Below are 122069 nucleotides of genomic sequence, written 5' to 3'. Positions count from 1 at the left end.
CCTAGCATTACCTCTTCCCTGGGCAGCCAGGTAGATTTGCCAGCTTGTGTCCACTAGAGGGAGCCAGAACCCTGCACAGCTGGCCCTGCTGGTGAAATGCTTTCACTCATCCCAAAGACAGGGATCACTGCAGCAGCCTGGTTCATTTCTGGATTCTACCTGTTGTATGTGCCCATACATATCTACTTCCTCAAATTATGAGAATGTAATAGATGATATGGAATTTTAAAATAAACGTGCATACACATACACACCAAGAAAAAAGTCCACCATGTGGTGGTGACATGCCTTTATCCCAGGACTCAGAAGGCAGAGGCAGGCGGATCTGAGTTCGAGCCCAGCCTGGTCTACAGAGTGAGTTCAGGACAGCCAGGGCTAGAAACCCCGTCTAGAAAAACCAGAAAAAAGAAAAATACCATGAAAAAGAAAAAAGTCCTGTGAGATTTTTGCGTACTGGAAATAGGGCTCACCTGAACTGAGATGTCCGTGAACAAAATAACCGTAGGGCCCGAGTACTGAGTATTAAAGAATGCGAGCAATCATGTTCAATTTAATTTATAAGATACCGCTTACATGCTGAAATGATGTTTTGGACATACTGACTTAAATAAAGATGAGTTTTCAACTCTTCTTCTTAGTTCCCTTTTAACGTGTATTTATTTGTGTTTGGGTATGTATGGATGTGGGCATGCCACAGCCTGTGAGTGGAAGTCAGAGGCAGCCGAGGGGAACTGGTTTCTCCCCTCCCTCATGTGGGGTTCTGGAAGAGAACTCAGGTCTCACACTTGACAACGGTGGCTTTACTATCTGGGCCGTCACTTTCTTTCTGAAGTCTTCTCATAAGTTTCCTGCTATTGGTTCCTGTTACATCACAATTGTGGGCACAATACCTTTCTTTAGATAATCCTGATCTATAACAAATCCTAGTAACTGCAGTCAAAATGCCAACTTTTTTTTGTTTTAATTTTTATTTCATGTGCATTGATGTTTTTGCCTGTCTGTCTGTATGTCTGTATGTATGAGGGTGTCAGGTCTCCTGGAAATGGAGTTACAGACAGTTGTAAGCTGCTATGTGAGTGCTGGGAATTGAACCTGGGTCTTCTGGAAGAGCAGTCGGTGCTCTTAACCACTAAGCCATCTTCCCAGCCTGCCAATGTTTTCATGTAGACCATAGGATTATCTGTAGATACTATTCTGCTTATGTGGCTTCAGTTTGTCTATAATGAATGACTTCTTTTAAGATAATAAAGAAGCCGGGCGGTGGTGGCGCACGCCTTTAATCCCAGCACTCGGGAGGCAGAGGCGGGCGGATCTCTGTGAGTTCGAGGCCAGCCTGGACTACCAAGTGAGTCCCAGGAAAGGCGCAAAGCTACACAGAGAAACCCTGTCTCGAAAAACCAAAAAAAAAAAAAAAAAAAAAAAAAAAGATAATAAAGAAAATCAATTTCCAGCTTATAAAGTGGGTAGGTTTCTCTAGTATTGTATCAGAAAGCCTTGACTTTGGAGGGTGTGTGGGATGGACATGTGGATCTGAGGAGGCTACCTGGTCACTCAGCACCTCTGCACTTGGAGCATCACAGCGGTGAGGAGACAGGCAGATTGCTGGGTCTTGCCTGTTCCAGTTTAGCTTCAGGTTCGGTGAGTGTGGTGGTTTAGATGGGAATGGATCCCCAGAGGCTCATATGTTTGAATTCTTGGTCCCTAGTTAGTGGAACTGTTTGACAAGGATAAGGAGGTGTGGCTTTGTTGAAGGAAGTGTGTCACTGGGAGTGGGCCTTGAGATTGCCTTTTTATTTTTGAGACAGGGTTTGTCTGTGTAGCCCTGGCTATCCTGGAACTCACTCTGTAGAACAGGCTGGCTTTGAACTCAGAGATCTGCCTGCCTCTGCCTCCCAAGTGCTGGGATTAAAGGCGTGCGCCACCACTGCCTGGTGGGCTTTGAGGTTTCTACACCCCACCACACTGTTTCCAGTTAGGTCTCTCTGCCTCCTATTTGCAGATGAGGATATAAGCTTTCAGCCCCTACTCCAGAGTCAGGCCTGCCTGCCTGCCTGCTGCCATGCTCCCCACTAAGATGGTTATGAATTCACCTCTGGAACACAACAAATTAAAAGCTTTCTTTTATAAGTTGCCTTAGACGTGGTGTCTCACAACAGTGGAAAGACAGTGAGAGACCCTGTCTGATGGGAATAGGGTGGAATGTGATAGAGCAGGACCCTGGATGTCCTCCTCCCAAGCACTGGACAAGTAAGTATACATAAACCACACACAAATATGATGATGATGATATAACCCAGAGGTCAGGTGTGGTGGCCACATAGCCAGAGTTTGTTAAAAAAAATATATCAAGGAAGTTAGGCATAGTAATCCCAGAACCCAGAGAGGCTGAGGCAGGATGGACTTGACTTCGAGGCCACCTTGGCTACATAGAATTGTTTCAGGCCATCAAGAGCACAAGGAGACCTTGGCTCTGAAAGAAAGAAGCAAGCAGACAAACCAAAAAACTCTCCAACACATTTTGGCAAAATTCGGGAAATATTTATCGTGTAGGTCCAGAAATCAGCCAGCAACACCCGTCACAATAAAAGAGTGAGCTCCAGCGCGGGCGCCAACCACCCCGGGAGCATCACTGCTCCACCGCCCACCACTCGGGATCGACTTCCGGAAGACGGTAGTCTGGCTGGTTCCAAGCATCCTCTCACCAGCCCGAAGTACCACGCGCTAGGCCCCGCCTCCTCAACAAACCCCGCCCCCCACAATGCTGACACGCCTCGCAGGGCCTCGCCTTGCCCACGCCAGTCCGAAGGCCGCCATCACGCCCCGGCTCTCCAGGTCTTCGCGAGGTCAGTGTCACACGCTCTCTCCGCTTGTGGTCACTCAGCTGCCCGTGCCCCGCTCAGCCGGTGAAGAGCCGGAAGCGAACGGGCGCTCCCGGACGGAGTGGGGCGGGGCCGGGGGGGAGGGGGGGAGGGACGAACGAGGCGGTGTCTGCGCACGTGGATGACGTCATCGCACCATGTTACACCCTCCCCACCCCCCGCCCGCGGTCCGCCTTAGGGGTGCGGTGGGGTGGGGTCCTGGCGCGTCAGTGTGCGCGTGCGTCGTCTCTCTTTCAGGTCCCCGAAGCAAGGGCCCGCCCAGTTAGAATTGCTTTCCTTCCCTGAGCAGCCCTGGGCCTTCGTCACCCCCACCCCCAAGCACCTCCTCGGGATTCGAGGAGCAGGTGGAGGGCCTGGAGGGAGCGACATCTGAAGTGGAGGGTCGCTCGATCGTCCAGGTCCCCCGAGAACTGCGGACTCACAGTGGCGCCTGAACCGGGCAGCCGGGCTAGCCCTCGGCCTCCTGGACGCCAGGGGAAGTGGAAGCCGCTCCCGTGGGAGGGCATGGAACTGGTTCCGCATCTCCTGAGAGCTGTTTTTGCCGACAGCTAGATTTCTGCAGCAAGTTTTGTCATTTTGGCCGTGTTTGGGAAGGACCTTAGAACCGGCTAGATCTTACTTACAGGGTAGTGAAAATTTGAAAACAGTCCACCATAGGGATGGTTGATACAGCCACATAAACAGATAATTGTACTCAGAGGAAAGTTGCATTGTATACACGTTTTTGTTTTTTTAAATACGTATTTTTGAGAAAGGGTCTCTTGCTCAGTAGTCTGGCCACTGTATGTATGATTTTTTTTTTTCTTTTTAAATACAAAGTTTCACACTGTAGCCCAGCCTAGCCTGGAACTCACTATATAGCACAAACTAACCTTGAACTCATGCTGATACTCTGGCCCAGCCCTTTGGATGAAGTGCTGCGATTAACGTAAAGGTTGGGCTGCCTCACAGTGTTTGTACACAGAAAAAGTAGGTTATGTGTGGTGGCACAGGCTTCCAAGCTCAGCGTGAAGGAAGAAGAGGTTACATGTGGTTCAAGGTGAGCCTGGACTACAGTACATAGCAAGGCGGTATCTTTTTTTGTTTTGTTCTGGTTTTTTTTGAGACAAGATCTCACTATGTAGACCAGGCTGGTTTGGAACTCAGAGATTCACCTGCCTGGGCCTCTGGGATAGAGTGCTGGGATTAAAGGCAGTCTGCGTCCTGCTGCAAGACCACAGCTTAAAGAAAAAAGAAAAAAACAAAACAAAACAAAACAAAAAAACCCAGAGCCATGTGTAGTGTGCATGCCTTTAGTCCTAGGAATCTCTGTAAACTCGAGGACAGCCTGGTTTACATAGTGAGTTCCAGGACAGCCAGAACTACACAGTGAGACCGTCTAGAAGGAAAACAAAACACCCAGAATTGTAATAGCTGTAAAAATACCAGTTTCATATCTGCTGTAACAAAATTGCAAATCTGTTTGTTACTTTACATTTGTCACTTTACAGTTCTGGAGAGAAGTCCAAAATGAGTTAAAAATCAAATGTCTGTGGGTTGTTCCTTCTGGAGGCTCCAAAAGACAAATGATTTTTTACCCTTCCACCCGTTATCTCTGTAATTTCCTTAAGAGGATCTTCACAGATCTCTGTGAGTTTGAGGCCAGCCTGGGCTACAGAGTGAGTTCCAGGAAAGGTGCAGAGCTACACAGAGAAACCCTGTCTCAAAAAACAAAACAAAAAACGAAGATCCTCATGATTACACAGACCCACCCCTGTTAGTTTTCCCTTACAGCATCCAGTAGTTGATGGAAACTCAGCATACCCAGGGAGCCGATGCACCCTCTTTCTCTCCTTTCTCACCTTCCCTCAGTGGAAGTGGTCTCCATAGAAACCCCCATTTTCATGCATGTGCCAGGAAGAGAGGTGCTCACTGTCTTCACAGTTTGTCCTGAGGTCCTGGTGAGGTGCTAGAATCACGCTTGCCTGAAACCCAGGACCCCAAGTTGGTAGCCCCTGCCCTATGTGAGTACAGAGTACCCATGCAAAAAACACAGCTCTCATTTTTTTTTTTTTTTTTTTCCGAGACAGGATTTCTCTGTGTAGCTTTGCGCCTTTCCTGGAACTCGCTTTGGAGACCAGTTTGGCCTCGAACTCACAAAGGTCCGCCTGTCTCTGCCTCCCAAGTGCTGGGATTAAAGGCGTGGGCCACCACTGCCCAGCTCACAGCTCTCATCTTTCAGGGAAGAAGAGAGAGTTTACTCTGGAGTTATTGTTAGTGACCATGGCCTGGGAACAGATTTAGGTTGCCTCAAATTCCATGTTCCAACATGGAAGAGGTGTCATGAAGTTTTGTAGTTTTGCAGAAAAAAAGTCATAAATCAAGGCAAGTTCAAATGACATTGGTGGGTATATCAGAGAGACAGGTACAGAAAGATGGGGGAAGCTTTTCTATAGGTCCAGGATGCTATCTGATGACATTCTCAGCTTTGGGGTTAGTAGAAGCTATTGGTCTGCTAAATTAAAAGATTCTAAAAGGTTCCTATCTGTCAGTCACGGGATGTTGGTTCCAACAGAGATGGGCAAAAAAGGGCTGCCTGGGAGGGCTAGAACTCGCCCAAGATAAGGTAATTAGGCTCCGGAACTTCACCATTCCAGTCTTTCCACAGCACTGAAATTCTTATCAGTCAGTCTCTGTAGATACAGCTTCTTATCAGGAGCTCTCCCAGCAGCAACGAGAAAGGGCTGGCCTGGCCAAAGCTTCCCTTCTAGTTGGGCAGCCTTTACCTTCCCCATAGAACGGATCCCCTAATTCACAGTTGCTGGGGTCTTGAGTTCTCATGGCTCCTGCTGCCAAGAAGATTAAGCTAGGTCTGTAGTGACCACGATGCAGGGTTTATGAAGCTGAAATCCAGTCTACCTCTTGCCTCCCTTTCCCTTTTCAGGGTCCCCTGCCCCAGGTCTTTTTGGGAAGACAATCCCTGACCTCCTATGCTAGCATGCTGTTGTCCTCTTTTCATGTGTTACTTAAGCCCCAGGAGGGCTGGGACTTGGAACAGTGCCTGGCACACAGTAGGTGCTCAAGAAATAGGTGGGTGAATACTGATTCCTTGACAAGTGTGTGGCTATCTGTGCAGGGCTCCAGAGTGACAGTCAAATTCCCTTTGCTGACCTTTTCCAAAGTGCTAGAATATCCAGCACTCAGGAGGCAAATCTGGAAGTTCGAGGCCAGCTACACATCAAGACCTTGTTTCAAAATTCAAACACCAAACACAATTCCCATAATGTAGGAGTATGTTACAAAGTTTAAACATGGGCTGGAGAGATGGCTTAGCAGTTAAGAGCACTGGCTGCTGCTCTTCCAGAGCACCCAGGTTCAGTACCCAGCACCTGAATGGTGGCTCACAACCATCTATAACTCCAGTCCCAGGGAATCTGATACCCTCTTCTGTCCTTCTTGGGCACGATGCACAGACATATGCAAATGAAACATTCATATACATAAATAAAATTGATAAAACTAATACTGAAGTGATTAAACAGTGACAAAATGCTTGCCCTTTTGGGGTGTCAAGAGCCTCATGCATAAGATGACACTATTTACCACCCCCAGCCACACCCCGGGGCCATAAAGGATTTCTTTTTTTGGGGGGGGAGTGGGGTGGGGGCATGTTTTGAGACAGGGTTTTTCTGTCTAATAATGCCTTGGCTGTCCTGAATTCGCTCTGTAGACCAGGCTGGCCTCAAACTCACAGAGAATAAACCTGTAATACCAACCAGGGAGAAAGATTCCTCCTGCCTCTGCCTCCTGAGCCCAGGGATTAAAGTGTACGCCACCACGCCTGGTTTGTAAAGGATGTTTTGAACTCTGTTCTATGCGTGCAAACCTCGTCGGCTCGTTAGAGACGCGGCTGGGTGCTGTTTTTTGTACCAGAAGCTGTCATCGCAGGCGCACCCATTTCTCGGCAGCTCTGGATCATTTCAATAGTTTTAGTCAGGCCCCAAAGTGACTCAGGTTTGTTTGGGTCTGTTCCCAAAGTGCAGCTTGCATGTGGGAGGGGCAGACCCGGTGGGCGGTTTCCTGAAGGCAAAGTGAAAGGCTAGTTGGGGCCAGAGAGGACCGGCAGTCTCGAGGCCCCGCCCTGGGCGGAAGAAACGGGACCGGCTGGGACCTCTAGCAGCAGAGCCAGGTGAGCTAGGGCCATGCTCCGGGGCGCCCGGCTGGCCCTGAGAGTTTTTCTCGAGTCCCCTCCTGGCCCTCTTAATACGTGGCAGAGCGTCTGGACCAGAAGGTTCGGGGGACCAAAAATAGGGCGGGGGCGGGGTCGCCGGCCCGGCAAGCCTCTGAGGCCTGTTCCTTCGTAGGGAGGCACAGATGATGTGCCCAGGAGGATCCTTTCTCGGTGCTGGAAGGCCGAGCTCATGGCTCCGTCGCCAGCGGCCTATTGGCCCAAACCGGGCCGTCTTCAGATCCCAGGATTCATTAGGAGCAGCTAGCTAGCGATCCCTAGTCACAGCTAAGCTCAGGCTTGTGGGGCCTCCCGACTCATCACCTGTGTGCATTCCCAGGGCCCACAGCCAAAGGATCAAGGGCCCAGTCCCAAGGCCAAGCCAGGGGAGGAGTGTGGGAGGAGAGCCAGCTGCCTGGGTACTTTCACATCCCTTGTCCCTGACCTCAGATAATCAGTCAGAACTGGCTGCCTCACCTGCCTCAAAGCCCAGCCCTGTACTTTCCCTAAAGACAGACACTCTAGGATCCCCTAGTCTGTAGCGCAAAAGAGAACAGACTTGTGGGCCAGGGCCTGGGGATGGTGCTGTGAGGGAAGTCCGGTAGCTGCCACCTCACCTTTAGTGCTCCAGCCCTGACTGTGTTTGGATGACACACCCTAGAATCCAGGCTGTGCTGGTTTTACTTACTGACTCATGGGGGTGGGGATAAATGGTTGCTCCGTGTCGTGGCTGTTAGGACCGCAGTGAGGTATCCATGCCTTGCATCAGTTTCCCCGGTCACTCACTCTGTGTCAAGGTGTGTAGAGTGAATCTTTCTCCCTGGTTGGCATTACAGGGTTATCCTCCCAGCTCTGAGAAGGAAAGGGAAGGCCCCTTTAGCAAGGCCATGGTGTGCCAGGCACTGGACCCTCCCACAGAACTGTGGTCATTGTCGTGACCATCAGAGAGGGCAGCTGGAGTGAATGTCTGTTGCTCTTAAACAGAACCCAGTTCCCCTCTCCCACCTCTGTGCTAGCAGCACAGCACAGACCACTTCTTCCAAGGAGCCCTCCAGGATACCTACATGCTGGCCAAACTAGCCTGCTTAACAGATGCTCAGGAAATGTGGGGACATGGGTACCTGTCCCCCAGGCCTCAGGAACATCCTTCCACAGCCAGTGCCAGCCTTGTTTATTCAGGCTCTGTGCCCATCCCTGTCAGAGCCTGTGACCGGTTTGTCCCAGCTTTCCTGGATATAGGTCTCATTTTTCTCAGCCCGATGGACAGCCTGGATCCTCTGTGGGTGGGGCCTGAACTGGCTGAGGGTTTTGCAGAAGATAATCCTGGCCTGGTCTGAGCCCCTAGCCTCAGAAGGAAATCATGGAAGTGCGTGCCTCAGTGGCTGCCCTTCAGTACTCCCCTTTCTCCCAGAGTCCTGTGCCTTCCCACCCTTCAGGTGGTTGCTTCTGTCCAGGATCCTGGCTCCCTGGCATCTGACTTTGTGGATGGCTTGGCAACAGTAGAGTATGGCGCTGCCTTCCACCCAGTTTGTTCCAAGAACATGAGCTGAGGGAGCAGGAAGCTCCCCTGCTGGGGTTTCCAGACACAGCCATGCTCAGGCACATACGAGGCAGGAGAGTTCTAGGCCAGACTTGGTGTCCCCATGCTGTCATCAGCAAGAAGGAGGTGCTCGGGTGGCTGGGCTCCTTCAGACTGTCTCAGTGCTGGCCCTTACGTTCTGCTGCTCTTCGTGGTATTTGCTAGGGGTAACATGTAGGCAGCCTCTCCTGATACCTTGTTTACTTCTAGAGACTCAATGTGTGGACACACTTGCTGGGGAGAGGCTGGGCCCCTACTGGGAAAAAAATGTGCTCATTTGGCTTTTGGACTCATCCTCTTACAAAGTCTATCCTGTCAAGCATTGGAAATTTCCTCAAGAGTTCTCTCGTCCTTCTTTCTTCTGCCCAGATTACATTGTGCACCCACCATGAGTCTTGACATCCAGTGTGAGCACCTGAGTGATGCCAGGTGGACAGAGCTCGTTCCCCTGATCCAGCAATACCAAGTGGTCAGGTAGAGGCAGCCTTGGGGACCTTGTGGGTACCGTTGGGTTTGGCTGGGAGGGTAGTACTTGGTTGTGGAGATGGGTGGTTCTTGCAGCTTGTGGCCCCCCGATGGGTTTGCTGTGTTCCAAAAGCATGCTATTAATGGACACAAAGACGTTTTGCATAATCTTCATGAGATGTTACTTCAACCTTTTTGTTTGTTTGTTATCAGACAAGGGTCTCACTCTGTAGCCCATACTGGCCAAGGAATTGGGCTACAGGGACATAGCTCAGTAGTTGTCTAGCCTGCCCAAGGTCTTGGGTTCAGTTGACTTCCAACAAAATAGAAATGAGCATGATGGTACAAGCCTATACTCCCAGCACTGGGGAGGTGGAGGCAGGAGGATCAGAAGCCCAAAGTCATTTTTTGCTACATAGTGAGTGTAACATAACAAGTTAGCCTGAGATACAAGAGTTTAAAAACTGACAACTAGGCATGTAGCTCATATAGGTAAGTAGTAGAACTTGACTAGCATGTGTCATGTATGAGAAGCATATGTGAACCACTGCAGGCTCAGGTAGGGGGTAGGCTTAATGTGGCGACTGATGGCAGGTGGTGGGCACCTCGAGTCTGGCAGTTTGGACCCTTATTACTCAGCTTTGCCTTCTCTGGAGACAGAGTAGGTTTTTCAGGAGGTGATGGTGCCTGTCCACCCCTTCCCTGTCTGTCCGTCTCTGACTGAGAAAGGGAGTTGGTACCAGCCCTCCTCACTAGGCTCTCAGGTTCCCAGGCAAGAGATAGGTACCTGCTTCATCCTCATCTTCCCCAAGATAGTTTTAGGTTTGCCACAGAATCCAAAGGTCATCGAGGCATCCCAGCCCTCTATCAGCTTCCCATGACCATGTCCTAAGACTCTCATGCTGCCTAGCACTTTAGTCAGATGTGGGTTCCCGGCTTTGCCCTGTGACTTTCCCCATCCTTAGTTGCTTAGGATCCCACATGACTTCTGCTGATCAGCTCATAGGCCCTTCTGTAGGGTTCCTCTTCCTCTTGTCCTAGTGACCTGAGTTTTGAGTCTGGATACATTGCACATGTCCCCTTGGCTGGTCTGAGGGCTTTTCATGCTGGTCATGTGCTTTTGGAGAGTGTGGAGAGACTGTGGGTGTGGCCTCCTACACTGTGTCCGTGTGGACACAACTGAGTCATAACTTGCTGTGGTTCAGCACGTCCTCACACTGCTGCAGCTCTGACCAGGTCTGAGTTCCTCTGCCTGCTATCAGCATCCGTCCCTGCTCTCCCCACCCCCAACTCTCAGTGCTGGAGCTTGATGCAAGTGAGGCAGGCAACTCTAGTTCTTGTTTTTTTTTTTTTTTTTTTTTTTTTTTTTTTTTTTTTTTTGAGAAAGCTTTCTTCCACTGTGTAGGTGTAGCCCAGACTGCGTTGGAGCTTAGTGGTCACCTGTCACCATAAATGCCTGTTTAAAGTTTAAACATTGTAGTTATAATCCACATTTGGATTTCTTGGCTCCTGTTGTGTGGGATGGTGGTTGGGTCTGAGGCCAGCGCCATGCTGACCCAGGGGTCCTGTCTGCAGGTTGGATGACTGTGGCCTCACTGAGGTGCGGTGCAAAGACATCAGCTCAGCGATCCAGGCCAACCCTACCCTCACAGAGCTCAGCCTCTGCACCAATGAGCTGGGGGATGCTGGTGTGAGCCTGGTGCTCCAGGGCCTGCAGAAGCCCACCTGTAAGATCCAGAAGCTGAGGTAAGTCCAGGGGCTCAGCCCAGCCTGTTCAGGGCAGAACCTCAAGCGGGCAGATAGGCAGCCATGACGTAGAAAGCCACTGAGACATTGGTGACACAGGAAGGGACAGGTTGTGGTACTAGGCACTCGCAGCTCCATCCAGAACACAGATGTAGTGTGCAGTGCTGGGACAAGCCACACTGTGGCTTTGTTCCAGGTCCCAGACCCAAGAGAGAATCTGGCTGAGCCACACTGGTGTCCTTCTTTGGCCTGGAACCCCATCTAGAGGGAAAGTAGTGTCCTAACCCTGTAGGGTGTGTTGGAGCTCTGGCAGGCGTGGCCTGAGTCTGTTCTTCACTGCTGCCAATGGCATGTGCTTCAGCCTCCAGAACTGCAGCCTGACGGAGGCTGGCTGTGGCGTCCTGCCTAACGTGCTGCGCTCTTTGCCCACCCTACGTGAGCTACATCTCAGTGACAACCCTCTGGGGGATGCAGGCCTGAAGCTGCTCTGTGAAGGACTTCTGGACCCCCAGTGCCACCTTGAGAAGCTTCAGTGAGTGTCTGTCTTGCCAGGGTCCCTGAGCTCTTTGCCGCCCCCGACCCAGAGCCCAGCCATCCAGCCATCCTCAGTAAGCCTCACACCAGCACAATGGATAAGAACTCTGGAGGGGACTCCTAAGATTTGAGGGGCTCTCCTTTGCTAGGTGCTGGCAGCTGGCCGAGCCTCTGAGAGGGGGAACTGATACTGGTAGTCTGGTTTGATTCTGTAGTGTGACCCCAGATGAGCCGAAGATACTCTCCAGTAGGAACTTGTTTCTCTCTGCTGGTTCTGGGAGGACCTCAGAATTTGAGGTGGGGCTCTTTCCAGTAAAGGTTTCCTGAGTGATGTTGGTGTCCTTCTGGAGGCTCTAGGTCCTCACTGTGCCTGACCAGAGGAGGCCTAAGGTTGCAATGGGAAATGAGATACCAGCAATCCCTTGTTTCCCCGATGCCAAATTTCTAGGCCCGTCCTTAATCCTTTTGATGTCCTGAGACCCCTGCCTCCCTCAGGTTGGAATACTGTAACCTCACAGCAACCAGCTGCGAGCCCCTGGCTTCGGTGCTCAGGGTGAAACCTGACTTTAAGGAGATAGTGTTGAGCAACAATGACCTCCACGAGGCTGGTATCCAGATGCTGTGCCAGGGCTTGAAAGCCTCTGCCTGTCAACTGGAGTCACTCAAGTATGTACGAGGCCGCAGGGGCAAAGGGGTAGGGCCAGGCACCAGTACTCCTCTTATTATGGCCTGTGTCTCTAGGCTGGAGAGCTGTGGTATCACATCAGCCAACTGCAAGGATCTGTGTGATGTCGTGGCCTCCAAAGCCTCACTGCGGCAACTGGACCTGGGCAGCAACAAGCTGGGTAATGCGGGCATTGCCGCTCTGTGCTCTGGACTGCTGCTCCCCAGCTGCAGGCTCAGGACTCTGTGGTGAGTCAGCTCCCAGCCTCCTTGCATGGGGCTGGAGGACGTGGTGAGTGAGGACCATCCTTCAAGAATGTTGATGTCCCACAGGCTGTGGGAGTGTGATATCACTGCAGAGGGCTGCAAGGACCTGTGCCGAGTCCTCAGGGCCAAGGAGAGCCTGAAGGAACTCAGCTTAGCTGGCAATGAGCTGAGGGATGAAGGTGCCCAGCTGCTGTGTGAGAGCCTGCTGGAGCCTGGCTGTCAGCTGGAGTCGCTGTGGTGAGGGGGCCTGAGGTTCTTCTAGGACAGAATGGGGACTAGGCAGACATGCAGCAAGGCTAGAGTGGAGTGAGGTCTGGGGGCTGCTGAGGGACTCAGGAAGAGGACAGTGCTGAGCTGAGGTGCAGGTCCACAGAGGATGAGGGAGGGATGGGGAAGTGGGTGTGCCACCTGGGTTCCTTATGGACCTCCAAGGGAAGGGCTAGTTGGAGCTACTGGCACCAGCCTTTCTGTTCCCGCAGGGTGAAGACCTGTAGCCTCACAGCCGCCTCTTGTTCCCACTTCTGCTCCGTGTTGACCAAGAACCGTTCTCTGCTGGAGCTGCAAATGAGCAGCAATCCCCTGGGGGACTTGGGAGTCCTGGAGCTTTGCAAGGCTCTGGGCCAGCCAGACACTGTGCTGCGTGTGCTTTGGTGAGTATGCAGGTGGGCATGTGCTGGGAGGTGGGTACAGCTCCAAGTCTGGCCACCTTCCTCCTGTGAGGAACCCCAGGTAGGCATGGATGTCCTAGGGTTTTCCATATCCTATCCCCACCTCTTGATAGTGTTTGTTTCGGACAAGGCATGCATCATCAAGCCTGGGTTCTTTCATTCTCTTGGTCACGTTCTAACAGCTTCCATGAGTACTAGAAACTCATCTTCTACAGAACCTCGTGTATCCTGGCCATTGAGCTAGGTGAGGAATCTGAGCCACTCATTCCTCCCATTTCTTTCTGGTTCCAGGGAGGACTCTGCTGTCCCAAATTCCCTATGTGCCTCCTTATTCTCTTTGGCAGGTTTTTAAGTTATTATTTCACATTTCTGTTTGTGTGTGTGCCCCCAAGCTCATACCATGCATGCATGTCAAGGTCAGAAGATAACTTACAGGAGTTGCTTCTTCTACCCTGGGGTTCCAAGTATGGAACTCAGGTTGTTGAACTTGGCAGCAAGTGGGCCCAGCCTTCTTTGGCAGCTTTTACAAGTTTCTGTCCACTGTGCTCTGGGCTATTGATTTGCCTTTGTGTGGGCCTTGGCCCTGAGAAGTCATGTACTCTCTTCATCCTTCTCCGTTCCTTTTTCTGCAGGGTCCTGGAGTCAGTCCTTGGGTTTTAAGGGCAGTTCAATTCCTGTCCTCACTTTCTTTCTCAAGCTTTTGTTCGAATTTCTAGCCATTCCCCATTTTCTACCCAGTCCAGAGTCTCATTTACCGTTTATCTCTGCCCTGCCTTGTGTGGTGGCACAAAGTGACTGCTGGTCATTCTGGACTGGGCACTAGCTGAAGGGTGGACACTCTGAAGTCTGAGGGTCCTGTCCCAGGAGTCTTGAGGCCTGCTACAGCCACTTACAGATGGGGTCCTGTTGATCTCAGACCCACCTTGGGGAGGCAAGCCATTGCAGCTTCTTGATGTCACCTGGTCTACTTGTACCTTAACCCCCAGTACCTCTGGCTTCTTCAGGCTCCAGCTGATGAGCATGGGTACTGGCCCTGCTCACTTGTTCTTCCTTTGGTCTATACCCCAGTCTTACTCAGTCTGGAACCTGTCTACCCTATCACTTCTTATAGGCAGCCTGATGTTCTTGGCCTTGGTGCACAAGGTTCTGATCTAGCCAGGCTCTTGGTGCTCAGAGATGCATGTGCCCTCTGAGGCTGTGCGCCATTCCTGTCAGGGGAAGCTAGGGTTCCGGCTATTGTATCCAGCTGAGGGGAGCTTAGCTGCACTTGAAGTATGGAGGGGCTGCCTTCCTGCTAAAGCCCAGGTATGGAGAACAGCTCTGCCCTCTCCACCCAGGCTGGGGGACTGCGACGTGACAGACAGTGGTTGCAGCAGCCTTGCCTCAGTCCTGCTGACCAACCGCAGCCTGCGGGAACTGGACCTCAGTAACAACTGCATGGGTGACTCGGGTGTCCTGCAACTGATGGAGAGCCTCAAACAGCCCAGCTGTGCCCTTCAGCAGCTAGTGTAAGTGGATGTGCTGAAGGTGGTGGGACAGGGGTGCCTGAGCTCAGAGGATCAGGCAGGAAGGTGGGAATGGATGAGTAAACAGGAGCACCCTAACTCACTCACTCTTTCCTGCCTGCCTGTGACAGCCTGTATGACATTTACTGGACGGGGGAGGTGGAAGACCAGCTGCGGGCCCTGGAGGAGGAAAGGCCATCCTTGAGGATCATCTCCTGAGATGTGCACTTCTCTGGACACACAACATTAATCCAGCCCCGGGGCAGCCAGCTGGATCTCTGGCTCTGGGTGTCCTAGTGTTGACTGGAGATAAGCATTGTAATCTTATTTCAGCAGAAAACTTTATAGACACTTTATAACTATTAAAATACTGTTGGCAAGAAAGGTCCTTGTCGTTCTTTGTGGGCTGGCATAGCTGTTCTATGGACCCACGATGCTATGACTGCTTCCTGTGTATGGGGCAGTTCATTCACATGCTCAGCCCAGCAGTGGGTCCTTATTCAATCTCTAATATGGCCTTCCAAGAAACCAGGGTCTTGCTGCTGTAGCCGTGGACAGCCTTGAACCTTGGCCGTACTCTACTGCCCGCATGTTGAGACTATAGGCATTGTACAGCTGTGTGCTTTACACTTTGCTCCAAGAAAGGTCTTAGAGGGACTTTCAAAGCGGAAGCTTCCTCCTGCCCACACTCAGTAGTGTGAGTGAGGATGATCTCTGCTTGCAATGGTCAAGCATGACTCTGGAAGATTCATACCTGAAATCTCAGGAGACTGGGGTAAGACTCAGTGGTAGCGCTCTTCCTAGTACAAAAAGGGTTGAAAACAAAACAAACCCCAAGAGATCAAAATCTCTAAAGTTTAAAACCCCCAAACTATAAAAGGTTGAAATCTTCAAAGTGAAATTGCCGAAATAATTTCCATGACTTAATGCTTAATGAGAGAAGGGTGCCTGGTCCAATTCTAGAGAAGAGACTGGCTATGTGATGTGGCAAATAGGAAAGCTTTGGGTTTTATTTTATTTTTATTTATTTACTTACTTATTCTGGTTTTTTGAGACAAGGTTTCTCTGTGTCCTACTTTCTCTGTAGCTGTTCCAGAACTCAAGAGATCTGCCAGCCTCTGCCTCCTGAGTATCACCACCGTCTAGCTATTTTTAAGATTTGTATTTTATGTAGCGTGACTAACAATTGTGAACTGTCATGTGGATACTGAGAGCCAAACCCAGGTCTTTAGTAAGAGCAGCTAGTGCTCTTAACCACTGATTCACCTCTTCAGCCATTATTTTACTTATTTATTTGGGGTTTTAGAAGCGGGGTCTCACGTTGTAGTTTTGGCTTGCCTGAACTTGCTATATAGACCAGAATGGCCTCAAATTCACAGATATCTGCTTGCCTCCTAAATGTTGGGGTTAAAAGTGTGCACTATCATACCCAGCTTCCTGATTATTTTTAAAAATTACACTTCTAAATTTTTTCTTTTCTTTTCCTTTCTTTTTTTTTTTTTTTTGAGACAGGGTCCTACCGTGTAGCCCTGACTATCCTGGAATTTGCTTTGTAAACCAGGCTGGTCTTAAACTCAGAGATCCTCCTGCCTCTGCCTCCCGAGTGCTGGGATTAAAAGGTATGCACCACCAACACCAGGCTAAAATTTAGCTCAGTGCTTAAGAGCACTGGCTACTGTTCCAGAGGACCTGGGTTCAATTCCCAGCACCAATATGGCAGCTCGCAACTTTAACCTCTCTGGTCCAGGGGATCCAACACCCTCACATAAACATACATGCAAGCAAACCATCAATGTACAAAAAATACAAATAAATTACTTAAAAATTATTTTTATTTATTCATTTATTTTTGCCTTTTTTTTTTTTTTTTTTTTTTTTTTTAGACAGGGTCTCACTATGTATTAGGTGACTTCAGACTTGTTAAATATACCAGGCTGGCCTTGAATCCACATAGATCTGCCTGCTTTTGCCTCCCAAATGCAGGAATTAAAAGTGTGTCTCTGAGTGGCAACTGTATTTTTGTTTTATGTGTATGGATGTTTTGCCAGTATGTATGTCTGTGTACCATGTGCCTGCCTAAGGAAGCTAGAAGAGTGTCTGATCCTCTGGAATTGAGTTAAAGCCATGTGGGTGCTGGAACTAGAACCTGGGTCCTCTGCAAAAGCAAATGCTCTTAACTGTCAAGTCATCTCCAGTGCCCAAATTAATTTCTCTTTTTTAAAGCTAGGTTCTCTATGTGGCCCTGGTTGGCCTCTTAAGAGATCAACCTCCTGCATCCTGAATGTGTTGCCATGACCAGCTAAAATTACACTTACTTGTGTGTACCAGTGGCATGTGTACCAATTATAACCCAAGGGTTAACATCAAGAATATCGACTGAAGCCCAAGCAGTGGTGGCGCATGCCTTTAATTCCCAGCATTGGGGAGGCAGAGGCAGGCAGATCTCTGTGAGTTCAAGGCCAGCCTGGTCTGCAGAGTGAGTTCCAGAACAGGCTCCAAAACTATACAGAAACCCTGTCTCAAAAAAACCAAAAAAAAAAAAAAAACCAAAAAAAAAAAAAAAAAGCATACTGTCCATTATCATTGGTCACCTGGGAAATGCAAACCAAAACCAGTAAGATGCCTGGCAGTGGTAACACACGCCTTTAATCCCAGCAACTCAGGAGGCAGAGGCAGGCGGATCTCTTTGAGTTCAAGGCCAGCCTGGTCTACAGAATGAGATCCAGGATACCCAGGGCTACATAGGGAAACCCTGTCTCAGAACAAAACCAAAAAGCAAACAAACACACAACCAACCAGTAAGACGTCACCTTACCTCACTGAAAATGGCCAACAGGATGAGAGACAGTGTACAGTGTTGCAGAGTGGCCCTCAGATTAAGAGCACATGTTGCTTGGACTGGGGTTCAGTTCCCAGCATTCCTAAGCTGGCTCTCAACCATCTCTTAACTACAGTTTCAGAGGATCCAATGCTGTCTTCTGGCCTCAGGCACTTATGTGGTACACACATACATATGTGCAGACAAAACACTCTCCATACTCATAAAGTAAAGCTCTCAAAAAATCTTGCTAGGTAGTGGTGATACACACCTTTAATCCCAGCACTCTGGAGGCAGAGGTAGGCAGAGCTCTGAATTTGAGGCCAGCCTGGTCCACAGAGCAAGTTCCAGGACAGCCAGGGCTACAAAAAGAAACCCTGTCTCAAAAAAACAAAAATCATGCTATGTTTGTCCTTCCAAGTCTGGGTTACCTCATTTAGGATATTTTCTAGTTCCATCCATTTGCCTGCAAATTTCATGCTGTCATTGTTTTTCTCTGCTGAGTAGCACTCCACTATGTATATGCACCACATTTTTTTTGTTTTTTTTTGTTTTGTTTTTTGAGACAGGGTTTCTCTGTGTAGCTTTACACCTTTCCTGGAACTCACTCTGTAGACCAGGCTGGCCTCGAACTCACAGAGATCGGCCTGCCTCTGCTTCCCAAGTGCTGGGATTAAAGGCGTGCGCCGCCGCCGCCGCCGCCGCCGCCGCCGCCGCCGCCGCCGCCGCCGCCCCGCTGTACCACATTTTCTTAATCCAGTCTTCAGTTGACAGGCATCTAGGTTGTTTCCAGGTTCTGGCTATTATGAATAATGCTGCTATGAACATAGCTGACCATGTGTCCTTGTGGTATGATTGAGAAGACATCATGGGAATAGAGAGAAATAGGGTGCTAGAGAAGTTTCCAGGAATCCACAAGGATGACCCCACCATAGACTACTGGCAATAGTCGAGAGGGTGCCTGAACTGGCCTACTGTGGTGATCAGATGGCTGAATATCCTAACTGTCATCATAGAGCCCTCATCCAGTGACTGATGGAAGCAGATACAGAGCTGGGCACCAAGCAGAGCTCCAAGAGTCCAATTGATGAGAGAGGAGGGATTTTATAAGCAAGAGACATCGAGATCATGATGGGAAAATGTACAGAGACAGCCAGCCAAACTAGTGGGAGTGCATGAACTGTGGACCAATAGCTGAGGAGCCCCCATGGTACTGGATCAGGCCCTCTGGATAGGCCAGACAGTTGTTTAGCTTGAACTGTTTAGGGGGCCCCCAGGCAGTGGGATCAGGACCTGTCCCTGGTACATGAGCCAGTTTTTGGAGCCTGGTGCCTATGGTGGGACACTTTGCACAGCCTTGTTGCAGGGCAGAGGGGCCTGGACCTGCCTCGGCTGAGTGTGCCAGGCTCTGCTGACTCCCCATGGGAGGCCTTGCCTTGGAGGAGGTGGGAATGGGGGGGAAGGCTGGGGATGAGAAGAGGGAGGTGAGGGGAATCTGTGGTTGGTATATAAAATGAATCAAAATCTCTTAATAATAATAAAAAATAAAAAACAAAACAAAACCAACCAACCAAACAAAAAACCCAAAAATCAAACCAAACCAAAACAGATGGAGCTATGGTATGACCCAGGAATTGCACTATCAGATGCACACACAAAACAAACTCAATCAGTTTGTCAGAGACATCTGTACTGCCTTGATCACTATAGCAGTAAGAAAGCGGGGAGTTTTAATCCCAGCATTTAGGAGGCAGTCAGGCGGAGCTCTGAGTTTCAGGATAGCCTGGTCTTCAGAGCGAGTTGTTCCAGGACAGGGTCCAAAGCTACACAGAGAAACCCTGTCTCGGAAAAAAAAAAGTAAAGGGGTGGGGGGGTAGTACATGGGGCTGGAGAGATGGGAGCTAACAACCTCTAACTCGGGGGTTGAGGATTTAGCTCAGTGGTAGAGCGCTTGCAAGGCCTTGGGTTTGGTCCTCAGCTCTGGGAAAAAAGAAAAAAAGAAAGAAAAACAACCTCTAACTCTAGCTCCAGGGGATCTGATGCCCTCTTCTGGACTCCATGGGCACTTGCACTCATATACTTAAAAAGAAGAAAAAAATTAAATATTTTTTAAAAGAATTTTTTAGTCAGGCATAGTAGCACAAACCTGTAATTCCAGAAACGGGGAGGCTGAAGCAGGAAGACTGGCAAGAATTTGAGGCCAGCCTGGGCTGCATATGGAGTTCTGTGCCACTCTGAACTATGCAGCAAAACCCTGTCTCAAAAACCCCAAGAAACAACATGCTGCCTGAGTAGACTGAGACAAGACTTGCGCGTTTGCATTTGTGGGACAACTGAACTTGTCAGAAGGCAGGTGGTTTGTCATTGCATTCCCAATGGCTGCAACTCATCTCCCTTAGTCATTCTTCAGTGATCACCAGCCCCACCCTGTGAGAGACAATGTGGCAGGCAAGGGACATGTCCTGAGCAGCTATGCTTGCCCCTGGAGAGCTGTGTCCCCGGCCCTCGAAGCCCAGTGAGAACTCCAAACGGCTGGAGCAGTCCCTCCCCCGTGAGGTCCCCGGGAGCATGGGGCAGAGCAGGCAGCCAGAGGCTGTGCGCCTTCGTCATCACTTTATTTGTTCCGTTTGCTCAAGAGTACAGCTATAAACTCGGGGAGCCATGGTGACAACAAGCCCTAGCACCTGGGGTACAGGTCTCCAAGTTGGACTCTCTGACTTGATACCCCTCAAGGGACCAATCTGGCGACCTCCCTCCATGGACACACCCTTCAGCTTAGAGTCCGTTACAGGAAGGCTCCAAAGGAAACCAACGGCTCAGCACTGACTCCAGACCCACCACTTTGTAGCCATCTTGGTGGTGTGACATCCTTCACTTCTGCTGCTGCAAGCTGGGTGGGGCCACAGGGTCTCACGGGGCTTCTGCCTACCCCACAGAGGGTAGAGAGAGAGTGCTGAGATGCCTCTCCTGGCTTGTGCTGAGACTGAGCACAAGGGAAACCATGGGCCAGGGCCTTGGCTGACCAGGACAGGGCAGGACCCTTGCTCTAGAGCAAGCTCCAGGCTCACAGCCCTGGAGAAGTGTCAGGAGCCAATATGTGCACACACCTACCTGCACACAAACATGTACACTCAGGTGCCCCTGGTAAAGTGGGGTGGGGCCCCCCACCTCCTCTGATGCAGGGAGCATAAGAATGGGAGAAATGGGACAGTCCTATGGCACAAGGCCAGAGAAGAGGGGGAGGATCATGAGGCGGCTGAGGCCCCCTCCTTTGCAGCAGGTACACTGTCGTCATTGATGGCCCCCTCTTCCTCTGCAGTCCCAGTCCCTAGCACGTCATCATCCGGCCCTGGGTGCCCATCCCCATTGTTGACGGCTCTGCCCTGGTGACTCTGCTGCTTCTGTCGCCGGGTCTCCTTGTATCTCATGGTGATGTCCCTGTGGGGCAGCAGAGCCACCTTAGCCCCTGTCCTTGCAGCAGCCCCCAGCACATGGCCCATGACACCTGGATACTTTGCTCTGCAAGAGGTTACACCTGCTACAGTTCTGGGGATGGCTGAGTAGAGGTTAAGCTGGAGTGCCAGCTACAGGCAAGGCAGGCTACCTTGAACCTCAAGAACCTGGACCTACCAGGCAGAGCCACAGAGACTCAAAGAGAGTACAGGGACAAGTAGAGCCACAAGACAAGGGTGGGGAATGGATGGAGGACAGACTCCACTCACAGTGAAGCCTGATGGCCGGGGGTCCCATCCCCACTCACCGCAGGAAGAAGCGCCAGACAGTCCACGTAAGCACCAGGATGGAGCCAAGAGTCCAGCACTGGGAGATGTAGAAGGGCAGTGACAGGGTGAGTGTGTGCGGGTCATACTTCACCACGATGAGCAGCTCTGTGACTGTGATGGCTGCCACCAGCCAGGCCTGCTGGCCCAGCTTCCTGTGGGGCTTCCTGCAGAGAGGCAGCAGCTGCCTGGCTTGCTCAGCACCCCAAATGCCCTTGGGGCTCCCAGGCTCCTGCCTCCCACACCCTAGGCCTTATGGGCGGCCCTCACAGTTCATCCATGAAGTCATAGATCTCACGCATGGCCACACCACCCACGTTCACGAAGAAGACCAGCCGCAGGAGGACCAGGTAGTGTTCAGGGGGCATCCATAGCACAAACTTCAGGTAGAATGTGTTCAGCTCTGCTAGCAGGAACTGGGGAATGGGAGAAGGTCAGTCGTCAGTTTGAGAAGTAACCATTGATGGTGTGTGGATACACAGTCACCAGGCTACTGGGACTTACCACCAAGATGATGCCACACACGGCCAGCCAGCGGTGCAGGCTGGAGGCTGGCTTCCACTCAAAGCGTACCCAGCTGTAGGGCGTGAACTGAAAGGCAATCCTCTTCATCTTGCCCCTGGGAACCAGAAAGCCAGGAGCCTGAGGACAACGGTCAGGTCATGGAGCTATTGCCAGAGCTCGAGAGCCATTGCATACTGCCCTCAGCAGACACAGGCTCCGTCCTGTCCAAAATCCCACAGCTACTCAGGGGGCTATTCCCATGCCCGAGGCACACAGACAGGAGGGGAACCTCATTCCTTATTGTCCCCCAGTTTGTTTCTCTTTTGTGGTGCCTGGGACCAGAGTCTCAATCCTCTTGTCCTCTACCTTTTCGGTGCTGGGACTGTCTTGCCTAGCTTCTCCAGCTTTTTTACTTTTATTTTATTTAATTAATTTATTTATTTGAGACAGGGTCTGTTATGTAGCACTGGCTGTCCTGGAACTTGCTATGTAGACCAGGCTGGCCTCAAACTCAGAGAGAACTACCTATCTGCCTCTGCCTCCTGAGTGCTGGGATTAAAGTCGTGCACCTCACCTTTGTTGTTGAGACAAGGTCTTACTATATAGACTAGGCTGGATTCCAATTCATAGAAATCTTCCTGCCTTCCTGGGATTAAAGGTGTGTGCCAGTGTACCTGGCTAACTTTTAGTTTTATTTTTTGAAACTAGGTTTCATGTAGCTAAGGCTAGCCTCAACTTTACTATATACCTGGGGATGACTGTGAACTCCTGATCTGCCTTTACCACCCAAGTGCTGGGATTACAGCGCATTTGGTTTATGTGGTTTTGGGGCTTTGAGTATGGTAGGTAAGCACTCTACTGAGCTGAGCTACATTCTCAGCCCCCACTTTTTCTTGGTTTAGAGACAAAGTCTCACTGGACCGCCTACACTAGCCTCAAACTTTTGTGCTCAAAGAATTCTCCTGCATCAGCTCCCTGAAGCAGTGAAATCTATCAGTGTATGCCATCATTTCTGGTATCATTTCTTTTTTTTAAAATCTCCTAAGTAGCAGAGAAACTGGGTATAGGGATACACACTAGTCCTCCCAGGAGTTGGGAGATGGGGGCAAGAGTCACCCTAAATGACACAGCAAATCTGTGGCTAACCTGGGCTGTATGAGAGGTGACTGAACATACCCACGGCCTCTTGAGAGAAACAGGCCAGGGGCCAGATGGAGGAGAAACAGTTGACTCCACCACTCTAATGTCTGGACGACAAAGACCATCTTGCCTGCCACCCTCCTGAGCAGCAAGGCCCTGTGCTTGGGGGCCCAAAGCTCTGTGGTTCCCTCTACAACGCCCAAGATGTACTTGTAGGTTGGAATGTTCCAGAGGCCCTGCCACTTATATGTCTTCAAGGACAGCCACTCGAGGGTCTTCATGCCACAGTAGATGCCCAGCCCGTTGCAGATGAGCACGTCCATGATCCACTGGGTCGGGAAAGGAGAGGTGTTAGCCTCGGGGCCTGGGACGACAGCCCCGCCCCCAGGCTGCGCAGCCTTGCCCGCTGCACCTACATGGTCCCACCAGCACTCGCTGAAGTTGGGCAGCTGGTGCTCCAGGCTATACTCCAGGAACTCGAACATCACGCTGATGATCATGCACATCCACCAGTCACGGATCATGAGGGTCTGTGAGGTGCCAGAAAGCACCCCGTCAGCCTTTGCCATTCACCCCTACAGATTGCCCTTCAAACAAACTACCCCTGCTTCCTGCCTCCAGCCAGGGGTGGGGGGTCCCTGGTATGTGTACTAGATGGGCAACTTTAAGAGTGTTGGTTAACATGGAGGGGCCCAGAGGTTTGGCACTGAGCTCTGCCAGGAGGCCTGGTTCAAGGTGTGTGCTGTTAACTGGTGGGCAGCACCTGGCCCCCTGCCCTGCCATCTCCCCGTCCCTTCCTAAGGGCAGTAGTGCTGGGGACAGGGCACAGATCTGAGCAGCAGGGTCAGCACAGCACTTGCGTTCTACCGAGAAGCCTGGAAACTTCCAGGATTGTACACACACTGGCAGGATGGCAGTGCTTCCGTACCAGGGCTCACCCACCTACCACTCGGGTCAACTGTGGCCCCAAGTGGCCTGGAACATGGAGGAAGGGCGACTAGAGAGAACCAGGGTGCCAGGTCAGCTAGGTCACCCTACCTTCAGATACCAGCCAATGAAGTGCGCAGGAACAAAGCCATCCAGCTTGTCCTGTGGGTAACAAGGATGGGACCCTGAGGCACAGCTCCCACCTCAGGCGGCCCCTCCCTCCCTCAGGCAGTCTCCTCCCCTGTGGTATCTTGGGCAAGTTTCCAGGGACCATACAACCTCATGCTGTGCAGAGGCCCAGGGTCATTGCCTTCCCCCTCCCCCCTTCGGGCTGATGCCAAGTCAGAGTCTGGCAAGTATGTTGTTATGTGGACACCTTCAGATGACCATGCCGGTAGCAGAGAGCAGGATGCCTGATCCTCATCTAACATGAACAGGGCCATGGGCCTGGACCCCATGTGCAGAGCCACACCACACTGTCCTGAAGGAGCAGTGTGGAGAAGCAGGAGGGGGCAGTCCTGCAGGGGAGGAGAACACCCTACCCAGATGTTGTGGAAGGGGTCAGTCTTGTTGTCGGCATCATAGATGAGGCAGTTGCCCCCGTAGTCCCTCTCTGGCAAGGGGACTCCCAGCCTGGGGTCCACATACTTGAGAAACTGTCGGCCATCCTGGACTGTCTGCAAAGCAGAGCCGTTAGTGTGGTCAGCCTTAGCAGGGCAGCCCGGATGGAGCAGTCTGCGGTGTGATCTGTCTGGGTCAGCACGGCCCTTCCACTCCAGCTAGGGCTGGAGACCTGGGGGTGCCTTGAGTCCCAGGGAGCCATCAAGGCACAAATGCCAGGCAGCCCCCCACAACACTCTCCCAGGGGATACAGGACGAGGTCCCTATCCAGAAGAGGCAGCCTACACTGCTGCCCTTCCACACAGTCCAGGGCCATGCCAAGGCCACTCTGCCAGGCACAACCCCATCTTTTCAGATACGCAGCAGCTGATCAGAGTTCTGTCCCCTCAGTGGAGGAAGCACTTTTGGACGCAGAGGAGGAGGGCTCCTAGAGGAAAGCACAAGCTAGGACAAAAGGAGGCTCAAAGGCCCACAGACTCAATGATACAGCCGAGGTCCACAGAGGAGGTGGAAGTGAAAAGACACCAGACAGGAGCAGCTGTGAGTCTAGCCCCTGATCGGAAGGTCAGGGTTCACCTGTTCCTGGTGCAGACTCCACAGATGGCCATCTTGCTAATGCCACGTGTCCTGAAAACTATCAAGACTTGAGGAAACGTTGAGGCAGGAATGTTCTTGAAACTACCTCCAGCTAAGGTCCTGAGGCCTCAAATGAAGTCAGAAAAGGCAAGTTCTGGGCTTGGCAGAAGTTTAGAATCAAGGGGTACCTGTCGCTAGGTACAAAACCCCTGCTCCCTGATCAACAGGCAGAGACCCTCTGACCCCATGGCATTCTTGTAGAGGGCAGGTGAGCAAGTGGGAAGTAGCCAGACTGCAGAAGGACCTTCAGAGAGCACTAAACTGCTATGCCCACAGTCATGTTTTACACACAGGCCAACACAAATAGAGCTGCTTCTGTAGCCAAGGGCTGGGACACCTGGCCAGCAAACCCAGTTCCCAGACTGCAGTCTCTTAAGAATCTCCTCCATCCTTCAGGAAAGGAACAGGGCCATGGGAAAAGGCTGAGTCCAGGTCTCACGTAGGGGGTGCATACAATTGGAACATCCTATGGTATGAGTCAGGAAGGGCTTCAACAAACAAAAAACCCAGAGCCCTTAAAGACGGGAGTGTGTCAAACAAGATAGAAACTAAATGAAAGCTGCCAATGGCCTAAAGAACTCCAGTGAGAAATGTAAAAGAGTATTTGGTTACAACCTGAAACAAAGTAACTTTGAGTCACACTAATCCCAACAAATTATTAGATACTTAGGACATGGTGGAAAAGAGTCGGCCTTTCCTTAAGAGGAACTCCAATAACACAGACACACAACTCTGAGGTAGTGGAGCTCAAATCCTGGCTCCTCCTCCCACATGGATAGCACACAGCAACTTCCTTCTAGAGAGCAGACAGAGCCGGCGGTGGTGGCGCACGTCTTTAATCCCAGCACTCGGGAGGCAGAGGCAGGCAGATCTCTGTGATCGAGGCCAGCCTGGGCTACCAGGAGAGGCGCAAAGCTACACAGAGAAACCCTGTCTCGAAAAACCAAAAAAAAAAAAAAAAAAAAGAAAAAGAAAAGAAAAAAGAAAAAGAAAGAGAGCAGACAGAAATAGGCACCGTATGGAGGGACACTGAGAGGTTGCACATCCACAATCAAGGCCAGTCTTACCGGGCGAGCAGAAGGCCCATGGACAGATAGGTGACATATACCTTAATCCCAATCAAATCCTAACAAACACATCAGACACTCTGATGCCAAAGCCAGAAAAAACAATTCCAGGAAGTCAAAGACATGTGTCTCTTGAATATATATGCAAAGATCCTAGGCAAAATACGAGGCTGAATCCTGACTACAGACAGGGTCATACACTACCACTGCATCTCAGGAATGCATCATAAGTGCCGGTAAAAAAGTCATGCCAAGTATGGCAGTGCACACCTCTGACCAAAGCACTCGGTTAGTAGAAACAGGAGGACTACTGCAAGCTCGGGGCCAGCCTGGGCTACACAACAAGACCCTGTCTCAAAAACAAAGCAGAACAGGATACCCCAAGTGAACCACATTTTAAAAATTAATCAATATAAGGCTCAGGAGATGGCTCAGAGGTTAAGAGCACTAGTTGCTTTTCCATAAGTCCTGAGTTCGATTCCCAGCAAGCACATGGTGGCTCACAACCATCTGCAATGAGATCTGGTGCCCTCTTCTGGTGTGCAGGCATACATGCAGGCAGAACACTCTATATATAATAAATATTGTTTTAAAAAAATTAATATAAATACCATCATCAATAAAGAAAAACTCACATAACAATCTCAACGCAGGAAATGCATTTGACAAAATCTAATATCCTAAAATCTAATAATAAAAACAGTCAACTAGCTACAACTGAACTGCTTCCACTTGGTGAAGGCTTCTGGGAAAAGTCAGAGCTCCCAGCACACTCAGGACAGACGGGCTAGATAGTCCTCTAAGATCAAGCACCGGTTAAGGAGGTCCATGCTTGTACCCGATACATTGCTGGAGGCCCAGCTAGGGGAGGAGGCAGGAGTAGGAAACAGAAGGCACCAGACAGCAAAGAAGTGTCACACACATGGCCAACACAAATGGAGCTGCTTCTGTAGCCGAGGACTGGGGCACCTGATCAGCAAACCCAGTTCCCAGACTGCAGTCCCTTAAGACCGTCCTCCATCCTTCAGGAAAGGAACAGAGCCCTAGGAAAAAGGCAGATGGCACGAACTAGAAAACAGCAAATCCTACAGAAGTACAGGAGCTAATAAGTTCAGCAAGGCCACAGGGCACGAATCGACATGAAAATAAACTGTATTTCTACACACTATTAACAAGCAATCCAAAACAAACCTGAGAAGACAATTCCACTTAAGAAAAGCATCAGAATGAGTAAAATACTTGGGAATAGTTTAACGAAGGAAGTACAAAACTTACAGTATGGAAACTAAAACACAGTAGGAAGAAATTAAGGACCTAAATAAATGGAAAGACATCCCGTGTCCGTGGATCGCAAGACTTATGACGCTGTGATGGCAGTATTCTACACTGACAATGCAACCCTGTCACCATCTCACCTGCTAGGGCTGGGTGTGGCTCAGTAGGAGAGCGCTTGCCTAGCATGCAGGAGGCCTGGGTTCCATCCCCAGCACTGCAAAGAAAGAAAAAGAAATCTCATGGGCTTTTACATGGCCGGAAAGTGAGTCTATCACTCGTTTGGAAATGTAGATCAGCCCACAGGGCAATCTTGAAAGAGAAGAACAAAGTGTGGAAGACTGCATTACCACCTGACCAACCAGACACCCACCAGCCTCTGCAGAGCTGCCAGCCCATGAGAAGCAAGGTCAGCCTGAGAACTACATAGCCCAGAGGAGCCCAGAAGATGTGAACCTAGGTGTGCTGTGGTGTTTTCAAGTGGACCCCTGGCTCCTAGGAAAAAGACAAAACCAGGAAACGCCCCCTTATACCCATTAGGATATAATTCCATTCACCAGCAGCAATTACAGTCTGAGCACTCACACAACAGAACTGGAGGAAAGGGTATAGAGCAGCAGGGATTCTAAGTCAGTGCTGGTGGGATGCAAGATGGCAGAGCCATGCTGGAAACCAGCCTGACAGGTCCTCAAACCGCTGAAGGCGCATGTGTGATGTGACCAGTGAGACCACTCTGGCCTGTCTAGGACAGAAATGGAAATCTGTGTCCATACAAGGCCTGATCGGAGTGTTGAAAGCAGCTTGATTCATAACAGCTCCAAATGGGAAACCAAATGCCTCTCAGGTCGGCTGAGTGGGCAGAATGCCATCCTGTATGTCCCTTGGCCACAAGAAGAGGCACTGTGCCGATGATAGAGCTGGGTGGACCTCAGAGGTATGACAAGCTCACATGGTTCACATGGGCTGTTCTGAGACAGGTCTTGACAGACGGCAGGTGACTGCAGGGCAGAAGAGTCTATCAAGGGATTTGGGTGAGTTTTCTAGAGACAGAACTATTCTGGGCCCTGCTACGATCTTTGTACATGCACAGGGACTCGGCCCTCAGTGACTCCCACAGATGGCACAGTAACAAACCCAGCCGCTCACCCATGAAGCTCAGAGTTCAGTGAGTGAACCATCAGTGAACACAGTGTGACACTCCATCCCCACTCCACCCCCTGGTGAGCTGCCAGCCCCACCAGCTCTGTGGGTCCCAGGTAGGCCAAAGTTCCTAAAGCTGCAGCTGCTCAGCTACAGGCCAGGGGCAAACCTGCACATTTCCTGTCTTGAAATCAGATGAGCTGTTTCTCTACGTCTGTCCCTGCTCGCACACAGACACGGCAGCAGCCTCTGCGGGCACCTACATAAGACAGTCCTCCCTGAGGGCCCTCCTGGAGTGAGACAGTTTGTAGCTACCTATGCTGGTCCTGCCTGGTGGCTTCTTGCCAGGACTCTGGGGACTGACAAGTCAATCCTCCTCTGTTATCTATTCCTATTTTATCAACCAAGGAAAACCGCTTACCTGGAAGAGGATGAAGATGAGAAACAACTCGTAGACCACACTAACACACAGCCAAAACCGCCAGTAAGCTACAACAAGACAACAGCAATGTCAGGGCTCTGCTCTGGGGCTCTGGCCCCACCCGGCCGCAGGAGGTTCTTGATCACAGACAGTATTTTTCGGGGTGCGGGGGGAGGGGGGGCAGTGCTCAGGTGTCCTTCATAGAATTTTTATAAGCATGGCCTAAATAAGTTTACACAGAGATCTTCTCTCTGAAATGTTTCCTCTGCTCCAGACCTGAGGAGTTGGTTTCATTTTGCCTTCCCAGAGGTTCAGAGGCCTATAATGTTGGGTAGAAGAGGTGATGACTGCATCCTGCTCTTTTATCTACTCCTCATGTGGCTGACCTGCACCAGGTTCTGCTGGACACCTTTTTCAGGGATGAGAACCTTGTAATTCTAGTATGTTCAGTTTTTAATCATGAATAAGTATAAAGTTTTAGTCTTCTTCATTTAGGAAGGTGTTTTAACACAAACCGTATCAGCAGACTTCTGATATTCAAATACCCTCCGCCCTCAACACCACCATGGTACTGAAGAGCCAGGGAGGCTCCATGCATTCAGAGTGTGTGACCTATCTATTTGGTTGAGAATGACCAAGCCAGATGGGAACATGACGGGAAGCTCTTAATGGATTTGCTCATGTCACTCTCGGATACAGATGGAGGTTAGGCCTGTGCTTCCCACTTGATCAAGTGGGGGAAGAGCCTGTGTGAAAACCTTCACCAACTCTAGAGGTGCAACGGCAGCTGAGGGCGGCAGGGTGACCGACACCACCGGAGTTGGTGTAATGGGTGGGGTTGGGGTGGGGGCTTAAAAGAAGAGCCAGATACCTAAAGCCACACATTCCAACAGGAACATTTTTTTCTTTTTCTTTTCTTTTTAGTTTTCCAAGACAAGGTTTCTCTGTGTAACAGCCCTGGCTGTCCAGGAACTCACTTTTTAGACCAGGCTGGCCTTGAACTCAGAGATCTGCCTGCCTCTGCCTCCCGAGTGCTGGGATTAAAGGCGTGCGCCACCACCGCCCAGTCCAACAGGAACATCTATCTTATGTCCTCAATTCTGAGGCTGACACCATCTCTTCACTATTGCTGTTTCCTGTCTTTCCCATGTTCTTTTTAAGGAAGAGCCCAAATCAGAAGCTGAACCACCTGAATCCTTGCCTCCTTTAGGCCCATCCCTAAATATCCGGCTGCCTCCACACACCCCCTCTCAACCTTCTAATCTCTGGTGGGTTTGATGCCAGTGTCCCCTGTCCACCCAAATATAAAATGTGGGGAAGGAACACAGGCAGTTTAGCAGTGCTGGGGATGACATCTGAACCCTAGCTCTGGACACAGCCACAGATAAAAGAACTAGGAAGGGAGCTGGGGTGGTAGCTCAGGGGTGGCACACTTGTCTAGCAAGCACGAGGCCCAGGGTTCAGCTCCTAGCACTGCACACAGACAAAAACAAAAACATTAAACCAAGGGGGGAGGCTGTCTCAAAAGAACCAGGACCTATTTCAAGGTGTTCACTTGGAATCACAGCCAATTAAAGTTTCCAAATAAAGCAACTCCCCAGACAGGTCAGCTGAAACCTCCTTTTGCTGCTCTAATGAGGCCAGGCAAATAATGGTCCTAGCTGAGGCAGCCTGACTGGGTCCTCCTGAGTGCAGACCAGGAGGTAGGGTCGAGGGCAGAGCCCTGCAGGAAACCCTCCCTAGAGTGGAACACATTTGAGCTGTCCCTCCCGATGTTCCACTTGTTGATGTCTCACTTAGTGGCATCACATGCCTTTTGACTGGCGGCTCTGACGGTTCCATGCTCAGTATATTAACCAAGAGTGAGGGGGGAGCGGGGAGATGGCTGAGGACAGACTTCCTGCGTAAGCAAGACAAGGAATGGTGAAGAAGCCTGGAGCTTATGCAAAGCAACTACAGTGGAGCGAGAGAAGGCAGAGCAGAGTGCTCAAAGTAACGCACAGGTGAGCATGCGCGTTAAGAGGGAGAGGACTCCTGGGCATAGTAACACAGGCCTTTAATCTCAGCACTTGGGAAAGAGACAGGTAGATACTAAGCTGAAGACCCGACTGCTCTACAGGGTGAGTTCTGGGCAGCCAGGGCTACACAGTGAGATCCTGTCAAAAAAACAAGAGGGAGAAGACCAACATACAAGTACTGGGAGCTAGCTCAATAGTCACTTGGCTCAGAGTCCAGTGGGAGCCTCTGGAAGCTCTAAACCCTTCCAGACACGGTGACTTGAGCTTGCCAGGGTAGAGGGCTTGTGCCCCCAGACTAGAGTGTCTTAGAGACACTTCCAGTGTCCAGCCTGGTCCCATCTGTCATGTTCACTGAGATGCGGCATCCAAGAGGGAGGAAGTACGCCTTCCCGGATGGGCTTATAGCCCTCTTCTTCCAAACACAGGACAAGCACTTAGCATTCAGTCCCACCCCCCTGTACACATGTAGTTTTATTTTAACAAAGAAATGTGTACAACATTAACACCTAAAACTGAGCATCCTTCCTTTCCAGGGAAAACCAAATATATGTGTGTGTAATAATCATAATTCAATTACAAAACAGAGAATGTCAGCTCCAAATAAAATTCTATAGGTGCTGTTGATTTTCCCACTGTGGTAGAGCTCAAGCCATCATTAGGAGAGACTTATTTCAGAAGTGCCATCTGAAAAGATCACAATTAAACCTGTCAAAGGAGAAACAAAGCAAATTGGGCACTTTTTTAATTATTTTGCTTTTCTGGGGCTCTGCTCCAAACCCTACTACTGAGGCAAGGCTGGCTAGGCTCAGAGGGGGAAGCTCACTAAGACTCTGAGGCGACTCAGTAAACTATCAGCAGTCACAGACCACACAGCCTCGGGATCCCTGAAGGGCCCAGCTCAGACCTTCTGAGCCACAGGGGAGTCTTGTCTTGTTCCCAGCTCAGAACTGACTTACTCTTGGTAGACATGCCCCATCTTGAAGGCTAACAAGCTCAGGGATAATTCCTTATCTCTGCTCCTACAGTGGTTTGCTACACAATCAGATAAGTACACAGAGACAATATGGGCAAAATCTCAAGACTGCCTAATTTACAGAACAATACAGAAACAACAAAAGGGGCTGGAGAGGTGGCTCAGAGGGTAAGAGCACTGGCTGCTCTTCCAGAGGTCCCGAGTTCAATTCCCAGCAACCACATGGTGGCTCACAACCATCTGTAATGAGATCTGGTGCCCTTTTCTGGTGTGCAGACATACATACAAACAGAACACTGTATACATAATAAATAAATAAATCTTTAAAAACAAAAACCAAAAAAACCACAATCAAAACCTAGGAAATCAGTAGTGTGTAGCACTCACTTGTGGTCCTAGTTTTAAGGAAAGGAGGCAAGGAAATTCCTTGAATCCAGAAATTGGAGAATAGCCTGAGTAATAGTGAGACTCTTAAAAATAGGTAAATAAATAAATATACACAACACATCCAAATTTAAGTGTTTATTTTTTAAAATGCCTAAAAAATAGTTTCTGTATTTCCAGTTTATACTCCCATTGAGACAGAAAAGAAACATGTTTCTAAACATATGATGAGGTCCTTGAGTCCCATCAACCAAATTGTAGCCTCAGGGGTCTCCTAGTCTGAGCTCTGGCCAACTGAGGAGAAAAGTGGGTGGTGGCCTGTGACCTCCAGCTGAGGTTCACACGGGGCAGTTTGATGCCAGGGATCTGTCAGAACTTGGAGAAGGGGTGATGGAGACAGCACCCAACAGGACCCTAGGTCTCCAGCCCTCCTATGATCCTAGGGCACCCTGGTCTTGCAGGAAGAAGGTGAGAGAGCCATAGAACAGTTGAGGAACAAGTGGAGGAAGTCTAGTCAGCTACCCTGCCATGCAGGTGGCAGCCACAGGAGGAGCGGGGACAGGACATTCACATCCAGCAGCACAGACACAGCAGCTGCTCAGAACAGAAGGGCTACGTAGCACACACGGAGAAAGAAATGGCGAGTTACCTGGATGAGGTCTGGAAAATGGCCCGTCTTTGGCTTGTGTGACTCCAAAACATAAGAAAACCAAAATACTGGCCACAATACCTCTGCAAATAAAGAACAAACAGCCCCTCAGTGTGCGCAAGCTTCTTCCAGGCAGAGGTGGGAGGCAGCAGGGACCCCAGAGGACACCCATCTTAGCCAGTCCCTGGCATGCAGGATCAGGTGTGAGCAACAGCCCACACTCAGTCTGGCAGCTACTCGGCTGATGCACAAAGATTCACTTCCCCTCTCAGATGTCCTTGGGTTAGGCTTCTCACGTCATTTACAGTGTCACCACTCATCCACTCGGACACAGGATGATTAGCCCTCATAAAGCCCTTGAGAAATGATGATGGGTCTTCACATCGCTGTAGTGGTGACAGTCACATCCTCAGGTGGTGACAGTCTGGTTTTGGTGATCCAGCTGGAAGCAGGACGCTCAGCCTGTCTGAAGACTCCCCTGCTGCTTTCCTCACAGTAAGAATATGGCTGTAGGCTTGGGGAGGAAGGCCCAGGGGTCAAACACCCCTTGGTCACCAACTATAGGCCCCACTATCTACCTGATCTGTTCTTAGGGTTCTGATGCTGACCCTGAGCACAGCTATTCTCTACAGAGCAATCCTCCACCCCCTTGATGAGCTCTGGGGAAGGAGCAGGAAAGGTGCAGGGCTTAAAGCTTCCTCAGGTAGAGCCCGTCCACGTGCGATTTTTCTGCATGGGAACTATGCCTCTTGCTCCTGTTTAATGATTTAATCACATATCTCACTATGGACTCCTGTATATGAGATTTCATGCTTTGTGTAATAGTCCAACATCACTTTACCGATTTTGTTGCTCAGTGTTTTGTTTTCTTTTTTTCCAGAGATAAGGTTTCTATGTGTAGCCTTGGCTGTCCTGGAACTCGTTCTGTAGATCAGGCTGGCTTGAAACTCAGAGAGATCCACCTGCCTCTGCCTCTGCTTCTGAGTGCTGGTACTAAAGATACACCACTACAATTTTTTTTTTAAAAAAGAAAACATTTTTTGTTTTGGCACACACCTTTAATCCCAGCACCTGAGATATAGAGGCAGGCAGATCTCTGTGAGTTCAAGGGCAGCCTGGTCTACAGAGCAAGTTCCAGGACAGCCAAGGCTACACAAAGAAAGAAACTCTGTCTCAAAACCTATTCCCTCTATCTCCACAAAAAGAAAATATCTGAAAATAAACCACATCTACACTGAACATGTATAGACTTTTTCCTTGTCATTGTCCATCACGCACTGAATCAGCTCTGTATGTAGCAGCCACATTTTATTAGCTAGTATATGCAGTTTAGAGATGATTTTAGTAAATGGGAGATTTATGTGCTATACACTGAGAGCACTGCATGTAAAGGATTTGAGTGTCCGCACATTTCATTATATCTGGAGGATCCTAAAACCAACAGATATCAGGGTAATTGTATGTGTGGATATAGGTTGGTGAAGGCAAGTGCATGCCATTCTCTGAACTCAGAGCCTAAAGCTAGCCTTACCCTAGTGGCAACAAGTACACCCAGCACCAGATCTTGGCTTCTAGTTCTGCAGTGAGAGACCCAGACTCCATGGAGTCATTTTAAGGCCAGGACTGAGGCAGAAAAGGCCCACAATGGGCCTAGAGGTTCCTGTTGTGTCTGAAACTCAGAAAAGCCTGCAGTGTTCTTAGGTCATTTGACATCAATGGCCTTAGTCAAAACTGAGCAGCCAGCAACAAGGTATGGTGGTGCATGCCTTTGATTCCAGCACTGGGAGGCACTCTGAGTTCAAGACCAGCCTGGTCAACAGAATGAGTCCCAGGACAGCCAAGGCTACACAGAAAAACCCTGTCTTGAAAAACAAAACAAAAGAAACAAAGTTATTTATTTTTATGTGCATGGGTGTTTGGCCTGCATGAATGTCTGTACCACATGTATGCAGTGTCTACAGAGCCCAGAAGAAGGAATTAGAACTGGAGTTGTGAGCTACCATGTAGATGCTGAAATGAATCTGGGTTCTTCGGGAGAGGAGCCAGTGCTCTTGCCCACTTAGCCATCTCTCCAGTCCCCTTTCAAATGTTTTCAAAGTTGGGTTGAACCCTCAGAGACGAGGCTGGTGGACACGGGAAGCTGAAGTGTTATAGATAACATATACTACTTGTAACCACCTGTTAGCTCCGTATTGAGCTAAACCTGAGTTTGTCTCTGATGTCTCCCAGTGGGGACAGCTCTGACTTTTGTCCTTGGTGACATAAAAACTCTACTGGTTTCTGGCATCTGTCACAAAGGCACATCAAAGGCACAGCAGCAGCAACTATACAGGTACCCATGGGCTCAGCTGTCAGCCAGTACATGAGCTCTTGCAGCGTCTCTGCCTCTGTTCTTAAAGATTTCAGCTCCTGGCACTTCAGGCGTCTCAGTGCATCTATAAATTGATTCTCTTGTCCATACGCCTTCCTTCTTAGGGTCCTAGTCACCATCGCCATCTAAGATAGTTTGTGTGTGTGTGTGTGTGTGTGTGTGTGTGTGTGTGTGTGTGTGTGTCACTTGGAATGGAACTCAGAGCCTCAACAAATGCTCTAATGCTCTACTATTGATCTCACCCTTAGAAGCTTGATGCTGGACCACATGTGAACACAGTGGAGCTGGAGAGATGGCTCAGTGGTTAAGAGCTCTGGATGCTTGCCCTGGTTTGATTTCCAGCACCCACAAGATAGCTTACAACCATCTTTAACTTCAGTTCCAGATCTGTCATGAGCACTAGACACAAAAATGGTGCACAGACACAACACACACACACACACACACACACATAAAATTAAGAAAGAGATATTAGTTCCCTAAGTTTCTTTCCAATGTGGACAGGTCGCTCTGCATCCCTGTTAGTAATGAATGAGCCACTGTTGTTTCACATCCTTATCAGTTTTTACATTTCAGTCCTCCTGCAGGTCTGAGATGCCCTGTGATGTCAAGTGCTGCTCATTCATATGCTGTTTCCCTCTGCTTCCTCCTTGGTAAGGTTATCTGTTCAGTTCAGGCCTTTCCCCCTCCAAGATTTCTTTATTTATTTGTTTTTTTTGAGACAGGATTTCTCTTTTTAGCAGCCCTTCTCATTTTGTAGACTAGGCTGGCCTCAAATTTACAGAGATCCACCTGCCTCTGCCTCCCGAGTGCTTTATTTTTATTCCTTTTAATTAAATGTATGTGTGCACATGTATGTGGGAATTTGCACATAAGTGCAGGTGCAGGACGGTGTTAGAGCTCCTAGAGCTGGAGATGGGTACTGAGAACTGATCTTGGTTCCCCACAAGCAAGAACAGTATGCACCCTCAACAGCTGAGCCGTCTCTCCAGCCTTCCGTACCTTCTGTCCACGTCTTTTTTTTTTCTTTCTTCTTTCTTTCTTTTTTTGGTTTTTCGAGACAAGTGTTTTTCTGTGTAGCTTTGTGTCTTTCCTGAAGTCCAGGTCTTTTACTCAGGTCCTTACCTTACTTTCTTTCTTTTTAAAGATTTATTTATTTATTTATTTATTTATTTATTATTTATTTATTTATTTATTTATTTATTTATTATGTATACAGTGTTCTGTCTGCATGTGTGCCTACAGGCCAGAAGAGGGCGCCAGATCTCATTATAGATGGTTGTGAGCCACCATGTGGTTGCTGGGAATTAAACTCAAAACCTCTGGAAGAGCAGCCAGTGCCCTTAACCGCTAAGCCATCTCTCCAGCCCCCTTACCTTACTTTCTAGAGAACAGACTTCTCATGCTGTCCAGGCTGGGTTCAAGCAATCCCCACCTCAGGCTCCCAAGCAGCTGGGAGTACATGTGTGTATCAACAGATTTTAATTGTGTTTGCCCTTTTAAAAATGTGGGGGGTGGGGTTTGTTTTGTTTTTTGAGAAAAGAGGCAGGTTCTTGCTATGTAGCCCAGACTGGCCTTGAACTTAGGGTTCTCCTGCTTCAAACTCCTGAGTTCTGAGATTACAGGTGTGTGCCATTACGCCTGGCCTTTAATTTTGTACAACTTTTTAAATTGTAGATGGAATGGACACTTCACCAACTGAGGTGAGAGAGCCTTAAGTGCCACATGCAGATGATCAATCATGAGCATCTGTGTGGCACAGCACAACAGTCCGATAGTCCACAAAGACACACATCCACTGTCGTGGAGAAGAAGCCAGACACAGAAGAGTAACACAGCAACGCCACTCCTGGGCCAGCAGCAGGCACACAGGTGTATGTATGTACCTCAACTTACCAAGTTGTAACTTTATTAGAAATGCATTAAATTATAGGCCATGGTGGTGGTGCATGCCTTTAATCCCAGCACTTAGCAGGCAGAGGCAGGTGAATCTCTGTGAGTTCCAGGACAGCCAGGACTGTTACTCAGAGAAACCCTGTCTCAAAAAAAAAAAAAAAAAATGTATATATATATATATACAAATGCCAATAAGGTTGATTTGAGAAGAAAAAAATAAACAGTGGTCTGTGCCTGGAGTCCTGGCTCTTCAGGAGGCTGACATAAAAGGATTACTTGAGCCCTGGATCAAGAACAGACTGGTAGCTGGGTGTGGTAAAGCACACCTTTAATCCCAACACTTGGGAGGCAGAGGCGAATGGATCTCTGTGAGTTCCACATCAGCCTGATCCACATAAAAAGTGAATTCCAGGACAGCCAGAGCTCTGCCTGAAAACACACACACACACACACACACACACACACACACACACACACACACACACAAAATCCAAAACTCAAGCCCAGACTGGCAATACAGTGACCACCCCCTCCTCCCATATCTCAAAAACAATGATACACAAGTTGAAATTAATGACTTCCCAAAAGGGGCTGGAGAGATGGCACAGTACTTAAGAGCATTGGCTACTCTTTTTTTTTTTTTTTTTCTCGAGACAGGGTTTCTCTGTGTAGCTTTGTGCCTTTCCTGGAGCTCACTTGGTAGCCCAGGCTGGCCTCGAACTCACAGAGATCCGCCTGGCTCTGCCTCCCGAGTGCTGGGATTAAAGGCGTGCGCCACCACCGCCCGGCACATTGGCTACTCTTATAGAGGACCTGGGTTCAGTTTTTAGCATCAGAATCAGAAGACTCACTGTAACTGCCTGTAACTCCAGTTACAAAGGATCCAATGTCTCTGATATCTGTGGGCACTTATATGCACAGAGTACACATTAACTCACACAGGCACATATATATACACATAAAAAATTAAATAAATCTTTAGAAAAAAATTAAAAATAGCTGGGCGTACACCTTTAATCCCAGCACTTGGAGGCAGAGGCAGACAGATTTCTGAGTTTGAGGCTAGCCTGGTCTACAGAGCAAGCTCCAGGACATCCAAGACTACACAGAGAAACCCTGTCTTGACAAACAAAAAAGAAAAATGCTAAAAATAAATGCTGGGGGGAAGGGGTTTGGAGAGATGGCTCAGTGGTTAAGAGCACTGATTGCTCTTCCAGAGGACCTGGGTTCGATTCCCAGCACCCACATGTCAGTTCACAACTGTCTGTGACTCCAGTTCCAAGGGATCTGACACCCTCCCACAGACATATACGAAGGCAAAAATACCAATGCATATAAAATAAAATAAATAAATTATAAGAAAATATGAATAAATAAATAAATCTTGGGGAACTGGAGAGACAGCTCAGTTAAGAGCATAAGCTGCTCTTACAGAGAACCCAGATTCAGATTCCAGCACCCATAAGGCAACTACAGCTGTCTATAGCTCCAGGGGATTCGACACCCTCTTCTGGCCTCTGAGAACACTCACCTATCCCAATACATAATTCACATAAATAAAAATATTTGTTTAAATGAAAAGTAAGCAAGTCTTGGGGTTGTGTCTCTGAGCAAGCAAGAGTGCTTGCTTGGTATATGTGAGTGTCTGAGTTCCATCCACAACACCACAAAAATTATAAAATATTTTCTATAAGGCTGGTGACATGGCTCAGCAGGTAATATGGTTGTCACTATGACAATTTGAGTTCAATCCCTGGGATGTGCATGCTAGAAGGAGAAAATTAACTCCTATAGATTGTCCTCTGACACTTGTGCACGCATGCATTGTATACACGTGAACACACATCTACATATACACAAATAAAACAAATGTAATGAAAATTATGTTTTACACATGAAGCCTACCCTAAGAGCATAAGAAAACTCCCACATATTCCCAGGGAGGAGAAAATACAGATTCCAGGCTCTATCAAAAGAATTACAGGCCAGAAAGGTCAGTTCTTTCATGCTCTTAAAGACGAAGGAGGCAGACAAAGAACATGAGGAATGAGTGTCTAGTGTCCCCTGAGGAGCAGTGAGGCAGCTCCCCTGAGGTCAGTGCTGGAGGAAGAGTGGCCTCATCCACACAGGTCCAGTGCCACCCTCCTTATGCTTGGGGCTGAGCTCTTGGACTCTCCAGGGTCTGGGTCATCTAGTACTGACAACAGGACCAACACATTGGGTGGACAACAGCTCTGTAACTGCTCTGGCAGGTGCTTGGTGACCATTCCAGACACCTTTGCATGTTCCTGCTCTTCCTTGAGACAACTCTTTTCCAGTGACCTCAGAGCTGGGCATCTTGAGCTAATTTTACTTCTCGTATAGAGAAACCTTTTGGGGGGTACAGGGTGTGATGCTAAGGATTAAATTCTAGGCCCCCGCCATACATTCAGCCCATGGAGAACACCTTCTGAGATGTAACCATGTCCCATCTCTGGACTTCTTACTAGCCTTGCAGAATGCTGCTGACCCTCCATGCCCAAGTACACAGACATGAATTCAGAGAAATCCAACATACTCAGACCCAGTTTTGTTTTGTTTTTGAGAGAGGGCCTCACTATGTAGCAACAGCTGTCCAGGAACTCTCTATGGACACCAGGCTAGCTTCAAACTCATAGAGATCTGCCTGTTCTGCTTCCCAGTGCCAGAAAGGTATGTGCCACCATGTCTTTTGGTTGTTTTTCGATACAGTCTCACATAGCCCAGGCTAGTCTTGAACTCACCATGTAGCCGAGATTGACCTTGAACTCCTGATCCTTCTGCCTCTTGTTTCCCAAGTGCTAGGCTTACATGTATGAACAATCATACCTAGCTAAGACCAGTTCTATTTGAAAATTCCCTCTGAGCAGATATAGGCTCAAACAAGAGTCTACAGCCTCCATACCCTAGGGGCTAGTATGTGCAGATGGTCCCTCTGCCAGGACCAGGACAAGGAAGGGCAAAACAGACCCTACCTAGTGGCCCAGGAAGCACAAGTTCTTCTCTCAGTATTAGCTCATCTCCTTAAGAGCATGTTGAGCTTACAGGCCTAGCCTGGGACTTAAGTGTGTGATGGAAGCCTTTCCAAGAAAGAGGGGAGAAACAGGCAGGCCTGTAGATGAGAATGAGCAGGAAGTGCCAGTATAGGCCCAGCCAGACATGATGGACTAGAGAAGGGCTGGTGGGCCTGGAATCAAGCCATCTCAAGCTCAGAAAACATAAGGAAACTCCTAAGAGGCTGACTGTGAGTCGGAAGTTACTAAACAGTAAAGAAAACTCACAGAAAATGGGCCAGGAATAGCTGGAAAACCAGCTAGAGAGAAGGTACCTGTATTGCCCAAGAAAGGCAGATGGGAGCCTGTGGGTCCAGCAGCCTGATGGCAGTGTTTTACCATAAGAATCCAGCTGTACCCAAGGGCATAAGCTCCATTACAAAGGTTCTACATCCCAGACAGGCTGGGTATCCTTATGTCCTAGAGTCTACCACATTGATGGTGAGCTGTTCGGTGTGATGTCACTCTCACAAGACCCACAGAGATTGGGGACTAGGGAATGACTACATCCACATGTTCACACCATAGTCACTATTACCCCATTCAATTCTTATAGCAAAGTACTAAGACTTCCATTTTCCAAAAACAAAATTTTGACCTACAAGTGTCAGGACCATGGAGGTTCCGAAAGTCTGGAGGGCAAGCAACTAAGGTGCACTGAAATCTTATTAATAGACTTCTGACATCTCCCTGTGCCTCTGCCCTACTAAATCCTCTCTGGTCTCCTCTCTAGCCCTCCCAGAGCAAGAAGGACCTGCCTTGCCAGGCAGCATTCCAGGGCAGATTCGCAGGCTAGAGAATTAGAGGAGCAATAGGAAAGCCTGTCAGTACTCTGTATGCTAGGGACTGGCCTCAGAACAGTGCTTGTGACCTGCTGCTCTGGAGAACCTTGAGAAGCATGGTCACAGGTGGTCATTGAATGTCCACCTGGCCTCTTATGCAGTTTGTTTAAATATTTAGAAAGTGCTGGCATCAACACCACCATAGAAGCACACAGCTAGGGGGAACCACCCTGAAGGCTGCTGCAAAACATCCCTATTACTTAAAAGTAGGTAGGGTCCTGGGCAAGAACTACTCCACAGTTCCAAGGGAAGGTGCAGAAGCTTGTCACTTTGACGGACAAGGAGAATTCAGATCCTGGGCTGGCCAGAGCACCACAGAGCACCACACCCTCCGCACATAAGCAGTTAGTTACCTCTTGGTGTTGTAGGCTGTATCCTGAGGTGTTTCCTCCAGGAGAGTCACATAACCCAGTGCACAGGTGAGGATGAACAGCACAGTTAAGGTGTGGGCACGCCTGAATCCAAAACACACGGGTAGTGTCAGAGCAGAGAGAGGGTTACCCAGTACTCCTGATACCTACTCACCCAGCACAGGAGAGGGTCTGACCTGCACTCCCGAGCTGACTGACCATTCCCATGGGTACCAGAGGGGTTGGAGTGCACTGCCTACAGCACAGGTAGACAGGATCACATAACTAACACAAGTCACACATGGAAGGTTTCCCCATTTTCCCTCTAGTTCTGAGGAGTGAGCCTACGGCCTTTCATGTGCCAGACAAGCACTCTACCACTGAGGGACAGTCCCCAGCTCTTTCCCCTAGAACTTAAAAATTACTTCAGCTCCTTGGTTACTTTACTGTTATTTTTTACTAGTACACTGATCTTCTCATAGTTTTTGAAGCAGCCAGTAAGCTGAGGACATCCTTGGCTTTTTTCTTCTCTCTCTCTCTCTCTCTCTCTCTCTCTCTCTCTCTCTCTCTCTCTCTCTCTCTCTCTCTCTCTCTCTTTGTTTTTCAAGACAGGCTTCTCTATGTAGCCCTGGCTGTCCTGGAACTCACTCTGTAGACCAAGCTGGCCTCCAACTCACAGAGATCCACCTGCCTCTGCCTCCCAAGTGCTGGGATTAAAAGTGTGGGCCACCTCCGCCTGGCCGGGAGTACTATCTCTAACTTCTCTTAAATATACCAGGAATAACTGTTTGCCCTATCGTTCACATAGTTACCAAGTACCTGGCCTCCCCTGACCTGGGAAAAGTGAAGCAGCAGGAAGGGGGATCCAGAGGCAAGGGCATCAGCCAGACAAACTCACAGCAGGTAGACTTCAGAATGTATCGCTCAACACACACACACGCACGCACGCACGCACGCACGCACACACGCACACGCACACGCACACGCGCGCAACAGATTCCAAAGGCAGGTCATCTTTTCCCTTCCAGAATGTCAGCTTTGTGCAATGGTGAGCTTCCTCCCCCGTCGTGTGGGCAGACACTGGGATGGTCTGGGTCCCATGACTAGACCCAGGATGAGAGCTGACCTATGTAAATCTTGGGACTTCAGTCATTGCATGGGGCAAGCACGAGGACAAACTGGTTCCTTGCTATGAGTGGAAAATACCCAGTTGTTGTTCCTCCCTAGAGATGACCATGCTCCTCATGCTGAGTGGGTAGGAAGGCAGCCCTGCCAGAACCAACCAGGGAAACATGAGGGTGTTGCCAAGAAAGGGAGAAGGCTTGCCCCAGGTCTGCAAGAGGCTCCTAGCCTGTTACACTGGCCTTCCTGGCCTGCTGATCTGATAGTTAAACAGGTATGAGTTGTCAAATCATGTTTGCTGGATGTGGGCAAACCTCGGCAAGCCCTAGTCCACAGTGATTATCTACACACACCTGAAGCTGCAGAAATACAGAACTATTGAGGATGCACTGGTGATATCTGCCTCAACTCACTTAGAAGGCTCACGAGAGGGCCCAAGCTTTAAGATTCAAGCATAGACTACCAATTTTCAAATTGTCACAGATTCCATGCTGGTGGGAGTAGGTTAGAAAGTGACACTGGGGGTCTGGAGAGATGGCCCTGAGGTTAAAAACACTAGCTGTGCCGGGCGGTGGTGGCGCATGCCTTTAATCCCAGCACTCGAGAGGCAGAGGCAGGTGGATCTCAGTGAGTTCAAGGCCAGTCTAGTGTACAAAGTGAGTTCTAGGATAGTCAGGACTGTTACACAAAGAAATCCTGTCTCAAAAAATAAACAAACAAACGAAAGAAAGAAAAAAAAAAAAAAACACCAGCCACTCTTCCAGAGGATCCAGATTGGATCCTTAACACCCATACAGCACCTCATCAGTCTGGAACTATTAGTCCCAAGTACTAACTATTAGATCCTCTTCTGGCCTCCAGGGACACTGCACACATACATGGTACAGATACAGACAGAACATCAGGACACACAAAATAAAATTTTAAACAAAGCTCCAGGACTGTGCTAGAGTCTGAGCTCTTGTTTAGTTTCCTGACACATCCCCTAAGATAGTAACGGCACTCAGTAGAGGTCTCCAAAATACACACTGAAGAATGACTGGATGAATAAGTGAATATAAAACAAGAAAGGCAAGCCAGCTGCCCACTCCAGGATTCTCTCTCCAGTGGCCATCAACGATACCGGGGGAGGGTGGTGCCTCCCTCCTGCCGAAGAGGCATGGTGGGGGCTGCCTGACAGAGAATGATGTTGAACTATCCACCTGAGTAATGTATAGTCTATCATGAATATAAGGCCAATTAGAGCCCTTTATTTAAGCAGGGGACCAAAAGTAGGCTCCTGCCACAAAGAACTCTTGGCCCTGAAGGCAAGACAGAGTTTATAAAAACAAAAAGCAGGTGTGGGCCAGGGATTTTACAGGAATCATTTCCCTGAAAGGGAAAAGGGTCCTTTGTCCTGTCAGGCAGGATGTGAAGGAGATGGTACGGGGTCAGTCATGGGATTAGAAACCACGTGTCCTGTCAAGCAGGACGAGGTATGGGGTCAGTCCTGAGGTCAGCTATGGGCTCAGGACAGCCTGACTTCTTCTGGGTCATTTCCATGTCCAAAGGACCTCAAAGGTCAGAAGTCCATTGGCACTAGCCCTGGCCCCTACTCACAACTTCAGGTGCCCCCTGCTTTCTCTCCCCCACCCCGGGTTTCGCTATGTAGTTCTGGCTGTCCCAGAACTCACTCTGTAGACCAGGCTAGCCTCAAACTCACAGAGATTCACCTGCCTCTGCCTCCCGAGTGCTGGGATTGCTTCCTTCCCTTCTAACATTTTTACAGTCACCAGAGGGCATCATATTGAAAAGAAGTACTGGTTGGACCCCCTTGCAGAAGAGCTGTCCATAACCTGGAGAAAGTGCTACTAATATAAGAAGCAAAGCTATCTCCTACACCCACCCACTTTCCTGCTACTTCAACTCTATCTCACCAGAGCCTCAGCTACCACTCCCTCTTGCAAGCCCGAGATACAAGCCAGAGTCCCTCGGAGAATCCTATCTGTGTAATGGCACCGTCTGAATTATCCAATCACTTTCGGCCAGGCTTCTCTCACTGATTAAATGTGCTCTCAGCACTGTTACTGCTGTTCTCTCAAAGCTACTTCCACTTAGCATCCCCAGTGGGTATACATTTGTCTCCCTGCACTTGGGTCCCACTTATCTACAGGACCCACCCAGTATTGCATAGGTGGGTGGAAACTTAGCCATCTGAAGTAGACTGGTAAGGCTTCTGGGCAATGATGGCGCACGCCTTTAATCCCAGTACTCAGGAGGCAGAGGCAGGTGGATCTCTATGAGTTCAAGGCCAGCCTGGTCTACAGAGAACTATCTACAGATAGTTCTCAGACAGCAAGAACTATCACAACAGAAAAACCCTGTCTCGAAACACACACACACACACACACACACACACACACACACACACACGGCAAAACCATTCCTCTCATGAAGCATGCTCTCTGGTGTATGAGTTTTGTCGTTTCTCACAAATGAGGAAAGGTGAAGGGTTAGTCCAAGGTCATGGGATCACGCATTTGGCTGGTCAGCCAGGGCGGTGACATGGCCCTTTAAAGGAGCAAAGCACCTGCAATTCCTAGGCACTCACTCCACTAAAGGCAGAGGAGGCAGCCCGACTCCAAAACTTGTCAGGGGCTGAGCTGTGCAGGCCAGAGTCACTGAAAAAGGTAGCAATGAGCAAAACCTAACACACAGACATGCCATACCCATCAGGCCAGTTCAGGGCAATGCCACCGGGGAGGAGAAGGGGACGCTAACTGTCCAACGGAGGGGAAGCCTGCATGTTACTAATGTGTGGTGGCGAGGCCTTCCAGAGCTCATTCCGGGGCTCCCCCGACCCGAAAAACACTCGCCATCTCACACGCAGACGACCACGGGGGCGGGAGGGGGGTGTTCCACCGGCTTGCCGGCCTCTGAGCCCCGGTGCGCCGCTCCCCCGACTGATCCTGGCCTTGACGGTCCCCGACTCCAACCCAAACCGCCTGTCCCAAGCCCGGACCCGGACGCGGGGAGCCCCTCACCAAAAGAAGGTGTTGGTGCCATCGTCGTAGACCTCGGACTCGGTGCTGCGGCGGCCCTCGAGCAGCGGAGACCCGGACTCCGGGCCTCCGGCGCCTCTGCGCTCGCCCTTCCGCATGGCGCCCGGCCTGCGCAGCCCGCCAAGCTGCGGGCGGCGGGCAGGGGTCGCGCTGCCGCCCGGCGGGGTCTCCGCGGGAGTGGGGCGGGGCCGTGAAGCATTGTGGGACGCGTAGTGCGCGCCGAGCCGCAGGGCATGCTGGGCGCTGGCGGCCCGGGTCCTGAGCAGCTACCCGGGGAGGGACGCTGTCCGGTTGCTAGGAGACCGGCCGCGTGCTCCGCCTTGCTGGGAGACTGTTCTAGCGTGTGGCAGTGGTTGGTGTTGAGAGAGTTCTGAAGACAGGTGTCTGGGGACGCAAAGAGAACCAGCTTAAGCTGTTGTGGTGGCCCTAGCAAACGAACTAAGCACCGGAGAGGCTGAGGCAGGACGATTGCACCAATTCAAGGCCACCCTGGGTTACACAGACAAACCTTGTTCTAAAAAGTGGGTGGGTGTGCTGGAGAGATGGCTTAGCAGTTAAGAACACTGGCTGCACTTTTAGAGGACTGGGTTCAGTTCACACCCACATGGCAGCTCACAATCTATTGTAACTTCAGTTCCAGTAAACCCAACGCCCTCTTGTGACCTCGCATGCACTGCACACTGGTGGTGCGGGCAAAACACCTACACACATTTTTAAAAAATTAAAATTTTAGCCAGACGTGGTGGCAACTGGCTTTAATCCCAGCTACTCAGGAAACAGAGGCAGGAAGAAGATCTGTATGTGTTTGAAGATAATCTGGTCTACATAGTGAGCTCCAGATCAGCCAAGGCTACAGTACAGTGAGACTTAGTCTCAATTCCTTAAAGTTTTTTAAATTAATCACCTATCTATCTGTCTATCTATCTATCTATCTATCTATCTATCTATCTATCTATCTATCATTTATTACTGCTTTAAATTAACTGAATGAGTCATGTTAGAAAGTTGAAAAGAACACAGGTAGTTGCTGAAAATACATTTCTGCCATTGAGTAGAGAATGGGTTACTAAACTTGTATGAGTATGTAGGTTCTTTTTCAGTTTTATCAGTTGTGTTGGCATGTGGTGCCACAGGCCCGAAATCCTAAAACTTTGAAGTGGAGGTGGGTAGATCAGGAAGTTCATGGTCATCCTTCTGTGGGACTAGGAGTTACAGTCCCTGATAGGTAGACAGGTAGGAAGAGAACCTACAAATAAACATTGAGGTGGCAAATTTCAGCAGCGGAATGGTGGCACATGCCTTTAATGCCAATAATCCAGAGGCAGAGGCAGGTGTATCTCTGTGAGTTCAAGGCCAGCCTGATCTACAGAGTGAGTTTCAGGACAGCCAAGGCTACACAGAGAAACCCTGTCTCAAAAACAAACAAACAAAACCCCAAAAAAGTAAAGAAACAAAAAAAAACAAAGACAAGGGGTTGGAGAGATGGCTCAGAGGTTAAGAGCACTGGCTGCTCATCCAGAGGACCTGAGTTCAATTCCCAGCACCCACATGGCAGCTCACAACTGTCTGTAACTCCAATTCCAGGGGATCTGACATCTTCACACCAATGCAAATAAGATAAACTTAAATAAATTATTTAAAAAACAAAAACAAAGACAAACAAAAAAGATGGCAAACTTCTGGTATCTTCTTCACCCTCCTGAATTGAAACAAAATTCTGGCAGCTTAAAAGAAAGGCCGTGGTGGGCTTATTCTCTGGCAGTAGGAACCCCAGTCTACAGACCAGCCTGATAAGAACATGCTTGCCTAAAAGTTGTGATCCTTTTGTGGGCCTATCATCAGCCTCCCTGCTATTGTTCAAACTGACAAAGCATAAATTAGGGAGGGAGACCCTGCTGTGGGGTGTCCTGTATGCTGTGAATATATGTTGCTATGATTGATTGATAAATAAAATGCTGATTGGCCAGTAGCCAAGCAGGAAGGATAGTGTAGGCGGGACAAGAGAGAGGAGAATGCTGGGTGGAAGAAGGCTGAGTCAGGAGATGCTGCCAGCCGCCTTGATGAGGAGCAAGATGTAAGTTACCGGTAAGCCACGAGCCACGTGGCAAGGTATAGATTAATAGAAATGGGCTGAGTTTAAGTGTAAGAGCTAGACAGTAATAGGCTTGAGCTAATGGCTGAGCAGTTTAATTAATATGAGCTTCTGAGTGATTATTTTATAAGTGGTTGTGGGGTCCATGGGGCTGGGCAGGACTGGAGAAAATCCAGCTACAAGACCACTTCAAGATCCTTAAAGCCTTCTGCTTATGTTGCTGGTATGGCCACAGTGGTCCAAACCTTTAATCCCAGGACCCAGAGGCAGGCATGTCTCTGTGAGTTTGGATGCCAGCATGACCTATATAGTGAGTTCCAGGCCACCCTTGGCTATATAGTGAGATCCTGTCTCAAACAACTACCCAGCCTTCAAAGAAAGACGGGGTTTGTGATTCCTGAGTGCCCCCTGAGCTTTGCAAAGGGTCTTTCTATGTGCCCTGTGTGCTTCTTCACCCTAATAAAAGCCTTTCTTTACCCGCTGATTCTGTCTGTTGTATCTCCATTTCCTCTTCTGCTGCTTATGCCTTTTTTTTTTTTTTTTTTTTTTTTGGTTTTTCAAGACAGGGTTTCTCTGTGTAGCTTTGCGCCTTTCCTGGCACTCACTCTGTAGCCCAGGTTGGCCTTGAACTCACAGAGATCCACCTGCCTCTGCTTCCCAAGTGCTGGGATTAAAGGCATGCACCATCACCAGTTAATTCTTTAACTGGCAGAGAAAAGAACATAGAAGGTAACTCTTGACTACATTGCCAGATTGAGGTCAGCCTGGGCTACAGGAGACCCCATCTTAAAAAACCAAGTCGGGCAGTGGTGGCGCATGCCTTTAATCCCAGCACTCCAGAGGCAGAGGCAGGTGGATCTCTGTGAGTTCGAGGCCAGCCTGGTCTACAGAGTGAGTTCCAAGACAGTCAAGGCTATAGAGAAACCCTGTCTCGAAAAAACAACAACAAACACAAGAACAAATAAACAAGCAATCAAACAAATAAACAAAATTCATAAGCTGGGCAGTGGTGGTGCAAGCCTTTAATCCTAGCACTTGGGAAGCAGAGACAGATAGATCTCTTAGAGTTTGTAGTTTGTGAGTTCAAGGCCAGCCTGGCATACAAAGTGAGTTCCAGGACAACTAAGACTCTTACACAGAGAAACTCTGTCTCATAAAAAAAAAACAAAACAGCAACAACAACAAAAAAAAAAACACCAGTTATCTCAGAGAGGAAGAACCATAGTCCCTTTATCCTACTAGTCCTTTTTTTTTTTTTTTTTTGAGCTGTAAACAAGGGCCACCACAACTGCAGGCATTTGATTTCATTCTCAGTGGTTCATGTTTCTCCCAGATTTTTTATTATTATTTTAATTAAGAATAAAAAAGAATTAAAACAAAGCTCACAAACCATCATATAATCTTTTTTACAACAACAACAAAAAAATTACACTTACTTGGGGAGAATTAGGATTGTAAATTGGAAAAAGAAATTTAAGCAATCTTGTGAATGTACTACCTACTTTAGAATTTAAAGGCAAGAGCACTGTGGATTCAGTGAATTTCTTCTCAAACTGACAATGTCTAGGTTTCAAGAAAATAAAGTTACAGCTAGGCATGGTGGTATATACCTTTAGTCTTAGCACTCAGGAGGCAGAGGCAGAGGCAGGACAGCCAGAGGCCAGGCTACAAAGTGAGACTTTGTCTCAAAAAAAGAAAGAAAGAAAGTTACATGTGAAAAAGAAAACTCAGAGACATGTTTCTAGGATGAAATATTTTCTGAGAACAACAGGAGGACCCAACATATGGTTGTAAAACTCTGCATTAAAAAAAGGCTCCTGCGGGGGGTGGTGGGGGGGGGTGGTGGTGGGGGGGGTGGTGGTGGGGGGGGGGGGGGGTGGTGGTGGTGGTGGTGGTGGTGGTGGCGCACGCCTTTAATCCCAGCACTCGGGAGGCAGAGGCAGGTGGATCTCTGTGAGTTCGAGGCCAGCCTGGGCTACCAAGTGAGTCCCAGGAAAGGCGCAAAGCTACACAGAGAAACCCTGTCTCAAAAAAAAAAAAAAAAAAGGCTCCACCTGTAAAACGTCATGATTGAGGAGAATTACAATGTTTCAGATCCCAATCCAAATTATTTTGAGCTGTCTTTAGTATCCTTAATAGCCACTCATTCCCCACCTCTGTATTCAACCTAACATCCTTTTGGACTATTGGGTAAAACCGGGGGAATGTATTCTTTGTCAATTGCTATCCTTTCACAAACCCATCTTAAGAGACTGTCCTGCTTTGCAGAAACCTGCTTAACCGTGGTCCCCATCAGTGTATTTAGAAAATGCAGTAGCAATCCCTGGAGGAAAAAGTGCCAATTGGCAACTTCAAAAAATGCACAAAGCATTTGAATTTTAAGTAAAAGCAACTGTGTGAAATTTGATGTCATTTATTTGTGATGTTAAGTGAGCAAATAAAAACACAGCTGTTAAAAAAAAAAGATTGTGTGTGTGTGTGTGTGTGTGTGTGTGTGTGTGTGTGTGTGTTCATGCAAGAGTATGGCTGTGCATGTGGAAGCCAGAGGACATTTGGGAACCGGTTCTTGCCTTCCACTTGCACAAAATATTAAAGATGAGTCTTTTCTATCAAATACTATAAAACTGTGTTTAAAACAAGAAATCCAAATTATTTCATCTCCCCCACCTTATACAACATTTATGCAAATATTTTAATCTCCACCCAGTAAACCTTCCTTTACTCACAGGCATCATGCATTCCAGGAACTGGATGTCTAGAGCAAGTGACTCCTTTCTCCTTTCCTCCATTTTTTCTGCAGCAGATGCCTTTAAAATTGGCCAATCTTGAAAGACTGCGAGGTTAGACCCCAGCCAATGAGGAAAAAATACTGTCAATGTTAAGTCCAAAGCTGGGAGGAAAAGACTACCGACTCAAATCACCATAGCCACATTAATTAAAACAAGCAATTTAAAGCAAACTTTTTTATTCCTGAACACGGGCTGTCTCCCACTAAGGTGGGATTTGAGAGGTCAGCATTGGATGTGAGGAAGACAATGCTTTTAGAGCTCAGGGGTAGGGAGTTTCCACATGGGGAATTTGGCAGGCAAAACTGGGGCTACAGGAGAAGAACATAGGCATAACCAGTTAGTCCTGATGACCTCCTGAAACAAAGACATGGTCGCAAGGTGGGTGTAATGAGGTAGTCATAACAACAGGTGGTTCTAACAAGGTGGCTATAGGTAGTCATATAACCTTTTGAAACAAAGGTAGAGTTGCAAGATGGTTATAAGGAACTTCTTAAAACAAAGACATGATTGCCATTCCTGAACAGGCCGTCCAGAACCATTTGTAGTTAAGGTTACAGGCAGGACATAGTCCGATCCTTGAGAAACAGAAGTTTAATCATAAACAGGAATGAACCTGGTTTGTCTTTACTATAAGATGGCTTTTAAGCCTAAAATGGAGGGCAGGCTGGTTCTTCATCACCACTTGTATTAGAATAAAAAGCAAGTGCACTTCCTGTCTCCGACTATTTGTTCCTTAGCGCACAATCAAGGGTGAAGTTTACCCTTGAAGAGACCTTGAACTTACTTCTAGCACACCTGTTGAGGCACGGTCTCTCATTACTGCTCTTGTACTGCATAGTATAGGCTAGCTGGCTCCTGAGACGCAGCCAGCTCTCCAAGAGACTCTCCTGCGTCTGCCTGCCACCTCACCCATAGGAGTGCTAAGATTACAGATGCATGCCACAGAACGCCACTTCTTACATGGGTTCCAGGCACTGAACTGGGGTCTTCAGGTTTGTGCAGCCAGCACTTTTACCTTCTGAGCCATCTCTCTGGCTCTAGGTAGGTTTTTATCATGACATGGTCTCCCTAGGTACCCTCAACTGCCCTGCACCTCACCATGTAGTCCAGGCTGGCTAGGGACCTACAGCAATCCTAATGGCACAGGCAGGCTCCCAAGGGTTGAGACTACAGGCATGTATCGCCATACTCAGCTTCATTTGATTAGGGTTTTGACAAAGAGATTCCATTTGGATTCTGTCAGCAGTAGTTGGAGTGTGGGCTGAAGACACAGCTCCGTGCTTAGGCCTTCAAAACTGGACTTCTTGACTATACACCCTAGGGCACTTCAGGATGAGTCAGTATGAAGTAAAGTTGGAATTAATTAAGAAGAGAGTTTAACACAGATTTATACATGGTGGGGGTGGGAAACAGACTTATAGGGACTAGAATAGTACACACCCAAGTGGGAAAGTGGGAATTCTCAAGACAGTCCCTCTTAAGTATCGTTACAGTAGCCATATAAGGTGTTGGTATCATCTGAAGTTACATCTCAAAGGGTTGCTAGAGAATTTAAATGTGGTCATAAAGCAGTTCTTGATGTGCACTGTAGAGGATTGCAATTGATAAGGTAAAACACTAGGTCACAAAGATTGCATGGAGGTTTTCGTTTGTTTGGGTTTTTGAGACAGGGTTTCTCTGTGCAACAGCGCTGGCTGTCCTGGAACTGTCTTTGTAGACCAGGCTGACCTTGAACTCACAAAAATCTGCCTGCCTCTGCCTGAGTGCTGGGATTAAAAATGTGTGCTACCACGCCCAGCTGCATGGGTAAACTTTTTTTTTACTTTACTTTTTACTGTAAACTTCTGTTTGTGAAACTCTCAGAAGTTTTCAGGTTCCGATGTGAGAAAGAGAAAGAAGGGAGTCCATATTGTAAGGTTATATACACTCAGGGCTTAAGCATGGTTCATTGCTGTTGTAACACTGTTATTCGAAAGTACTTCTGTATAAAAGAAGTATGTAGTCTCTATGTTGCCAGTCTTCACACCAAATTTGTTGTGCTGGAATTCTTGACTTTCAGCTGAGGAAGGGTTCCTTTCCCTTCCCATGTCTCCTTACTTTTCCCCCTGTCTTTCTAGCCTGCCTCAGTGTTTACAACCTCCACTGTTTGTTAAAATACTCATCACCTGAATACTGAACTTTGCTCTATGCACAGATGTATGACTCTTCTGGTAAGCTTAGTGCTTTGCCTCTGGGCACCCCGTCTCCCGCCCATTGCTCTGGTCGGGTATGGCCCCCCACATTGTGTCAGCCCTGTGTTATCGTTGGGTGTACGAGTGGACAATACGGGGCTACAAAGAAGGGCAGGGCTGGGCCTCAGTTTCCATCCTGTAATGGGCCTTGAAGCAGCTGAAAGCGTGATGGGGTCGGCGACACCACGACTGCATTGTCTGGGACTAAGACAATGGGCCGGTACCAACATATACTTGGCGAGGAAGTGATGTCATACCACGCGAGGTCGAGTCCAGCGCCGGGCGGCAGGCTACCGGCTTACCCAGTAGCAGTGCCAAGGGCGGCTCCCTCCGAGCCATCCTTCGGTGCCCTCTTCTTGTATCTCCCTTCGGGGCTCCCTTGGTGGAGAGAGAGAGCTTTCCTGGTGTGGGTGTTTCTCCCGAGCAGAGACCAGGCTCCTCCTTCCCATGCATGGCTGGAGCGCCGCCACCTTGTCTAGGGAGCAAAGGCAGCATCAATCCCGGACTGTTCGGCGAGGGGCGGAGCCAAAGGCTGGCCGGCTTGGGGGCGTCGTCTGGGGCGGGCCTCGGACCTCTGGAAGGGCAGTTCGGGGCCGGTCCAGGGTCAAGAGGCGGGGTTGCGGGTGGACTGACATGACGGCCTGTGGGCGGGGCTGAAGGGCGGGGCTGGGGGTCGAGGGGCGGGGTGAATGGCGTGGCCAGGCTCTGAGCGGCGGATGGGCGGGCGGTTCGAGGGCGGAGCCAAGATTTAAAGGTCTGGCCGGGAGAGGACAGCTCCGGGGCGGAGCGGAATTGCTCAGGGGCCGGGCCGGCAGCTCGTGGGCGGTGGGTAGAGCAAGCCCGGAAAGGGCGTGGTCTGGGAGGGCGCGCCCCCGGTTTAGTCGGACCACGCTGCTCTGTACAAGTGTTAGTAATCACTGCCCCGGTCTGGCGACGTGTTGTGGGACATTCTCCCAAGTTTCCAATGTTTTACAAGTGATTTTAGTCTTCACAACTGTAGAGTTTTATCTTTGCGCCTTGTTTAGAAACAGAGATGCGATGATCTGTGGTTAGTATGTAAAGTGAATAGAAAATTTCTTAATTTAAAAAAAAAGAAGGAAAGAAAAGAAACAGATGCTGAACCGCGGAAATTTTGGTGACCTCCACTCCCAACACTTTACAGGATCACGAAGCCTCTACCTGAACCCCAGGATTCTGCAGGCGCTCCCTCCGCTTGTAGGTTCGCACCAGTGTCTCACTCCATCTTGTCTGCAGGCTGCGGAAGCCCTCACCCCAGCCCCTAGGGAGTGGGACACAGAGTGACCTTTCTCAGCTGTGAAGCCTAATATCAGAGACCCAAGGCTCTGGAGCCAGGCAGGGCTTAAAGGAAATGGCCAGTTCCGGCCTTACCCTGGGAAGGAGGGCGCCAAAGCTCACATGGGCGTGACCTGGCCTGGCATCAGAGCCCAAGGCTTCCTTAGGCCCAGGGATTCACATTGATGGTGGGAAACAGTGGAACACTGACGGAAATGTTTTCTAAAAATACCCTTACAAGGAAAGAAGAGAAAGCCTGTGCAAAGGAACAATGACTTGTTTCTACTGGTGTGGCAAATCTACAAAGCTGAATGTATTACAGAAAACTCATTCCCAGCACACCTGCCACCCGAGAGTTTTTTTAAAGGAGCAAAGCAGAGAAACCAAGTAGTCCCCGTAGGGAGGCCCCACCCTATGTGTGGAAAATACAAGGCCAGCTTCAGAAAGAGAGACCTGATAGGCAAGCAACCTGAGAGATGATTCGGGCTCCCCTTGTATGGAACAAGGTTGGAAACCAACCCAGAGAGAAGATGGGAAGCAGGTTCTTGGAGGCATCCACTTCTATCACTTAGAGGCATCTTGGTCAAGGCATCAGAGTATATCTATTCACATCCAAGCCATCAGGATTGAGAGACACCTTCCTGAAGGGCTGGAGGTCCTAGGTCAAGGGGTAAGGCAGACAGTGCTCACTCCTGTCACTGGAGTTTCACTGCTCCCTGGAGCCCTCGTTGGCCTTGTCATCCTGATCCACAGTGAGGCCACCGGGGCCTGGTTAGCAACAGACGCCTCTTGATGCACTTTGGCCCTTGGAAGGAGCCAAGATTTGTGGCTGGAGAAATAAGGAAGGAGCGGAAAGGTCCATGGTCCACAGGGAAGAGCCAGAGCCCCATGTGGCCTGGGCCAAAGTTCTCTACCTAGAAAGGCAGGGCAGCACAGCCAACAGCCAAGGAGGCTGGGCCACACCACAGCGGGGCCTCATGCGTGACGCTGTCACTTCCACCTCAACTGCACCCAGAACAGAGGCCAAAGAATACATACAGCAAGTCTGGGAAAATAAGGTTTGTAATACTAGATCATGATATGCTAATAAAGTAATTGAATAGTAACATCAAATAGCTGTGTGTTTGTGGTAGAACATGTAAAAGAAAGAAACATGAGTGACAGTCAGTGAATTGACTTTACACAGTATCGACTTGTGAACCCGATTTTCCAGCATTTTCACAGTTTTCAGCTTAGCTGAAATTTCATGTTTTAATTTCTTTGTTTTACATTCTAAGCATTTTTCCGTATTCTCATGGACTGTATTCTTTTTTTTTTTTTGCAGTGTGTGGAATGGAGCCCTGACCTCTAGATTGCTATGCACACACTCTGCTGTTGACTTAAAATCCAGCCCTAAAGCACACTTTTGTTTATTTCTTAGAGACAGATCTTACTCTAGCCTTACCTGTCTCATAGAAGGGCCCACATTCTGGGGAGTGAGTACAGCCAGAGCCTTTCTCAGCACCCCAATCTGGAGAGAAGTTGAGCCAGTCTTTCTAGACATCGATCCCCAAGACTGATCACAGCCTCAGAACTGTTTCTGGTGATGCCCATTAACCTTGCTTCCTATGATTGTTCTGAGAGAGAAAAATTCAAAATAATGAAGATATAGAGAGAGATATGCCTTTTGTGTCCAGGATTGTAAACCATCTAGATGTTCAATAACAGGAAAAAATCTGAGTAAACATAGTTTATGTCACCCACTAAAACTTATGCTCCTTGGCCAGGCGGCTGTGGCACATGCCTTTAATCCCAACTCGGGAGGCAGAGCCAGGTGGATCTTTGTGAGTTCGAGGCCAGCCTGGTCTACAGAGTGAGATCCAGGTCAGGCACCAAAACTACACAGAGAAACCCTGTCTCAAAAAACCAAAAAAAGCAAAACAAAACAAAATAACCAAAAAACAAACAAAAAAACCCCTTATGCTCCTGCTAGGTTGGTGGTACATATTGGAAAGTTCAGGAAGCTAATGCAGGACGAACACTGCAAGTTCCAGTCCAGTGTGGGCTATATAGTAAATTTTAGTGCGACCTCATCTCAAACAACGAAAGAAGAAAGAAATAGAGGGGATGGCATTGAGGAGCCAGTGTCCTGGGCAGGTTGCAGTGGGAGCTGGCAGAAAGACAAGCAGCTGTAGTGTGGGTCTTAGTTTGGATTCAACCCTTGATGACTCTCCTACTGGGTGTTTGAGACTGGATGTCCATAGATTGAGGCTGCTAGGTACCAAAGGGTCCTACTTTCTTCCTTAGAAGAAGAGGCCACATTCTCCAAGCTTCTTTGCCTTTGTATGGTTATGTAACCAGCCGTGCGAGGTTTGAGCTACCCTCTGTTCTTCCTCTTCCTTCTGGCTGAGTGTGGATGTAATGCTAGGAGACTGAGCAGCTGTCGTACAAGGGAGGAATGATAGTTTCCCTGCTGAAGGACTACACATCCCAGCTTCCCTTGCAGACTACAGAAGTAGTTTCCACCCTATAAGGGACCACTTCCCATTTCCCTCAGTAGGCATTTTGGCCATCCACATGTGGGTGACAAGATGCCCCCTTGCTGGGAATAAATATGGTTCCACTTAAGGATAGACCAAGCCTCTCTTTCTTTCTGCCTTCTGTCTCCTAACAGCGGCCTTTTAAAATAATCTAACAAAGCCGGGTGGTGGTGGTGCACATCTTTAATCCCAGCACTCGGGAGGCAGAGCCAGGCGGATCTCTGTGAGATCAAGGCCAGCCTGGACTACAGAGTGAGATCCAGGAAAGGCTCCAAAGCCACACAGAGAAACCCTATCTCAAAAAACAAAAACAAAAACAAAAAACAACAACAACAACAAAAAAAAAAAAAACACCAAAAAAAAAAAAAATCTAACCAAGGGAATAAAGACCAAGTGTTTACGGTGGCAAAACACAGTAAAGAAAATTTGGGCCCTTGATGATTATGGATTGAACATGTTAGTCCTCACTGTCCATCTCCGGACTTCCTTTTTAGGAAAGAACATCCAGAAATGTGTTTAAGCCACTACCATTTCCATTTGTTGCCCATATACCAGTATGTCCTGGTTTGACTTCGTTGCTTACACAGTGTGGTGGTTTGGATAGGAAAGGCTCGTATATTTGAATGTTTAACCACCAGGGATTGGGGCTCTTTGATAGGATTAGCAGGATTAGGTGCGGCCTTGTTGAAGGAAGTGTGTCTCTGGGGGTTCTCTCTCTCTCTTTCTGCCTTGGGATCAAATGTAGTTCTCAGCTACTCTACCAGTGCCATGCTCCCTGCCATGATGTCAATGGACTAAACCTCCGAGACTATAAGCCATCGCCATATAAATGCTTTCTTTTCTAAGAGTTGCCGTGGTCATGGTGTCTCTTCACAGCCATAGAACCGTGACTAAGACACAGTTACACAGTTTGCTCTCCCTCTCCTCCCTCTCCCTTTCTTTCCTCTGTTTTCTATTTTCTCTTTGACCAATCACAATTCAGTCCTGGAACCTGCTACTGCCCCTAAGCAGAAGTAAGGGCATGTCACTCTTCCAAGAAACCGGAGCAAGTATACATCAACTCAGTGCCTGAACTGTAGGAGAGTACTCCACGGTGACACAGTGTTGATCAGGTGACACTGGGTGCTTCCTGGCTGCCAGCCACCCTGTGATACCTTCAGAGAGATCCTGTCCTGACTGTCAGCCTTGTCCCTGTATCCTCAGCTTCACATTGGTTTTCAGGTGTGGCCCCTGACGTGTGTGTAATGGCATTCATAGTCAGTGTCTTATGTTCTCTGATGGAGGCCATCCACCCCTTGCCAGCTTCAGCATCCTCAGCCTGCTTCCCACATGTTGGTTGCCCCATAGCCCTCTCCAGCAGCTGCCTGAGTGCAGGCTGCACCCCAGAGCTCGTGATCTCGGGATCACCTAAGACTTCAAGGCTTCAGGAGCCCAGGTGTGAGAAGACAGTTCCTTCGGGGTCTGTCTCGCCATCCCCTTGCCTCTTTCTCTTCTATGGTGTCAACAGTACATCTGGAGGGTCAGAAATGAACTCTGCAGGTGTCTTGGGGATAGGTGCTACTGAGCACCTCTCTGTTAAGGTCATCTATGTCACCTTTTTCTCTGGAAGAAGGGGGTGCCATGGACCCCACCTCATAGTCAATGCACCCCACAGGGAGGATAATAGGGAACCCAGGAGAGAGCTCCAGTGCTCTTCTGCCCTCTTGCCCCACCCTCATCCCTAAAAGGAAGGTATTGGAATTGCTGGACACTGGAAGGGATCTTCTTGGCGGGCTTCTCCTGGCTCCGCCTCAGCACACTGGGGCAAGCTATCAGAGGAGAGGGCGGGGCAATCACACACGGAAGTCAGGTAACAGCCAGCAGCCTGGCAGTCACTCTCACACCTGCCAGCACCAGCATCCGGAGCCCCACATTGACTCAGGGACCAGCCACCGGCATGCAGGTGAGCCTGGGTTCTAAAGGGACATGCCTTCTGCCCCCGCCGCTGCCACCCTTCCCTGGAAGGTTTGGTGGCAGGCAGTTAGTTCCCAACAACCTGCCATCCAGGGAGAATGTGGCTAGACTTGGATCAGGACCTACATAGAGGGCATGAAGTAGCCTTGTAGCCCTATCTTGGAATTCTGGGGACCCCAGAACTGGGCTCCTATGAGTGTGTGACTTAGGGTTTTCTGCCAGAGTTGTCTGTGCGAGGTGAGGACAGAGATGCTGTGGTGGAATCCCCAGACCTGCAACTTGCACTGAGCGGGAGGGACTATGGGCACTAGGCTAGATTGGCCTGGGCAGCTATGTGCCGCGCTCTCTGGATCCTGCTCCAGGCAGAGGCCAGCTCTAATGCTGAATTGAAGCAGGTGTAGAGCAGAAGGTGAAATGTGTGTGCGTGTGCGTGTGTCTGTGTCTGTGCATATGTGTGTGTGTGGTAACTTTTTAGAAAGCATTATTTCTCCTCTTGTCAACCAAAAAGCTCACCTGTGGCAGAGGCCGGCACTGGCATCCCCAGGGAGGAGGGAAGGGCGAGGTGGAGAGTGAAACCAACTTCCCACTCAGGCACCAGGCCTCCCGGTGTGGGCTGTGTGGGTGGCTGCTCCCTCTGCTGTTACTCAGTCCTCTCACTGGGCTTTCCAGAACCCAGCTCTGGGAGCTGTCTGCTCAAGCCAGCACAGAGACACCCCTTAGCCTGGCCCCAGCACCCCTTTGCAGCCTCTTTCCCAAACTGGTGATAGAAAGAGAGAGCATGAGCCTTTAGGCACTCAGAGGGCTTGGTGGTCCCAGCTCCTGGTTGGATCTGCGCCTGCCCTCCATGGTTTAAATTTCTGCCATGGCTCTCCATTGTTTTTGTTGAAGTCCAGGAAACCTTCCTCGATCTGGCTTCTGTGAACTTAGCCTCGCCTGGTGGCCCCGTCCTTGCCCTTTATACTCCTGCAAAGTTGAAGTGCTGAGGACTGTCACCAGGAGTAGTGACTACCAAGCTCCCAGGGGTGCTGAGGACTGAGTCCATTCAGGACATGCATGTGGCTGGTCAGAGGACAACTCTTTGGAGTCGGTTCTCTCTTTGACCATGTGGTCCTAGGGATCAACACGAGGCTTTGTTGGCAGGTGTCTTTACCTGCTGAGCTATCTCAGTGGTCCAGGACTGAGTTCTTTTTTTTTTTTTTTTTTAAATAATTTTATTTAACTTTACTTTAAGGGCATTGGTGTGAAGGTGTCAGATCTCCTAGAACTGAAGTCACAGACCGTTGTGAGCTGCCATGTGGGTGCTGGGAATTGAACCTGGGTCCTCTGGAAGAGCAGCCAGTGCTCTTAACCGCTGAGCCATCTCTCCAGCCCAGGACTCAGTTCTTGAGAGCAATAGCTATTGAGTCCTCAGAGATGGTAAGGACTGAGTTTCCGAAGGGCTGAGAACTGAGTAAAAATTCCAAGTGCAACCTGCCTCTCAGAACTAATCCATATACATTTCCCTCTCCCAGAAATGCTGCTCCAACCCCTTTTCTCCTCTTGCTAATCTCTTGCCTTTATGAGGTAAAGACTGGGACCATCTCTCCCACCAGGCAGACATGACTTCAGTCCCTCTGTGCACCCACACCATGCACTACCCTCCAGGACTTAGCACTGAGAACACAGAATGAATTGCCTGTTTAGCGTCTAGGGATGGGCAGATGGGCAGGCACACAAAAGGATGGACCGATGGAAGACAGATGGTTACAGACCGCTCAAGGAAAGATGGAGAGAGAGACAGAGGCCTCGGGAGTTCCTAGGAGGCAGAGGAAGCAGACATGGTGCCCAGTATGCAGTGGGTTTAAGAAAACAGAGCCCAGGGCAGCAGAAATGGCCTCTATGTTATACACTGTGGTGGAGCAGGTGGGTCCCCCTGTGGCTAATGAAACTGAAGAGTGAGGTAGGCCTCAGAGCACTAGCAAGGGAGGTAAACATGACCTTAGGGCAAGGTGGGCCACGAATGGGGTGGGAAGTGAGGCCCACGTGTCTTTTGTGTGTGGCTGGGATACAGTCCGTATGTGTACTGTGTACCCACAGGTCAGGCTCGCTTTGGAGACGGATGGCAGCTGTATGCACAGCTGTCCTTCTGCCTGCACTGACCAGGAGGGTGGAGAGGAGATGGACAGTAGGGAGCAGGACTGCCCAGCTCTGGCTCCCTGCATTCTTGATCCCCCAAAGGGAGGATTCCTTAGGTGCTATGGTGTCCCACTCACTGGAGGAGTGGGACATAATAAGGAGCTGGGGGCCCTAGCTGAGCCCTGAACCCTGAGCCCCAGCCCACTGTGTATGGCCTGCAGGATTTGGGGTGGGAAGAACTGAGGAAAATGGCAGGAACCTAAGTGCCTGCCTGGGCACATGCTTTTCTTCACTCTTTTCCTGTCCGTGTATACTGTTAGGTTTCTCTGTTGTGGAGCTGATATCCTTAGATCCTATAGGTGAGGAAACTGAGTTTCTGAGAGGGCTGATCACATCAGAGCCAGGGTGTCTGTCTGCCTGAGCTTGAATCCTAGGCTGGCTATGTGTGGCAAGATTGGAACTGAAGGTCCAAGGCCCCAGCAGAGTGTGTGGGGACAGCCCTGTCCCTGCCTTGGGTATCTTGGAGTTTCAGAAGCCCACACAGCTTCTTGGAGGTGGCACCCAATGGATTAGGACCCAGAAGTTTTGAATATTTCAGGAATACTGAGAAAGCTGCTTGGCTGGAGATAGAGACAGCTTCACTAGCTGGTCCCACCATGAATAACCCAAGGGCAACACTGGGTATCATCATCCATTGGGGAACAACAAGGTGTGGCCCTGGACCGCCTGACCTTGAAATCTGGGTGCTGTGGCTGTGGATGTTGGTAAGCCCAGCATGCATGAATGTCGAACTTAGTGGCCGGACCTGTCTTGCTGTGGGTTAGGAATGGATGAACCAGGGCTAGCTAGGGGACCTCTGGCCTAGGCTGGCCACTGTCCCTGTGCTATGGTGGCAGCTACAAGCTGGTGCAGCCCCCAGCTGTGTGTATATTGTTTTTCCATGTGTATTTAAATAGTGGTCCTGCCCAGAGTGGCTTCAGCCTACCTACACTGGCTGAAGTGACGACCCCAGCTCCATGAGGCTCCAGGTAATTGTTCCAAAGCTGCACACATCTCTAGTGGGAAGGGGCTTTTTAGTCTAATTTTTGGGCTGACTGGAGACAGCCTCTTAGGCCAGCATTCAAATGTATACTTTGTGGACAGTCTCCTCTTCCTAGGATCCCTCTCAGTTTGGTTTCCAAAGTCCTACAGGTTCCTGGTTCTCTCCTAGGTCTTATCTCCATTCTAATATGTTCCACACGTTTTAACGCTTTGGTCCCACACTGATTGATTGTGGCTTATGGGAAGGGAAGGCATGAGAGGATGTCTGCTCAGGTCCAAAGTCAAACACTTTCACTTACCAATTCATCCCACATGACACTTGCTGAGTCACCCAAACTTTCGTGGTGGGTGGATTACTAGGCTGGGTGCCAGGGACATAAGGGTCCCCTGGCTATCTATCCTGTGGTTGAGATGTCACCTTCCCAAGTTGAGATGTGGGTGCTCACCCTGTCTTACAGCTCTAGGTGTAGGGCTTCTCTCCTGGAGAAGTTTCAGTCACTGCCCACAATACCAGGCGTAGGTGTCTGTGGGCAGAGGATGGGAAGCCCAGGAGAGCCCAGGAGTCTGGGGAATGTTGTCAGAGCAGGGGGGTGGGGGGTTGGGAACAGAAGTGCTGCCCTGGGAGCCCAGGGGGACAGGGAAGTATAACACGCAGGATGCACACAGGGAGACGGGGAGATGAAGTTCTGAGGCCTGTCCTCCCTCCAGCAGCTCGACAGAGATTCGGGCAGAGGCAACACCAGCCCATCCTCAACCAGCAGCTCCTTGGGGATGTGTGAGTGTGTGTCTGTGCACTCATGGGGATGCAGCAGGGTGTGGATTCAGCAGCAAGGCAAACAGACAGACAAACAAAACAAAGAACCTTAGGTTGAATTTCAGAGAAACAGCTTTTCCCCCCTCTGTATAAGTATACCCAGGCAACATTGGGATATCCTTATACTTACAAACAAACAAAACCCCTTCATTTTGTTTTGCTTTGGGACAAGGCCTTGCTGTGTAGATCAGGCTGGCCACAAACTCACCACAACCCTCCAAATTGCTGGCTTGTGCCACCATGCCCATCCCAAAGCCTGTTTGGTTATCTGAAATTCCTACATGACTGGGTGGCCTGTATTTTACCTGGCAGCTCTTGAGCTGGCCTGTTGGAGCAGTATAGTGAGACTCTCTGGAGGAGGTGGGAGGAATGTGTTTGGGCAGGGGAAGCAGGAGCCAGACCTGGCATTGGAGTGACTTCAGGGATGGTAAGAGGTAGTGTGGGGATAGAGGCGGGGGCCACTGAGGTGGGCATTTGGAATTGAAAACAGGATAAGCAAGACTCGGGATCTGGGCCATGGGATATGAGAAGAGCCTCCCAACCTGCGGGACAGCCAGAGAAACAGCTTCATTTGGCTCAGGTGCCTAGAGGGTACCTAAGTGTACCTGCTTCTGGGACATTGGAGCCACACACAGGTCCTTGTCACTCTGGAGTCCCTCTGAAGTCCCTCCATCAACCCCTGTGTGTTGCTCTTAGGGACATGGACAGGACTGTGTCACCCATGTGCACAGAGCATGCATTACACATAATGTATTACAAAATTGGCATCCTCAGCATCTGCCCATTCAACCCCTCCCTCGGCCGTTACTCCACCAGGTTTGGGAAAGCGCAACCTGCTCCAACCTGCCCGGCAGCCCCCACCTCCCCAGGTCTTTCTCCCTGCTTCCTGTAGCCCACACCCTCAGGAAAGAAGCCCTGACCACCACTTACCTTCAGTCCTCAGGCACCTTGTTTGTTGAGAGTAAATGAAGTCTCGCGAGAAGCCCGGACCCAGCAGCACCCATGGAGACAGAGGCCACAGCACCCGCTGCCCTGACTCTGCCCCCTCCCTTGGTAGTGTAGTTTTTTTGTTCTTTTGTTTTATTTATTTATTTATTTTTTGGAGACAGGGTTTTTCTGTGTAGCCCTGGCTGTCCTGGAACTCACTCTGTAGACCAGGCTGGCCTCCAACTCACAGAGATCTTTGTGCCTCTGCCTCCCGAGTGCTGGGCTCAAAGGTGTGCACCACCACCACCCAGATGGTGGTGTAGTTTTATTCCAACTGTGAGTATTCCTAAAAATGTACCACTTTACTTGTGAGGCTGAGGCAGGAAGATGAAAAACCTGAGAGCAGCCTGGGATTCATATTAAAACCCTATTTAAGAAAAACAAACTAACAAAAAACTCAGGCATAGTGTCCCATGTCTGAAATCCCAGCACTCAGAAGGTAGAGGCAGGACGATCAAAAATTCAAGGTCATCCTCCCTCCTAGCCAATTTGAGGCCTGGCATACAGGCCTGGGTCAAAAACTCAAAAATAAACGTACTGGATTGGATATGTAGCTCAATCAGTAGAAAGCCCGCATAGCACACATGAAACCCTGGATTCAATCCTTAGTACCATGCAAACGCAAACGAGGCTTGGTAGTGTCTGCCAGCAATTCCAGGGCTGGGGACATAGAGGCATGAGGATTTGCAGTTCAAGGTCATCCTGGGCTACGTAGTGAAGTTAAATCAATCTGGGCTGTGTGAAACTCTGTTTCAAAAACTAAAACAAAATGACAGAGGACACGGGTTCAATTCTCAGCACTCACACAGTGGCTCACAACCACCTGTAACCCCTGTTCCAGAAGATCTGATACCCCCTTTTTACCTCCACTGGGGGACCAGGCACACACATGGCAAACACACATGAATGGAAGAAAAACATTTGTACAATAAAAAATAAAGATATAAAAAAATGTACAAAACAAAATGGGGTCAGGTGTAGTGGTATGCACTTTTAATCTTAGAACTGTGTAGGCAGAGGCAAATGGATCTCTGAATTTGAGGACAGCCTGTCTACATAGTGAGTTCCAGGCTAGCCAGGGCTACAAAGTGAGACCCTGTCTGAAAAAAAAAGAAAGAAAGTAAGAAAGAAAGAAAGAAAGAAAGAAAGAAAGAAAGAAAGAAAGAAAGAAAGAAAGAAAGAAAGAAAGAAAGAAGGAAAGGAAGGAAGAAAGAGCAGATTAGAGAAATGGATCAGTGGTTAAGAGCACTGGCTGCTCTTCCAGAGGATCTGAGTTTGATTCCCAGCATCCCCACAGTGGTTCACAAAACTTCTGTAACTCCAGTTCCAGGGGACCTGACACCTCTTCTGGCTTTTCTGGGCACAAGGGTCAAACACGGTGCACAGACATACATGCAGGCCGAACACCCACACACACAAAATAAATAAAAAGTTAAAAAGCAGAGCTTTACGTGCTACTCTCTTTCATTTTATAGAAAAGTATATCATGCTAGGGACTAGAGAGATGGCTCAGCAGTTAAGAGCACTGGCTGCTCTTCCAGAGGACCCTGGTTCAATTCCAGACACCCACGTGGTGGCTCATTAAAATCTGTAACTCCTCGGGTCCTTCTGTGTTACCTCCCCAGTTCCAGCAGATCTGATGCCCTCTTCTGGTTTCCATGGGCACCGGGCAGACAAATGATACACAAACTTAGCCGGCAAAAATGCAGGCAAAATATCTATTCTGTGCACGTTTAAAAAAAAAAAAAAAAGGATATCACGCTAGATGCAGATTCCTAGGGGTTGCTTTCTTAAAAACAAGCTTGTTTGAGATTTCAGTTAGTAACAGAGCTAGAAGGTCATTCTGGTGTCCCCCAGCCCTCCATTAGCTTCCCCTGACTAAGTCTCAGGACACACCTGTGCTGCCCAGCACTTGCAGCCACACACCTTTGTATCTCTTCTTGTCACTATTCACCTGTTCTTGTCACTCAGGATTCAGTGTAGGTTTTAGTCACCATCTTCTTAGCTTCCCCTTAAGACACATCTTGCCCTTGTCTTGGTGACATGACTCCTGGACGGACACTCTTCACATGGCCCTCTGAACTTCTCTGAGGACTTAGGGTGGGTGGATGATCGGCTTCAGGCAGCAGGACCACCACTCACCTCCGTCTCCTGTTGTACATCCCCGACTCCCAGGGATGTACCCCAACCTTCCTCATACGGATTGGGCAATACTGGTGCCCACTGTGTTTCCCATGCTCACAGCTTTCTCTAGGCACTGAACCTAGCCCAGAGTGGGGAGAAATGTAAGCCCATCTCCCAGAAGATCTAGATCCTCACTGTGGTCCAGTAGGGAACAAGTCAGAAAAAACTCAAGTCCTTCAGATTCCACTAGTGGTTCTCAGCGGTGGGGAATATGCCTGCCTTGAGTTCTTATCTGTGTCCTCAAGAGTGGCCAGGCCACAGGCCCTAGTACTGCCCAGTTATGATCCCAGTGCAAAACGTCCCCCAAGTTTGTGTGAATCCCCAGCAGTACACAAGTGTCTTGGCATCTTCAGACTCTTAAAATGTGTGCAGCCGGGGTCTTCTAGCCCTCTGACCTGCCCCTCCCTGGTTCTCCTGAGGTTGCCGTTTCTTCACCCATCAGGTGCTCACTGGGACTCCTTTCAGTTACAGCCCTGAAGGAGCCAGGCAGTGGTGGCACACACCTTTAATCCCAGCACTCAGGAGGCAGAGCCAGGTGGATCTCTGTGAGTTCGAGGCCAGCCTGGTCTACAGAGCGAGATCCAGAACCGGCACCAAAACTACACAGAGAAACCCTGTCTCGAAAAACCAAAAACCAAAAACAAAACAAAAAAAAAAAAAGCCCTGAAGGAGCCCCTTGGCCCCTTGGTGTTTCCACACAGACAGTGCTGGCTCTCTTGTCACCTTCTGCTACCTTACCTTGTGACATCCTCAGTCTCTCCTCCGCCAGGAATTACCTATTTCCCAACTAGCTTGGCGCAAAGTGGGAGTCTTGCTTCTTTGTGTGCCTGTGTGCCTGCTCAGAGCATTTGGAGGAGGAGGCTTGTGAGGGGCTTACATGCTCATCTCCCCATTTTCTCTGTTCCCCAGGGTGATGAGAGCCTCCAGATCTTTGTGGGGTCAGATGGGGACAACTTGCCCCTGATGGAAATGGGTACTTGTAAGGTGAGTCTGATCAGGCCTCCCAGGCTTGATCCCACTGACCCCTCGCCTACTGTGTATCCTGTACTTGGTTATGGTCCTACACCTCCTCCCATAGCCATGCCCTGTGCTGGGTTCCTGCCCCACACCTTTTCCTATCCTGTGTCCACGTCTACATTTCCTCCTATCTGTATCCAGTGTTCTGTTTCTACCCCACGTCTTCTTCCTCCAGCTTGAGGCCTTTCATCAATGGGACTGTGTCCTGGTGGCTGATCTCCAGACCCAGAAAATCCAGAAGCAGGTTCAGAGGCAACAGCAGTTCCTGGAGAAACTCGAGAGCAAAGGCTTCCAATTCAAGGTGGGCTAGTTTGCATCAGGGGCCAAATCGTGGGCCAGAGAGTCATGGGGCATGCCTTGTCACATGCCCCAGGAGTAGGGGACAGGATAGTGGCTGTGGATGAGTTGATTCCCCTGTGGCTCCCAAGATGATAAAGGACCGGAAGAAGGTGTTCTTTGGGATCCGAGCTGACAGTGGGATCTTTGACCTGTACCGGACTCTTCTCATGAAGCCTGAAGATCCTGGCCCCAGAGCCAAACTGAACAAGATGAACTGCATCCCAGCTACCACAAGGTGAGAACATATCCAGAGTCCAGAGCAAGAGAACCCTTGCTCTTGTCTAGGCAGAACAAGGGTCACGTTCCACCTGAGGTAGGACAACACAGCTCTATACAGTCTTACTGTGGATGTCACAGGGGATCAGACCCCACTCTTTGAGCAAGACTCTGTGCCCCAGTTCTCATTTTGTGACAGTAATAACGACAGCTTGTACCAGGCCTTTTCTTTTAGGCCACCAACCAGCTTCCAAATCATGACATGGAGACTTATCATTAGTTTTAATTGCTCGATCTAGCTCAGGCTTGTTTCTTGCTAGCTCTTTTTTTTTTTTTGGTTTTTCGAGACAGGGTTTCTCTTGTGTAGCTTTGCGCCTTTCCTGGAGCTCACTTGGTAGCCCAGGCCGGCCTCGAACTCACAGAGATCTGCCTGCCTCTGCCTCCCGAGTGCTGGGATTAAAGGCGTGCGCCACCACCGCCCGGCCTCTTGCTAGCTCTTTTAACTTAAATTAACCTGTTTCTCTTTATCTATCCTTTGCCTCATGGGTTTTTATCTTTCTTTCTTTCTTTTTCTTTTTCTTTCTTTTTTTTTTTTTTTTTTTTTTTTTTTTTTTGGTTTTTCAAGACAGGGTTTATTTGTGTAGCTTTGCACCTTTCCTGGAACTTGCTTTGGAGACCAGGCTGGCCTCGAACTCACAGAGATCCGCCTGCCTCTACCTCCTGAGTGCTGGGATTAAAGGCATGGGCCACCACCGCCCGGCGGCTTTTTACCTTTCATCTTTTCTGTGTATCTTACTCTCACCGCTTCCCCTGGCTGGCTGGGTGGCGGCCGCCTGGCTTCTGGCCCCGGGTGTCTTCCTTGTTCTCTCCTCTCTTCTTCCTCCTGTTCTTCTCCCCCGCACCTAGATTTCTCCTCCTATTTATTCTGTTTGCCCAGCAGCCCCACCTATCCTTTCTCTGTCTAGCTGTTGGCTGTTCAGCTCTTTATTAGACCGATCAGGTGCCTTAGGCGGGCAAGGTGAAACACCAACACATCTTTACACAATTAAACACACTTCCTTACAGCGTTAAACAAATGCAGCCTGAACAAGTGTAACACACCTTTTCACGGTTAAAGTAATATTGTGCAGCATAAACAAATTAACACATCTTTGCCCAGTTAAAATAATATTCCACAACAACAGCTCACTTCTTGACATCCTGTGAGAACTCCTTGTCATGGTTTTCCTTGAATCAAAGTCAGCAGTGAAATGAGCAGACACCCCTTGTGGATTCTGAGGTCTTTATCTCCCACAGATCCCTTCCTCATCAGCTCAAGACCCTCTCTCTGGACGTCTGGTCCTGGCTACCTGACAGGGACAGCCTCCTGTGTCCCCAGTCACCTGCTCCCCCAGGAACACTCACGCACCCCTGCCTGGTCCTCCTGTGTCCCCAGTCATCTGCTCCCCCAGGAACACTCATGCACCCACCCCTTCCTGGCCTTCTGTGTCTCCTACCCACGTCCAGCCAGAGCTCTCTGGGGCCTGGTTAGTTGACCCTGGCAAAGGGCAGTCAGAGAATTAGGTACCAGGCAGCAGAGTCCTGAGAACACAGAGATTTTTGGTACTGGGGAGGACTGAGGGGACATCAGAAGAGTTGAGACACCTTGGTGGGCACGAAGAAAGACTCAGAGGGGCGGGCAGGCATGGCGATTTCCATGTGTTCATAAGGTGACTGTGTCTCAGACACTTAAGATGTGTCTCTATGGGGCTCTACAAATGCCTGTGTGGCCTTGGGCAAGGTACCCTAACCTCTGAAAAAAATGCCTGTGTGGCCTTGGGCAAGGTACCCTAGCCTCCGAACCTCAGTTTCCACATAAGCAGAGTCATTCATAACCAAGTAAGAGGATTTGTGCACATTAACACTCAGCATGTGCGGGCAAGGTGGGGGCTCTTGACCCTGAACCTGGGAGAGCTGTGGAAACCTGAGAGTAAGGACAGGACCCCATCCTGGAGGCCAGGCAAACCTGACCTGAGCAGGCTTTCGGGGTGACTTATGGACTCTGGGTTCTGGTCAGTATTGGTGGGATGTCTTTTCTAGAACAGAGAGGGCCGGGTGTGTGGAAAGCAGGGTCTTAATGGGCCAGGTCCACTAGGCCATCATGGGGCCATTCTGATTCTTATATTCTTGGGTTTCAGAATCCGAATTGTGAGCTTTGTCGTGAACAACAAGATGAAACCTGGTGGTAAGCACAGAGGGACAGGTGGCCCAGGAGGGTGCTACTGTGGTCTGGATTCTCCTACCCTCCATTGCTCTCTGACTGAGGCTCCCTGTAACCCCTAGAGACCTTTGAGGACCTGGTGAAGGATGGGGTTTTTGAGACCATGTTTCCTCTGCACGAGGTGAGGGGTGACAAGTTCAGAATGGGCCTGAGGGTGGGAACCTGAGGTAGGAAGCCAAGCTCTCATCTGTCTCCCGGGACACAGGGAGAAAAAGACTTGAAGAAAAACTGGGCCCGATGGAGAAACATGTTCCGGAAACAGCCGATTGATGACATTAGGTAATACCACACCGAGCAGCTCACCTGTGGGCCACAGACACATCTGTGCTCCAATCACCAGCACATCCAGTCCTAAGTGACACATGCAGTCCCCGCTCACACAGATGCTAGCAGTACCCTCCCCCTCCTACCCTCTCCTCATATGACCATACCCTACTAGGTACTGAGGCCATTGGGGAGGGTGGCCTTGATGGGGAAGCTTTCCCACAGGAACTACTTTGGCGAGAAGGTGGCTCTGTACTTCGCCTGGCTTGGCTGGTACACCTACACGCTCGTGCCTGCTGCTTTGGTGGGCCTCATCATCTTCCTGAGCGGCTTTGCCCTGTTCGATTCCAGCCAGATCAGGTGGGTTAGGGCTTGAGGCCTGCCGTCTCCACGTGGGCCAGGAATGGAGGTGGGAGCCTGGGTGGACCCCACACCTGAGAATCACCGCTCTTGTCTCTATACTCGCAGCAAAGAGATCTGTGCGGCCAAGGACATCTTCATGTGCCCCCTTGGCGACCACAGTCGCAGATACCAGCCGCTCTCAGAAATGTGCACTTTTGCGAAGGTTTGATGCCTACTGGAGTCTTTCCAGGGCTTATGCAAGGGTTGGCACAGCATGTCTGTCTAGAAGTGGGGAAGACAAGGCACTTGGATGCCCTGATGGGCCGGGCTCTTCCTTCCCCGCTAGGGGACATGGGTAGGAGGCTCAGCATGAGCCTTCTGCCCCTCTCCTCAGCTCACTCATCTCTTCGACAACGAGGGTACTGTGGTGTTTGCCATCTTCATGGCTCTGTGGGGTGAGTTGCTGCTAGGCATCCCTGGAGGGCCATGGGGACAGCCAACCTGAGCTCTTCAGCCACCCTGGCTCACCCTAGGTGGTGCACTGACAGCTCTCTATATGCTCACTGCAGCCACGGTGTTTCTGGAGATCTGGAAGCGGCAGCGTGCCCGCGTGGTCCTGCACTGGGACTTGTACGGATGGGATGAGGAGGAGGTGAGACGGGGCCAGCGGCAACAAGGTGGCTTGTTTCCAGTGGCCCATACCTCGTATCTGAGGTGTGTCTGGTGACCTTCCTAGGAAGAGATGGCCCTTGAGCTCATTAACTATCCGGACTACAAGCTGAGAACACATCACCATTCCTACCTGAACAGCACTATCATTCTGATCCTGTCTGTGTTCATGGTACTGCTGGGAACTGAGGCAAGGGCCGGAGATCCAGCTGTCCCTACCCTTCATGGCCACCCCCAACCCTTTGCAGATCTGTTTCATGATTGGCATGGCCCATGTGCTGGTTGTCTACCGTGTGCTGGCCGTTGCTCTCTTCAGCAGCTTCCTGGAGCAGCAGGTGACCACTGTCGTGGTGGTGACCGGGGCCGTGGTACACTATGTAATCATAGTCATCATGACTAAGGTAGAGGTCAGGCAGGGGAGGCCCTGGGGGGCTCGACTGAAGTGCCAGGGAAATCCCACTTGGTTCCTTCTTCCCTCAGGTCAACAAATGGGTAGCCCAGAAGCTTTGTAACTTTGGTGAGAAGAGGCCAGCCTCTCTCTGGGAGCTGGGGAGGACTCAGGGCTGAGAGTCGTGGAGCTGTGATCAGACGTGGGGTGGGGGCTTCCTGCTCTTCTGGGACTCTCACTTGGGAGGTGTAGGTCATGCTGTCCTGTTGGTCTAGGGAAAGACAGGATGGCCATGTCTCATTCCAGAGGATCCCAGGACCTTTTCAGAGCGAGAGAGCAAGTTCACCGTCAAGTTCTTCACTCTGCAGTTTTTTGCTCACTTCTCCTCTCTCATCTACATTGCCTTCATTCTGGGCAGGTAAACCCCCACCCCCCACCCCACCCCACCCCACCCCACCCACCCCCCCGTCCCATATGCCCGCCCTCCACCCCAGGCAGGTAACCCCCCCATCCCATATGCCCGCCCTCCACCCCAGGCAGGTAACACCCCTACTCCCCCACCCCCCCACTCCCCACACCCCCCACCCCCGGTCCCATATGCCCGCCCTCCATCCCAGCCTCCACTCCAGTTCCTCCTTCAGCCTCAGCCCTCCTGGCTCTTTCTTGCTTTTAAAAGTGGCCAGATCTTAGCCACACACCTTTAATCCCAGCACTGGGGCTGAGAAGCAGGTGGAACTCTGTGAGTTTGAGGCCAGCCTGGTCTACCTATCAAGCTCCAGGACAGCCAAGGCTAAGTAGAGAGATTCTGTTAAAAATAAATAAATAAATAAATAAATAAATAAATATGAAAAATAAAAGTGGCCAGATCTTGAGGCTGGGGTGCAGCTCAGTTGGAGTGCCTGTGTAGCATGAATGAAGAAGCCCTGTCTTTGACCTCTAGCACCACATAAGCTGGATGTGGTAGCACACTCCTGTAATTTCAGGGCTCAGTAATTGGAGGCAAGAGAGTGAGTTTTCAGTCAGCATGGGCTACATAAGATCCTGAATTAAAAAAAAAAAAAAGTGCTCATTTCGGCAGCCAAAATTGGAACAATGCAGAGAAGATTAGCATGGCCCCTGCACAAGGATAACATTCAAATTTGCAAAGTGTTTCATATTTAAAAAAAAAAGTGGTCAGATCTCTTCTCCTCCTCCTCCTTCTTTTTCATTTTTTTGACACAGGGTTTCTCTGTGTAGTTCTGGCTGTCCTGGAACTCACTCTCGAGACCAGGCTGGCCTTGAACTCATAGAGATCCACCTGCTTCTGTCTCCCTGAGTGCTGGAACTAAAGGCATGTACCACCACAGCCTGATCAGATCTGTTCTTCTAGCTTAAAAAATAGTCCATGCCCAGAATACTTAGAAACTCAATATAGAACAACACCTTTTGTGACCCTAGGCCTCAGAGGTGACCCAGCTCAGCCTGGTGGGTCTTCTTGTTTGTACATGTTTATCAGACATGTACACAGACACCCACTGGCTAGGTGGTTTTGCCATGTCAGCAACCAGACTTACTTTTTGCATGGAAACATCCAGGTGTCTCTGCCGAGTGTCCCATATTCTACATACCTTTTGTGGGGTGCTGTGCTTCATGAAGAAGTCAAATGAATATTGCCTCACCTTCCTGGTTTGAATGAACCACTTTTGGTGCAGTCAATGCTTGCCTTTCTGTTTTCTCTGATGAAAATAATTGCTGCTTTGTATACATGCTTAAATTTTATAAGGCATTTAAATATTGCCAATAATCACAAGCTTCCGACCAACTCTGCCCCACACACACCCACTAAACCTCCTAGCGTGTTTAAAGACATGGGAGTCCCTTCACCTGCCCTGATTTGGAGATCATTCCCAGCGTTTTGTCCCTGTCATCCTGCTGTACTAGGTCAAATCCAAGCCCTCTCAGTAAAGAACAGTTTTTCTTTTCAATTCAAGTCTTTATGCTCTTTAGCAGAGTATAGCTGTCTTCAAATCGGACTCTAGCAGGATGTAGCTGTCTTCACATAGGTCCTGTAGATTTCTTTGAAATTTCATTTCATTCTCATTATTCTCTCGAGACAAGGTTTCATCATCTTTAATCTTCTTGCTTCAGTGTGCTGAGTGCTAGGATTACAGGCCTCTGTCATTAACCCTGGCTACTACTGATATTTTCTCAAGCCCTATATCCCAGTAGTTTGGTTTTCTTCCTTTCTTCATCTTTTTTTTTTTCCCCTGCTCTATAGACCAGGCTGGTCTTGAATTCAGAGAGCCACCTGCCTCTGCCTCCGGAGTGCTAGCACAGATTAAAGGCGTGTGCCATTAGTGCCTGGCTGATTGTTGCTTTTTTTTTTTTTTGTGATATATATTTTTTATTTTGCAATATCATTCAGTTCTACATACCAGCCATGGGTTCCCCTATTCTCCCCCCTCCCACGCCCTCCCCTTACCCCCAGCTCACCCTCCATTCCCACCTCCTCCAGGACAAGTCCTCCCCCGAGGACTGTGATCAACTAGGTAGACTCAGTCCAGGGAGGTCCAGTCCCTTCCTCCCAGACTAAGCCAAGTATCCCTGCATAAGTTCCAGGTTTCAGACAGCCAAGTCATGCAATGAGCACAGGACTTGGTCCCACTGCCTAGATGCCTCCCAAACTGATCAAGCCAATCAACTGTCTCACCTATTCAGAGGGCCTGATCCAGCTGGGAGCCCCTCAGCCTTTGGTTCATAGTTCATGTGTTTCCATTCATTTGGCTATTTTTTTTCAATAATTGAGTAAAACTGAAATTTATTATATGCCACAGTCGTCCTAGGGACCTCCATGCTATATATATAGCCTCTATGGTTCTATGGGTTGTGGTCTGATTGTTCTTTATTTTATATCTAGAATCCACCAATGAGTGAGTACATACCATAACTGTCTTTCTGGGTTTGGGTTACCTCACTCAGGATGATTTTTTCTAGTTCCATCCATTTGCCTGCAAATTTCATGCTTTCATTGTTTTTCTCTGCTGAGTAGTACTCCATCGTGTATATGTACCACATTTTTTTCATCCATTCTTCCGTTGATGGGCATCTAGGTTGTTTCCAGGTTCTGGCTATTACAAATAGTGCTGCTATGAACATAGCTGAGCATGTATCTTTATGGTATAAATCAGCATTCCTTGGGTAGATGCCCAATGATTGTTGCTTTTTAAAAGCAGAAAATTCTTTGGTCCTTTTCTTTCTACAACCTGGAAGCTTAGCTGGGTGTGGTCTTGCTCTGAGTGCCCCCTTCCTTTATCCCATTTCGGATCAGGCCTTTTTGAATCCCCTTATCTCTTTCAGCACAGTCTAGACTCCAACATTAAATTTCCTGGTACTCTTTTTCTCTTTAAACTGAGTATTTTATATTTCTTCTTCATCTGCTTTCTCGTTTTCATTGTAGACCTGCATAAGAGTGATTACTAATAGCCACATGACAGAATCAATATTAGGCTGTCTTGAAATCTCTTCCACCAAGGAAGAGTTCAATACTTTTCAATTTAGCCTCAGGCAAATTCTTAGACCTAAGGCAGAAGGCAGCCACCCCCACTACTACCTCACCCCACCCCACCACCCCGCCCAAATATCTCTTGAATTGTCCCTAGCCAAGTTGCTCATGTTATCTTTTGTGAGATCTCTTGAGTCAGACCTCCATAATTCACATGGCTTTCAGTACTCTGTCTTCCAAGTTCCTAGGAAGGCCCATTAAGCTCTGCCTACAGCATTCAGCCATCTATCTAGTTCAAAGTCCCAAAGTCTTCCACATTTCTCCAAAAACAGCATAATCAGATCTTTCAGCAATAGCCCACTCCCTGGTACCACCTCCTGTCTCAGTTACTTTTCTGTTACTATAAAACACTATAACCAAGGCAATTTATAAAAGAAAGTGCTTACTTTGGCTTAGTTTCAGAGGGTTGGAATCTGTGATGGTGAAGTGAAGGAACAGTTGAGAGCTGACATCTTGATCTACAGCCTTGAGGCAGAGAGAGAGAGAGTACTGGGACTCACGTGTTTTATTTTGTCTTTTTAATTGAAAAAAATTATTTATTTATTTATTGGCTTTTTGAGACAGGGTTTCTCTGTGTTGCCCTGGCTGTCCAGGAACTCCCTCTGTAGACCAGGCTGGCCCCGAACTCACAGAGATCCGCCTGTCCCTGGCTCCTAAGTGCTGGGATTAAAGGCATGCGCCACCACCGCTGGGCCGGAAAAAACAACAACAACAACAAACTTTTTAATATAATATATTTTGATTATATTTTCCCTTTCCCCTCCATGAGTCTTTTGAAACTTCAAAGCCCAACCCCAGTGATTTACCTCTTGCAACAAAGCCATACCTCCTAATCCTTCCCAAACCATCTCATATCCTGAGGATGAAGTATTCAAATATATGAGCCTGTGGGGGGAGGGCGTTCTCATTGAAACCACCACAGTTACTCTACCTTCCCGTGGTCGCAAGCGTCAGGGTGCTATTCAACTTCCTCACAGGCCTTGATTTTCTCCCTAGGATCAATGGTCACCCTGGGAAGTCCACGCGCCTGGCTGGGCTGTGGAAGTTAGAGGAGGTCAGTCTGTCCTAAGACCCCACTGCCTAGTTCTTGAGTCCCTCTCCTCCCTGGAGCTCCATCCCTGACCTTCACACTGGCCCCACAGTGCCATCTCAGTGGCTGCATGATGGACCTGTTCATCCAGATGGCCATCATCATGGGCCTCAAGCAAACCCTGAGCAACTGCATCGAGTATCTGCGCCCGTGAGGACCTCTTCCTACCCCACCCCGGTGCCCACAGTGCCGTCCCCCTGCCCTGCAGTCTTCCTGTATGTTCCACACATTCTTGGTGCCCACAGGTGGTTGGCCCTGAAATACCGCTTAATGCGGGCTCATAAACATGGTCGTGAGTCCAGGGACCCAGATCTGGAGGAGTGGCAGCGGAACTACCGCATGAATCCAGTCAACACCTTCAGCCTGTTTGATGAATTCATGGAGATGAGTGTGTGAAGCTCCAGTGGGCTGCGCAGATGGGGTGGGTCCGCGGGGTGAAAAGCGGGTGGCTGTCCTGGACCCGGGGTGACATTGCCATCCCCGCAGTGATCCAGTACGGCTTCACCACCATCTTTGTGGCTGCCTTCCCCCTGGCACCACTCCTGGCACTCTTCAGCAACCTTGTGGAGATCCGCCTGGACGCCATCAAGATGGTCAGACTGCAGCGGCGCCTGGTTCCTCGAAAGGCTAAGGACATAGGTCAGGGGGGCGTACAAATTGTACAGTGGAGGAAAGGAGCCAGGGCACTGGGAAGAGCAACCTCCAACCCTAGGTTTTTCACCTGTCCGTGCCAGGCTGCCTTGAAGCAACTTGTAATAGCTGGGGCCCTTCCCTCTTGTTCCAGAGACAGTTCCTAGGTGTTCCAGATATGGAGACTAAGCCTCATGGGCTCAATCCCTAGAAAAAGGCAGGCCAGAGTACACCTGACAAGGTCCTCCCCTGAGCCTCCAGCGTGTGGCTGAAGGTCTTACAACCTCCAAGGGGACTCTCCAAATGGAAGAGCCGGAGTCTGATCACATGGGAGGGCACAGAGAGCACAAGCCCTCCTCAGTCATCCTGACTTTCCCTAGGGAGGACGACAGGTGTCAGGGAAACAGAGAGGTTAGCTGCTAGATGCTGGAGAAACATTAGGAAGAACCCCAGGCTAGGGCCCAGGTTTAGGAATCCTCACTTGGGTGGGGTCCAGGAGATAAACCACCCGCCGAAGAAGAGTTCCCGGAAGAATGGGGATGGGGAAACCTGAGTCCTTGACTGCTCATGTCAAGGAGAAGAGGGTGCAGCCATACTATGTCTGTCTTAGCTGGGGGTCTCCCTGTAGATCATTTGGCCCACATAGCTACAATGAGGCATGAGCAGAGATGTCACAAGGTTCCTTGACCAATCAGGCTCTAAGCTTCTAGGATGGGAGACTACCAAAGATCAGGACTGGCTGCTTCACTCACTGTACTGCTGTGGTTCAGGGACCTGGCTGCAGGTACTGGAGACCATTGGAGTGCTGGCAGTCATTGCCAACGGGATGGTCATCGCCTTCACCTCTGAGTTCATTCCCAGAGTGGTCTACAAGTACCGCTATGGCCCGTGCCGGCAGAACAGGAACTTCACAGAAGAGTAAGGCATTAAACTGTCAAGCCGTCCCCCCCCACCCCCAGACTGGCCCTTCCAGTTAAGCCCTTGGAGTCCAGACCTGGGGCTCTCCTGGGTATACGTGGGTGCTGCCAGTGGTAGCTGGGGCTGCACTGAGGCTGGGCCTTGGCTCTTCCTTGAACAGTCTATATGACCTACATACCTTGGCTGGATCCCAGGAATAACTAATGAACCCTTGGTGGGGAGAGAAGTACCAGGCCCACTTGGTAGTGAGCAGGCAGTACCTAAATGGCTTTCCCACAAAGTTGTACACCTCTGTCTTGCTTCAGGCGTGGGAAGGCAGAGAACAAATATGTCTAGCTCCCACTGCACCTGCAGACTGGGCGTCTTTGGGTCAGCCCTAGGAGCATTCATCCAGCCTGGTAGGGTAGACAGTTGGTGGCCTCTCAGCCTCTTTCACCCCTCCCAAGTGTGGCCTTGTGCTTGGACAGCAGGACTTTTCTCATGAAGGGAAATGGAGGAGGCCTTCCATGGTATGCCCTCCCCTCCTGCCCCCTAGATGCACGTGAGTTCTCAGGAGGGGCCTCAGGTCATGAGAGTCCCACACTTCTCTTCCCCAGCTGCCTCAAGGGCTATGTCAACCACAGCTTGTCTGTCTTCTACACCAAGGATTTCCAGGACCACAGCAGGATGGAAGGCCAAGAAAATGTGACCACATGCAGGTTTGGAACCTCTTATTCCCCCATAAATGCCCTCTAAACTCCTGATTCCTGACTTTAGGTACTTCCCTACCCCAGGTACCGGGACTACCGAAACGAACATGACTACAATTTCTCTGAGCAATTCTGGTTCATTCTGGCCATCCGGCTGGCCTTCGTCATCCTCTTTGAGGTGGGTAGAATTGTGAGAGCCCAGGTAAAGGCAGCTCTCTCACTTTTCTTTCCCAGCCCCCAAATCCTAAAGGTTCGTCTTAGCTGCCAACTTTGCCTGGCCTTTCTCCCCCCTCCTACCCCCAGCATGTCGCCTTGTGTATCAAGCTCATTGCTGCATGGTTTGTGCCTGATGTGCCCCAGTCAGTGAAGAACAAGGTTCTGGAGGAGAAGAACAAGGTTCTGGAGGAGAAGTACCGGATACTTCGGGAGAAAATGTGGTAGGGATGCGGTGGCTTTCTTGGTTGGGGGCAGGTCTGTGCCTGGGGACAGGCCATGCCTCTGACCCATACCAACTTCATTCTTCCTGTAGCTTCAGTTCTAGGAGCACAGACGTATAGACAATCCGGGGCAGGTGGAGAAATGCTGATTTCCAGGAGCCTGGACTAGGAAGGAAGGAGTCCTCATCTCTACAGCTTGCCCCTGTCTATGACAACATGTGTCCGTGTGTTGAGGGAGGCTGTAAAATGGTCCATGCATATGTAGGGGCCTGGGTGGTCTACATATATGTCAGTGAATGAAGATCATAGGAGGTCTTGAATATATGTAGGCATATATGAGCACCCTAGGAAGCCCATGTATATATGTAAACCAATATATATGTATGTATGTATATGTAGGGGGTCACTGGTATATTTAGGGTATTTATGAGTAGCACAGATGTGTCTGTGGGGTTTGCTCCAACTTTTCTAGGGTTCAAACGTGGCACAGACCTGACTTAAAATTCTTGAGTAACCTTAGTACCCATAGAATTTCAGGCTGCTCACAAAACCCCACTGCAGTAAAAGTAGCCCAACTTCCACTGACCTCCTGGCTTTTGGGCCCCAGATCATGTTCTGTGGCCTCCTGCTTGGTGGAAGGCCCAGGGATTAATTTCTGGCACCCCCCCCCCATTAGCTGGATCCCCACCACCTATAAAACTTTTTACAAACAAAATAAACCTGTGTGTATTGATTTCCGAGCCTCATTATGTAGATCCAGTTTCTAGGAATTATTTCTGCCCTGGGCTATACAAAGGAAGGATGCCCACTGTTGGGCAATTCTGAACTGTGGTAGCCTCGGACCACCTGGCTTTTCTCTGGTTTACTTTATCTCTTCGTCTATGAGGCACACCTCATCAAGAAGGTTCTCCTTTCCTAATACCTGGATTTCTAGGGTGGCAAGAGAAGACACAGGGTCAGTTATGGGTGGGGTGTGGATCAAGACAGACTTCCTGGACGAAATGGAAGAGCTCAGGCTAGAGAGGCAGAACACCATGAAGGTCGGCTGGATGGCCCCTTGCGGGCTGGGCTGGCTGGGCTGGTTTGGCCACTGCCCCAAAGCGGGGAAGGTTGAAGATCCGGGGGCTGAACTCCCGACAGTCTCTAGCATTAACCTCAGGCATAAAGCGGGACACTAGGGTCCGCCCTCGCCCTGCCTGCGGGGCGGGGCTGCACCTGCCGCTGGGTCTGTCGCTGCTGCGCACCTAGGCCAGGTAAACTGCCAGCCTCCGCGCGAGTCCCAGGTCTGAAAGCAGGTGGGTGACAGTCGTAACTCAGACGCGTGGAGGTGAGTAGAGGTTGTGGTTCCTGGAGCCGCTCCAGTTCTAGGGTTGGGAACCTGGGAACCAGGAGCCTCGGGGCCATGGTCCCGCAGGAAGTAGCTCTGAACCAGGCGGGTTTCCCCTGAGCAGCCCGGAAGCTCGAGAGCGCTACGTCCAGACTCCTTCCCTGGCTTTTCTCTTTTCACTCTGCCCGACGTGGTCAATAGCCTTCTCTTGACTTCAATACAAGTCTACAGAGGAGGGCCAGGGGCGCAAGACCCCACCTTCGCTCCCACGAGCTTATCTCAACCCTGAGCAATTTTAGGACACACTGGGCAGATTGAGAGGCTGGCTGGGGCCCCGGCTCTAGGGGACCCCAGCAGAGCTTCCGCCTTCAGCAAGCACCAGCACTCGGTCCTTGCCCTAACTAGCTGTCGGCGCGCTTCCGCTCTCCGTGCGCGTCCCCGTCTTCTGCACGCGTGCCTGATAGATCTGCTTGCAGCACCTGTTGGGTCCGGGGAAACTGGTCAGGTGCCACCCACAGAAAACGAAAGGCAAGATGTAGGAGCATGATGGTCTCCTTGAGGTCTTTTATGCACACTCCTTTCTTTAACAAAAAGATATTTGGGGACCCAGCACACCCTAAAACCAGGAGCTGCACAAATCAAGAACTGAGCAGGAGCAGCACTCCGGCCGCGGGATGCTAAGCAGCGAAACAGATCCGCAAGAGGGGAACGGGCTCTGGCTTCTGGGTCCGCAGCCCCTGAGTACTAACTCTTCCCATAGCACCGGGTGCCAGGAGAGCTCAAGGACTGGGCCTGGCGGGAGAAGGACCTGGGCTTTCGAGGAACCTCATAAGGTGGAGGCAATGCTGAGTGAGGCGAGGGTCCAGGCTGGGATTTAAATTCCGAGGCCCTGGAGCGCCTCCAAAGGACTGCAGGGGCAGGTGTTTGAGGCAATCCCGGCTTTTATGCAAGACTGGCCTGAGGCTGGGCTACTGGATAGAGCAGGGTTCTCAACCTTCCTAATGGTGTGACCAGTTAATACAGTTCCCTATGTTGTGGTGACCCCCAACCATAAAGTTATTTTCATTGCTACTTTATAACTGCAATCTTGCTACTGTTAGGGATCGTAATGTAAATATCTGTCTTTTCTGATGGTCTTAGGCGACCTCTGTGAAAGGGTCGTTTGCCGCCCAAAGGGGTCCCAACCCTTGGTTTTGAGGGTAGGATAGAGGGTGGTAGATGTTAGCAGACAAAGGGAAGGAGAACGATATCGACTCAAGACCCTGCGAGGGTGGCAGAGACTAGGAGCAGGGGGCACAAACATGCCAGGCTTATTAGGGGGCAAAGGTGTTTGGGAGTACTGACCTCAGTACTGGGCACCTACCTCTTCCTTTCTGACCTGGCTGCTCTTGAACTTTGCTGCATTTCAGTTTCTTTCTTTTTTAATTAATTAATTTATTTTTATTTTATGTGCATTGGTGTTTGCCTGTGTATATGTCTATGTGAGGATGCTGGATCCCCTGGAACTGGAGTCACAGACAGTTGTGAGCTGCCATGTGGGTACTGGGAATTGAACCTGGGTCCTCTAGAAGAGGATCCAGTGCTCTTAACTGCTGAGCCATCTCTGCAGCCCCGCATTTCAGTTTCTTTACTCACAATGTGGGAAAGTACAGGACTGCCTCTGGTGAGGTCAGCTGGTTACTGTGCATGGGATACTCAGGAGGCCTATGAAGCAGCTTCAGGTAGCAAGCAGCTCCACAAGTGTAGAGGAAGGGGAACTGTTCCCTTCAGCCTTTCCAGCCCTGAGCCTAAGGGGCACCATCACCTAGAGGTCATGAAGGCCAGGCCACAGGGGCTTGAACAAGGCTGGGTCATAATCAGGTAAGGTGGCAGGAAAGCCTGCTCCTGAATTGAGGATACTCCTAGGTGGCCTGAGCCAAGGGCGGGAAGACCACAGGAGAGTATCCAGGACCTACTCCTGCGACTGTAAGGGTAGAGAGAGGGACAGGAGCTGGAGAAGACCTTTGTCCAATTCTGTAAATAACGCCACTGGGCCCCAAGACTCAAGTCAATCTGGAGTCAGTGGTAACAATAGGAGAAACCAGCTGTGTGTCTCCCCATCCCACCCCAGAGCCAGAGGCTTGTGGCTCTTGTGTTTGGCTCTTGAAAGGGGTCTCTGCTCTCTCACCCCAGCCCTGAGCTCATGTCTATGAGATACCATAGCCTGTCACAACTGTTCATTCATTGGAGTCTATTGCCTGGAAGGTGGACAGGGTAAGGACCAGAGAGATGTGCTCTATTGTTTCATTATTGGTCACCAGTTTCTGAGAGATCCCCTTTGTTACAGTAGGTCAGAGGTGAGTCATGCCTGGGGCTTTTTGGGGGGTGGGGCATATAATATAATTCTTCCTCTCCACTCCTGAGTATAGTATAAAAAAAAAACGAGAGTGCTGCCAGGCTTGGAGGACGCCTTTAATCCCAGCACTCAAGAGAAAGAGGCAGGTGGAGCTCTGTGAGTTCCAGGCCTGCCTGGTCTACACAGACTGTTCCCGGTCAACCAGGACTACACAGTAAGACCTTGTGCCAAACGGGGGGTGAGGTGGGGTGAGAGATGGAATCTAGAAGGCACGTCTCCTACCCAGTATATGTTTAGGACTATTCTGGCTGGAGATCTCCTTGCCAGGATCTCTGCACATCGCCCCAACCTCTGCCACTTGAAGTAGCTACCTACGCTCTAGAGTAAAAAGCAAATGTAGTACTCAGGGACTGGGGCTGTCCTGGGAGGAAGGGGCCTCTTAGAGTTACAGGAAGAGCCAGGCAAGGCGGGGCAAGGACCGCCAACAGCCCGCCCCGCCAGGGGAAGGGGTGGGTACCTGGGTGGGGTTTAGGTTTAGGAGAGGATGTGACTGTAAGGCCAGGAAACTAAGGGGGAAAGTTCTGACTAAAATATATATCAACAAAAGCCAGGTCCTCGCCCAAGCTTGGTGATGCATCGTGGGTAGCCACAACACTGTGGCTCCTCTCTGGGGCCCAGCAGAGGGGACACTTTGCTCACAAGTGCATGCTACTGACCTCAATGACCATCTCCCCTTTGGAGGAAAAGATCCGGAAATGAGGTGACTGTGCCTCCCTACTGCTGAGGGATCCTGTGGCCTTGTGGTCTGTCCTTGGAGGTAGGCTTGGTTGAGGAGAGGCCCATGGTGCTGAGGTGCATGAAGGCACAGCGTGTGTGTGTGTGTGTGTGTGTGTGTGTGTGTGTGTGTGTGTGTGTGTGTGTGTATGCGTGTATGGGTGTGCTTGTGGCCCCTGAGGTATTTGGGAGTGATCCTGTGAAGTGAGGTGTGTGCAGCCCAAAAGCTGTGTGAAGGGAGTGTTGTATGGAAGATACGTGTGTGCACATTGGCTAAGGTGAACTCGGTGAGGCTGACTGGGGGCCCGAGGGGGCTGTGCAGGCGTAGAATGGGAAAGGGAAGAGGGCACCTGCTGCCTCCGTGAGTCACATCCTGGAGGCTTGGTCTTCATTTCTGGCGGTGTCTGCTGCTGCCTTTGCAGGGGTCAAGGTCTTCTGAGCTTGAGGAGGCTGAGGGCTATTGCAGGACATGCTCTGGGACCTGCTGGGCTGGGGTACCCACTTCTGGTCACTCTGAGGGGCCAATTGAGAAGCCTGTCTTCTACAGGCCCTTGGTAAGTGGTTCTGCTTTCAGGATTGTAGTAGGACTGCCCTTCACCCCAAAGGGTTTCTGGAAGGATCACCTTGCCACCCTTGACAGTAATGTGCCTCTTCCTGAACTAGCTCCCAAGAAGACTGATGTCGAGCCAAGTCTGAGATTTCTGGCTGAGCATTGCCCAGTGCAGAACAAAGGGAGAGAGTATAAAGATACTAATTCTCATCAAAGCCTCTGGGGCATCTGGGGCATCTGAGGCAGGCCAGGCCCAGGGCTTGACCCCATGTTCCTGCTGCCCATGTGTCTGTGCAGAATGGAGGAGAGTAGGAACTCAATTAAATGTATAAAGAGAGTGAACTTGGGGCACCAAGGAAAGAGGGGTCACTTAGGGCCCTGGGCTGCTAAGGAAGAGCATTCTGAAGGTTTCCCACAGTCATGCCATTACGGAGCTTTTAGAGTCCCAGATGTGTATAATTGCTATGGGCTAAGAATGACCCAGGGCCCTAGATAAGAGTCATCTGTTTAGGGGGTACCCAGAAGGGCTTCCCAAGGCCCTTCAGAGTGATCTCTATAGTAGCCTGGTCCCATTTACCTTTCCTGGCCCAGATGAACCTCAAGGTGTCCGCAGGTGTGATGTGTCCATTCCCATGTGCATGCGTGACTGCACCCAGAGCGAAATCTCACAGTTAGGTTTCACTTATGGCTCATATCCCCTTAACCCCCAGGTCCTGGCCAGGAGACAAGCACCCACGCACCCACCTGCATACAGCAGCAGTCCATTACAGGGGACAGCCAGGAATGAGGCTAACTGCTGTCTTCTGAGGTCACATCCTTCTTGGAGCATGTCTGTTGTATCCCTGAGTCACCACAGTGGCTCCAGGGCAAATGAAAGTGGTCCGTGGGACTGCCCCTCCCAAGCTGTGTGAGGCCGAGTCTGCTCTGGCCTTGCGAGATGCAGGAGCTCACACAGCACTCTGAGACGGGCTGAAGTCGCAAGGAAGCTATCTGTTGTGCAGCCAGTAAGGACTGCTGCTGGCCGACAGTTACTGGTTAACTCACCGTGTTCCTGTTTAACTTGTCCCCTGGGGACAGTGACAGCCTCTGACCTCCAGGGACCCTGTCCAGCTGGCTGAATAGACAGAAAGGAGTCCTTCTCGGTCTTCAGTGGACCCATCTGCTCGGTTGAGGAGCCCCAGTGGAGGCAGGGGTGGAACCAGTGTTCGGCCTGCTGAGGCCCTGGAAGAGCCATGGCAGGTAGGTAGTTCAGAGAGGGCCACGACCAAGTCTCCACCCCAGTCTGCCTGTCAGGTTGGCGCCACATTGCACTCTCTGCTGAGCTCTGTGCTTGGATACATGCCAGAGGTCAAGGCCTGTGCTCATCTCTTCTCTCTAACAGTTGGTTCTGAGCTCAGGGCAGGCAGGGATGATGAGAGCCTCTGCTTCTCTCCTGCCCAAGGCCTAAGGAAGAGGCATGCAAGAATCAGTAAGCCTGCCGGGCATGGTGGCGCACGCCTTTTATCCCAGCACTCGGGAGGCAGAGACAAAGCGAGTTCCAGGATAGCCAGGGCTGTTACCCAGAGAAACCTTGTCTCGAATCCCCACGCCCACCTGAAAAAAAGAATCAGTAAGCCTAGGAATCTCAATGGGGGGGTCCTTGGGGTGTGGGTGTTAAATGAGGTGACATAGTATACCTCTCCAGCCTCCTGCTGGGGCCATCATCTTCACTTGAAGATGAAAACCTTTAGGCCTCCGTGAAGTGGGAGGGCAGGTCTTGGGGTTAGTGGAGGGGATCCTGGAAGCCCAGGCTCCAGCTTGCCCTGTCCCTGTGAAAGATGCTAGTCTATGTATTCTTTCCACATTTGGTGTCCATAGTCCCTGCAGCTAGCTCTTCAGTAGAAGCCAGCCAGGCTGAGGGGGGCAGGAGCTGACCCTGCTCTGAGGGGGTCATGTGGAGGCTAGACTCATGCAGCGGGGATAAACCAACAGATAGGCCCCTGTGGCTGGGCTGGCTCAGCTCAAACATGACTCTGGCCACTCCTCTGCCTGTTAATGTTCCCCCTGAGCACAAGGCTGTCACATGAGGGCCAGAAGAACACAACTGGCCACTACTGAGGGAAGAATGCAAGCCTGGGTTCTGGCCTACAGGACCCATGGATGGATGTAGTGTGATCACTGACACCACTTCCTTACTGTCTTGTTTTTCTTGATCACAGAGCATCTATACACAGAGTGGGAGAAGGCATCCCAGCATGGCTGACCTGTTGTTTTCTTTCTGCAGATGTCTGTGACAGGGCCCCTAATTTCCTCTCGCCATCTGAAAACCAGGCCTTGGGACCTGCCCTTGGCAGTACAGTTGCTTTGAATTGCACAGCTTGGGTGGTCTCTACACCCCAGTGTCCCCAGCCCTCGGTACAGTGGCTAAAAGATGGTGTTCCATTGGGCAATGGAAGCCACTTCAACCTCCATCAGTACTTTTGGTAAGAGACTGGGGTGTCCAGGATTAGAGTAACTGCCGGGGTACACCACAGCTAGCAGCCTTTCTGACCTGCACCCTAAACCATCATAACCTGGACAGGGGCTATGTAGTACCCGTGCAAACCTGCCATGGCAAAGTGTTCCCATGGACAGAGATAGAGGGTTGGCCAAGGGGACAGGTCCAAAGTTTCTTCATGACCCCCGTGTATATCTTGTAGACTGTCTGGGGATAGAATCTTAACTCCTGAATGGGCCGTTTACTACGCAAGCCTGTAACCAGAGGGTCCCCAGGGCCCAGGCCCAAATTCTGATCACTTAGCCCAAATCTGTAATCTCCCTGGGTGAATCCTAGGCAGGTGGGACTCGAGCATCCACTGATGTTCTTGGTCCCCAGGTGAGGGTATGGCCTGGTTTCCCCAGGGTCGGCGCCAATTTCTCAGAGGTTGTGTCCAGTGTTCTGGTGCTCAACTTGACCAATGCTGAGGACTATGGAAGTTTCACCTGCTCTGTCTGGAATGTCAGCTCCCACTCCTTCAGCCTCTGGAGAGCTGGTGAGGGAGTTCAAGGTGGTGGAGGGCAAGGGTTTCCTGAAGTCCTAAGGTTGAAGAAATAGTGATTCTCCCTGTCTGCAGGCCCTGCTGGCCATGTGGTTGCAGTGCTGGCCTCCCTCCTTGTCCTGCTGGTTCTGCTGCTGGTGGCCCTGCTCTATGTTAAGTGTCGTCTGAATGTGCTGCTTTGGTACCAAGACGCCTATGGGGAGGTGGAGATGAACGGTGCGTAGGGTCCCGCATGGATTAGGGCACGGTATTCTGCCAAGGGCCTTACTGAGGTGCCAGCTGCATGCTGGGTTCCGGCCTGGGAGGAGGGAGTTGTAGCTCTAAGGGGGCTCTAGGTGTACAGTTCGGAAAGGCGGTGTCTCAGAAGGGCACAAGACTAGGGTCAACAGAAGTTTAGAGTCCTGGGGTCTGGTTCACTTGTTCAGAGAAGTGCTGGACATTGGGTAGGAGTGTCTCTGTAACTGGCCGCGCTGAATGGCCTCCTCTGCAGATGGGAAGTTATACGATGCCTACGTGTCCTATAGCGACTGCCCGGAGGACCGCAAATTTGTGAATTTTATTCTGAAGCCTCAGCTGGAGCGGCGTCGGGGATACAAGCTCTTCCTGGAGGACCGCGATCTCTTGCCGCGCGCTGGTACCGCCCTTGCCCGACCTCCCAATCCCCACCCTGTTCCCTGAGTCCCGCCCTTGTCACCGGCCCCGCCTCTCACCGGCCGGCCCTCGCCCTTGCCCACAGAGCCCTCTGCCGACCTCCTGGTGAACCTGAGCCGCTGTCGGCGCCTCATCGTGGTTCTTTCAGACGCCTTCCTGGGCCGGGCCTGGTGTAGCCAAAGCTTCCGGTGCGTCGGGCGCTTGGCTTGGGGTGGGGGACCGGGAGGCCTGGTCCTGCCCCGCCTGACGGTCCGGTCCCCGCAGGGAGGGACTGTGCCGCCTACTGGAGCTCACTCGCAGACCTATCTTCATCACCTTCGAGGGCCAGAGGCGTGAGCCCATGCACCCTGCTCTGCGGCTCCTGCGCCAGCACCGCCACCTGGTGACCCTGCTGCTGTGGAAGCCTGGCTCCGTGGTGCGAGGGCTGGGGGTTTGTGAGTGGGTGCTTGAGGTGCTGGAGGGCTAGGGGACCTGCAAGTCAGGCACCATCAGTGTGCTCTTTGGATCTGGGTGGCTAGAGGCTTCAGGTTCATAGATCCCCATGTATTTAAACTGAGGGTCCAAATCTGCTCCCCCAGACGCCTTCCTCCGATTTTTGGAAAGAGCTACAGCTGGCACTGCCGCGGAAGGTGCAATACAGGCCGGTGGAGGGAGACCCCCAGACCCGACTACAGGACGACAAAGATCCCATGCTAATCGTGAGAGGACGAGCTGCCCAGGGCCGGGCCATGGAGTCAGAACTGGATCCAGACCCTGAGGGAGACCTGGGTATGCTCACCTGGCCTCACTGCAGATCAAGGGTTCAGACACAGCTCCATCCAGTGTCCTAGTCTGGGATGGAGAGATCTCGCCTCCTGTAGAAGTTTGACCTCCACTGGCAGTGCCCCTAACTGCCTCTTACTGGGGAGGTGTTTTGCCCCTTGGCCTCTGTCGGGGGAACTTCCAAGGTTTCTAGTATCATTGGGGCTGGTGGGTGAGCATGGAGTAAGCCCTTCTTGTCCCAGATCCTAGTAGAAGACTGGCTGTAGACATACAGCCTCAGGCCTTATGGTGTCCTGCAGGTGTCCGAGGACCTGTCTTTGGGGAGCCACCAACTCCACTGCATGCAAGCAGGGTCTCCGTGGGAGAGGGCCACAGCAGTGAAGTGGATGTCTCGGACCTTGGCTCTCGGAACTACAGTGCACGAACAGACTTCTACTGCCTTGTGTCTGAGGATGATGTGTAGCCCTTATCCTAGCAGCCCAGATCATAGGGTCACGGTGGCAGCTTCCAGGGTAGAGGCAGGCACCTCTTCTCCCCAGGACCACAACCCTTGCCTGTAGCTCTGAACCTCTCGGGGAAGGAGTGTGGCTCCAGGGTGTCACAAAATAAACTTGTCTTTGCTCCTGCCTGGGCCTGTTTCTCTTCTGGGTGGTACCTGCTGTGTCTCTTATCGCTTCCACCATGACGCCCTGACCCTTCCATTCATCGCCACCCGCACCAGGTTTCCACTCAAACCCAAATCTGCCTTCTACCCTCAGCCACCCCTGGCATATCCCTTGTTCTGATTGCCCCTGGTATCCCTTCTTGGTTCTTGGTTGGGAATGTGACTGCCCCTAGCCCCATCTCATCGCGACAGGTCCTTCAGTAGGAAGCTACTGTTGATAATTTTACAAGGAAAAATGGGTAGCCTTGTTCCTGATACTCCTGGACGTCAAGCCTTGGGTACCTCCTAGCATCAGCTCAGGGTGGATAGAGGGTGTTGCATGTGTGTGTGGTATGGATACTGCTCATGACGTCCTCTGCTCTGCTGTGTCTATGCCTTGGATCACAGTAAGTCGACTCCTTCCCTGTGTCCTCTGCCTTGGGAGGCCAGTGTGTGAGCCTGGAGTTGCGTCTTCTGGGACAAGTAGGCATGTTTTGGGGGCAATGCACACTTGAGGGTCTGTGGCCAGCTATGGAAACACAGAACTGGGGTTCTGTTCAAAACCACTTTTATTCCCAGCTGTCACAAGGCTGTCAGGCCACAGGCAGTCCCACCCCTGCCATTGTGACTAAATCACCACCCCGAGCACCAGAGCAGCTCAAGCCCTGCCCCCTTCCCCTGCCCTGCAGAAGCCAATCAATCCCCAGTTGCAAGCCCCCATCCTTTCCTGGGGGCCCTGGTCCCTCAAGGGTACACACAGGACTCCAGAGATAGGGAGGTCTGGTGGCCATCAGCTCCCCTTCCATGGGTTGTGGAACAGTAGGAGCTGAGCCTGTCTCTTGGAAGCTGAATCACTTCACCTCCAGGAGGCTTCACCTATGGGCCCAGGAAGTCCTCCTTCCGATAGCCCTTCTGCAGGGGAGAGGGGACAGAGAGATCAGGACTGCCTTTGCTGTCCCTGAAATCCTGCCTTCCCCATAATATTCTGGGCATAGCCTGGGCCTCTTGTCTCTGTATTCCAGGCTTGTGTCCCTCCCCTGGTGACCTGCACCTTGCACTGGACTACACGCCCCAAGTCCCAGTTCCCAGGCTGTGTAGAACATACCGCCCTGAAGTCACGGTGGAGCTTGCTGTACTGCCAGAGGTTGGCCAAGAGACTGGAGGCTGCCCGGGAGGACTTCTCACTGTCAGGGCTGGGGACATTCAAGAGGTCAGGGTCAAGGTTAGGAGGTCGGATGGTAGGGTGTCCCTTGGCCATGTTGCTGTGGGTTGGGTTGTTCCTCACCTATCCCTCTTTTTTTTGATGAAGACCAGCTTTCGAAGCCCATCAAAGTAGAGCAGGTCCCGGGCAGCAATCGGGCTGGCTACCACCAGGTTGTTGAGCACAGCAATGATGTTGACCAGCACCTCAGCTGGGGGACACTTCTCACCCACACTGCCAGGGAGTTTCTCAATCAGGTGGCTCACTACCTTTGTGGCTGATAAGAGGTTAGGGTCAGTCTGACATATTCCCTGCTGCCTTGGCACCCAGAACCCCCGCCTCCCCTGGGGGCTGGCACACCCACCTGCCCACTCTATCTGACTTGCTAGCCGGAAGCCAGCTCCTTGGGAGGCACGGGCTGTGTGCCGGACCAGGGGCAGAACAACTCACACATCTCATCCTTGTTCCTGGCATTCCGAGACAGGTTTCGGATGAGGCCGGTCAGTGAGCGCAGTTGGTTGTGGTCAGCGGTACGAACTCGGTCCAGCAAGGGGTTCAGGATGCGCTCCTGTTCCAGGGCCAGGCGGCTCAGCACACCCGCCCACTGCAGGGAAAGGCAGGGAATGTGGTAAAGCCCAGCAGCACCCCAGCCATCCCTAGCCAAGCCCTGTTCAAGACTGAGGCAGAACCGCTTTACTTCTTGCCTGCTACCTCTGCCTATTCTACCGACCCAGGACATGACCAGGTAACCCTTCTGCTCAGAATATCAGAACCCAAATCCACGTAGGGCCCCATTCCTCAGACTGAGCACGGGTCTCATTCTATATCTTACTCTTGGGGTTCCTTCCCCCAGTAGACCACGAACTCCTAGGGTGTGGCTCCCATCCATGTGTCCCAGTGCCCAGCACAAGACCTAAAGTGGGGCTTGTCAGCCCACTGACCCTGCGGTCACCGGCGGTGATATTCTGTAGTGCCCCTGCAGCCGCCTCTGTGGTATGCCGGTTCAGTTCACAGCGCTGCAGCAGCCGGTTGTACAGCCCCACGATCTGGGGGCTCCACAGCCACTCAAGGCCCTTGGGATCCTTAGACACTTCCGCAAAGGTGAGCGCGTCAGCTGTAAGAGGAAGCTGAGTGGGAGGACACAGGAGTCAACCAGGGCCAAGGCTACAGCTGAGGTCAGGGCGCCAGGCTTGGCACTCCCTGCTCCTGGCCTCCCAGGTCCATGCTCACCTCGCGCAGCCGCCTACTCTGTGGTGTGAAGCAGCCCACCACTTCACCAGGGGGTGCGCCAGTCACATCCCTGCGGCCCCGGCCTTCAAGCCGCTGTAGTGCTGACGGCGGCATCTCGTCATAGAGGCGGTAGGACAAGTTCCTCAGTACACACACAGCATTTTCCACACTCTGCAGGGAACAGAGGGTGGTCAGAGTGGGCCGAAGCCCCTGGGCCCCCTTGGCTCACCAGCTGCCCCTCACCTTGTCCTCACACTTGCCCACGTCCAGGGCATGGTTGATGTAGGTGACCAGAGCATCCACTAGCCCATGGCACTCACGCATCTTCTGGCGAGTGGCCTGGGAGGCTGAGCTGAGGTTCCTGGGGATGGAGGCAGATCAGAGCTCCCACAGGGATACCAACACAGTCCCCCCAGGGACCCTAGAAGTGCCACCTCAGGGACCCTTAACTTTGAAGCCCCTGTCCTGGCGATGAAATCATCAGGCACTGATCTTTGCATCCTGAGTTGGGACGGGCCCCTGTGCCTTCCTGTTCCCAGACCCTACCACAAACTTCTGCCTCTGCCCTTCACATTACCCACCTCCAAATCAACTCCTCAAAGTTTCGGAAGATGGACATCAGGACAAGGGACTTGATTTAATGAATCATAAAGCTCCAGAGTGTCCTGACATCTATACCGGGTAGTCATACCTGGCCTATCCCATTCTTGCCTCAGCCCCTAAACTTTTCCCTGCAGGCTTGGCTAACTGTCCTTGCCATTTAGGTGGCAAATGAACATACTTCTTCTAGAAGCTTCCCCAGTCCTTCTCTGGCACATGGCTCGTTCCCCTCAGCATCTCCTGGCCCAGCGCCTCCACTTAGCGCACCTGAGGAAGCCGGTGGCATTGTAGAAGATCTCTGCCTCAGAGGCATTCTGCTGGATGAGGGGGGGACCCCCTGCCCCGGACAGGGGACTTAGCACCAGGTCTGTGAGCTGCTCCAGTGTGTCTCGGGCTAGACGATCTTTCAGGTGGTCACTGGAGGACAGATTCCATAGGATCCCTGCACAAGACGGGCCGAGGCTGTGGTCAGGGTCAGCTCCCTGGCCCTTCTGCTTCCTCTGGGGATGGCGCAGAGGAGGCTCTCTACAGCTGCTTCTTTTTAAGAAAGATTTATTTATTTTTTAAATTATGTGTGTGTCCACGCATGGGTATATTAGAAGCACATGAGCACAGGTACCCGTGGGGTCCAGAGGCGCGTGTCAGATCCCCTGGAGCTGGAGTTACATGCAGTTATGAGCTGCCTTAGGTAGGTGCTGGGAACAGAACGTGGGTCCCTTGGAAGAGCAGCAAATGCTCTTATTCACTTCAGCACTTGGCCCCACACTTTGTTGGCCTTACTCTAGAGTTCCGCTGGAGAGGTCCTCAAGGTGACCTTTGGAAGCGAAAGCGTGGGGCAGGAGCCGAGCAGGAGAGACTAACAAGGTGTGTGGGGACCTGAAGGCCTGGGAGTGGAGGTGACTGGAAAGACAGAGCCAGAGGCAGAGCATGGGTATGCCCTGCTTGTGTGCATGAAGCCGTAAGTACCACACCTAGCACCACAGAAAATCAGGAGAGAAGCCACAAAAATAGAGTTTTGTTGGTGTGACACTTGTAACCCCAGAATGTAGGGAGCTAAGATAGGAGAATTGCCATGAGTTTGAGGCCCTCCTGGGGCTACATGGAGAGACCCTCTCTCATAAACAATAGCCAGGCATGGTGGTACGTGCCTTTCATCCCAGCATTTGGGAAACACGGACAAGTAGATTTCTGTGAATCTGAGGCCAACCTGGTCTATGAGTTCCAGGTCAGTCAGAACTAATAGTGAGACCCTGTCTGGAAAACAGACAATACACACAACAATGACAGCCAACACCAACAACAATAAGCTGGGCTCACTGTGATGGCTCACGACAGGCATGCGCCATCACCATAAGGTCTAGGCAGAAGGACTGCCATGAGTTTATGGCCAGTGTCTGATACATAGTGAGATGGAAGCCAGTTTGGCGGGACAATACAAAGGGGGTGTGGTAGGCTGGAGACATGGCTCAGTGGTTAAGAGCAGGCTGCTCTTCCAGAAGACCTGGGCTCATCTCCCAGTACCTACATGATGGCTCTGTAACTTTAGTTCCAGGAGATTTAATGCCCTCTTCTGACCTCCATGGCACTGGGCATGCATGTCGTGTACAGACATTTATGCAAGCAAAACATTCATACACATAAAGTAAATAAATTGAACACACACACACACACACACACACCAGGGGCCGGAGAAATAGCTTAGTGGCTAAGAGCATTGCTGCTCTTGTAGCGGACACAGATTTGGTTCCCACCACCCACATGGCTTTTAATAACTGTCTGTGACCCTAGTTTCAGGGAATCCAATGTCCTCTTCTGACATGTGTAGGTACCAGGTGTGTATGTGGTAAATGAACATACATGCAGGCAAAAACTTCATCTACATAAAAAACAAAAACAAAGGAATCTTTAAAAAATAATAAAATAAGCTGGGCGTAATGGCACAGATCTTTAAAGCTAGCACTCAGGGGGCAGAGTCAGGCAGATCTCTATGAATTTGAGACTAGCCTGGGCTACATAATGAGTTTCAAGACAGCCAAGGCTACATCGTGAGCGCCTGTCTCGATAGAAATAATAAATAAATGGACTGGCAAACGGCTCAGCCGGTAAAGGTGCTTTCTGCGGAAGCCTAATTACTTGAATTCGATTCCCCAGAACCCGTGGCTGAAGGAGAGAACTGACTCCCAAAGTTGTCCTCTGACCTCTACATGTATGTTTGTGGCATGCATGCAGGTACACAAAATAATAATAAATAATATAAACAACAAAAAAACCTCAAACAATAACACCCCCCCCCCCAAAGTTCAATCTGGGACAGGGAAGGCATACGATAAAGACAGAGTGTTGAGAATAAGGAAGGGAAAAGGGGAGCACAGTGAGAGAGGAGTGGGACAAGACAGGAGGGGGGCAAGGAGGGGACTGAATGAAGAGGCTGGGGGGACAAGGGTACCTGTAACATTTTTGCGGAGCTCGTCGTCCTGCTCTCGAAGTGTCCGCAACAGCTCAAAAATGCCATTTTCCTCCACCAGCGCCAGCTTGTTGTCTGCATTGTCATAAATGAGGTTGCGCATGGCACCCGTGGCGTGGCGTTGCACCTCTTGGTTGGCGTGGTTAAAGAGCTTCACCAGTCTAGGCACCGCCTGGAGGCTGCGAGCCTGTGGCACATAGGTAGAGATGTATGTGGGCACATGTGGACTGAAGATGCATGCCGACATGTCCACATGCATGGGAATAAGTGCATATGTACGTAGGTGATCCAGATGGTTGCAGGTGATATGCAAGTTTGTACATAACACATGCAAATGTGTTTTGGTGGTGCAGATGCATGAAAATGGTGACTATATATGCAGGACTGTGCGTGTATATTCAAGTATATGGAGGTCATCCAAGTACATGGCGATGATGCATATATGTGCCACAGGTATATGTATCTGTCTTTGGTGTATATAGGTGATGCAGGTATATACCAACAGGACATTTCTGCCCTTTCTCTGCTGGGGATATGGAGAGGTGAGGTTTGCCCAGCCAGCCTAGTGATCAGCAAGGAGGGCCAAGGACCAGAAGTCAGGGAGGGTTGGGGGCTGGTAAGGATAGTCATTAAGGGTACCCAGGGCCAGTGGGGCAGCCATCAAGAGATAACAGGGGACAGCCAGTGGGATATGTCACCTGTTTCTTGGCTGCTGCATCGCTGTAGCACCTGTGCTGGATGTAAGCTGCTCCCAGCACCTGCAGGTTGGGGTCTGAGGCCATGAGGTACTTGACAGCTGAGGGCAGGTCAATGTCATCAAAGCTGTAGAACCAGGGGTTAGTCAGTGGTCAGGCAGACCTTAGGATTGGGCCAGACCGTGGTACAGTCCCCTCCCTCTTCAAGACCAGCTCCTCACCCACTGCTGAGCCTCTGCAGGGTGCGATGGCCTGTGTAGCTGTCCAGTCCACGGACATCTGGCAGGTGGCCTGAGTCAGCCAGGCTAAGACTGAGACTGCGCACAGATGGGGCTCGGGCCACGGGTTCCAGGCCAGTACCTGACACGGACCCAGTAACCCCACGGCTTCGGTGGCTGCTTTGAAATCTCTGCAGGGTTCGCATGGCAGGTGCCCGAATGGTCCGGCTGGGTGGGCCCTCAGCGGCCTCTGGCCAGTCCAGGCCTCCTGCCCGGCTAGAGCCAGAGCTGGCCTGGCGCTCATAAGCATAGGCTCTGTAGGTGGAGGCAGCCGCAGGCTCCAGTTGCTCAGACACCACGCTGTAGCGGTCGTCCAGGCCTCCAGGCCCCAGCCTCAGTGAGCGCAGGGACAATGTGTCATAGTCGGCTCTGCTGGCTGCCCCGCCTCGCTCATGGAAGGACACTGGCCGGGTGGGCATAGGTGGAGTGGGCTGGGCACCCCCATATCCCACAGCCCCAAAGGCACTGCCCCCATTGTGGGCAGAGCTCAGCCTCCGACTGCAGCTCAGGTCCACAGCTGAGCGGGAGGACCAGGAGGCTGGGCTGTAGGCTGGCTTGGCGATGGGCCGGAAGGTCTATGGGAGGGGAGGGCACAGAGAAGGGATATCTGGGGTTTACCTGGCTCCCTCCCCTTCTGATCCAGAGCTCCCAGCCTTCCCTGTGGAGCCTCCCCCTCAGTGTGGACTCAGAGCTGACTCCCTGACTCACCGAGGTCTTGTCTCCACTTAGACCCTGGGATCGGGAGCTGAAGCCAGCCTGCACAGTGTGGTATTGACCCCTGGGCATGCCTGTGGACGGAAACAGTGATGGCCTGACCATGACAGATAGCAAAGTCATGGGCTTTTCTTCTCCCTTCTGCCAGAGGTCTCTGATCACGACCCCGAGAGTGACATCAGACCAGGGCAGGGAGGCCAAGTGGGCTTTGGGGTTACCGCCTTGCCCATGGCCCTGCCATGGCTGCAGCTTGGTTTCAGCCAATCTGTTTTGGTAGGCCCCCTTCCCTGGAACTCCAGAGTTCCTTCTCTGCTCAAAGGAGGTCAGACAACTCATCCTGCTGACCTCTGGTCTGTCTGGAGAATGCGCTAGGATCTCCATCAGCTGTCCAGTCCCCGCCAAAGCACAACATCTGGCCCCCTCCAGGAAGCCAGCTCAACCTACCCCAACCCACAATGACCTCCTGTGAGCTCCCCTTGTGCCCAGACTCCATCTGCACTACAGGCACAGGGTAGTGACACTATGCAGACCAGGGATGTAGTCTCTCTGGACCCATCTGCTCTGATGGACAGTGGGAGAGCCGCCCGGTAGAGCCTGAGGCAAGGACCACACCTACCCCATCCAGCTGCACATTAGCTGAGGACAGGGCGTCAGCCCAGCTCCGTGGTCAGTGGACAGAAAGGTGGGTGAGTGGGTGAGGAGGGCCGGTCAGAAGCTTGGAATGATGTGGAGATGACCGGGTGGGTGGGGGAGGGAGGAGAAAGAGGATCACATAGGTGGGTAGAAAATGGACAACAGGGAGACAGTGGGTGCAGAGGTGAGGTCACCCAGGAAACATCATCCCAAGAGTTGATGGTGATAGTGGGCAGATCTCCGGTGGACTCCGCCTCTGCCCAGGGTCCTCTGCTGTTGGCAAGGGCTCCCTGAGCAAAGCTACTCCCATAGAGGTCTGCATGGATGTGGGGAAGGGGCCTTCACTCCTCCTAACCCCGCCCAGGGGGTGGGCAGTCTGGTGTTCCCCAGATCCACCCAGGTTAATGAGGCTTCTAGGCAGGGGCTGTTAACCCTTTGACGCTAGTGAGGGCCAGCCTAGGGGGGCACACCCCAGCCTGGGGACCTTACGCCCACCCCCAAATTACTATCCTCCGCCCCCTAATTGGCAGGGTAGCCAGGTGTTAATTAAGCCCTCCTTGTGCCCTCCCCCACCCCATGACCCCTGGGCATCAACTTGGTTCCAGGGAGGGCTAGGATCAGAAGATTTCAGGCAGCCATCCAATTCCTGACCAGCCCTTCTGCCAGACAACCTTCTCTAGACATCATGTGGACCACTGCGAACTGGGGTCTGGGCCTCTGAACAGAGGTTCATTGTACTGTCTACATTTAATCCCTATTGCTGTAGCCTGGGGAATGACTGCCTTGAGCCCAGCATGTCTGAGTGACTCTCTCTGTCTCTCTCTGTCTCTCTGTCTCTCTGTCTCTCTCTCTCTCTCTCTCTCACACACACACACACACACAGAGAGAGAGAGAGAGAGAGAGAGAGAGAGAGAGAGAGAGAAAGAGAGAGAGAGAGAGAGAGAAAGAGAGAGAGAGAGAGAGAGAGAGAGAGCCCCTGAAGAGTACCCAGCAGGCTATTCTCATGTAGAGTATCTGGGTCACTCCTGGTAGGCCCAGTTCTGTAATTCCTCGGGGAGCCCCCGCTCCAGACAGACCTGGGCTCTACCCAGGATCATCACTCTCTCATACTACTCTTAGAGTCCCTCCCATCTGGTTGGAAGGCACTCTGGCCTCTGTCTGAGACCTCCAGTGAGCCCTGCTCTGTGGTGATGGGAGGGAACGTGTTGGGAGGGGTGGGGGACAGCCGACAGGTGGGCCTGGCTGCTCTCCCTGTTGCCTCCCTGGGTCTTCCCAACTTAGGGAGTGGGTGGGCTCAGCCCCCAGACCCCTGTCCTGGCTGGGGAGGAGGGATGCCCCACCCAGGCTGCTCCTCATGCCCGCTGGGGCGGGGCGGTGACTCAGAGCAGGCCTCAGTGAGGTGAGTCAAGGCCTGAACCCCGAGCTCGTATGGCCTCTGCCCCTGGCACCGACACTCCTGTCCTAGCCACCTCTACCTGCCGCCGTCACCCCCCAGTGCCTTCATCCCCCTCTGTTGCCTACCATGCCCAAGTTGGCCTACCTCTGGCGGTCTCGGTGGCGCCATCAGGCTCAGTAGACCCATTGTAGCGCGACTGCTGGCCCAGTTGCAGGAGGCGGGCTCGGACTTGCTCCTGGACTCGGGCGGCTCGAAGCCTGTCAGCCTCCGGCCCCTCAGCACCCCGACGATCCAGCTGCAGGTCCGAGGGCAGCGCCAGGGAGCAAACACCAGCCTCAGGCTGCAGGGCAGACAGCAGGAAGTTACCCTCTTGCATAGTGACAGGGGCGACTAGCCACCCCACCTGTCCTGGGCCTCTTCCCGGTCTTGTCCCTCAAGGCCCGGTTCCAGAAGTCTCTTCCTGGCTGGCTCTCGTAGACAGACGCGCCCGGCCAGCCCTGAGCTTGGCTGGGGGCGGGGACACCTGGGCCAGGTGGGAGGGAGGGGCCTCTGCCTGCTTAAGGTGGAATTTGGGCGGAAGAACAGGCCCAGCGCGTCCTCAAGTCATGGCCTGGCCTTCCCTTTCCTCCTATCCCAGAACAGGGCCACGGGACTTGGGATCTACTTGCTCTCAGCCTTCCAAGCCCAGCCCAAGCCCCGTGGGTGCCAGCGTTCTAAGTACGAGAGTAGGACAGGAAGCCTGTGGGGGCCTGTCACTCCAAGCCATATGAGGAGTGTCCCAGCCTGGGGGTTGGGAGTTCTAGAGCATCAAAGACCAGGCAACCTCCAAGCTGGGCCCCGGGCTTGGTGGGGTCCAGGCAGGCTTGGCATCCAGAGATAGTTTCATGTTTATAGAGTCTTCTTGGTAGAGGATAAAGAACGAGGGTGCTGGAGTTTTAAGGTTAAAAGCAACCCCATGAAGGTGCTAAACCTGGGCTTTACAACTCGGTAAGACTGCCCAGTGAGGTAGACAAATGTCCACCCCATGACCTGCAAACCTAGAAACTCACCCAGCCCCCACCTCTACAGAGGCTTCAGAAGGGCTGCCTGGCCCTCTCTGGCACCTCTCCCCAGCTTCTGCCCCCCAGGCCTGGGGTGGGAGGCCCGTTCCCAACATATGAGTCAGGGCAGGCAGGCGGAGCCGCCCCAAGGGGTTGACTCAGAGGGGCCTAGGCTCATGTCAGCACTTGCCAGGCTGGGGGGCCAGGAGGTTGGGGGGAGGGCTGGAAGTGAGGGGCATCAGAGCTTGTCCCTGGAAGGTCTCCCAAGAACCCCCGTCAGGCAGGCCAGCGTGTGAGTTAGGCTTGGCATCCAGGTAGACTGGAGGGTTAAAGGAAGAAGCCAGGAGAACTCCAGGATGGGGACAAGTTGCCTCCGCACGCTCCATGTGCTTCTTAAGCATTCCTGGGACTCTATCCTGAGGCTCTGTCTTTTCCCAGAACCTAGTCCCTGGGCTCAGCCTCTCTCTCCCACGCCAGGCCCTGAGCCTTGAGTACTGGTCCCTTAAAGACATTTGCTTTAACAGCGGTGGCTAGGAGCAGAAGCTTGGAAGTGGGGAGAGCTCGGAGAAAATAGACAGCGTCAGGGACAAGCTCAAAGTGAGTAGGAAGGGCTGGAGGATGGGAGTCGTCAGAGGCCAGACGTTGTTGGGGAGACCGTGGGGAGGGTGAAGCCCCTCCAGGATAGTCTGGCTTGGGTCTACTGGTCATGGGTGGAGGCAAGGGCTGGGCAACCTACCTTGCTGCTGGCCTGGATCCCACTGGCCCCTTGGCTCATTCTAGAGGCCACGGCTGCAGGACAGCTCCTCCTGGGCTCCATCCGGGTCCGAGAGCCTGTGGTGGGCTCCATCAGGGCCCAGCTCCTGTGGGCAACAGCTTCTGTTTGGAGATGGCTCCGTGGGGGCACCCGAGGGTGGGGTGGGAACGTTGCACACCCATCTCATCAGACCGGTTGCTTCCCTGGGAGACGTGTTTCGTGTGGAAAAATCCTGGGAGACAAGTTTGTGCGGCGCCGTGCGGCCTGGAGGCACACGCCTGGTCTGAAGAGGCCCGCCCTGTATGTACTAGGTCCACCCAGAGCCCTACAGCAGCCAGGTTGGGGGGCAGAGGAGACAGAGGGCTCCAGGAGAGTGCAAAGTAGAGGGCCATAATTACACATGGCTTAGGTCCGGCTATAGCCAGATAAGGAGGTACCTGGTGAGCATGGATGGCAACTGGATGGAAGGCCAGTGTCAGCTCTGGGGGTTCACTGGCAGAGAGCTGTAGGTGCCACAGCTATGACCAGCCTCCTTAAGGACATGGGGACTGAGAGCTGTATCCACCTCAGGGGGCTCAGTGTCCCTAAAAAGCTTGGACTCTGGATACTTCCTTTAATGGCTCCATTGCTCAGAGGATCAGTAATACTCACTGAGTCTGTTCCTCTGAGCCCCATGTTTGGATCTGTATCTGACCCCTGTGACCGGTTTCCCCTCAACTTCTGTGAGTGTCCCTCTTCCTTTTCTTGGAGAGAGGATGGGAAGAATGCAGCAGGGCTTCCAGGAGGAGGTGGTCTGATGCAGAAAGAAAGTTTACTCGGAGCGTAGAGATGGATGGTTGAATTTCTGCTGTAATCAGGCCTAGAACCTGGAACTCAGGATCATGAAGAGTGAGTGAAGCAGTTGGTGGGCTGCCACCCTCTCTGCCACCCTCCCAGTGGCTGTTACCTCCCAGAGAGGGGTGCAAACTGTGGGGAGGGGGGGTTGAACGGCGGCAGCAGAGTGGGAGAATTTTGCTCGCTACATGTGGGTGGACATGTGAGGAAAGCCGGGGGAGGGACACAGTGAGCGAGCCTATGGGCTGGGAGACTGAATAATACAAGGGCGAGGGACGGCCTTACTAGGGAGTGGAAGTTAATGCCTAGGAGTGTGTTAGGACAGTAACAGCAGACTCTTCCAAACACAGATGCCATGAGTATGCTGGGCCACAGACAGGTTAAGGAGGTTCCTGGTGCTCATGAAGCCCGAGGGGCAGGGTGAGGGCATGCCAGCACTGCTTTGGGATGAGTTGATGAACTGGCTGGGTGCAGTAGCCTGACCTGAGAGACCTGTGGTGCACATCCTTGGGCTGGTGACGTCCAGAAGCCTGAGCGTCATCATGCCTGCCCGAAGACCACCTCTTTCAAGCCTACTCGGACTTGTCCCATGGGTGTCGCTCTATACCTTCTCAGGCATTATGGCCCCCTATCCCATCCTGGGCCCACGGGTATTGGGTTTCACCATCACTGCCCATGCTCCAACCGCAGACTTACACCCCAGGGGTGGAAGGTAGCTGAGGAGTGCCAGTCCAGGTCACCAACACCTGTGGGAACATGTCCACCTGCCTGTCAGTCCATCCACATTAATCCATTCACTGGTCAAGTTCACCTCCTCCTGTGCACCAGGCACTTCTGAAGGAGACTCCTGTGACATGACACCCGGGACTTCTCCCTTAATAGTCCCTCCTGGATTTGCAGGGATGCGAGCCAGGCAGGGTAATGGCCAGTCTGGGGCAGAGCAAAAGTACCAAAGCAGAACCAAGTGCCAAAGACAGCAGCACAGCAATAAGGTAAGAATGGGAGGTCCTGTGCCTTTGCATGCATGTGTGCGTGCGTGCGTGCGTGCGTGCGTGCGTGCGTGCGTGCGTGCGTGCGTGCGTGTGTGTGTGTGTGTGTGTGTGTGTGTGTGTGTGTGTTAGCCTTTGTAGAAAAGGAATTAGGAGAGAAAAGACGGAGTGGCATCCTGCAGAAGTGTGGGGGTGGGAAGAGCTGACACATGGCAGTGAGTTGTCCCTAGAGTGGGCCTAATGCTGACCCCAGAATGGTGATGTACCAGGCAGGGTGATGAAGTCTTAGTTCATACTCTGCCCTTAATCCTCGCAGGAACTCCAGAAGAGTGGAGCTATGACTACCTCCATTTATAGATGGTGAAACTGAGGCTCCATAAGGCTAAATGGGTTTCTGTTAATTACATAAATTGTAAAGCAAGCCAGAATCTGTCTCTGCCTCTCTTTTTTTTAGCTAGAGTTTCAGGGTTCCTCTGTGTAGCTCTGGCTGGTTTAGAACTCTCTATGTAGACCAGGCTGGCTTTGAACTCACAGAGATCTTCCTGCCTGTGCTTCCTGAGTGCTGGGAGTAAAGACATGTGCCATCACATGCAGCATCTAGAAACATTTCTAACTTTGAGGAGCAGCAGAACAGGGGTGATGGGGTGTTGCTCACTACACTGGCAGAATGGGGTCTTGGTAGAGTTCTTGATAGTCACCTCTGTCTGGACCACTTCCTGGACACTTCCTCCAAGGGGACAGTCTGTTTCTCTTAGTGGCGGGGTTTTATTCTGTCTTGAAGACTGCTTCTTTCGTTCTGTGAGTTCTCTTCTAAGGCTACTGCCTCTATGGAGTTCTTGGCTAGCCCTAGTGCTTGCCTGAGGCTCCCCCCGACCACCTTTTTTTTTTTTTTTTTTTTGAGACAGGGCCCTCTCTACCTACCCTGGCTGTCCTGGAACTTACCATGTAGACCAGGCTGGCCTTAAACTCACAGAGAGATCCATCTGCCTCTGTCTCCAGAGTGCTGGGACTAAAGGCGTGCACTACCACGCCCGACCACTTGAGGCCCACTGCTATAGATGGGATTACCAGAGATCTTGCTGAGTTCCACAGCTGGCTACCTCCAGGTTAGCAGAACCTTCCACCAGCCTGCTTTGTGTCCTGGAGGTCTTACTGGAAAACCAGCAGCTTCCTTTACGTAGGTACTGATCACTCTTGGCCTGGGGCTTCCTTTGACTCTGGCCTCTACTTTGGGAAAGTTTTCTTTTGTTTTATCACATATTTTCCCCTTCCACCTCTTATGGCTTCTCTATTTGAGCTTTGCCAGCTACTGTCTTTTCATGAGTCGCTTTTGTTGTTCTTTTCTCTGTCTGAGGCAGGATCTCATTACATAGTTCTGGTTGGCTAGAACTCACTCTGTAGAACAGGCTGGCTTCTTCCTTTTTTTTTTTTTTTTAAAGATTTGTTTGTTTATTTATTTATTTATTATACAATGTAATGCATGCTTCTTTTTTTAAAGATTTATTTATTTATTTATTTATTTATTTATTTATTTATTATACAGTGTAATGTCTGCATGTATCCTTGCAGGCCAGAAGAGGGCACCAAATCTCCTTACAGATGGTTGAGAGCCACCATGTGGTTGCTGGGAATTGAACTCAGGACCTCTGGAAGAACAGCCAGTGTTCTTAACCGCTGAGCCATCTCTCCAGCCCCAGGCTGGCTTCTAATTTGTGGCCATCATCCTGCCTCAGCCTCCTGAATCCTGGGATTACAGCCATGTGCCACTAGGCCTTTTCTCTTTTATCTGTGTTATTTAGCATTTCATTCTGTATGTTGTTCTTTATTATTATTATTATTATTATTATTATTATTATTTTATTATTATTGATAGTTCTGTGTGGGTTCTTGGGAACACATCCAGGGATTTTTGTATGCCAGTGAAGCATTCTACCACTCAGCTATATCCCAAATGCTAAATTGGCTTTATTTCTGCAAAGATCTTATTTAACTTTTTTTTTTCTTTTTTGAAATAGCGTTTCTTTGTGTAACAGTTTGGCTGTCCTGGAACTCACTCTCTAGACCAGGCTGGCCTTAACTCACAGAGATCACCTTGCCACTGTCTCCTGAGTGCTGGGATTAAAGGTGTGCACCACCACTGCCCAGCTTCTTATTTACCTTTAAAATTTTTTTCTACCTAAGTGCTGTTAATAATTTCTATTTCCATTGTTGTCTTCATCAGTTTTCTAAATTTCCCTCAAACATCTGCTTGTTCTCCTCGAGGAAGACCTTTGCAGGCTTGCTTCTCCTAACCACTACAAATGCAGCACTGTTCAGATGTGTTACTTGCTTTTCTGGCCTTATTCATTATAGCACTTCCATTAACTGGCACTCTGATGTTGGACATTATACTAGTGTGCATATTAGGTGTAGTACCCAACAGCACCACCCAGTACTGTGCTAGGATGTAAGTCCTCCCAGGACAAGTCCTGTCCTCTGGCTGGTACTCCTTGAGAACACCTTAACATACCAGGGCGAGGTGGCACACACCTTTGATCCACTGGGAGGCAGAGGAAGGTGGACCTTCGTGAGTTAGAGGCCAGCCTGGTCTACATGGTAAGAACTAGGACAGCCAGGGCTATGTAGAGAGACCCTAGGTGAGGGAGGGAGGGGGAGGGAGGGAGGGAGGGAGGGAGGGAGAGAGGGAGAGAGGGAGAGGGAGGGAGAGGGAGAGGGAGAGGGGGAGGGAGAGGGAGAGGGAGAGGGAGAGGGAGAGGGAGAGGGAGAGGGAGAGAGAGAGAGAGAGAGAGAGAGAGAGAGAGAGAGAGAGAGAGAGAGAGAGAGAAATTCTTTAATGTGTTAATGTGTTAATTTGAATTTATGGTGTGAGCGTAGCCTGCTGACTTGGGCTTCTGATATTAATCTTCTTCATTTCCCTTTTACTTATGGCTCCTTTTTCCTTTCCTTATCTTTTAAGAATGTTTCCTTTGGGGCTGGAGAGATCACTCAGTGGTTAAGAGCACTGGCTGTTCTTCCAAAGGAACTGAGTTCAATTCCCAGCACCCACATGGCAACATACAACTGTCTATAACTCCAGTTCTAGGGTACCCAACACCTCATACAGGTATACATGCAGGCAAAAATACCAATGCACATAAATAAAAATTTAAAAAAAGAAAATAAAAAATGTTTCTTTCTTGGTATCATATATTCTCCACTCCACTTTGACAAAGTCTTGCTAAATAGTCCATGTTGGCCTCAAAATTGAGACCTTCCTGCATAGTCTCCTGAGGGGTGGGGCTTGCATATGAGCATGATCACACCTGGTTTTTGTTGTTTTAATTTTAAATGATTTTTTTGTTTGTTTGTTTTTTCAAGATAGGGTTTCTCTGTGTAGTTTTGGTGCCTGTCCTGGATCTCGCTCTGTAGCCCAGGCTGGCCTCAAACTCACAGAGATCCGCCTGGCTTTGCTTCCCCAGTGCTGGGATTAAAGGCATGCGCTACCACTGCCCAGCCTTAAAATATATTTTTATTTATGCGTATGTGTGTATATCTGTGTGTGTGTGTGTGTGTGTGTGTGTGTGTGCGTGCCATCTGTGTACTGGTGTTCACAGAGACCAGAGGAGAATGTTGGGTCCCCGGATCTGAAAGTTACAGGAAATTGTGACCTGCCTGATGTGGATGCCAGGAACCTAAGTCAGCTTCTCTGGAAGAGCAGCAGTGCTGCGTGCTGAGCCGTCTCTCCAGCTCACATTTTGTGCACATGTGCTCACGAGTGTGCATGTGTGCGTAGATGAGTGTCTTGCCTGCCTGTATGTATGTATTGTACCACATGTGTGTACATGCCTGGTGTGTGTGGAGATCGGAAGAGGGTGTTGGATACCTTGGAACCGGAGTCCTGGATGGTGGTGAGCGACCATGTGAGTTGGGGACCGAATACTATCCTCTGCAAGAGCAGCATATGTTAACTGCTGAGCCAGCTCTCCAGCCCAGCCCACATCATTTTGTTTTATTTTTTATTTTTTGAGAGGAGGGTCTTTTAACTTGCAGTACTTAAAAAAAATATGTATTTATGTGTGCATGTGCCATGGCATGCCTGTGGAGGTCAGAGGACAACTTGCAGGAGTCAGTTCTCTCTATTATGTGGGTCCTTGGGTCATCAGATTTGGCTGCTGAGTCCTCTTGCCAGCGTTGGTAGCATGCTGCCTTTTTTATTTTATTTTTTGATAGGGTCTCACTATGTATCTGGGCCACAGAGATATGACAGTCTTTCTCCCAACTGCTGGGATTAAAGGTGTATGCCACCACACCTTCTTCTTTTAATGTGTGGGGTTTTTTTTAATTTATTTATTAAATTTAATTTTACATATCAGCCACGGATTCCCTTGTTCTCCCCCTCCCACCGCCCACCCCATGTGTGGGTTTTTTTTAAAGATTATTTATTTTATGTGTGTGTGTGTGTGTGTGTGTGTGTGTGTGTGTGTTTTCTTTTGGAGACAGGGTTTCTCTGTGTAGTTTTGGTCCAGTCCTGGATCTCGCTCTGTAGACCAGGCTGGCCTCAAACTCACAGAGATCTGCCTGGCTTTGCCTCCCGAGTGCTGGGATTAAAGGAGTGTGCCACCCCTGCCCAGATATATATGAGTGTTTTGCCTTCACATATACATGTGTACCAGGTGACCTGCGATATTAAGAGGGTGTTGGATCCCCTGGAACTGGGTTGGGGATAATTGTGAGACACCATGTTGGTGCTGGAAACTGAACCCAGGTCCTCTGCAAGAGCAACAAGTGCTCTTAACCACTGAGCATCTCTCCAGCTCCTAGAACATCTATTCTTAAACACAATGCTTTTCTTGTAAAACATCTGTAAGCAGGGGCACTTCTTCTGAACTAGATATAGAGAAGGCAATGTGGGTAACTGGGGGTTTCGGTGTGTCTGCTCTGGCCGTGTGGGTCCTCCCCTGCAGAGTGACAGATGGAGGTCACACAGGAGACTTGGTGTCTCCACATCTGCTGGTTCAGCAGCAGTTCCTGTGTGGGAAGGTCTCATGCAATGTCTGTTCTGACTAGCCAGGCTCCACAGAAACCAGGTGGAAACACAGCCGAAGAGGCAGGAAGTGGGTATGGGGGGGGGGGGAGGGGCGGGCTGCATTGCTCACAGCCGCCCTGCTAACCAGGGCTCTGCCTCACAAGAGACCAGTCACACAGAACAAGTCAGAACTAAAAAAAATATTTCATTTCATTCTGAATAAAAAACAGAACAGACAGAACTCTTGTAAATTCTGAAAACAATGTCATTGCTACGGAAAAATTTCACAGAAATCATCAGGGAGCGTGGGGACCAAGGTACCAGCCCTGCCATGAGGGCTGCCTATCTGGAGTCACAGAGGAGGCTTGCTGGGGCCAGCACAGGCGGTAGCAGAGCCTGAATCAGGCTCAGGGTGCAGCTTCTAGCTGCTGCCTCAAAACCCAGTGGCACCGAGAGCTGCCAGGTCTTCAGGATCGCTGTGTGCGGGCACCTTTGCGGCTGCGCGTGGCCCACATGCCCCGCTTCGAGTGGTAGTGGTGGTAAAAGTGCCGCAGCCGAAGCCTCTCCACCTCCAGCCCTGCCTGCAGGACCCTGGGATGGGTGGGTGGGAAGTCAGAGCCCTGGTTCAGGTGCTGTGACTCAGGGCTGCCCAGACACTGTAGGAGCCTGGGGCTGGGGAGGGTTCTTGGGAGAGGGGCAGACGGGAGGGGTTTTGGAGGAAGATGAGATGTCTCAGTCACCTGTCCAGAAGTTCCCAGTCCTCGCCTCCCCACCGGTCACGGAACTCCTCAGTGTTCATGCCTCCTACTCTGTCGAAGTCTGACTTATAGATCCCAAACAGGCCAAATCCATTCACTTCCCAGTAACCTTGGAGCGGGGAGGATGATCATCAGGCCGCGGTCCTTAACATTTTCTCCCCAGGGAAGACTGGAGGACCCCAGGAGGAATTCCAAGAAGCCTCCTTACTTTCGAGTCTCATAAGGGGCTTGGTATTTGATCATAACCCACGAACTCACAGGTCCCCAGAGGAAAGGGTCTTATGAACCCTGCACTTCTGGGTCCTCTTACCCAGGAGGTTAGGCTTGGATTTTGCCCTGGTGGTTGTGAGAACCTGGAATTCCTGGGGAACACTTAGATCCTTACCATGTGGGTTCCACGGTGAACTCCCACAGCCCAGACGCATGACCACAGGGGCGAAGGCCAGCTTGCCCTCCACACAGTGCTTGCGGATGCTGTCCAGGATGTTAGGTGGGAAGTGGATGTGCAGGTCACAGAGGAAAACGATGCTGCTGGGGTCCTGTAGGTTGGGAGGTCTGAGCCCTGCCCACCTCCCCAAGGTGAGATCAGCACCCTCATTTCTCTCCCCTAAGCCCTTGACTGGCCCACAGACCTCTACTGCATCCACTCCGGTTTGCAGGCCTGCAGAGCGTTCGAAGTTTCCAGTTCGTCTCAGGTACTGGTACCTGGGGGAAGGGAAGGAATCACAGGCATCATCAAGGGAGGTAGAGAGGATCAGGACAACCCACCTCCCACAAGAGAAAAGATCTTTGGCCTCACTAGGTGGCGGTGGTGATCATCATTACCGAGGTAGCTGAGCCGCACGCAAGGCCCTTTCCACATCCATGTCCTCGCTCTCAAAGTCCACTAAGATGATGTTGAAGTGCGAGTCTCCCGTATGCACATGCAGCGCTGTCATATCTGCCAGGAACTGCACTACCCAGCGAGCCTGATTCTTCACTGGAAGAGAGGGTGCCACTGAGCCAGCACGACTGAACAGCATGCTTTCTCCTTTGGAAGACCCTCTTCAGCCACCCATACATACCCTTGGCATTAGCATGCCCCCACCACCACGGAGGCGCACATACCTGGCACAATAAAGTGAACCATGACATCCTGACGCCAGGCCAGATGCAAGGGCCGGCAGAGCTCTGGGCGACTGTCTGAGCGGATGGAGGGGGCAGGAGGGGGCTCGGGACTCTCTCCATCCTCGTCCCCGATGCGCGCTCCAGGCAATCGCAGGAAGACATATTCTGACAGGCGCTGGCGGCCGCCTCCGCGCTCTTGCAATTCCAACTCCAGGAGGAAGCGGCTTCCACGTGCAGAGTCGCGGCGCTTCTCCACGTTCACGATGCGCAGAAGCGAGAAGCGCCTGCGAGGCAGGGCTGATTAGCCAAGGGCCGTAATTCCACTTAACGCCCCCACACGCTCCCCCACCTCACCCCCAGAACCACGCAGCTACGCTCCTCAGACTGCATTACACCTGCTACCCGCTCCTTCCATCCCAGAGGCAAGCTGACCTTCCCACATCTCACTTCCCCAGACCAGCAGGAAGTAGGGAAGGCTACACTAGGAGGTGCTGTGAGCCCAGGATTGTCGTGTTCTCTAGATGACTTCCTTTGCCTGATTTTCTTTGTCCTGGGGTGCTGTTTCAGTCCTCTCCTGCTACGGTCAGCTTCCTAGGGAGCCATCAGGAGGGTGTTGGTCCTCCCCTGCCATCCCCCACCTCCAGCAGGCATCTCTATTTTTGCCTCGGGCAAGAGTTCTCAGGCTATTCATTCTGCTTCCTACCTCCTGCTGACAGCTAGTGCTTCTCTATAGGAACCCAGCAGTGTGACTTCAGGTGGGCCCAGACTCACAGGTGTAACTCACCTGCTCCCCTCTCCCCAGGTCAGGAACCTCTGCCCTCACAACCCAACACGCTAGGTTACTCCTTGGGGCTACCCACACCCTAGCACCCAGATGTGAAAAACAAGGTCACGCCTTGACCACTCGAGGTGGACAGTGCCCTAAAGAGACCCTGGGACTGTCCTTACAAACTGCTCTCAGGAAACCTGTCCTCTGAACCACCTGGGACTATCCTGCACCACCAATGGGGGGAGAGTCTTAGGCCACCTCATCACTGCCCTATTTGAGGACTATCATGCTCTTGTCCTCTGGAATAGCCGGACAACCCCTACCTGTCCAAAACTTCCTGTTGAGCCTGGCTCTTTCTATCCATGAGCTAGACACCCTGTCTTGATGTCCCTGTGTTCATCGAGGTCCACAGAAGGTTCTACCTTTCCTCAAGGCTGACAATATACAGAACAGACTCTCATAAGAATTCCCTCAAAGATAAATTATGGCCCTAATCTCCCTAAAAATGGGGTAGAAACAGCTTGGATTCCTAAGACCTAGGAGGCCAAGGGGGCCAGTGGGCAGGGGCCCTGGGGTCTCCCCCTTGAGTTAGAGTCCCCCAGACCCTTCAGTGTTCTACAAGGAGATGTTTGGTGGTCCTGACCTTGACCCTTCAGTGTCTCTTGTCCCTGAAAAGGCTGTCTGCCCTTGACCTGGCTAATCCTGACAACTGTTCCCTGTAGTCTGGATTCAACCTAGAGTCTAGGTCCAAGGTGATGGATTTGGAACTTGGCAGTGAAGGGGTATGGAGCCAGTCTTGAGTGGGGCTCCAGGGAGCCCTTCAGCCTGGGCAAGGCAGAACAGTAAGACACTCATCACTGCAGAGGGAAAAGGGGATCAGAGAGCCGGTGAGAGCCAAGGAAGGCCTGAGATTCCTGTGGGGACAGCATGCCCTCGCTCCAAGCAGCAACCTGCCCCATACCCGCCATGGCGTGCATTAAGTCGCTCCATGTACTGAGCCACCACATCCACCGCCTCAGCCTCAGGAAGCTGCAGGTTCCCAGATACGTTGCATCGCAGGTCATTCCAGTCAGAGCGCAGCAGCTCAAAGTCCATGGCACCCACGCTGAATGTGCGCTGCCAGTCAATGGCGTCCTCCCGCCAGCGGCCCAGCGGCCGCCCAGCGGCCTGCTCCTCCTCTTCCTCACTATCTTCTGATGTGGCCTCATCACCAGGGGCCCCGTCATCCTCCCCTTCTTCACCCTCTCCAGGCAGCTGTGGCCTGGACACCTGAGACAAGCTCAGGAAGGAGGTCACAGGCTGTGTTTCCACTGAGGAGTTCAAGTCCACCGTGGGCACCATGAGTCCCTGTCCATGCAACTTGCCCTCCTGGGTGGTCTGTGCCCTGACTGGGGGCTTTAGTTCTGTGATCTTGGGGCCACTGGTCCTATAGCCCTGGGTCCGCGGTGGATGTGGGGGCATCCGCAGCTGCACTCTGGGCAGAGGTTTGGGACGTAGGAAGACGCCAGGGAAGGGCGGCCAGGGTGAGTCTCTCAGTGCCTTTGGGGAAGCCCGCTGCCCAGGTCGCACCCTGGTCACATACACCTTTGAGGGAGACTTCTCCACAGTTCGGGGAGGTGGAGCTCTCCCCAAGAAGAGGGGCAGGGGACGTGGGGCCCAGTTTAGGGCCCGGGAGTGTCTGGGGGTCTGCTCATCCAGAGGACTGGTTGTAGGTGGGGTAGGGGTGGCTGTAGTCCCAGTGGAGGCTGTTGGGGTGGGGGTCCTGTGGCTCTGCCGTAGGGATGCATCCGAGGGCTCCAGACTGTCTAACAGTTCCTGCTCATCCTCATCATCCAGGAAGTCTGCAGAGAGTGTCTGGTAAGCGAGTATCTGGCAGATGGGCTGGGTGGACAGCAGGAATAGGGCACTCACCATCTGGGTTGAGGAAGAGGAAGGCTCTACGCTGAACTTCCTCCTCCTCGTCTTCCTCCTTGTCCATCTTCATGTATTTATAGAACCCAAACCTGGAGGAGAAAGGGCATCAGAGACCTTCCTCCCGGAGGCCCCTCCTCCTCATTCAGACGGGACAAACCCCCGCCCCAAGCTACCTTTCCAGGTATAGTGGGGACTCGCGGTAGAAGCATTTGTTCTCTGTCTCCATGTGAGTGAGACGGGTGTGGTCATTGGGATAGATGAAGGACAGGTACACCTGCAGGTAGGGCCAAGAGCTCAGGGGTAGGGCTTGGGGGAAAGGGTTGCCTTAGGAAGCCTCTCCCACTGGGCACTTACAAACTGTAGTCCTTGGTATCTGGCTATGGGAAAATCCTTGAGGACATAGGTAGGCGCATAGGCACAGGGCTCCAGCACGTTCTCCAGGCTCAGGGGTTCCATCCGAGGGGCTGTAAGAGGAGGTCAGTCAGTCACTTGGTGGCCTGGGCTTCACCCCACTCCACCCTCCTCTGGAGCCTCCTCTCACTGAGGAAGAAGGTGTCCCTGGGATCTGGCCGCAGCATGTCGGCACTGGGTTCCTCGTGTGCTGGGTATCCCCCGACATAGCTGGCGGGAGACTGAGGCACATGGGTCACATGGTCCATCTTCAGAGATGACTCATCTGAGAGTAGAAGGATGTCTGGAGCTTCGGCCTACCCTTCACCATCCCCATGCTGAGCCCATCAGAACCCAGCCATTCCCCTGAGGAAGGACCCAGCCCGCACCTGTGTACAGGGAAATGTGAGCAGAGCCAATGATCTCGAACTTCAGACCAGGCAGGAAAGCTCGCCACTGGGGGTGTGGGGATAGGAAAGAGGTTGGGTCGTGGTAGGTGGTTTTCCTTAGTTCGGGGGTGAGGGACTAGAGAGCAAAAATCCTCAAAGGATGTAAGAAGCTTGGTGGGTAGAGAGGAGGGAGGGAGGGCCAATCTGATAGAAGGCCCAAAAGGTTGAGGGGTTCAAGGGACAGATCCAGACCCCATCCAACTTCATTCCCCCTCCCCCTTTCCTCCAAGGACTGCCGGTTATAACTTATTATCCCATTTTCTCTCTGGCTTTGCATGTTGCCTTCCTGAGGTCTCTGCGGAACTCTTCCTCAGCCCCAGACCTAGGATCTACCGCCAGATGGCTTCCCCATAGCCCAGCTCCATGGCTGTTCCTGAGTCTCCCTGCAGATGTGTTCCTCTGTGAATCTGGGGCTCCTGGGGGGCTGACTATGCACTTCCGTTGCCAGCTTGTCCTAGACCTTTGTACCAATACCTCTGCTTCCCTAGGACCATCAAAACCCTGAGTCTCTACTCTACTGAGGTAGATATGTAATATCCCATGGTGCCGAGGCTGAGAACCCCCACTGCTACTGAGGTCACTGTACCTCATCCTCCGGGCTCTTCCTTCTTGCTGAGGAACCCTTCTCCCTACCTCCCAGCTACATGCCTGTCTTCCCTGTGATGGCTGATACTGATTTTCAACCTGACAGGATCTAAAATCACTGGAGGCAAACTCTGGGCATGTCGGTGAGGGATTATCTAGATGAGGTTAATTGGGGGAGAAGACCTACCCTAAAATGTGGGCAGTACCATTCCATGGACTGTGGTCCAAAACTGAATAGAAAGGAGAAAGTGAGCTGAGTACCAGCGTTCATCTCTCTCTGTTCCAGACTGCAGATGCCATCTAAGCAGCTACCTCACACTCCTGCCAGGACTCCCCCTCCGTCATGGGCTGCACCCTCAAACTGTGAGCTAAAACAAACCCTTCCTTAAGTTGCTTCTTGTCAGGTACTTTGTTACAGTGATAATCATGGCAATACAAAGATAACAATACACTTTCCAATGTCCTACTTCTCGGCTTCCCATTGTTCCACAGAGGCCAGAAGGATTCCTGGCAGGCAAACCTCATTGCCCCTCTCACACGACAGTCTGAGAAGTTCAGTGCAGCATTACAGCTCAGGCCTGGCCTGGCTACCAGACTTCTTAGAGTCTCAGAAGATGCTAGAAGATGGGGGCCAGTTCTCCGGGTATAGCATTTACATGCTGTGCTTCCTGCTTGTACACTCTCTCCCCCACGTCTCCTGGTGAAGGGCCACTTTTCAGTGCAGCCACTCTGAGCATCCAGCAGGCACAACGTGCCCTCTTGACCCTGGCCCATGTCCCTGAATATCTGCTTTATTTCCTAGACTGGGAATCCCTTTGGGTTGTGGACCACCCTGCAGTGCCTATCCATTAAGGACATGGGAAGTGGATGGGAAGAGAGCTGTGGTCTTTGGAGCTCCTCCAGAGGGCTGGCCACACTCACACCCACTTCCACATGGTCTGAGCCCTTGTCGTCTTGCTTGTGAAGCAGTTCGAAGTAGTATCTCCGGGAGGCCATGAGCCTGTGGACATAAGAAGTCGGGGTTGTCTCCCACCAAACAGATGAAGAGTCCGGAGAGTGAAGAAAGACTCTCACATCCCTCTGGGATGGTCCCTCAGGAGGATGATGCTTGTGTAATATGGGCAAGGGTGACACCCAGCCTCCCTCTCACATGCCAACACATATGAGCGTGCGCGCGCGCGCGGTGCGCGCGCACGCGCACACACACACACACACACACACACACACACACACACACACACACACACACGATGCATGCACCCTCACTCACCGCCGCGGCTTAGACACCTGGGAACTGAACTTGGTGAATTCTCCAGGTGCTGTCCACTCAGAGCCAGTCTAGAGGTGACACAAGGAAGGGGCAGAAGAGTGATCACATTTTCCTTGTGGGCATCTGACACATTCAGTCTGTATTTTGAAGAGGCTGGAGGAGGCCCAGTGAAGACAGATATGGTGCAGATAGAGCGAGGTAAGAGGGCAGAACCTACCTTGCCCACAAAGGCTACAAGCTGGGCAGCTGCTGGGCTCTCGTCCAAGCTCAGCCAGAACTCAGAGTTGTCATCCGAAGCCACAGAGAACTGGATGTCTCCTAGTCCACAGGACAGAGGCGCAGTAAGCTGGACTGTTCGAGGCATCTTGCCCCTGGCATACCCCACCTACTCACCATCTCTGGCTGGGTGGATGAAGCCAAAAATCCGGAGTCCATAGTTCTTCCACTTAGGGGACACGGCTAACTTTGTCACAGTGGTGCGAGTCTGCCGGTAGGGCAACAACCATTGACTCACAGCTCATCACATGCCGTGCCCACTCTGCCCACCCATCCTTTCCTGGGGTACTCACATGAGGAAAGAGCGGGAAGTGCAGGTTCCTTCTCAGGTGGCCCACAGCACCCCCACACCAGTCCTCAAATACGTGCAGGTTCACCTGTCCCTTGAACTAGGGGCCAGAGGGGACTTGAGCTGTTATACAGCCTGCTTCACCCCTCCTCCCAGCCCCGTCCAGCCCAGCCCCACCCAACCCAACAGAGCTCACCTCTTCCCGCCACGGAGGTGTCTGGTGAGTGAGGTTCAGTGGTGGTGGCTTCCTAGCTCCTCCAGGAAACAGCATGTTTGGAACCCGCCCCTCAGGCTGCAGGAAAGGGTAGCCATGTTAGCGTTCTAAAGGCAGGAAGTGTCACAACTGCACAGTCCATCTAGGTGTACACACACACACACACACACACACACACACACACACACACACACAGCAAAGCAGAGCTTCATGGTCCCCCTTTTGCACATCACCTAAGTACTCTCCACATAGCAAGCTTGCCCAGGCAAGTGTATGATGCACTGACAGGATGCACAACATAAGCAGATCATCGACTGCTACCCAGACACAGCATCCAGGCTGGGATGCTGAAGCTCACATACAGCCCACGGCTCTAGCTATCCATCCAAGACAGTGGCCTCTTGTGCACAGTTTTTTCCTGGTCACTGCTTACCACCTGCTCCTCTTCATGACTTTCACTGGAGTCCTCTGCCCTCTGCGTGGACGATACCACTCGGACACCCCTGCTGTCTGTCACACCAGTCAGCTTCTCACTATCTGCAGAGAGCATGTGAAGTGTGTCAGGTCCCAGACTCTCTCTAAGGTCAACATCTTTGTTGTTGGCAGGGGTGGGGGCAGGAAGAGTTGCTGAAGCTCCTGCTCCTTCATTTTGGGGCCCTTCTAGAACCCATCTAGAGTGGGAAGTGCAAAGCAAGAGTCCCTCACCAGCTCTTCTCCAGTCCTGGATGACAGCTGGAAGCAGGACTATACACACACTCAGGGAACTGTGAAACTACACACGCTCACCCCCATCTGGTGATCTTCTGAAGGGCTTTGCCTTGGAAAGAACTGCAGATGGCCTACCACCCTTGATGCCTTGCCCATGTGCTAGGGTGCCTGCCTCCTGCCTCTCCCCAGATCTATATGAAGACATGTCCACAACTGCCCCTCCAGTTTGGGGTAGAACACCCCTGTACCTTGCTTCGTCCCACTTCCTGGACCTTCTCTCTAAGCTTCAAGCCCACATCATTTCTAGGTGTCCACTCTTCTGGACTTGAGTCTTCAAAGACAGGAAGTTTCACTTCATCGCAGTCTTGTCTTTCCTGGTGCTCCCAGGGAGAGACACTGGATCCAGGAACCCTTCCTGTTTCAAACTAGGCTTTGCATCCACATCGGCCCCTCAGTGCAGAGCTCAGAAGCTAGGCTCTTGTTCAGGTACAGACGGGCCTGAACAGTCTCTAGGTGAGGGGCTGCCTGTGGTCTCCTCTCTTGAAATTCCTGTGGTACCTCTCACTTGCTCCACATTCTCGATCCTTTCCTGACCAGCCAGGAAGTGAACAACTGAGACTCACTTGGTCCAATTCCCAGAGCCTGGCCTGGATAGCCTGGTCGGGATACCCACAGGCCATCAAGCTAAGTCCAGGCATCTGGCCTACGGGAGCCTTCTGTAGTGGGGTTTCAGCCCAGGCCACTATCACCATCTTACAGGAGCTAAGCCTCAGCACAGAGGGTGTGCAGACAGGCTTCTGCCCCAATCCCACTTGGAGAAATCTGGAGGCACAGGCTGCTGGACACCCACTGAATGTTGCCTGCACTGAAGACTGACTACAGGGGCAGAGGAAAGCCTTGGACACATGCAGCTGCTCAGCTTCTCACAAGCCGTGTAGTGCCTGGTGGGATCCCAGGTGGCCAGACAAGAGCTGGGGCTCCAGCCCAGAGTAAAGCCCATGTGGTCGGGACCCCAGCTGTGCAGCCCAGGCTGCTTCTAGCAGTGCCACTGGGCAGCACTGGTCTTCCAGGAGCCAGGAGAGATCCTACCCACCTAGGAGGAATCAGAGCTAGCTGCCCTAATGATCCAACCTTCAGCAGTGGGTCTCCCTGTCTTCACCCCTTCCTGGTTGGTCTCAGGATCACATTGCTCAGGAAGTAAGCCGGGAGGAAGGGAGGCCCGTGGCTGTTGAGAAACCCACAAGGGGAGCTGATAGGGGCTGGGTTTATTGGGTACTAGGTCAGCTCTGGGTCCAGACCTATCAGCTCACAGCTGAGACAAGGCTTCTCTTAGGGACAGATAGAGATGTGCCAGGGTATCTTGAAGATGTCACCGTTATAAGGTACATGGACTGGGATGACCCATAGACTTTCTTTGGGGCTGGGATCTGTCTCAGATCCTTGGCCCAGGATCTGGTGGAAGATGAATGGAAACAGGTGTCCAGGTGCATGCGGAGGCAAAGGAACTTCTGCAGGTTAGAGACAGGAGCAGGGCTGAACAGGGAGTCTGGGATCCATCGGGTGGAGTGGACCAGGACATCACAAGTCAGTGTCACTGCTCTGAGTCTTTCGGAGGACAGACACTTGCTACCTTCTTCCTTGTATCCTCCCTCAGCTCACCAGCCTCCTTCACAAGGATCAGAGACAGCCTGGCTGGGCTCTATCCATTCCCTGGTCTTTTTCTACCTAGCTGTTATTGACGCCCGCCCTGCTCTGGAACTTTTCCACAGAAGTGTGGGTCAATGGCCACCATCTCCAGAGGTTCTCCCCTGCTTCTAGCCCACGGGGCTCGCCAGGCCTGAGTTGCTTTGTACATCCTCTACCCACTCTTACTTAAATGTGCAGACTACAAGCATCTACTCAAGTTCGCACTGGTCCCTAGTACATAGGCATCTCAGTCCACAGTCACAGGTGTACCCAGGGGTTCCAACTGTGTTGGCCACTCTAGGCAGCTGGATCCCTCAACGCCACCCTTACCCCCCACTCCCAGCAGACAAGGAAACTGAGGCCCTGCTAAGTAGGCAAGGGCCTGCCAGGCCTCTTGGCTAAAGGCACGGGTGCCCGCAATAGCCCACCATTAACTCCATCACCACTGGGTCTAAGCCAGATTCCAGGGTCAGAAAAGGTTAGGGATGCGCCCCAAGAGGGTCCCCGGCGTTACTGCTGACGTCATCGGGAGTCCCGCCGAACAGAGCCGCGACCCCTCCCCCAATATAGCGGAGCTGGGAGGAGCACGGCAGCAGGGGCTCTCTGGGCAGTCAGACCCCCGCGCCTTGGGAGGCCCGGGCCCTCACGCCGCGCGCCCTCGCGTACCTCGCCCGTAGCCCAGCCGCTGGCGCAGCGCGCGGCCCGGGCGCACCAGGCTCCGGTGCACGTACGTGAGCCACGCGGCGCAGGTGAGCAGCAGCAACAGCAGCAGCAGCTTCATCTGCTTGCGGACCTTCTTCACCGGGAACCACGGCATCGCGACGCCACACTCAGAGGCGTCGCTGCGGCCCCCCGGCCCCGCCTGCCCCGCCCCACATCCCCCGGCCCACCCTGCTGCGCTCAGCGCCTGCAGCCTCGCATGGCCCTTTGTCCGCTGCCGGGGCTACGGGATTCGGTCGCGACGCCCGGGCTGCTCGGGCCGCGGTCGGGGTGGGCGGTGGGAGCGGCTCTTCGAGGCGCTCCCCCGCCCGCCCCTCCCGGCTGCTTAAGCTCCTCCGGCCGCCGCGGGACCGAGCAGCATCCACGCTGCGGTGCTACCCACCGTGAAACGGGACCGGCGGCCGCGTGGCTAGAGCCAATCGGCCGCGGCCAGCCTGCGCACAACCAATCCGTGATGCTCGGAGGCGGGGCGGCGCGTTAGGGTGTGCCAGTGGTCCTCACGACGCGCGCACTTACCTGCTCTGCGCCGGCCGCGCGCCCGGGGATGCGGGGGTTGCGGGTACCGAATCCGCGGTGAGGGACACCAGGGACGTTCAGGGAGAGGGATGTAAGAGATCTCTGTCACTGTGGAGGCCGTGGCCGGGGTGAGGGGTGCTGCGGGAAGACGGCTATGCGTCTGGGAAAACCTTGGGGAGATAATGAGCACGCAGAGAAAGCTTGTGGACCAAAGAGGAGCTCAGCTTAGGTCTCAGTCGGACTTGAATTAGGCTGGGATGTTCTAGTTCGTTTAGCTGTGATGGAGGACAGGTGGGTGGAGGGTGGTTCTGTCGAGATTGCTTCAGTTGTGCACGCTGTTTGCTTTCTTGCTGGCGCATCTAAACCCTCCGGACTACCACCTCTCTTCCACCTTGCCACCAGTCGGTTCTTCTTGAGGTTCCAGCCTATTGACCACGGTACTTCAGTTGGTGTAGCAGAAGCTGCTGTGAGCCTGCAGAACTCGTGGGTTAGGAATGTGGACTGGGCATTTGAATAGTCTCTCCTCCTCCCTGATGTCATGGCCTTAAGTGGAAAGATGCCATCCGGCACGGGGTGGAATCACTCAGAGACCTTCTCACCCTGGAGTGGTTGTGCCCCAGCGGAGATGACTGGGCACCTTCCCGTGCCTGTTCTAAGGGGTGGCCTCCAGCTCAGCAGTGGAGCTACCTCACACCACATGCATCACTTCAACCCACTGGTCCCGTTTGGGAGGCTGCTTTGCTCTTTTCTTTGTCTTTCTTTTTTGTTGTTGTTGTTTTTGGTTTTGTTTTGTTTTGAGACAGGGTCTCCCTATGTTGCCTTTGCTGGCCTGGAGCTCTTAGACATCCGTCTGCCTCCTGAGTGCTGGGATTAAAGGCGTGGGTCATCATGCTTGCCTGGCTTGTCTTTTGTTTTAACATTGCCCTACCATCACTGTGTATATATATCCTTGGGACATAAAAACAAATTGGTTACATTTCTATCCTTACAAAGTGGTTTTTTTAAAAAACCATCAGCTGCTGTTCTCATCAGCTCACCCCTTATTCTGATTTGTTTCTGTTGCCTGCACATATGTATGTCCTAAACATTGTCTCAATATTCTGATTTGTTTCTGTTGCCTGCACCTATATATCCTAAACATTGTCTCAAACAGCGGTCTGTTTCACACACATGCACACACCCCTTCCACGTCACATGTTGTAGCTGCTTTTGTATCTTCATAGTCATTCAGCTAAGAGACATTACTCAGTATTTTACAGCTGGAAGACTAGTAACAAGAGATAAGATCTCTGCTTCCGTAGATGGAAGCATGTTGTACTGGGCAGACACAAAATAAGCAACGCTTTAAAGAAAACAGATGTTGGGAAGCAGGTACTGGCAAAGAAGTGTGTGGAACCCTTTGTTGGTCCCCAGCTAGGGAATTTCCTCTGTTCATCTGGAATCCAGCAAGTAGGGTAAAGGGTGGTGGCAGAGCAATTGAGTAGGCAATCTTTGACCAGCTAGCCAGCTGTTCCTCTTGCTAACACACCTCGCTATGACCACATCTCACCCCAACCATGGAGGGAAGTGTTCCAGTCTAACCAAGCTGACAAAAAGACAATAGCCCTCCTGATGAAGGTGTGCATGAACTCTGAAAAAAACAAAAAACTGTTTACTTAAAAAGTTTTTTTATTGTTTTATGTGTATGGGTGTTTTGCCTGTGTGCACGCCTGGTGCCCACAGAGGCCAGAAAAGGGTGTTGAATCTCCTGGATGACTGCCAGGAGATTAGCGGCCATGTGAGTGCTGGGAACTCAGCCTGAGTCATCTGCAGAGCAACCAGTGCTCTTAACTGCCCTGCCATCTCTCCAGCTCCTACAACTGTGTTTAACCAAAGCAAAACCACAGTTAAACTCTCCTAACCCAAATCGGCTGCTTCGCCAGAGGATGCAAAGTTCACCTTTGGGTGCTATTCATTCCTGTCATGCTCCCTGAGTCATACTCCCTGAGCCCATCCAAGAGGTAAATGCTACAAACAGAAACACATTAGCCACTGTGAATACATGCGTTAGATGGGAGGGGGACTGGAGAAGGAAGAAGGAGGCAAAGGAGTTGGTCACCAGAGGGTGAGGGAGAGCACTTACCATTCAGTCCCAGGCTGTAGTGGCACCGACAGCTGCCCTTTTAGATGGGGCATCCTGATACCTTTGCCCTCAGAAAAGGCTGAGCTTCTTCCCCTGGTATGGGGGAAACCTAAGCCTGCGTTCCCAAAAGGTCTGTGCTTTCAACAGTTTTGTTTGTACACGATGGAGCTGGTTTTCTGTAGTTGTTTCCTGTGGGACTTGCAGGTGCTAAGGGACACCCTCAAGACATCCCTGCCTTCTGAATCTCTCATCTTGTCTATAACATGGCCCTGATCTCCTCTTGACAGGACCTAGCATCCTGGACAACACACAGACCATTCTCTCTATAGATCTCCTCCACGACAGCCTTTTGTACGATATGTCCCCTGGTAGAACACTCTTGCATTTGCCCAGGACTGAAAGGGGCTCAAAAGACCAAGTACTTTTAACTTTAACCCCAGGGGAGTCTTGGATGAACCAAGATGAATTACTTGGTCCCTTGGGATCTGAGATCGCTAGACAAGTAGAGCCAAAGTTGTAGGGACAGGAAACAAGGTCATTACACTACTTCTTCTCCTGACCCCTGGACCCTTGGTGAGCTGTAGCGTGGGCATTGATCCAGAGCATCAGGCCTATCCTGGGTACATCCCAGCCCCACAGTGTGGCCACTGTGCTGGCACCAAAACAGCTTTTAGGAGCCATTTTACTGTTCAATGGGAACATGGCCAGACAGTGAGTTCTCTGGAGAGACTTATGCTGTGTGGAGTAGGTCTTCCTCTGAGTCCATAAATTGCCATTTGGGCAGAAGCCCTTAGGCTGCCAGGGAGGGTGCATCCACAACCAGAGTAAGCACCTATCCCAGGGAGAGCAAAGCTCTGCCCGCTTCAGGATGGAAGGGTTGCTGCCATTCTCTGCTCTGGCAACTGGGCACTCAGCAGTAGCCATAACTGCATGAGCCTGTGATGGGATATCCAGGTTCTGGTGTGTATTCGTTTGCTTCTCTGTTCCTGTGATAAAACATTCTGACAGAAAGCAGCTATGGGAGCAAGGGATTTATTTCAATTGACAGATTACAGTCTATCATTAAGGAAAGCAAGGGCAGGCCCTTAAACAGGAATCTAGAAGCAGGAACTGAAGCAGAGAGCATGGAGGAACACTGCTTACCAGCTTGCTTAGCTACTTTTCTTATCCAGTCCAGGCCTACCTTGCCTAAGGATAGCACCACCCACAGTGGGCTGGGCCTTCCTGCATCAATCAGCAATTAAGAAAATGCCCTAAGACACGCCCACAAGTCAGTTCATCAGTTGAGGGTCCCTCTTTCCAGGTGACTCCAGTTTGTGTTAAGTTGAAAAAAATTAACCAGCACATGAGGTTATGTCTAACATGTATTCGTGTTGCCACAGTGCTTGTTTGTTTGTTTGTTTGTTTGTTTCCTCCTGGATAAGAGCAGCGTGCTGGGGCTGGGAGAGAAGTGATAATTCCACAGATGGGCTGTCCCATCCACATTCTTCTCAGCATCTCCTGTCTCCTTGGCTGAAGTGGTGCTTGGGTCAGTGTTTACATGGGACAGCTTCCCACTGAGACATTGGTATGGATAGCTTCAGAGGGACTTAACAGTGTGGTCTGCTTGCTGGAGTTGCCTACTTGGACCTCCAGGGCTTCCTTGAGGCAGCACTATATATCACATTTCATTAGCGAGGGACACTACCATAAACTCCACTCCAGGGTTTAGTGGGTCAGATGTTCTAACAGTGGCTTAGGAGAGATGCTCAGTATCTAGGGCGCCAGTTGGAACCAGAATAGTTCTCTTCTGGTGAGGGCAGCACTTTGCCAAATGCAATAATCATCTGAAGGGCGAGCTAGAGGCTCCACTGGGTTAGTCTGTTGACAGCCTGGACTTATTGTCCCTCGCTCCAACTAAAGGTTTTGTTTATTATTAGTTTATGTGTATGAGTGTTTGCCTGCATGTATGTGTATGTACCACTTGCCTGCAGTACCCTCTGCAGCCAGAAGAGTGCATTGCAGTCTGTTTGAACTGGAGTTACAGATGGT

General features: G+C 51.1%; 6 protein-coding genes and 1 pseudogene across 13 annotated transcripts; 4 read left to right on the top strand and 3 right to left on the bottom strand.

The window, feature by feature from the left end:
- The first annotated feature begins 2702 nt into the window (after positions 1-2702).
- On the top strand, positions 2703-14897 carry Rnh1 (ribonuclease/angiogenin inhibitor 1). Of its 3 annotated transcripts, none has more exons than XM_006977202.4 (10): positions 2703-2843; positions 9035-9139; positions 10706-10876; positions 11238-11408; positions 11906-12076; positions 12152-12322; positions 12407-12577; positions 12820-12990; positions 14346-14516; positions 14645-14897. In XM_006977202.4, the coding sequence occupies exons 2-10, from the start codon at positions 9054-9056 to the stop codon at positions 14730-14732; spliced, it is 1371 nt and encodes a 456-aa protein (XP_006977264.2). In that variant the 5' UTR covers positions 2703-2843; positions 9035-9053; the 3' UTR covers positions 14733-14897. The 3 variants fall into 3 exon arrangements, with proteins under 3 accessions (XP_006977264.2, XP_006977263.2, XP_006977262.2); XM_006977201.4 differs by lacking the exon at positions 2703-2843 and adding an exon at positions 6915-7047; XM_006977200.3 differs by lacking the exon at positions 2703-2843 and adding an exon at positions 7014-7149.
- Positions 14898-19929: 5032 nt separating this feature from the next.
- On the bottom strand, positions 19930-45762 carry Ptdss2 (phosphatidylserine synthase 2). 3 transcript variants are annotated; one of them, XM_006977199.3, is made up of 12 exons: positions 45538-45759; positions 41396-41497; positions 32863-32945; positions 28839-28906; positions 24224-24358; positions 23793-23843; positions 23171-23284; positions 22965-23083; positions 21615-21729; positions 21381-21526; positions 21092-21277; positions 19930-20769 (listed from the first exon to the last, which is right to left on the bottom strand). In XM_006977199.3, the coding sequence occupies exons 1-12, from the start codon at positions 45651-45653 to the stop codon at positions 20577-20579; spliced, it is 1428 nt and encodes a 475-aa protein (XP_006977261.2). In that variant the 5' UTR covers positions 45654-45759; the 3' UTR covers positions 19930-20576. The 3 variants fall into 3 exon arrangements, with proteins under 3 accessions (XP_006977261.2, XP_076411162.1, XP_076411169.1); XM_076555047.1 differs by lacking the exon at positions 32863-32945 and having other exon boundaries at positions 45538-45721; XM_076555054.1 differs by lacking the exons at positions 19930-20769; positions 21092-21277; positions 21381-21526; ... (2 more) ...; positions 23171-23284; positions 23793-23843 and adding an exon at positions 27421-27494 and having other exon boundaries at positions 24223-24358; positions 45538-45762.
- A 12556-nt stretch (positions 45763-58318) lies between these two features.
- Positions 58319-78604, top strand: Ano9 (anoctamin 9). Of its 2 annotated transcripts, XM_076555024.1 has the most exons (24): positions 58319-58421; positions 66483-66557; positions 66766-66891; positions 67019-67164; positions 69323-69369; positions 69468-69526; positions 69611-69684; positions 69895-70029; positions 70138-70234; positions 70406-70466; positions 70581-70663; positions 70748-70852; positions 70929-71081; positions 71161-71197; positions 71375-71486; positions 75606-75663; positions 75752-75849; positions 75945-76087; positions 76186-76338; positions 77100-77247; positions 77844-77945; positions 78021-78114; positions 78240-78373; positions 78466-78604. In XM_076555024.1, exons 1-24 carry the CDS (start codon positions 58416-58418, stop codon positions 78491-78493), a joined length of 2274 nt encoding a protein of 757 aa, XP_076411139.1. In that variant the 5' UTR covers positions 58319-58415; the 3' UTR covers positions 78494-78604. The 2 variants fall into 2 exon arrangements, with proteins under 2 accessions (XP_076411139.1, XP_076411132.1); XM_076555017.1 differs by lacking the exon at positions 78466-78604 and having other exon boundaries at positions 78021-78303.
- On the top strand, positions 72133-72229 carry LOC121826947 (U6 spliceosomal RNA; annotated as a pseudogene).
- A 949-nt stretch (positions 78605-79553) lies between the features above and the next one.
- Sigirr (single Ig and TIR domain containing) lies at positions 79554-88420 on the top strand. 2 transcript variants are annotated; one of them, XM_042285902.2, is made up of 10 exons: positions 79554-79700; positions 84437-84598; positions 85623-85821; positions 86240-86370; positions 86452-86592; positions 86867-87010; positions 87113-87215; positions 87292-87442; positions 87606-87795; positions 88089-88420. In XM_042285902.2, the coding sequence occupies exons 2-10, from the start codon at positions 84592-84594 to the stop codon at positions 88250-88252; spliced, it is 1230 nt and encodes a 409-aa protein (XP_042141836.1). In that variant the 5' UTR covers positions 79554-79700; positions 84437-84591; the 3' UTR covers positions 88253-88420. The 2 variants fall into 2 exon arrangements, with proteins under 2 accessions (XP_042141836.1, XP_076411147.1); XM_076555032.1 differs by having other exon boundaries at positions 79565-79668.
- Positions 88421-88983: 563 nt separating this feature from the next.
- Pkp3 (plakophilin 3) lies at positions 88984-99671 on the bottom strand. The gene is made up of 14 exons (XM_015996038.3): positions 99420-99671; positions 97788-97983; positions 95609-95688; positions 94844-95475; positions 94626-94749; positions 93910-94114; positions 91731-91905; positions 91107-91224; positions 90864-91034; positions 90575-90760; positions 90084-90237; positions 89718-89910; positions 89538-89625; positions 88984-89344 (listed from the first exon to the last, which is right to left on the bottom strand). The coding sequence occupies exons 1-14, from the start codon at positions 99528-99530 to the stop codon at positions 89309-89311; spliced, it is 2469 nt and encodes an 822-aa protein (XP_015851524.2). The 5' UTR covers positions 99531-99671; the 3' UTR covers positions 88984-89308.
- Positions 99672-106450: 6779 nt separating this feature from the next.
- B4galnt4 (beta-1,4-N-acetyl-galactosaminyltransferase 4) lies at positions 106451-117546 on the bottom strand. Of its 2 annotated transcripts, none has more exons than XM_006977196.4 (20): positions 117347-117546; positions 114720-114823; positions 114269-114364; positions 114077-114172; positions 113901-113991; positions 113725-113825; positions 113508-113575; positions 113159-113237; positions 111593-111659; positions 111355-111489; positions 111168-111277; positions 110987-111087; positions 110811-110902; positions 109861-110740; positions 108131-108414; positions 107849-108002; positions 107656-107728; positions 107409-107562; positions 107006-107132; positions 106451-106856 (listed from the first exon to the last, which is right to left on the bottom strand). In XM_006977196.4, exons 1-20 carry the CDS (start codon positions 117495-117497, stop codon positions 106733-106735), a joined length of 3087 nt encoding a protein of 1028 aa, XP_006977258.2. In that variant the 5' UTR covers positions 117498-117546; the 3' UTR covers positions 106451-106732. The 2 variants fall into 2 exon arrangements, with proteins under 2 accessions (XP_006977258.2, XP_076411120.1); XM_076555005.1 differs by having other exon boundaries at positions 117412-117525.
- Positions 117547-122069: the final 4523 nt, after the last annotated feature.

The sequence above is a fragment of the Peromyscus maniculatus genome, chromosome 1 (genome assembly GCF_049852395.1).
Source record: "Peromyscus maniculatus bairdii isolate BWxNUB_F1_BW_parent chromosome 1, HU_Pman_BW_mat_3.1, whole genome shotgun sequence".
NCBI classification, from domain to species: Eukaryota; Metazoa; Chordata; class Mammalia; order Rodentia; family Cricetidae; genus Peromyscus; species Peromyscus maniculatus.
Note: the sequence above shows the minus strand (reverse complement) of the source record. Positions and strands in the feature narration are given on the sequence as shown.

Coding starts and splice junctions, on each gene's coding strand:
- Pkp3 (XM_015996038.3), bottom strand. CDS start 99,530: ATGGAGCCCACCACAGGCTCTCGGACCCGGATGGAGCCCAGGAGGAGC. Junction 94,750..94,843: donor CTGCAGAGGCTCAGCAGTGG/GTGAGGAGCTGG, acceptor CTGGTTCTACAG/CTTTGATGACATTGACCTGC. Junction 90,238..90,574: donor TCACCGCCGGTGACCGCAGG/GTCAGTGGGCTG, acceptor CTTTCCCTGCAG/TGGGCGGGTGTGCTGAGCCG.
- Sigirr (XM_042285902.2), top strand. Junction 86,371..86,451: donor CTTCAGCCTCTGGAGAGCTG/GTGAGGGAGTTC, acceptor CCCTGTCTGCAG/GCCCTGCTGGCCATGTGGTT. Junction 87,216..87,291: donor TGGTGTAGCCAAAGCTTCCG/GTGCGTCGGGCG, acceptor CGGTCCCCGCAG/GGAGGGACTGTGCCGCCTAC.
- B4galnt4 (XM_006977196.4), bottom strand. CDS start 117,497: ATGCCGTGGTTCCCGGTGAAGAAGGTCCGCAAGCAGATGAAGCTGCTG. Junction 107,563..107,655: donor CCGGAGTGGATGCAGTAGAG/GTCTGTGGGCCA, acceptor CCCAACCTACAG/GACCCCAGCAGCATCGTTTT. Junction 107,133..107,408: donor TTCACCGTGGAACCCACATG/GTAAGGATCTAA, acceptor CCCCGCTCCAAG/GTTACTGGGAAGTGAATGGA.
- Rnh1 (XM_006977200.3), top strand. CDS start 7,061: ATGCTCCGGGGCGCCCGGCTGGCCCTGAGAGTTTTTCTCGAGTCCCCT. Junction 7,150..9,034: donor CAGAGCGTCTGGACCAGAAG/GTTCGGGGGACC, acceptor TCTTCTGCCCAG/ATTACATTGTGCACCCACCA. Junction 12,077..12,151: donor TGTCAACTGGAGTCACTCAA/GTATGTACGAGG, acceptor CTGTGTCTCTAG/GCTGGAGAGCTGTGGTATCA.
- Ptdss2 (XM_006977199.3), bottom strand. CDS start 45,653: ATGCGGAAGGGCGAGCGCAGAGGCGCCGGAGGCCCGGAGTCCGGGTCT. Junction 21,730..22,964: donor TGGAACATTCCAACCTACAA/GTACATCTTGGG, acceptor TCTGGTTCCCAG/GGGCAAGATGAAGAGGATTG. Junction 21,527..21,614: donor TGTGTGGCATCATCTTGGTG/GTAAGTCCCAGT, acceptor CCCATTCCCCAG/TTCCTGCTAGCAGAGCTGAA.
- Ano9 (XM_076555017.1), top strand. Junction 66,892..67,018: donor GCAAAGGCTTCCAATTCAAG/GTGGGCTAGTTT, acceptor GTGGCTCCCAAG/ATGATAAAGGACCGGAAGAA. Junction 70,664..70,747: donor ACGGATGGGATGAGGAGGAG/GTGAGACGGGGC, acceptor TGACCTTCCTAG/GAAGAGATGGCCCTTGAGCT.